Source organism: Bufo bufo, chromosome 6, assembly GCF_905171765.1.
Source record: "Bufo bufo chromosome 6, aBufBuf1.1, whole genome shotgun sequence".
NCBI classification, from domain to species: domain Eukaryota; kingdom Metazoa; phylum Chordata; class Amphibia; order Anura; family Bufonidae; genus Bufo; species Bufo bufo.
Window position 1 is genome coordinate 361,482,958 of NC_053394.1, and position 121,896 is coordinate 361,604,853.

General features: G+C 47.1%; 3 protein-coding genes across 3 annotated transcripts; 2 read left to right on the top strand and 1 right to left on the bottom strand.

The window, feature by feature from the left end:
- Window positions 1-20,083: 20,083 nt before the first annotated feature.
- CANT1 (calcium activated nucleotidase 1) lies at window positions 20,084-35,295 on the bottom strand. The gene is made up of 4 exons (XM_040435732.1): window positions 35,206-35,295; window positions 31,901-32,558; window positions 24,767-24,970; window positions 20,084-20,658 (listed from the first exon to the last, which is right to left on the bottom strand). Exons 2-4 carry the CDS (start codon window positions 32,529-32,531, stop codon window positions 20,288-20,290), a joined length of 1,206 nt encoding a protein of 401 aa, XP_040291666.1. The 5' UTR covers window positions 32,532-32,558; window positions 35,206-35,295; the 3' UTR covers window positions 20,084-20,287.
- A 5,075-nt stretch (window positions 35,296-40,370) lies between these two features.
- LOC121003822 (sperm acrosome membrane-associated protein 6-like) lies at window positions 40,371-52,793 on the top strand. Its single transcript, XM_040435734.1, has 9 exons — window positions 40,371-40,674; window positions 41,298-41,543; window positions 49,987-50,061; window positions 50,149-50,214; window positions 51,608-51,640; window positions 51,751-51,828; window positions 51,918-52,021; window positions 52,126-52,285; window positions 52,491-52,793. Exons 2-9 carry the CDS (start codon window positions 41,333-41,335, stop codon window positions 52,787-52,789), a joined length of 1,026 nt encoding a protein of 341 aa, XP_040291668.1. The 5' UTR covers window positions 40,371-40,674; window positions 41,298-41,332; the 3' UTR covers window positions 52,790-52,793.
- Window positions 52,794-72,746: 19,953 nt separating this feature from the next.
- On the top strand, window positions 72,747-120,507 carry ENGASE (endo-beta-N-acetylglucosaminidase). The gene is given in 18 exon segments (XM_040438502.1): window positions 72,747-72,900; window positions 72,996-73,103; window positions 75,670-75,737; window positions 77,684-77,885; window positions 77,981-78,129; window positions 84,630-84,787; window positions 84,897-85,045; window positions 89,334-89,493; window positions 90,014-90,117; window positions 95,120-95,139; window positions 95,142-95,227; window positions 98,069-98,256; window positions 99,121-99,193; window positions 99,195-99,270; window positions 100,498-100,582; window positions 110,021-110,136; window positions 119,136-119,155; window positions 119,157-120,507. Coding segments are annotated over 16 exon segments (2,010 nt in total). The 5' UTR covers window positions 72,747-72,900; window positions 72,996-73,103; window positions 75,670-75,688; the 3' UTR covers window positions 119,532-120,507.
- Window positions 120,508-121,896: the final 1,389 nt, after the last annotated feature.

Sequence of the window (121,896 nt, forward strand, 5' to 3'; positions counted from 1 at the left end):
CGTGGTCATAGTTTGGTGGTGGGAGGCGAGATATACATATCTCCCCACAGAAACCAAATAACGGTACCATGCTTGGACTCTACTGGTAGCCAGAACCCAGGCGGATCCATTGGTCCCAAAACCACCTCCCTGCAACATTCTGGTCTGGAGCCATGAGCCATAATCGGTTTTGTCGCTCATGTGCTGCCAGCCCAGCAGAGGGGGGGGTGGACCTCTCCCAGAGACCGGGAGGGGAAGGGCCGGTTACAGGTTAAGAGGCTTGTGCCTGCAAGCGGGCGTGTCTTTCTCTGAAGGGAGGTCACATCGTGCCATGTGTTTAGATCGACCTGCAACCAGCTCACATCACTGCTTCCCATGTGACCACAGCTAAGAACTCATCACAACCCAAAGGACTCCTATACCTGGTAAACTCACTTTTGTTCTGCTTAACCCTGTTTGTACCACGCCATCTGTATTTGTAAATTCAGACCACTGTATATATTCTGTGTGTATAGTGTTATTTCTAGTGAGCCCTTAAAGCGATTAAATATATAATTTAATCTTGTGCTGTCTTATATCTCGATCACGAATCCCCACGTCGGCCTAGTAATACGCTACCGCGGGTTGGTTTCTTACCTCATATAATCCCGTTAGCGGGCCGGGCTTCTATCAAACAAGAAACTGCTGGCAGTATACCCGGGCTGAGAACGCGCTGTTTCACTGGGGCAGTGAAAAGGCTCTCTCAGCTTGTCGCCTCTCTATGCCCGTTTGGACAGGAGGAGTCTGTTAACATTGTACCAAGCTGACCTTACCTGCTCCTCAGGGACAGCGTAACGTCACGTCTTGGTAACCTGTGACCATAAAGTATCTCGCTGGCTCTACGTAGTTGACGTCCAACGTCAATCGGGGTACGGTATTCGTGACAACAGGTAATTTTGGTGGGAGTGTAGCTGGCCAGCTAAGACCTGTACTAGGTTGCTAATATAGTTATGTTTATACAGCTAAACCTGCCAATAACCTTAATACAGTTCCTATGTTTGTGTGTTAAAGACAAAAGCAGGGTTATTTACAGTGACTTCATGTTTGGATGTCATATAACTGTTATATAGTGTTCACAGAAGCAGAAAAGATAATATGCCTTTAAGATTCATTATATGGATGTGAGGCAAGCTCAATGGCACAACAGAAAGCATAGAGTTAACTGTTGTTGCTGGGCAGAAGTCTAGACCAATCCTAACTAGTCTCACACAGCCCAGGCGTTTTGACCAATCACATCCAGCCTCACACAGCTTGTGTGTCAAATTCCCCTAGCAGGAGCTGCTGGAATCATTATTCACCAGAGAGAGGAGCTGAACAGACACACACTCCACTAAGAGGTGTGTTTTATGGAAGCAAGAGGCCAAAATAGGTATTTAAAACAGTTATATAATGTTCCTACTGTTAATATAGTGATTTGAACTGAATACTGAACTGGTTATATGTATGTTTACTTACAGATCCACCATACAAACAAACTACTGAGCCATATAATCCAAATTGCATACAAAAGCAAACTGCTCATACCAGATCATAAGCTATTGTATAGAGCAAACTGCAAACCAAGTAGAGCAAGTGAACTATTGGTTAACCTCAGATATACCTCTCAGAGAAATCATAAAGTGCTTAAATAACTTAAACTTAAAGTAAGAGTACAGATACTGAAGAGAGAAATATAAAACTATTTTATGTTGAATGACAAGATTGAACAGTTGAACGACCATCCTTTGATACTTTATTCATCACGTGTTTTGTACATGGACTATCTGCTACGGAGGCGTAATAGACAGTCTGGTTAGAGATATCAAAATTCTTCTAATGCCACAGCTCAAAAGGCACTTCATAGTGCTGCGCCTGCCACAAGAGGGCCCCCTTTCTGAGCGGCGCTGTACTTTTCCCATTTTAAGATGCAGTGCATCTTATAAAGCAAGTACTAGTGAGCGCTCACTAGTCTGCAGGAGGTGCAGGGAGTAAAGTGCTGCGAGCGCTGTACTTACCCCTCCTCCTGCTTGCTCTTCCCAGAGCCTGCACTGTTGTGTCCTGGCTGCCTGCCACATCAGGGTATACAGAGCGCACTATGACCTGATGCTGCAGGCAGTCAGATGACTGTGCAGCGCAGTCCCCGAGAAGAGAGCATGGAGACCGCCAGAACAGGAGAGTGGGGACAGGGCAGGAGAGATAAGTTAATTTATTTATTTTACAGTCTGATCCAGAGGTCTGATATGGGGGATCTGTTGTCTAATGAGGGTCTGGAGGTCTAATGAGGGGTCTGATATGGAGGTCTGGTCTAAGGTCTGACAGGGTTGTGTGGAGGTCTAATGGGGGTTTGAAGGTCTGATAGGGGTCTGGTCTGAGGTCTGATATGGGGAGGTCTGGAGATCTAATCCGAGGTTTGATATTGGGGGGGTCTGACAGAGGTCTAATGGGGGTCTGATCTTAGGTCTGATATTGAGTCTGACAGGTCTAAAGAAGGTCTGGTCTGAGATGAGAGGGGGAATCTCATCTGAGGTTTGATATGGGGGTCTGATCTGAAAGGTAAGGTTTTTTTTTGTTCTGGCGCACAATATAAAAGGTCTGGTCTGAGGTCTGATATGGGGGGTCTGACAGAGGTCTATAGAAGGTCTGGTCGGAGATGGGGTGTATCATCTGAGGTTTGATATGGGAGTCTCATCTGAAAGGTAAGGGGGTATTTTTTTGTACTGGTGCACTATTTGTGTACCAGTATTTTCAGGGGGACTGTTTCTGCAGGATTGCATTGGGGGGCACAGCGAACACAGTATTGAGGGTGGCAGGATGGGGTATTGAGAAAGTGGGGAGGATGATGGAAAATTAAGAAACTAAGATATCTGTTTGTCAAACTCTGCAGAGAGAAGAGATGGCTGAAAGAAATCATCATGGTGGTCTGGTCTGAAAGGAGAAGATGAGGAAAGAGAATATCTACATCAGAGACACCACTGGATGTAAGAGTTATGTGTGCTGTATTACACTGTATGTTCTGTAGCGCTGTATATAATGTGTTCCAAGTATGTCTTTAAAAAGTTTGTCCGCTTTTTTTTTGTAAGAGCGCTGCCTTCTCTGCTCAATTTACCTGCTCACCACTGCAATTGCTGCAGGTAAACAGAGCAGAGAAAGCAGCTCTCATATGAGCGCTGCCTTCTCCTCAAACAGCTGATCGGTGGGGGTGCCGTCGGTCAGACCCCTGCTGATCTGATTTTGATGACCTATCCTGAGGATAGGTCATTAGTAGTAAAAAGGGGACAAGAGAATAACTCCTTTAACTGTAGGACTGTTTACCTCAGGCAGCCCCTGCCCACAAAGCAGTGAGGGGGCCCAAGCTGAACTCTTGCACTAGGGTCCATGATCTTTTAGCTACGCCCCTGGATAAGAACACTCTACCTATCACCTAAAACACTGACATCTGCTAGTTCTGTGCAGCTGCTGGATTTATGGTCAGAATATCTTCATTTTTTTAAGCCCAAAACACCTGAGTCAGATGTTACATTTACACCAACTGTTCTCACTTCTATTATTTAGGGTAAAAGTTCCACATTTCTCATACAGACATAGTGGGTCATTGACCTGGCATGAGCTTGGAAAAGTCGCAGATTGCGGCGCAAATAAACTTTCTAGCCTAAGGGTATTTTCACACTTGCGGCAGGACGGATCCGACAGGCTGTTCACCATGTCGGATCCGTCCTGCGGCTGTTTCGCCGTGCCCCCGGGCCGCCGCTCCGTCCCCATTGACTATAATGGGGATGGGGGCGGAGCTCCGGCGCAGCACGGCGGTGCACGGCTTAAGGCCGCCGGACTAAAATTACTGCATGTCAGGTTTTTTAGTCCGGCGGCTTTCTCCGTGCACCGCCGTGCTGCGCCGGAGCTCCGCCCCCATCCCCATTATAGTCAATGGGGACGGAGCGGGGGCACGGCGAACAGCCACAGGACGGATCCGACATGGTAAACAGCATGTCGGATCCGTCCTGCCGCAAGTGTGAAACTAGCCTAATATAGGCATATTTCTGATCATAAATGACCCATAAAGCATCACATATTATTCTTATTAATCCTCACTATAAAAAGAGACAAAAATAAAATATGTTTAACCGTTTATTGGAAAAATAGAAAATTATTTACAATTCATTATAAATTTCCATAAAAACATCACTTATTATTTCCAGACATAAACAGGAGGATATACAGGACACTATGTAGGAGAACTGTCCATATGCAGTCAGGAGGAGTTCAGTCCATTCTCTCCCTCGGGGTCACTGGTCTGGATCTCCAGGGGGTTTTCTTCTCCATCTCCTGGGCTCTGGGTGATAGGAATAGTCCTTTCTTCAGCAGCTGGTAGCGCCAGTCTGGGAGCCTGAAAGTGGAGCCGGCCATCCTTGGACAGGGAGCACAGTATGTCCTCAGGGTGGACGTCCTGCGGGAGCTCAGCTTCTCGTCTCCACTCTCTGTACTCCTTTTTCTTGTCATGTTTTCCTGAGACAATGAGCCTCCTGCCTTCCGTTTTCACTGTCAGCTCCTCAGGAGAAAAGCCGCTGACGTCGGTGTCTACTTTCCGAAATGGGGTCACATGTGGGGTATTTTAGGGGCCCTAAAGCGTGAGAAGAAGTCTGGAATATAAATGTCTAAAAAAATTTACGCATTTGGATTCCGTGAGGGGTAGGGTGAGTTCATGTGAGATTTTATTTTTTGACACAAGTTAGTGGAATATGAGACTTTGTATGAAAAAATTAAAAAAATAAAAATAAAAATCCGCTAACTTGGGCCAAAAAAATGTCTGAATGGAGCCTTACAGGGGGGTGATCAATGACAGGGGGGTGATCAGGGAGTGTATATGGGGTTATCACCCCCCTGTCATTGATCACCCCCCTGTAAAGCTCCATTCAGACGTCCGTATGTGTTTTGCGGATCTGCGGTGTCCGTGTTTTGCGGATCCACGGATCCGCAAAACACATACGGACGTCTGAATGGAGCCTTACAGGGGGTTGATCAATGACAGGGGGGTGATCACCCCATATAGACTCACTGATCACCCCCCTGTCATTGATCACCCCCCTGTAAGGCTCCATTCCGATGTCCGTATGTGTTTTGCGGATCCGATCCATGTATCCGTGGATCCGTAAAAAACATACGGACGTCTGAATGGAGCCTTACAGGGGGGTGATCAATGACAGGGGAGTGATCAGGGAGTCTAAATGGGGTGATCACCCCCGTCATTGATCACCCCCCTGTAAGGCTCCATTCAGACGTCCGTATGTGTTTTGCGGATCCGATCCATGTATCAGTGGATCCGTAAAAAACATACGGACGTCTGAATGGAGCCTTACAAGGGGGTGATCAATGACAGGGGGGTGATCAATGACAGGGAGGTGATCAGGGAGTCTATATGGGGTGATCAGGGGTTAATAAGGGGTTAATAAGTGACAGGGGGGGGTGTAGTGTAGTGGTGTTTGGTGCTACTTATTACAGAGCTGCCTGTGTCCTCTGGTGGTCGATCCAAGCAAAAGGGACCACCAGAGGACCAGGTAGCAGGTATATTAGACGCTGTTATCAAAACAGCGTCTAATATACAGTACCTGTTAGGGGTTAAAAAAATCGCATCTACAGCCTGCCAGCGAACGATCGCCGCTGGCAGGCTGGAGATCCACTCGCTTACCTTCCGATCCTGTAAACGCGCGCGCCTATGTGCGCGCATTCACAGTAAATCTCGCCTCTCGCAAGAGGACGCATATATGCGTCCACCCAGAATAGCAGAGCCGCCGCCAGGACGCAATCCTTAGTACGGCGGTCCTGAGCAGGTTAAGGTCTTGGTTAATGAGAGAGATTGGGCGGTATGAACCTGGATCCTGCGGGTCTTTGTTGGGCTTTAGTATCAGTTTAATGTAGGCAACATTTACGCGGCGGGGAAGCTACCCGTGTGTAGGAGGTGGTTAAAGTATTCTACTAGCGTGGGGGCAAGATTATCTTGTAGCATTTTATAAAATTCCCCTGAGAACCCATCAGGGCCTGGCGCTTTCCCATTATGTAGGGATCGTATTATATGTAATACTTCCTAAACTGAGATTTCAGCATTTAGAGTCCCCTGCTGTTCCTCCGTTAGGGACGGCAATTTGATGTCCGATAAAAAACGTTCGCCCTTCCCTTGTTCACCTGGAGTGTCTCTGTAGAGTCGCTCATAATACTTTCCTAGCAGGTCATTAATCAACTTAGGATTCGTTTGGACCACTCCATCCTCCCCTTTCAGAGCTGTGATAACCGTAGGAGCTCTCCTACCTTTGGCTAAGTTTGCCAGCATTTTACCCGATTTATTCCCAAATCTAAAAAGATCCGCCTGAAATTCCGATCGGTGTATGGCTTCCCGCCTATCCACCCACAATTCAAAGGTGCTTCTAGCTGCCATCCAAGCCTCCTTGTGCTGAGTGGATGCCACCTGGCGAAACCTAGTGTATGCTTGTTGAAGAGCCGAGCTAGCCTCCTGATATTGTTTTGCGATCACCTTTCGTAGATTGCTGACGTAACTGAGAATTCGGCCCTTCAGGACCGCTTTAGCATTCTCCCAATGGGTCGAAACATCTGATGCACCTCGAGGATTGTCCCCCTGAAATTCCCACCACCAACCTTGAAGTATATCCTTAAAGTTGTCATCTTTGGCCAGGAATGAAGGAAAACGCCACAGAAAATCTGTTCCTCTAGGGTAAGTATCCTGCAGGCAAATGGAAATAGGTGAGTGATCAGATATAAGTAGGTCATGGATTTCAGCAGAAACCACCTTAGAGGACATATGCAAGGGTATAAAGAGGTAATCGATCCGAGACCAAACATTATGTGCATGCGAAAAATGCGTGTACTCCCTATCATCAGGGTGCAGAGAGCGGCAGGTATCATAAAACCCCGTAGAGGCTAAAAGGGGTGGTATAACCTTGTCGGAAAGCCTCTGTGCACCAACCATCCCCTCAACCCTCTTCCGATCTTCCAGAACAGATGCTACTGAGTTAAATTCTATTGTGGGTTCCATCTGCGTGCAGTCTGTTCTCAAGAAGAGCGTAAAAGGGCGCATTCGCGTCATTTGGAGCATAAACATTGTGAATGCTATAAGATGTCCCCTCAATTTCAACCAGTAGCCTATGCCATCTGCCCTCACTGTCATGAGATTCTGATAGTACTTTCCCTTTGAAATTCCTATGGAGCAGTGCGAGTACTCCTGCCTTGCGTTCCCTGGCCGAGGATCCGTACACAGAACCTACCCAAAAAAATTTCCATTGAAAGAAATCCTTGTCCTGCAAATGCGTCTCTTGTAGGAGAGCCACGTCAGGCTGAAGACGTTTCAGGTGGCGCAAAATTTTTGAACGGTTTTGTGGGGAGCGTAAACCCTTGACATCCCAGGAGATGATTCGCATTTCAGCTCTGGTATTAACGGATCCCCGGACAGAGAAAGCTAAGGGGGGGGGGGGGGGGGGGGGGGGGGGAGAGGAAGGGAGGAGGAGAGGGAAAAGAACAAAAAAAAAATGCAAATACCACAAAGAACACTGCCTAAGGATATAGCAGCAGGTAAAACCAGCTAGGCAGAACTAGGCTAGATGGTGTCAGCCGTCTATAAACCTAAGTGTTGACTTCTCTTTTTTCCGCCATGGCAGAACTCCTGCATACCTGGCCTAAGCTACACTGCTCAAAAAAATAAAGGGAACACAAAAATAACACATCCTAGATCTGAGTTAATTAAATATTCTTCTGAAATACTTTGTTCTTTACATAGTTGAATGTGCTGACAACAAAATCACACAAAAATTTAAAAATGGAAATCAAATTTTTCAACCCATGGTGGTCTGGATTTGGAGTCACACTCAAAATTAAAGTGGAAAAACACACTACAGGCTGATCCAACTTTGATGTAATGTCCTTAAAACAAGTCAAAATGAGGCTCAGTAGTGTGTGTGGCCTCCACGTGCCTGTGTGACCTCCCTACAACGCCTGTGCATGCTCCTGATGAGGTGGCGGACGGTCTCCTGAGGGATCTCCTCCCAGACCTGGACTAAAGCATCTGCCAACTCCTGGACAGTCTGTGGTGTTGGTGGATAGAGCGAGACATGATGTCCCAGATGTGCTCAATTAGATTCAGGTCTGGGGAACGGGCGGGCCAGTCCATAGCATCAATGCCTTCGTCTTGCAGGAACTGCTGACACACTCCAGCCACATGAGGTCTAGCATTGTCTTGCATTAGGAGGAACCCAGGGCCAACCGCACCAGCATATGGTCTCACAAGGGGTCTGAGGATCTCATCTCGGTACCTAATGATAGTCAGGCTACCTCTGGCGAGCACATGGAGGGCTGTGTGGCCCTCCAAAGAAATGCAACCCCACACCATTACTGACCCAATGCCAAACTGGTCATGCTGGAGGATGTTGCAGGCAGCAGAATGTTCTCCACGGCGTCTCCAGACTCTGTTACGTCTGTCACATGTGCTCAGTGTGAACCTGCTTTCATCTGTGAAGAGCACAGGGCGCCAGTGGCAAATTTGCCAATCTTGGTGTTCTCTGGCAAATGCCAAACGTCCTGCACGGTGTTCGGCTGTAAGCACAACCCCCACCTGTGGACGTCGGGCCCTCATATCGTCTGTTTCTGACCGTTTGAGCAGACACATGCACATTTGTGGCCTGCTGGAGGTCATTTTGCAGGGCTCTGTTCCTCCTTGCACAAAGGCGGAGGTAGCGGTCCTGCTGCTAGGTTGTTGCCCTCCTACGGCCTCCTCCACGTCTCCTGATGTACTGGCCTGTCTCCTGGTAGCACCTCCATGCTCTGGACACTACGCTGACAGACACAGCAAACCTTCTTGACACAGCTCGCATTGATGTGCCATCCTGGATAAGCTGGACTACCTGAGCCACTTGTGTGGGTTGTAGACTCCGTCTCATGCTACCACTAGAGTGAAAGCACCACCAGCATTCAAAAGTGACCAAAACATCAGCCAGGAAGCATAGGAACTGAGAAGTGCTCTGTGGTCACCACCTGCAGAACCACTCCTTTATTGGGGGTGTCTTGCTAATTGCCTATAATCTCCACCTGTTGTCTATCCCATTTGCACAACAGCATGTGAAATTGATTGTCACTCAGTGTTGCTTCCTAAGTGGACAGTTTGATTTCACAGAAGTGTGATTGACTTGGAGTTAAATTGTGTTGTTTAAGTGTTCCCTTTATTTTTTTGAGCAGTGTATAACAATCAGTAAGGCTGAACAGGCGAAAGCCCAAAAATTGAACATAAAACATTAAATCTCTGGTAAGATAAATCCCTGATCTGGGGCAACCGGATACCTCCCACCTAACTGCCCACCAGGATTGAGCCCCACTAGGGATTAATTAATACCTATCAACGTCCCCTTCTGGAGTGTCTTCCTGAGCCGTTCTGTGAGCGGTCATTCCCTCGGCGAGTCGTTGGTTCCGGTGACCTCCTCGGAGTGAGCCGCTGAGGAGCTAGAGCTACGTGACGTCGCCCTGAGTCCAGAATTCCCTCCAAAGCTTCCTCAGAGGGGGATCTGAAAGTAACAGTCCCTCCATGTGCTCGATGAACCTTCAGAACCGCAGGAAAAAGTAGCTGGAAGCGAATGTCTTTTTGATAGAGTGCGGTGCAAATAGGGCTGAACGCCTCAGGGAGCTAAAAGAGGCCATTATTGTTGTCTCCAGAGTCTTCTGGATATCAGGCATAATGCGTAACGCCACCTCTATGGCCAGCTGTTTATAGTCCAGTGGGACCGAGCTACCCAGGGGGGACCCATCTCCCTGAAGTCTCTGGGAGCCCTCCTCCTGGAATATCAGCGGCTGGCTATCCGCCATCCTAGCCGCATCCTGTGAGGCTGCTTGCTGCGCACCTGTTTTCTGTCAGCTCCGGAGGAGGTATCGTTCCATCTGCACCCCGCTGCAGGTAAGTGGTGCCAGCCGGACTTCCCTCAGGGCTGAAATTCACCTCCCCGCGCTACTAAATGAAAGCGGTGGTCGGCGGTAAGCGGGAGCTCCGTGCGCTGCTTCCTCACATGGCGGCGCCGGAACCCGAAGTCTGTCAAATTCAACATTTTTAAGGCAAATAGCAGTAGATGACAGTAAATGTGGAAAGAATGGACTTTTATATTTGCAAATTTTAGCTATTTTTCTGTACAATAACATAAATTGGGATACACACAACTACAGTCTATTTTTACGTAACCAAAATAAACACACAAATATAATGTCTGATTAAGGCTACTTTCACACTCGCGTTTTGTGCGGATCGGTCATGGACGGTCCGTTCAGATAATACAACCGTCTGCATCCGTTCAGAACGGATCAGTTTGTATTATCTTTAACATTGCCAAAACGGATCCGTCTTGAACACCACTGAAAGTCAATGGAGGACGGATCAGTTTTCGATTGTGCCAGATTGTGTCAGTGAAGACAGTTTGGCTCAGTTTTATCAGACGGACACCAAAACGCTGCAAGCAGCGTTTTGGTGTCAGTCTCCAAAGCGGAATGGAGACGGAACTGATGCAAACTGAGCGGATCCTTTTCCATTCAGAATGCATTAGAATGCAAACTGATCTGTTTTGGACCGCTTGTGAGAGCCCTGAACGGATCTCACAAACAGAAAGCCAAAACGAGAGTGTGAAGGTAGACTAACACCTTTGACCCGGAGAAAGGGGGCTCACCCAAATCCCACCACCTTCCTGTGAGATCGCATGGTGCCAATGATTGTTATGACAGCCGGAGACCTTATTATGTAATACATTATGTATAGTAATGCATTGTACCAGCGATCAAGGCAGAAGAAGATTACATCCCCTTGGGGGACTAAAATAAAAAGTAAAAAAACAAATAAAAAGGTCCATTTACAAATGTGTTTGCGTCAAAAATCTGCCTATAAAGTGGCATAACTTAACTAAGTCTAAGGGTTTATACACTTTTTTTCCACATGCTCAACACGCTGAAGAGTTAGGATACTTTCACACTTGCGTTGTTGGATTCCGGCAGGTAGTTCCGTTGCCTGAACTGACTGCCTGATCAGGCAAACTGTATGCAAACGTATGTCATTTTTTCTGACTGATCAGGCATTTTTCAGATTGATCAGGATCCTGATCAGTCTGAAAAATGCCTGATCAGGCAGAAAAATGCATTGCAATACCGGATCCGTTTTTCCGGTGTCATCAGGCAAAACGGATCAGGTTTTTATTTTTTTCTCATTTTTAGAGGTCTGCGCATGCGCAGACCGGAAGGACGGATCCGGCATTCCGGTATTTTGAATGCCGGATCCGGCACTAATACATTCCTATGGAAAAAAATGCCGGATCCGGCATTCAGGCAAGTCTTCAGTTTTTTTCGCCGGAGATAAAACCGTAGCATGCTACGGTTTTCTCTTTTGCCTGATCAGTCAAAATGACTGAACTGAAGACATCCTGATGCATCCTGAACGGATTGCTCTCCATTCAGAATGCATGGGGATATACCTGATCAGTTCTTTTCCGGTATAGAGCCCCTGTGACGGAAGTCTATGCCGGAAAAGAAAAACGCTAGTGTGAAAGTAGCCTTAGCTGGAAAGGGGCAGGTCTGGATGACCCATTTTGTGCCAAAATTGCACCCATAATTCTGGAATCAAAATATGTCTGAAAGTAAATAATAAATCTGGGCCAGTGTGTTTTAGAAAAAAGAAAAAAGTTTCATTATTTTCTGTCATCAACCCTTTTTCTACTGAAGTAAAAAAGAAAAAGAAAAAAAAAAAAGGTTATTGCCATGTCCATAACGACATGCTATATATCACATGATCTATCCGGTCAGATAAAAGCCATAAAAATAAATAAATACAACAATTTTTTGGCACCTTGCCTCCCAAAAAGCATAATATCGAGCAATGAAAAAGTCATACCCCAAAATGACACTAAGGGTCCATTCACACGTCCGTTTTTTCTGGACCCATTCATTTTCAATGGGTCCTGGAAAAAATCGGACAGCACAATGTGTGCTGTCCGTTTCCGTTGTTCCGTTCCGCATGTCTGAAAAAATATAAAACATGTCCTATTCTTTTCGGCAAAAATCGGATCCTGGACCAATACAAAGTCAATGGATCCACAAAAACCGGAAGACATTCGTATGTCTAATACGTATGTCATCCGTTTTATGCGGATTCCGTTCCTGGAAATTAGGCTTCCTCCCCAGTATTAAATGTGACCAGTGCGGCCCCCCTCCCTCTATATTCATTGGTGGCCAGTGCGGATTCCCAGTAAGTTTTCTACAGATCAGATTTTTTCACTTTGTGAAAAACTCAGATCCGACAGTATATTCTAACACAGAGGCGTTCCCATGGTGATGGGGACGCTTCTAGTTAGAATATACTGAGAACGGTGTACATGACTGCCCCCTGCTGCCTGGCAGCACCCGATCTCTTACAGGGGGCTGTGATCTGCACAATTAACCCCTCAGGTGCTGCGCCTGAGGGGTTAATTGTGCATATCATAGCCCCCTATAAGAGATCAGGGGCTGCCAGGCAGCAGGGGGCAGACCCCCCTCCCTCCCCAGTATTGGTGGCCAGTGCGGATTATACTTACCTGCGACTGCGAGCTGCGATGTGTGTCCGGCCGGGAGCTCCTCCTACTGGTAAGTGACAGGTCTGTGCGGCGCATTGCTTTTAGCACAGACCTTTCACTTACCAGTAGGAGGAGCTCCCGGCCGGACACACATCGCAGCTCGCAGTCGCAGGTAAGTATAATGCTTGTATTTATTGCTAAGTAACCATGGCAGCCAAGACTGCAATAGCGTCTTGGCTGCCATGGTAACCGATCGGAGCCCCAGCGATTTAAACTGGGACTCCGATCGGAACTCTCCGCTGCCACCAATGATGAGGGGGGAGAGGTGAGGCCGCACTGGGCACATTTATTAATACTGGGAATCCGCACTGGGGGGGGGGGGGGGGGGGGGGGGGGGAGAGGTGAGGCCGCACTGGTCACATCCGCACTGGCCACCAATGAATATAGAGGTGGGGGCCGCACTAGTCACATTTAATACAGGGGAGGGAGGGGGTCTGCCCCCTCCTGCCTGGCAGCACCTGATCTCTCACAGGGGGCTATGATTCGCACAATAATTGTGCGGATCACAGCCCCCTGTAAGAGATCGGGTGCTGCCAGGCAGCAGGGGGCAGTCATGTACACAGTTCTCAGTATATTCTAACTAGAAGCGTCCCCATCACCATGGGAACGCCTCTGTGTTAGAATATACTGTCGGATTTGAGTTTTCACATGTTTCCGTTTTTTGCGGATCCGCAAAAAACGGATGACATACGGAAACATTTTCAGGAACAACGGATCCGCAAAAAACGGACCGAAAATCGGGATGTAGAAAAATACGGACGTGTGAATGTAGCCTAATGGAAACAGGCCAACACATGACAGACAATTAAAGAAAAAAAAAATAATAATAAAATAAAAAAATAAAAATAGTAAAACTTAAAAGTTTACATATTGTTACACCATAAACAGCCCTCCACAAACAAAAAAATCATTATATATATTTTTTTTCGCCCCATTAAACGCACTCTCTCCCCTCCCCAAAAGTGGAGGGAAAATGGCAGTGCGTCTTATGGGGCAAATGCTGTCATTTTTACTCTGCTAACACTGATACATCGTGGGCCGCTATGCTGCACAGCGCAGCCTGCGATGTATCAGAGAGGAGGGGCTGGAGGCCGGCAACTGCTGTTGGAATTGCAGCGGGCCTGATGCAGTCACTGTACTCTATTACACCAGGCCCCACACACAGCAGTATTCATATGTAAAGTGTAGGCAATCCATATGTAAAGTATAGCAATCCTCTGCGGTAGCACAATCCACATAGCGAGTACTACGTGGATTGTGCTACCGCAGGGGATTGCTATACTTTACATATGGATTGCCTACACTTTACATATGAATACTGCTGTGTGTGGGGCCTGGTGTAATAGAGTACAGTGACTGCATCGGGCCCCGCCGCGATTTCAACACCAGTTGCCGGCCTCCACTATTTACACAGGGACACTTATGGGGGGGGGGATCTGTGCATGACACATATAGAAACATAGAATGTGTCGGCAGATAAGAACCATTTGGCCCATCTAGTCTGCCCAATATACTGAATACTATGGATAGCCCCTGGCCCTATCTTATATGAAGGATGGCCTTATGCCTATCCCATGCATGCTTAAACTCCTTCACTGTATTTGCAGCTACCACTTCTGCAGGAAGGCTATTCCATGCATCCACTACTCTCTCAGTAAAGTAATACTTCCTGATATTACTTTTACACCTTTTCCCCTCTAATTTAAAACTGTGTCCTCTTGTAGCAGTTTTTCTTCTTTTAAATATTCTCTCCTCTTTTACCTTGTTGATTCCCTTTATGTATTTAAAAGTTTCTATCATATCCCCTCTGTCTCGTCTTTCTTCCAAGCTATATATGTTAAGGTCCTTTAATCTTTCCTGGTAAGTTTTATCCTGCAATCCATGTACCAGTTTAGTAGCTCTTCTCTGAACTCTCTCCAAAGTATCAATATCCTTCTGGAGATATGGTCTCCAGTACTGAGCACAATACTCCAAATGAGGTCTCACTAGTGCTCATAGGTGTGCGCAGCCTATTACATTAGGGTGTGCACCCTAAAGCACAAACACACGGCGCGCGCGTGTGTGTATATATATATATATATATATATATATATATATATATATATATATACACACACACACAAATACACTAAGGGGTATCAGGGTACATTATTATACAGGAGTAATATAACTAAGGAGGGCTATCAGGGACATTATACAGGGGTAATATAACTTATATTATATGTTATATTACCCCTTCATCATGTCCCCTGAGATAGCCCTCCTCAGTTATATTACCCCTGTATAATAATGTACCCTAATACCCCTTAGTTTTACCCCCTGTACAATTTACCCTGATCCTTCAGTTATATTACCCCCTGTAATTTACCCTGATACCCCTCAGTTATACAGTATCATATAACTGAGGGGTATCAGGGTACATTATACAGGGGTGTAATTGAGGAGGGGTAGCAAGCAGCAGGGAACATACAGGGAAGATTCCAGTGGTGTAGCGTGGGTTGTTAGCACCCGGGGCAAGCCAAGTATTTCTCCCCCCAATCTGTGGACACGCCCCTTTTTACAAATAATGCAGATGTCACCTGCAGTCCTATGTAACACCACAGATAACACAGTGATAACTGAGTACAGATAATGTAGCAGATGTCACCTGCAGTCCTATGTAATACCACAGATAACACAGTGGTAACTGAGTACAGATAATGTAGCAGATGTCACCTGCAGTCCTATGTAATACCATAGATAACACAGTGGTAACTCTCTGAGTACAGATAATGTAGTAGATGTCACCTGCAGTCCTATGTAATACCACAGATGACACAGTGGTAACTCTCTGAGTACAGATAATGTAGTAGATGGGTGTGAGGCCCCAGAATTCAGAACACGCACAGTGTGACCTGAAGTCTGGGACTGGACTGTGGCAGTGTGAGCTAAATCCTATAGCCACCCCCCCCCCCCCCAGATATGTGGATGGACATTACATATAATGGTGCACACTATACAGTAGAGTACAGCAGCACATACCTGTTACATCCAGTGACGTCTCCTGTGATGTAGACCTTCCTCAACGTCTTCATTCGGAGATAAGACCGCCATGATACCTTCTTTCAGCCGCGTCTCTGCAGAGTTTCACAGAAAAATGTTTAGATTTCTCACTTTACTCTCATCCTCAGATAACAGACCTCCCCTCCACCCGTAGTGCCCATAAGTATAATGCCCTCCGTATAATTATAATATATACTGGCCCCTCTGTGTTGTTATTATTCTTAATATTATAATGGCCCCCTCTGTATTAGGCTCCATTCACACGTCCGCAAAATGTGTCCGCATCCATTCCGCAATTCTGCGGAACGGGTGCGGACCCATGCATTCTCCATGGGGACGGAATGGATGCGGAAAGCACACAGTGTGCTCTTCGCATCCGCATTTCCGGAGCGGCCTGCTGAACTTCCGGTCCGCGGCTCTGGAAAAAAATAGAACATGTCCTATTCTTGTCCGCAGCTGTGGACAAAAATAGGCTGTTTTATGGGGGTGCCTGGCGGGTGTGTTGCGGATCCGCAAAACACTGCGGACTTGTGAATGAACCCTAATAGTAATAATTATGGCGCTCTTCAGCCCCTCCAGCATACAGTCCCATGTAAAATACATCACTCCTTGCCTTCAGCCCCTCCAACATAGTCCCATGTAAATAATATCACCCTTCCTCTCTTCGCTGCCTGCCTTGAGCCCCTTCAGCATACAGTCCCATGTAAAATACATCACGCCCTGCCTTCAGCCCCTCCAACATACAGTCCCATGTAAAATACAAAACTCCCCCGGCCTTCAGCCCTTCCAGCATACAGTCCCATGTAAAATAATATCATCCCTCCTGCCTTCAGCCCCTCCAGCATACAGTCCCATGTAAAATACATCACTATCTCTGCCTTTAGCCCCTCCAGCATACAGTCCCCAGGTAAAAAAATATCACTTCACCCCCTCTCTTCAGACCCCTCTAACCTTAATCTGCTCCTCTCTGCAACTTGCTCTGTTGAATTTCCTGCATATCTTGAGGCCCCGCCCCCTGTATGACGAGACTCCGCCTCTTTCCCGACATCATACCTCCCTAGAGCAAATCCATTCTAGCGCTCTACTGTCTCATAGGCTTCCGACCTTTAGCCTGAAGCCTATGTGAAGGATCGCATCAGGAGTTGGCAGATGGCAGTGCAGCACGGAGGTGATGATTAGGGTGTGCCCAGGCACACCCGGCACACCCCGTGCGCACGCCTATGCTAGTGCTCTGTAGAGCGGCATGAGCACCTCCCTCTTTCTAATGGTAATGCCTCTCCCTATACACCCAAGCATTCTGCTAGCATTTCCTGCTGCTCTATGACATTGTCTGCCTACCTTTAAGTCTTCTGAAATAATGACCCCTAAATCCCTTTCCTCAGATACTGAGGTTAGGACTGTATCACTGATTTTATATTCTGCTCTTGGGTTTTTACGTCCCAGGTGCATTATCTTGCACTTATCAACATTACATTTTAGTTGCCCGATTTTACACCATTCCTCTAGTTTTCCTAAATCCTTTTCCATTTGGTGTATCCCTCCAGGAACATCAACCCTGTTACAAATCTTTGTGTCATCAGCAAAAAGACACACCTTACCATCGAGGCCTTCTGCAATTTCGCTGATAAAGATAGTAAACAATATGGGTCCCAGAACAGATCCCTGAGGTACCCCACTGGTAACAAGACCATGGTCTGAATATAGTCCATTGACTACAACCCTCTGTTGTCTGTCCCTCAGCCACTGCCTAATCCATTCAACGCACCCAATATGCAAGTGTGTCTGCCTTAAGGAAGTCTACTTTGCCCAAATTAAAAGCACAGTAATCACCCTACATGTTTTGTTTTAAAGGCTACAGATACCTTCAGAAATAAAATGTAATTTTTCATTTTATGTCCTAATTTAAAAAAACATATGAAAGATCTGTGGAATCAAGCCAATCACTATAGCCCGAGGTGAATTCCTTGAAAGGTGTAGTTTCCAAAACGGGTGTCACTTTTTTAGGTTTCCACTGTAGCGGTACCTCAGGGGCTTTGAAAATGTGACGTGGCGGGAGAGAACCATTCCAGCGAAACCTGCACTCCTTCCCTTCTAAGCTCTACTGTGTGCCAATAAAGCAGTTTATGACCGCATCTGGTGCGTTACCATATTCAGGAAAAAATCCATACATTTTGAGGTGCTTTTTCTCCTGTTACCTCTTGTGAAAATGTAAATCTGGGGTTAAAGAAACATTTCATTGGAAATTTTTTTATTTTTGTTTCACAGCCCAAGGTTATAACATTTTATTAAACACTTGTGGGGGAAAACTGCTCCCCTAGATAAATATTTTGAGAAGTGTAGTTTCCAAAATGGGGTCACTTCTTGGAGGTTTCTGCTGTACTAGTACCTCAGGATAAATTCAACATGGTACGCTAAAACCATTCCAGCAAAATACGCCCTCCAAATGAAGTTCCTTCCCTTCTGAGTCCTGCGCGGTGCCCCACTGATCAGATACTGATGACCTATCCAGAGGATAGGTCATCAGTGTAAACATTTCAGAAATCTCTTAACTCCCCGTCCTGAAATATTAGGACCATTTGTTCCGACACCCAATATGCAAGTGTGTGAATCACTGCCCTAAAAAAAAGTATACTTTGCCCAAAGTAAAATCCCAGTAATCACTCTACATGTTTTTGTTTCAAAGGCTACAGACCTTCAGTGAATTTTTTTATGGTTGCATTTTACTCATTTCGAGCTAACAATCATTTATTCAATTGGTCTTTAAAGGGATTCTGTCATCAGAATTTAGGCCTATAACCTAAACATATGGCGAGGTCCCTACTAATACACAGAATCCTAAAGTGACCTTATCAAATGCGCCTGTGGCTCTATAATCATATAAAACAGGTTTATATAACCTGTCACTCACGTCAAAATGTGTCCAAGGGGACGTCTCACGATGCAGGGTGCCCGGCTGCAGCCATCTCCTTTCGGTGCCTAGCGCCGCCTTCTGAATTGAAATCTCCGCCCTCCCTTCCATTAGAGCCGCCTACCTCAGTTCATCGTTCACTCCTGGCAGCGGCCTCGTTATGCGAAGTGCGCATGTGCCGGCCGGCGCACTTCGCTAGAACCTGCCTTGGCCGCCCGATTACAGGCTGTAGGGAGGGCGGCCAAGGCAAGTTCTAGCGAAGTGCGCCGGCCGGCGCATGCGCACTTCGCATAATGAGACCGCTGCCAGGAGTGAACGATGAACCGATGGAGGCGGCTCTAATGGAATCGATTGTCTGAAGCAGAGAAAAGATACCAGGACCACACAGAAGAGAAGCCAGCAGCTTCAGACGGGACCAGAGCCAGGTGAGCCGCGAGTGAAGGGGGGGGCAAATGTAGCTTCGCTTGTGTTGGCAAAAATCCTTGCACCGGCCCTGCCCTAAGGTATTCATCTTCGGGAAATTTAGACATTAAGGATTTTTTTTATTTTTATAAATGAAAATAAATAAATAAATATGCGTGCGTTTGTATATTTTAAGCAGAAAAAAACCCTGCTATACAAAATATAGCTAAAACGAATACCTAGATTTTTTAAATAAAAGTGTGTGTATGTTTGTATATTTTATACAAATAAATTCCACTATACTATTTGCTAAAACTAATATAATATTTTTTTATGAACGAAAAAAGGTCGGGATGTTTGTATGGGTGTGTACATAGTCTACTATACTATTGCTAATACTAGTAACTATTGCCATAACGTTATAATTTCTGTTATTTTCAGTATTTCTCAATTTTTTTTATGAATTATTTATTTAAATAAATAAAAAAAAAGTGAATTAACCCCCTTCCTGCCACAGTCAAGGCAGAAAGAGGTTAATTCCCACCCTGCAGTTCAATTTATACATAACAAAAAGAGCTCCCTAATGGCTTTTAGATTTGACAATGTAATAGACGCTTGAAGCTGGATGCTACAAGCGTCTATCACTGCCTGACCGCTCCAGCTGGCCACGGCAAATCTCTCTGTGACTGCAGCTGTCTAATGACAGCTAGGTGATCAGTGGCAGCACGGGCCACCGGCAGATTGCAATGTAACCAGAAGCTTTTATACATCGGGTTACAGATAAGAGCCTACTGCCGCGACGTATAAAGTTGTGCGGTGGTAGGCAAGTGGTTAACAAAAAAATATATAAATAGCACAAACACTCCGGCGGTCCCCACAGTCTTTGATTACATACAGCCAGCACAGTGGTGTCAGAAATCACGTGTTATACTACTGGCATCAAAGCTATGAGAGCCATGATGCCAGTGGTACAGGACACCAAGGCTATGTTCAGTCTAGGTTTCCGATACGGCATATCTATGGTGGCTCCGTTATGGACTGAAGTCAAGACCCTTGTGTGAAGAGACACAAAACACAAATCATTTATCTTCTAATGCAGAGGCCGGCTAAATACAATGCAAACAACCTGAAGGTTTATTAAAAATATCTTTTAATAAAAAGACCAAGGAGACACCAGCTGGTGTTTCAGACGTACATTCTAGACAAAACCGGTTACCTCCCAAACTTCCACCATCTTCTTTATTAAATATGATCAGTTATAGTAAAAATGGCATTTGGAGCGTTTGTTTTATAAAATTAATTTAATTCCAGATCATCAGATAAATTCAATTCCTTCATACTTTACGTTACCAATCTTCGTCTCGGGTAACAGGACTCGACCATCCAAAATGAAGACTGTGATGTACGTCGCCACTTCCCCGTTGTTCTCTTCCGATTTCAGAGCTATGATCATCTGATCGTCTGTGCTTGGGATGAATTTGAACGAGGAGAATCCATGGGTGGGATTTTGTGTTCCCACGTGAGAAAGCGTTATGTCAGAGAAATCAGCAGACGCTCGTAGGAGGATGTTCGTACCGCGCATTTCGTCCTCTTTCTCGCTGTACCGTTCTTTACTGGCGCGGCGTGGCAGGAAAAACCAGCTATGTAGCGAATCGCTCCAGGCTGCAGACTCATGGATCAAGTAACCTGGATTGTGAAGAAAAAGGTATAAAAGGTGTGACACATGGTGGAAATTATAGCAAAGCAGCAAATAATGACTGGAAAAGAGCTTGCTCCCGATAACTGTTCTTCACAAAGGAACCGCCGATCGCCCCAATCAAAGAGTAAATGCCCGTTCATCAAGTGAAAGCATTGACACAGACAACAAATTCTGGGCAACAGATCATCCTGTGTAAACAGGGATTTGCTGCCCAGTGGCAATGATTCTCTACGGGGATGAATGATCACAGTAGTGATTGATCGCCCCCCTATAGAGGAGATGATCACATCCTCTAACAGGCAGGCAATTATCGAGTTTGTTCCGAATAAACTGTATTGTCCGAAAAAGTGTGCAGCTTAGGAGCAGACTACCCCCTAGGTCCTAAGCTGTGGCCCAAATAAAACCCTCTCCTGTCTGCGTTACACCCATACCCGTGACTCTGTGTTGTGCCATTCAAGCAGATTTGACCTCAGCGTTCACAGGACTATGCCAGTTCCTGGTGCTGCTGGAACTGGAAGCAGCCGGAAACGGGGCAGCACTGTGGGCATGGTGGGACTATGGCAGATCAGCAATTAATATATTTTTTTTTGTGGGACACAAGTTAGGACTACTTGTGTTGCCAACCCCTTTAAAGCTAGGCCCTGACAGAGTAAATTAATATTCTTTTCATGAGACAATCCCCCTTTACGGAATGGCCTATAGGGACTTAAAGGGTTACTACAGTCAGCGGCACGTATTACCCGGCCCCCTAGCCACAAGACCGGTCCAGCCCGTACTCTGCCACTCCATTCAAAGTTTAGCTTATGCAGAGTGCTGAATCTCCTTATAGAGACCAGTCCTGTAGGGACACTTATTGGAAGGGCTCCGTGGTATGGAGACTTTTTGGCAATGCTCCTTGGGAAAGGAATATGCAAAGAGGTATTTTCCAAGGAAGAGAACCATCTCGCCAGCGCCACCTATTGGAAATGGCTCCCTAGGAGCCTAAATCTGACTTTTTAAACAAGCCTTGGGATATATGAGAAAGGAACATAGCCAAGCCAGATATCCATCTGTAGACAGCTGTTTCAGGGGTGCTTGCCCCTCATCAGTATGAAGTAAGACTGGATGGCTCAATACTATGGAGAACTTCCAGCGAGTCTCCATACTGGTCTCTTCAAGTACAGCCAGTACCGTGCCAGAATCCTACTCCTTACTGAGGAGGGGCAAGCACCCCCAAACAGCTGTCTAAGGATGGATATTTGGCATGGCTATATTCCCAGGCTTGTTGAAAAGTCAGATTTTGACTCATAGGGAGCCACTTTACAAGGTGGCGCTAGCGAGATGGTTCTCCTTCCTCGGGAGATAGCTCTTTGCCTATTTGAAGTTTAGAGCACTGATGGAAACTGCCGAGCCCTCTTTCCATCAGTACCACGAGCTTTGAATGGAGCGTCGGCGCACAGGCGGCTTCTTCTCACCAGCCATGAACACAGAAGGTAGACATTCCCAAAATCAATAAACCAGCAGGAGGCGCGATAAGTACTGTATGTAATGGCAATACCTAGACACAGGAGCACTTGTGTCTCTCTAAGTAACTGTAATATCCGGCCGATACACAGGACGCCAGGTCCAGCAAACAGATCGCTGCCCATTATACCTTGTACGTGTTCACACACATCCTGTTCTGCATGAGATCTTTGCATTTTAACCCATTAACTCAGGTCTGAAAAGGCAATAATGACCACATAATGTATTTTTTTCATATATAAAAAAAAGAAAAGAAATGAATCGCACATCCAGCTGCTATGCTTGGATCTCATCCCTGCCATATTTGCAGAAAACAGCGCATGTGTACCGCTTCCAATGCTACATGCTGAATGAGGCATTAGTGTACATTTTGATCAAAAGGCATAAGCCCACTCTCCACGCCAGGGTTGCCTTTATGAGTGGGTCCTACTCCAAAATTGGCGCAGTGCTGCACGGTGACCACCAACGCTGTGGCGCCAATTTGGCTGGCGGCGGGACCCAGCAGTCCAACAGCACCCCTGCTGCTTAACTATGCCATACCTAGCACTGGGCCCCACCAACCCGCCAGAAAAACAGCACAGTGGCCCTCGTGCAGTACCGCACCATGTGAACAGTTATTGGGCAAATACACCACTACTCCAGCCTGTGCCCAAAATATCCAACACCAAAAATAGCAGCCAGCATCTTATAGACATTTAAAAAATAAATCTTTATTATAACACAATGGGTAAAAACACACATAAAACCACTAATAACAGATGGTGGTGGAAAGTGGAAAACCAAGGGCTGAGCGCCCTAGCAGGTGACGTGGGTCACTTATAGGAATGATATTATGCAGCATGCATGTAAAGAGGTCACACACAATAATATACATTCTAGTAAAGTGCTAGTGCAATAAATATTCACAGATAGTATATCGTTCCTACAGCAGCTACATCAACCATAGTAACACATTATATCATATCATACCGACCACGTGTCCTGCTCAACGACGCGCGTTCCGCTCAATGCTTCATCAAGGGGCGAATTGTCAAAGCTCTCAGGAGCTTCAGGTAAGGACAACTGTTCACATGGTGCGGTACTGCACGGGGGCCACTGTGCTGTTTTTCTGGCGGGTTGGTGGGGCTCAGTGCTAGGTATGGCATAGTTGGGCAGCAGGGGTGCTGTTTGACTGCTGGGTCCTGCCGCCTGCCGGATTGGCGCCACAGCGTCGGTGGTCGCCGTGCAGCGCCGTGACAATTTTAGAGTAGGACCCACTCATAGAAGCAACCTTGGCGTGATAAGTGTGCTTATGCCTTTTGATAAAAATGTACACTAATGCCTCATTTAGCATAGGAGGCGGTACACATGCGCTATTTAGTGCTGTTTTCTGCTAAAATGGCAGGGATGAGATCAAATGTGCGGTTCATTTCTTTTCTTATTTATAAATGTACAGTAATTTTTTGTTTTGGCGCATGTGGTGCCGCCGCCAATGCAGTGCAATACAAAACATATTAAACCTCATCAGGACAGTCTATAGACTATACATTTTGGGCAATCCACACTTAAAGGGGATCTCTGGGAATTAAGAAAATACTTAAATATCACTTTATTATAAATATATTCCCGAATACTTTTCATTAGTTAGAATTGCTCGTTTGTCTAGCGAGCAATCAGCAGAGGAAATAAAATAGCCGCCGTCCTATTAGTACACACAGAACCTGTCCTAATCACACAGGAGGACAAGATACTTCACAACACTGAGGTAAAGAGCTGCCTCATCCTCCTCTCTATTCTGCTTGTTAGGGATTATGATCCTAAATACAGCTGATAAATAGGTAGGAATGGAGTTCATGAGGAGACATGAAGTACAGAGAGGACGGACAGGACCGACTGTGGTGGAGACTGCATACTGCTGCTCATTATCCACACCCCTCCCTGCTCTGTACTTCATGTCTCCTCATGATCTGGTTAAGGATTTTTTTCTTGAATTAGTGTAGATATTGTTATGTTTTCACTTTTTTTTTTTTTTTTACTTATAATTGTGTATATTTCTGGTGCATCAGATGTTCCTCAGCGAGTCATTTAGGGCCTATTTAAACTGACTTCATCATAGAGATTCATGGTGTAGTCAGTTCATATCTGATCGTGGATCTACTGTACTCACATAATGGTGTGAGAACTGTACAACAGCCTCAGGATCAGATAGGAACTGACTGCATCATAAATTACTATGGGACAGGAGAGCCACGGTCGGCCCAGGAGATCACGGTCATGTGAATCAGCTTATATTTTGCACTTTTTAAAGTGTAACTGGGGCCCAGATGGGGATCCATCTGGGCCCCATTTACAAGAGAAAACATCCCATGGGTGCTACCTGTAACTGGCAGAGCTCATCTGGGTCTGCTTACACTCCGCAGCTATACTATGCTTGGAGACCACCGGTGATCACCTGATCGCCGGCTCCCATAGAATCCCATAGAATCAGCGGCGTTGTCACTTCCTCTATTCACTGCACAGTAGTCACTGAGCGCCATGTGGTTGTTGTAAACCGCTCTTGCAGTGACACAATAGACAGAGCCTTGAAGAATAACGCAGCCTGTATTCATTTACCTGGGGGCTTTATACCAGCAGCCTCTCGTAAAAAGTTGTAGTTGGGAACCCAATTTTGGTGCTGCACATCACCGCGGGGCCCTACTATCTTTATCCATTCAGGGTTTTCATTCAGCACCTTGCCAGTAGTCGTCGTCCACTCCTTTCCCAGCCCCCCGACATACAAGAGCTCATCTTTTACGGCCAACCATTCAGCTTTAAAACCTATAATAAGAATAGGTAAAAGAACATACAATATTAGTGGTAACAACCATACACAACACCACCCAGCGTGGAGACGGTTATACAATTTGCATGACTGAAGACACTTACAATGCTGCTCTTACACCTCTCCAGAGACAGTTTAATCACAACTGTTAGCTTGACTCATGCAATTTGCAATCAACATTTTAAAGGGGTTGTCTGCTTTTTACTATTTATGACCTCAGGATAGGTCATCAGTATCAGATTGGCGGGGGTCTGACCCCTAGCACACCTGCCGAACAGCTGTTTGAAGAGAAGGCAGCGCTCAGGCAGCCCATTCACTTCTATGGACGGCTCTGTCTGTTCAAGTGCATAGGAAAAAGCCGTCCCATAGAAGTGACTGGTGACGCCATACTTGTAATTACACCTGCTCACCACTGCAATTGCTGTGGAGAGCAGGTAAACAGAGCAAAGAAAGCAGCGCTCATATGAGCGCTGCGTTCTCTTTAAAATGCTTATTGGCGGGGGTGCCAAGGGTCGGAACTGATATTGATGACCTATCCTAAAGATAGGTCAACAGTAAAAAGTGGACAACCCCCTTTACACTGCTGGATATTCAGGCAGATTATCGCTAACGAGCATTCGTACAAATCCTTTCCCAAAGGTGTAATTACAAGTATGGCGTCACCAGTCACTTCTATGGGATGGCTTTTACCTATGCATCTGAACATACAGTTTAAAAGGTGCCACCGATTACCTGATGTAAGAGTGAAAAGCTCGTTCAACGGTTAATAGATAGTTTGTGCGGTCACGTAAATTGTCGTTTGGGGGCCACAGATCATAACATCTAAAATCTAAATACCATCTGCTGCCGGCAAACGAGTCTGTATGGAGATGAGCGATGGCATTAGCGATCTCTCCTCCCAATACTGAGGAGAAGATCGCTGGATGGAAATACAGAGGTCTTCTCCACTGACAAGCAGGTGATTGTCGGGAAGGAACGCTTGCCTTCCTTCCGTCTGCTCCTTCGAGCAGTGTAAATGGGCAATTAACTCTATGAGGTCCTTGACCCGTGTCGATTATGATAAGCACACTACGCTGACTGAAGCGTGAGTGACCAGTATTTAATGCCAGAGATTTCTTGTACAAGTCATTTTAATTCAGAAAGCCAGTAACGTCTTCGAGAGACAACCCAACAAGTTTGGTTGCTCATTACTACTGATAGACTATTCATGCTGTAAATTAACATTCCCAGAAAACTAATTGTTCTACACAAGTAAAAAGTTAGCCATTACATCAAATAGTGACTCCCTATGATAAGTTCTCATGCACATGATATCCAGTGTGCGGAATTCAAACCGCGGATCCGCAAGATACGGATACGGGCTGTGCGCATTTTGCAATTTGCACCCATCAGTAAAAATGCCTATTCTTGTCTGCAAAATGGACAAGAATAGGACATGAGTGCAATCCCAAAAAAAAAAAAAAAAAAAGTGGATCGGACGTGGACCAAAACTATGGTCATATGCCTGACACCAATGACAGGATATTACACATATTCGCTCCAGAAACTGATGCAGGCTTCTTGTATCTATCTTTCCACCAGCAGAGGGTGCAATGTGGGATTACATAGGGGAGAGCGGTGTAAGGGCTCATGCACACGACTGTATGCCCTCCGAGACATACGGTCCGTGAGCGGGCCATATGTCCCGGAGCAGCATACATCGTGCCCACGGGAGTACACAGCATCGTAAGTTACTATGATGCTCTGCGCATCGGGCCGCCCGTGGGACTATTGTCCTGCACTCATATGATATTATGAGTGCGGGACACAGCGATGCTGTGCGCTCCCGTGCGCACGATGTATGCCGCTCCGGGACATAGGGCCTGCTCACGGACTGTATGTCTTGGAGGGCATACGGTCGTGTACATGAGCCCTTACACCACTCTCCAGACTCGCAGTTCCTCCACTGCTGAAGGTCCAGATCCTCCTAGAGATGTGCGGGTCAGGCCCCAGGAGGAGCCTCTGTTAGCTCCTACACCTGGCCATAGGTGCGTCCACATGTCTGTCAATCCGAAGCCAACCCTGGACAGGAAAAGTCAGATGAGCTGCATGCAGTGATCGCACTACGCTTTTTTCGGCCAGAGTAGAAATACTCCTCTTACCGTTTTTGAGGAGTATTTTTAGCCGAGGAGAAGTACAAAGGTGGCAGTAATTCTAATACATAATACGTAGGCCTGCACTTGTTCACATCTGCGTTGGGGGCTCTGTCGTAGATTCTGTCAAATAGACCTCCGTTCCTGTCAGTTAGGCTGGTTCACATCATGTTTTTGTCATTCATTTAAAATGGCCTGAACAGGCGTCTGACGCTTGGACAGGCGTTATTGCGACCTCTGGCTGGATGTGCTACATGTAGTGTGCGCTCCGCTATGGCAACTAGCTGGGAGGAAAAATGCTGCAGTAACTATTTTGTGAGCCTACGTATGCCCACCCTACTATACTATATATACTACAAGAGGAAATACACCAGCTCCCGCTCATCAAGATTAATCACTACATAATGAACTCTGGTAACTTTGCATCAATAGTACAGTGTGTACATGAGGAATAACACTATTTCTGGCCGTCATATCACTTGCATCTGGCATTTTTTTGTAGTTTTGCTGAATCTCTGGTTTGCGGATCTCTCGGACATGGTGGGTATCCACTACGCACACAAAGTAGAGGAAGAAGATCTGTCTCCTATGTAGCTGTGCCTGGCTCCTGTAGTCCAAGTAGGTTAGCTCCCAGAGGACTGCCTGGTCTGGATGGAACGTGTAAAAAGAAATCTTGAAAAGGATGAGAACGTATATACACTGCTCCAAAAAATAAAGGGAACACTTAAACAACACAATGTAACTCCAAGTCAATCACACTTCTGTGAAATCAAACTGTCCACTTAGGAAGCAACACTGAGTGACAATCAATTTCACATGCTGTTGTGCAAATGGGATAGACAACAGGTGGAAATTATAGGCAATTAGCAAGACACCCCCAATAAAGGAGTGGTTCTGCAGGTAGTGACCTGACCACTTCTCAGTTCCTATGCTTCCTGGCTGATGTTTTTGTCACTTTTGAATGCTGCCGGTGCTTTCACTCTAGTGGTAGCATGAGACGGAGTCTACAACCCACACAAGTGGCTCAGGTAGTGCAGCTTATCCAGGATGGCACATCAATGCGAGCTGTGGCAAGAAGGTTTGCTGTGTCTGTCAGCGTAGTGTCCAGAGCATGGAGACGCTACCAGGAGACAGGCCAGTACATCGGGAGACAAGGAGGAGGCCGTAGGAGGGCAACAACCCAGCAGCAGGACCGCTACCTCCGCCTTTGTGCAAGGAGGAACAGGAGGAGCACTGCCAGAGCCCTGCAAAATGACCTCCAGCAGGCCACAAATGTGCATGTGTCTGCTCAAACGGTCAGAAACAGACTCCATGAGGGTGATATGAGGGCCCGACGTCCACAGGTGGGGGTTGTGCTTACAGCCCAACACCGTGCAGGACGTTTGGCATTTGCCAGAAAACACCAAGATTGGCAAATTTGCCACTGGCGCCCTGTGCTATTCACAGATGAAAGCAGGTTCACACTGAGCACATGTGACACACGTGACAGAGTCTGGAGACGCCGTGGAGAACGTTCTGCTGCCTGCAACCTCCTCCAGCATGACCGGTTTGGCATTGAGTCAGTAATGGTGTGGGGTGGCATTTCTTTGGAGGGCCGCACAGCCCTCCATGTGCTCGCCAGAGGTAGCCTGACTGCCATTAGGTACAGAGATGAGATCCTCAGACCCCTTGTGAGACCATATGCTGGTGTGGTTGGCCCTGGGTTCCTCCTAATGCAAGACAATGCTAGACCTCATGTGGCTGGAGTGTGTCAGCAGTTCCTGCAAGATGAAGGCATTGATGCTATGGACTGGCCCGCCCGTTCCCCAGACCTGAATCCAATTGAGCACATCTGGGACATCACGTCTCGCTCTATCTACCAACGTCACGTTGCACCACAGACTGTCCAGGAGTTGGCAGATGCTTTAGTCCAGATCTGGGAGGAGATCCCTACGGAGACCGTCCGCCACCTCATCAGGAGCATGCACAGGCGTTGTAGGGAGGTCACACAGGCACGTGGAGGCCACACACACTACTGAGCTTCATTTTGACTTGTTTTAAGGACATTACATCAAAGTTGGATCAGCCTGTAGTGTGTTTTTCCACTTTAATTTTGAGGGTGACTCCAAATCCAGACCTCCATGGGTTAAAAAATTTGATTTCCATTTTTTTTTTTTGTGTGATTTTGTTGTCAGCACATTCAACTATGTAAAGAACAAAGTATTTCAGAAGAATATTTAATTAATTCAGATCTAGGATGGGTTATTTGTGTGTTCCCTTTATTTTTTTGAGCAGTGTAGATAGAAGGCTACACGCACAAGCAGCGGATCCGCAAAATACGGAGACTGGCCGTGAGCAAAATGTACAAGAATAGGACATGTTGTATAATTTGCAGAATGGCTGCAAGGATGACATCCATGTGCAGTCTACTTTTTTGCGAACCCTTAAGAATGATAGGGGCTTTGCCCCTCATGGTGCCATTAAAACATGGATTTTTGGTTCTGTGGTGTTTTCTTTTTCTCGGGTTTTATTTCTCCTCAGATGTCAAGTGAGCCGGTATTATGCTGGGCAGCTTCAGGATTGGACAATTAGATGGCTGGTCAGCGTTGCCATTGGTTAAATCGGTTGCTGTCCAGTTGCTGGGCCTGTTTCTAATTTTATCTAGTATCCTGATTGGTTTTCAGTGGACTGTGGCGGGAAGGTCACCTATTTATTGAGGCTCCTTACCTGTTGAATTCAGTCGCCGTGTCAAGATCAACAAGAAGCTCGCCCCGCCCTCCCTCCCTGCAGTATTTGTCGCGGTCTTTGTTGATTTTGAGGGGGGTTAGTCGCTCAGAATTCCGGGTGGACATAAATTAATTCAGTAATGGACTTTATTATTTATTCAGAATGGTATTTATAACGGTATTATAAAGTTGGTTGGTTTATGTAACCCCCAAGATTTTAATAAAGACCGCGGCCTTGTCATCCACAAGAGTCTGCATTACTTAACTCAGGGATCCCATGCTGCTCCCCACTTCCTGCTCAGCCAATCACTGAAGGGGAGCACCCGGTCAGTGGGCACCCATACGCACAGAAACGGTTGGATAATGCTCTCTTTTTTCCCCCCATATATATAGTCAGGTCCATAATTATTGGGACATTGACACAATTCTAAAATTTTGGCTCTATACACCACCACAATGGATTTGAAATTAAACAAACAAGATGTGCTTTAACTGCAGACTGTCAGCTTTAATTTGAGGGTATTTACATCCAAATCAGGTGAACGGTGCAGGAATTACAACAGTTTGCATATGTGCTTCCCACTTGTTAAGGGACCAAAAGTAATGGGACAATTGGCTTCTCAGCTGTTCCATGGCCAGGTGTGTGTTATTCCCTCATTATCCTAATTACAATGAGCAGATAAAAGGTCCAGAGTTCATTTCAAGTGTGCTATTTGCATTTGGAATCTGTTGCTGTCAACTCTCAAGATGAGATCCAAAGAGCTGTCACTATCAGTGAAGCAAGCCATCATTAGGCTGAAAAAAACACAACAAACCCATCAGAGAGATAGAAAAAACATTAGGTGTGGCCAAAACAACTGTTTGGAACATTCTTAAAAAGAAGGAACGGACCGGTGAGCTCAGCAACACACAAAAGACCCGGAAGACCACGGAAAACAACTCTGGTGGATGACTGAAGAATTCTTTCCCTGGTGAAGAAAACACCCTTCACAACAGTTGGCCAGATCAAGAACACTCTCCAGGAGGTAGGTGTATGTGTGTCAAAGTCAACAATCAAGAAAAGACTTCACCAGAGTGAATACAGAGGGTTCACCACAAGATGTAAACCATTGGTGAGCCTCAAAAACAGGAAGGCCAGATTAGAGTTTGCCAAACGACATCTAAAAAAGCCTTCACATTTCTGGAACAACATCCTATGGACAGATGAGACCAAGATCAACTTGTACCAGAGTGATGGGAAGAGAAGAGTATAGAGAAGGAAAGGAACTGCTCATGATCCTAAGCATACCACCTCATCAGTGAAGCATGGTGGTGGTAGTGTCATGGCGTGGGCATGTATGGCTGCCAATGGAACTGGTTCTCTTGTATTTATTGATGATGTGTCTGGTGACAAAAGCAACAGGATGAATTCTGAAGTGTTTCGGGCAATATTATCTGCTTATATTCAGCCAAATGCTTCAGAACTCATTGCACGGCGCTTCACAGTGCAGATGGACAATGACCCAAAGCATACTGCAAAAGCAGCCAAAGGGAAAGAAGTGGAATGTTATGCAATGGCCAAGTCAATCACCTGACCTGGATCCGATTGAGCATGCATTTCACTTGCTGAAGACAAAACTGAAGGGAAAATGCCCCAAGAACAAGCAGGAACTGAAGGCAGTTGCAGTAGAGGCCTGGCAGAGCATCACCAGGCATGAAACCCAGCGTCTGGTGATGTCTATGCGTTCCAGACTTCAGGCTGTAATTGACTGCATAGGATTTTCAACTAAGTATTAAAAAGTGAAAGTTTGATTTATGATTATTCTGTCCCATTACTTTTGGTCCCTTAACAAGTGGGAGGCACATATGGAAACTGTTGTGATTCCTACACCGTTCACCTGATTTGGATGTAAATACCCTCAAATTAAAGCTGACAGTCTGCAGGTAAAAGCACATCTTGTTTGTTTCATTTCAAATCCATTGTGGTGGTGTATAGAGCCAAAAATGTTAGAATTGTGTTGATGTCCCAATATTTATATATAAACAAAAAAAAAAAATGTAATCCTGCCAGACAACCCCTTTAACCACTTGTTTTTCTTGATGTTCTCACCTTTATCCACTGTGCCATCTCCGTCCGTTAGTATGACCCACGGTATGGCTTTGCTTCCGTCCAGCCTGTAAATGACCCCTGTACGATCATCCACCGAATACAACTTCCCATTGAACACTATTAGCTCAGACAGTTCCATTCCTCGCCCTTTTTCGGCCAAGTGCGTCTCCAAGACGATGTCCTCTTTCTCCCACTCTACCGTCACTCGGTCGCCACTGTCGAAAAGCGTTAGGTGACCCTTCTTGAGGTAGCTGAACCAAGTGTGGTCTTTGGGGCTGCGGGAGTCCGTGTCCAAATCTGCAATAACTGCAATTTGGTAGCGCAGCCCATCTGGGGTCCTCTGGGGCGGGGTCAGGGGGTAGGTGTCATTATACAGTTCACCCCCTAAGGACTGAACCAGCTTCCAGTTGTGAGCATTAGGCAAGACCGTTCTGGGGCTTGAAGAGCGATGGTAGCCGAGCAGCAACAGCAATAATGCTAAGCCCAATAGGGAAGCTATAATGGCACGCCAGCGTGGCCTGAAACGGGGGTCTGCAGTCTTTGTCATGGAGGCCAAAACAGGGAGACCACCCACACTGATCCGCAGGGGGTTCATAGACTCTTTACATTCCAGTGGTGTGTAGGGATTCATAAGGCATCAGTTTTGCAAGTCAGGACCCTGGTAGAAAATAAGAAGCCGCAATGAATGGAAAAAAAACATCAAGCTGGCGCTAAACACATATTTAAAGGGGTTTTCCGAGATTATTTAACTAATGGCTTATCCTCTGGACAGGTCATCAGTATCTCATCGGTGGGGCCCCGACTCCCGACACCCCCGCCAATCAGGCTACAGGGCTCCTGTGAGCGCCGTGGCCTCCTTACAGCACTGTACATTGTATAGCGGCTGTGCTTGGTACCGCAGCTCAGTCCATTCACTTCTATGGGGCTGAGCTGCGCCATATGAACGATAATGTCACCAATGAATGTGATGTCACTGGCCTAGGGTAAGCTGCGAGAAGGCCGTGGCACTACTGTGAGCGCCAAAGTTAGGTAGAGGCCAGCGCCTCTATATGACTTCAGCGGATCTAACGCCAGCGCAGGGGTTATTAAGACCGACGTCTGAAACACTGTTCTTAATAAATGACCCCCATAGTTTATGACTTTTTAATGCCAATTTTCAGTCGCAAGGGAGAGGCGACTCATGCCATTAACGGGGTTGTCCCATATCGCTAGGATAGGCCACCAATGTCTGATAGGTGCGGGTCCACCATACTTAGAACGGAGCCTACGAAGTGCAGGAGGGCGCACCATGCCTCCATTCATTTCTAAGGGACTACCCAAAACAGCCGAGCGGCTCAAATATTTTCGGAAATGAATGGGAAGAGCACCGCACACGCACGGCCACCGCTCCATTCACTTCTATGGGGCTGACGGAAATAGCCGAGACAGTGCTCGGTTATTTTTGGCAGGCCATAGAAACGAATGGAGGGCGGCAGCGCATGCACGGGAAGCCCCCCCTGCACTTTGCAGGCTCCGTTCTAAGGATAGGTGCAGGTCCCAGAGGTGGGACTCACAGCTATTGGACATTGTCCAAGATGGAAGAACCCCTTTAAGTACTGTCACATAGGCTCAAACAGTCCGCACGTAGGATTACGAGATCTGCAGATAGTTTTACGGGTTGAGATACTGAATCACTCTTTACTATTTAGGTTTAGTTCATGCTTTTTTTTTGGTCATTTTTAGTTACCCAGAGGTGCCTGGTGTGATGAGGTGTAGACTAGGAAAAACTTGTTTCTCAAGCCAACACGGATCTACGCATTTCAGGGTGTGCCGCCCATTAAAGTCATTCTTTCAGCTGCACCTGCTGACGTTTCTCATCTGATAACAGGTGGTTGTGAACTCCCATTTGTCTTCTACATTGGGGCAATGAAAGCAAATGACCCTGGCTTCAGCCGACTCACGGGCCATCACCTGCATGCCTACGCTCCATGCCACGAGGACACGCTCCCTCAACAAGCCCGGGCTCTGTTGACCTCCAGTTGTCGGGCTGAACCTCAGTTGGAATCTGAAGGTCCGGCTGATATTAATCCAAGGCCTCACGCACACAGCCGTATTCTGCACCCGTGTCCAATCCGCATTCTTTACGGACCCATTCATTTTATAGGTCCGCAAAAAAAATGAAAATAAAAAAAAAGAATCATGCGGATGTCAAACTATAGAAGAGGGGTAGCCAACCTCTGGCACTCCAGCTGTTGTGAGACTACAACACCCAGCATGCATACTTACTCTGCTCTTCTCCAAACTCATATAAAAGTGAATGGAGCATGCTCGGAGTTGTAGTTTCAGTACACAGTGTGCTCTCTGCATCCGTATGTCCATTCCGCCGCCCCGTAAAAAAAAAAAAATTGAATATGTCCTATTCTTGCCTGTTTTACGGACAAGGATAGGACCGTTCTATAAGAGGGCAAAATGCAGAACGGCCGGTGTCCGAAATTTGCGGACACCAGAAAGGACCCCGTGCATGAGCAGTCCTGGAAGCACAGGCTGAAGGCGCCTCATCTGGCGCCAACTCACTGCATGATATTAATTTAAGAGGCACTGAGTTCTTAGGACACTGTCAGGTCATGTCAGAGGAGCCGCCAGCAGTTCTGGAGGTGCGGCTGACACACGGGCCGCGTTTCCCTGTCTGCACGCGAACCCTTAGGCCTCATTCACAGGGCAGACTCTGAACGCACCGGAACCGCTCACTGCATAGAACTAAACAACGGAGCGGACACAGAGCTAAGACTATGGCGCGGTCGCATGAAGCACCGCGTAAACCGCGGATGACGTGCTGGGAGATTTTTCCAACACACGCCTTAGGCTTCGTTCACATTGTTGCCATTGATTTCCGTCGTCCTGCTCCATCCCGAACGCTTAAAATAACGGAAGCACGTCTCGCAAATCAATGGCCCACAACGGACCCCAGTGACATCAGAGATAATGGAGCCTCCATCGCTCATCAGACCGGTTGCTATGGGCAACAGCACCACTTGCAGCGGTTCATACATCCTGCCATACAGTTGACGACCAGCGCCGACTTTCCTGTGTCTGACACCCATCAATCAAACATAAATGGGAAGACATGGCACTGGGGGGGGGGGGGTTATAACCCAAATCACATACCTGCCCCTCTATGTACATTGTTGCAACAAGGGATCACAAGCTACAATGTAACATGCAGCCTCCTATGAAGCCCTTACATTGCACAGTGTACAGGAAGCTGCCTCCTGACACCTCTCACCCGGGGGTCAGTGACTGTCTGCGGCTTCTACAATGCCACTCACCGGTGTTCTGGTCCTGGGCTGCCGATGTGCGGAAGATCACTGCTCCATAGTCACAATCCAGCACAGGCACCGCACTTCCGCCTTCCTGCGGCAAACTACAATACCCGGCGTGCCTCGCGAATGGCCTCCCATATTCCCGGCATGCCTCGGGGTGCAGTTGCTAGGCAGCCGCTGCCGCTGATGTGTAACCGACCGTTAAAAGTTGGTACCTGTAAAAAGTTGGTACGCTCGTTAGCGCCTGCGCAGAACTAACTATGGTACCAACATTTCACGGCAAGTGAATGTGAACGCACCATATGGGGGGGGGGTAGGTTAGATTTATGGCCCACGCGCATGCGCCGGGAGCCTTAGCAGAGAGGGTAGGCAAAAATTACGGGCCAGTGCGCACGCGCGGCGGACAGGGAGATCTATCATAACGAAAATGTTCTATTAAATCTCTGTCACTACCGCGGCGCTCAGGTCAGTCTCTCCCTGCTCCCAACACTCAGACATGTTTGCAGTATATGCGGGTGCCTGCGCACATTATATTGGGGGGCTGTCTGCGCATTATATTGGGTGGCTGTCTGCGCAGTATATTGGGGGTGTCTGCGCATTATATTGGGGGTGTCTGCGCAGTATATTGGGGGGGTCTGCGCAGTATATTGGGGGGCTGTCTGCGCAGTATATTGGGGGGGTGTCTGCGCAGTATATTGGGGGTGTCTGCGCATTATATTGGGGGTGTCTGCGCAGTATATTGGGGGGGTCTGCGCAGTATATTGGGGGGCTGTCTGCGCAGTATATTGGGGGGCTGTCTGCGCAGTATATTGGGGGGGTGTCTGCGCAGTATATTGGTGGTGTCTGCGCAGTATATGGGGGGCTGTCTGCGCAGTATATTGGGGGGCTGTCTGCGTAGTATATTGGGGGGCTGTCAGCGCAGTATATTGGTGTCTGCACAGTATATTGGGGGGGTCTGCGCAATATATTGGGGGGGTCTGCGCAGTATATGGGGGCTGTCTGCACAGTATATTGGGGGGCTGTCTGCGCATTATATTGCTGTCTGCGCAGTATATGGGGTGCTGTCTGCGCAGTTTATGGGGTGCTGTATGCGCAGTATATATGGGGTGCTGTATGCGCAGTATTTGGGGTGCTGTCTATGCCGTATATTGGGGGCTGTCTGCGGAGTATATGGGGTGCTGTCTGCACAGTATATGGGGGGCTGTCTGCACATTATATGGGGGGCTGTCTGCACATTATATGGGGGGCTGTCTGCACATTATATTTTGGGTGGGTCTACGCAGTATATGGGGGGCTGTCTGCGCAGTATATGGGGTGCTGTCTGCGCAGTATATATTGGGGGGTGTCTGCGTAGTATATGGGGTTCTGTCTGCGCAGTATATTGAGGGTGTCTCCACAGTATATTTTGGTGGGTCTACGCAGTATATTGGGGGGTGTCTGGGCTATATATTGGGGTGGTCTTTGCATTAGATTGGGGGTGTCTGCGAAGTATATTGTGGTGGCCTGTGCGTTAGATGTTTGGGGGCAGTGTATTACATGGAGGGGCTGTGCGTTACATGGGGGTTAGTGTATTACATGGGGGGCTGTGCGTTACATATGGGGGGCAGTGTATTATATGTGGGGGCTGTGCGTTAGATGAGGGGCTGTGTATTACATGGGGGGCTGTGTATTACATGGGGGGCAGTGTGTTACATGGGGGGGCAGTGTATTATATGTGGGGGCTGTGCGTTAGATGAGGTGCAGTGTATTACATGGGGGGGGCTGTGTGTTACATGTGGGGGGCAGTGTATTATATGTGGGGGCTGTGTGTTACATGAGGGGCAGTGCGTTACATGTGGGGGGGCAGTGTATTATAATTTGGGGGCTGTGCGTTAGATGAGGGGCAGTGTATTACATGGGGGGCTGTGCATTACATGTGGGGGGGGCAGTGTATTATATTTGGGGGAGCTGTGCAGCACGTGTGGCCTGTGTGTTAGATGTTTACAACCCTATTTTCAGCCCAAATTTTTTTCCCCTAGATCTCCTATGCCATGGCATGCTTTTTCCTATGAAACTGCAGCCATCTTGTCACTCGGAGAAGGATGAGAAGCTGCCCCCCAGCCAGAGGGACTGCCCCACATCTGCCACCAAATCCGTCGCTCACTGGATCCAGTAATCTCCGTCTGTGTGTCTCCCACAATCCGTGTGTCTGTCTGCTGTGTATATGTGGACCGTCAGTCTGCATGCACTGCGTCTGTTCTGCCATTTACTCTAACCTGTTTTTTTTTTTTGTTTGTTTTTTGTGTGTCCCAACTCTGACCAGCATGTTCTCCTATGGAACACGAAGTACCTGAAGAGGAATGAAGAAGCCCATGTTTGAGGCCCGCGCCCTCTGACAGGTGACAAGCTGCTCCTGTTTGCACCTCTACTTCAGCATTGTGTACTGTGATCACCGCGAGGTCAGAGGTCGGCAACCATAGGCCGTCCACATGCTGTGAATTACATCTCCCATCATGCTGGCAAAGCATTATGGGAAGTGTAGTCCAAAACATCTGGAATACCAAATCCGTATGAATGAAAAGTATGGTGTGTGACTGGTCAGTAACAAGGGTTGGAGCCTTGACGTGGCGTTACTGCTCACATGTGTATCCATGTGCCAATTCAACCAATGTCAGTGACTGTAATACTGATGAGGTAACTATAAATACTGTGACAATGGAGACGTATCTCCTACACACTGCTTACACCGTGACCGTATCTCTTACACACTGGTTACACTGTGACCGTATCTCCTACACACCGGTTACACCGTGACCGTATCTCCTACACACTGCTTACACTGTGACCGTATCTCCTACACACTGCTTACACTGTGACCGTATCTCCTACACACTGCTTACACTGTGACCGTATCTCCTACACACTGCTTACACTGTGACCGTATCTCCTACACACTGCTTACACCGTGACCGTATCTCTTACACACTGGTTACACTGTGACCGTATCTGCTACACACTGCTTACACTGTGACCGTATCTCCTACACACTGCTTACACTGTGACCGTATCTCCTACACACTGCTTACACTGTGACCGTATCTCCTACACACTGCTTACACTGTGACCGTATCTCCTACACACTGCTTACACTGTGACCGTATCTCCTACACACTGCTTACACCGTGACCGTATCTCTTACACACTGGTTACACTGTGACCGTATCTCCTACACACTGCTTACACTGTGAACGTATCTCCTACACACTGCTTACACCGTGACCGTATCTCCTACACACTGCTTACACCGTGACCGTATCTCTTACACACTGCTTACACTGTGACCGTATCTCCTACACACTGGTTACACCGTGACCGTATCTCTTACACACTGCTTATACTGTGACCGTATCTCCTACACACCGGTTACACCGTGACCGTATCTCCTACACACTGGTTACACTGTGACCGTATCTCCTACACACTGCTTACACTGTGACCGTATCTCCTACACACTGCTTACACTGTGACCGTATCTCCTACACACTGCTGACACCGTGACCGTATCTCCTACACACTGGTTACACCGTGACCGTATCTCCTACACACCGCTTACACTATGCAAGGTTTGGAGTCCAACATTTTTTGAGACCTTTCTCTGATCCACGTCCGCTTGTGGGACCGTGCGGAAAAATCAATGCGGCCTCCCTACCCACCCCCTCAAGGTACCTATCCCCAGGGGTGAGACCCGTGCCCTTACCAGTGGAAACCTGTTGCTGGTTGGGGGGCTGTGACCGTATCTACTACACACTGCTTATACCGCGACCGTATCTCCTACACACTGGTTACACCGTGACCGTATCTCCTACACACCGCTTACACCGTGACCGTATCTCCTACACACCGCTTACACCGTGACCGTATCTCCTACACACCGCTTACACTGTGACCGTATCTCCTACACACTGCTTACACCGTGACCGTATCTCCTACACACTGCTTACACCGTGATCGTATCTCCTACACACTGCTTACACTGTGACCGTATCTCCTACACACTGCTTACACTGTGACCGTATCTCCTACACACTGCTTACACCGTGACCGTATCTCCTACACACCGCTTACACCGTGACCGTATCTCCTACACACTGCTTACACCGTGACCATATCTCCTACACACTGCATATAAAATGACTAAATGGAAACGTACGCCATTCCGAGGATCCGTAATGCGGTTCATTTTGTCCTTTTTTTTTGCCTTCCTCTGGATCAACTTGCAGGATAACCGGCCGAACTGGATGGACAGATGTCTTTTTTCGACCTTATGTACTATGTTACTATTGAAGTCTTTCATGATCTTATCTCCATGACCAAATGAGCCTCTATACCACCATTACTTACATGTTTGTTTGTCTGTAGGGGCATTTTTTACCCTTATATTTATTAAAAGTGAAGTTTTATTTAGTAACTGCCCCCCTCTAGTACACAATTTTCAGCTTTGGAGCAGTATTCAGGAAGAACTTTACCTGTCTATCCTGACCGACCTGCCTTAGTGTGCAGTACAAGGACATCCCTCTTGTCCTTATATCTGACCAGCAACAGGTTTCCACTGGTAAGGGCACGGGTCTCACCCCTGGGGATAGGTACCTGGAGGGGGTGGGTAGGGAGGCCGCATTGATTTTTCCGCACGGTCCCACAAGCGGACGTGGATCAGAGAAAGGTCTCAAAAAATGTTGGACTCCAAACCTTGCATTCACAAGACCCACTCTAATGGAAGAAGCAGTCAATGGGTCCGTGAAAAAACACGGAGGCACACAAGATTGTCATCCGCGTCTGTGTCTGTCCGTGTCCGTTTTTTCCCTATCATTTGCATGACAAACTTGACTTAGATTTTTTTTCACTTTCCTTCATGTCTGGTGATCCTCCAAAAATCAAGGAAGACACACGTAAACAAAAACGGATAACGGAACAACAGAACCCCGTTTTGCGGACCGCAAAAAAATACAGTCGTGTGCATGAGGCCTTAAAGGGAATTTAAAAAACTAAATGTTAGCTTTAAAATGTCCTGTGTAGAGATGCGTGACTCAAAGTTGACACTGAGGAATTCGATCCGAATTACATGAAAAATTCGATTCGCATCAAATCCGAATTTCCTCATGCTTCGCGGTAACGAATCGCATTTTTGTGAATGGGGTTGTTTTGGCTCGAAGCACATGGGATTCTCCAAGCCTCATTCAGATGAATGAACTGATTCTCAGTCGCAGTGAAGGCGCCTCAGGCTTTAAGTTCATTCATGTCACTATTTTGTACGAATCCTAAAACAACTATTATTTGATGGATGGTATTTTTGTAGGGAAAGATGGCCGCTCTGCATGTCACCCAGCACCATGCTTGTGCATTGTGATGTCACCCAGCAGCAATCTCTATTGTGATGTCATCAGGGTATATAAGGAGGCGCTGGGCACAGAGCGGTCACTCGTCAGTTGGATGTGACACGTGAGTACTCCATCATTACCATGTCCGTACCTGTAGCTGAGAAATTAGTGCCCCCTTCCCAAATCCATACCCTCCTTTCTTCAGGCTTTGGAGATTCCGGACCCACTACAGATCTCAAATCTCCATCTCTACAACAAAGCCTCTAGACTTCAGGGCATGCTGTGACGTGTAGTTGTACACCAATAAATAATTCAGCTAGACCCATTGGGGGAGATTTATCAAACTGGTGTAAGGTAGAACTGGCTTAAATGTCCATAGCAACCAATCAGATTCCACCTTTCATTTTTCACAGGTGGAATCTGATTGGTTGCTATGGGTAACTAAGCCATCTCTTCTTTACACCAGTTTGATAAATCTCTCCCATTATATTTATGGTGCAAAACCCATCCCTCATTATCTTTCTAGTACAAACTGTTGTGGGAGCCTTAGGGGGTCATTTGTCAAACTGGTATAAAGTAGAACTGGCTTAGTTACCCATAGCAACCAATCAGATTCCTCCTTCAATTTTCCAAAGAAGCTGAAAGGTGGAATCTGATTGGTTGCTATGGGAAACTAAGCCAGTTCTACTTGACACCAGTTTGATAAATGACCCCACTTATACTCACTTCTCTCCGTTTTCTCAGGTTCGCAGGCTGAAGAGATATAGTGACGATACGTCATGCGATTCTTTATGTCCTATTATCTGCTGCTGCAGATAATAGTATTTCTATGTGGAGCTCAGGTAGCGACATCTTGCCTGAAATGTTTCACCACCCCAGCGGACAGAGCCAGCATTTGTTACCATGCGGTCTCGCTGGACAAAATGGGGGCCGAAGAATGTCTCCAGAGGCTACACTGGGGCTTTGACCCCCTGAATAACATCTCGATAGGTAACGGCTTCATCTTCTATATAGTACATGTGTCCTCTCAGGATTGAGCTATTTCTCTGCCGACTAAAGCTTTACTTGTAGCTCATTAACCACCTCAGCCCCCCTAGCTTAAACACCCTTAACCCCTTCACGCAACATCACGTACATGTACGTGGGGGAATGTGGTGCCTCACCGCATCCCCACGTGCATGTACGTGATCGGCTTTCACTCTCAGCGCAGGGAGCGAAGCGCTGAAGCTTCAGTGAAGCCGGCGTGCTGGGGTTGCTAGGCAACCAGAGAAGCCGGCAGGAGCTGTATCTGAGCTCTGACCCGCCCGCGATCGCTGTGATTGGTCCATTACTGCAGAGGGACCAATCGCAGCGCATCGGGGCAGGTAAGGGGGGGTTAGGGAGGGACTATGTGCTTCTCCTTCTCTGATCGCCCCAATTCCTGTCAGGGAAGCGATCAGAGAAGGAGATAGTGTGAAAATCTTCCCGACCTATGACGAGTATACTCGTCATGGAGCACTGCTACTTAGCGCGCCATGATGAGTATACACGTCATGGCATAAACTGTCACCATGTCTGCAGACATGGTGACAGCGATGAGATCCCGGCTGTCACACACAGCCGGGCACCTTGGGTCAATGCCGAGGGGGGTCCTGTGACCCCCCCCCCCATGTCGGCGATCGCTGCAAACCGCAGGTCAATTCAGACCTGCGGTTTGTAGCGCTTTCTGCAGTTTCTGATCCCCGCGGTCCCTGACCGCGGGGATCAGAAACTTTAGTTTGTCTAAAATAAAGATTTTTCACCCCCCCTGCACCCCTGAATGATGATATGTGGGCGGGTGGTGCAGGGGGGGTGTCGCAGGCGGTGCGGTAAGGTGCGGGAGGCGGGCGGTGCGGCAGGCGGGATCGCGATCCCCCGCCCGCCTCCCCTTCAATGATCGTTGGTGTCTAGTGGGTATACCAGGGTGCCAGCACATTGCTGGCACCCTGGTATAAACGGCTGACATCTGCAATGTCAGCCGTTTAACCCTTTCCATACATCGGTCCGTACGGACCGCTGTATGGAAAAGGTTAACAGCGCAGGGAGCTCCCTCCCTCTCCCATCGGGGGGCTGCTGTGCCTTTGCAGCCCCCCGATGGGAGAGGGAGAGAGCCCCCCTCAGCCCTGTGCTTACCCTTCCCCGTCTGCGCAGTTCTGACCAGTACTGAGCAGACGGGGAAGGTTCCCATGGCAACAGGACGCCGTCACAGGCATCCTGCTGTCCATGGTGCTGAACAGATCTATGCTAAAAGGCATAGATCTGTTCAGACAAGTGTAAAATACAGTACAGAACAATATATATTGTTCTGTACTGTATTATACAGACATCAGACCCACTGGATCTTCAAGAACCAAGTGGGTCTGGGTCCAAAAAAAAGTGAAAAAAGTAAAGTTTCAAAAAAACACATTTATCACTGAATAAAAAAAAAATAAAAAAAATACACTACACATATTAGGTATCGCCGCGTCCATAACGACCTGATCTATAAAACGGTCATGTTACTTTCCCCGCACGGTGAACGCCATAAAAATAAAAAAATAAAAACTATGAGGAAATTGAAATTTTGCCCACTTTACTTCCCAAAAAAGGTAATAAAAGTGATCAAAAAAGTCGCATGTACGCCAAAAAAGTACCAATCAAACCGTCACCTCATCCCGCAAAAAATGAGCCCTTACATGAGACAATGGCCCAAAAAATAAAAAAACTATGGGTCTCAGACTATGGAGATACTAAAACATGATTTTTTTTTGTTTCAAAAATGATATTATTGTGTAAAACCCTGATAAATTATAAAAAGGTAGACATATTAGGTATTGCCATGTCCGTAAGAACCTGATCTATAAAAATACCACATGACCTAACCCCTCAGGTGAACACTGTAAAAAAAATTAAATAAAAACGGTGTCAAAAAAGCTATTTTTTTGTTACCTTACATCACAAAAAGTGTAATAGCAAGCGATCAAAAAGTCATATGCACCCCAAAATAGGACCAATCTAACCGTCCTCTCATCCTGCAAAAATGATACCCAACCTGAGACAATCGCCAAAAAACTGAAAAAACTATGGCTCTCAGACTATGGAGACACTAAAACATGTTTTTTTTTTGTGTCAAAAATGATATTATTGTGTAAAACCTAAATAAATAAAAAAGTATACATATTAGGTATCGTCACGTCCGTAAGAACCTGCTCTATAAAAATAGCACATGATCTAACCTGTCAGATGAACGTTGTAAATAATAAAAAATAAAACAGTGCCAAATTTTCCATTTTAATTCATTTTTCCCCATAACAAAGCAAGGGTTAACAGCCAAACAAAACTCAATATTTATTGCCCTGATTCTTTAGTTTATAGAAATGCCCCATATGTGGTCGTAAACTGCTGTATGGCCACACGGCAGGGCGCAGAAGGAAAGGAGCGCCACATGGTTTTTGGAAGGCAGTTTTTGCTGGACTGGTTTTTTGACACCATGTCCCATTTGAAGCCCCCCTGATGCACCCCTAGAGTATAAACTCCAAAAAATGACCCCATTTTGGAAACTACACCCCTCAAGGTATTCAAAACTGATTTTACAAACTTTGTTAACCCTTTAAGTGTTCCACAAGAGTTAATGGCAAATGGAGAGGAAATTTCTGAATTTCTATTTTTTGTTACTTTGCCTCACAAAAAAGTGTAATATAGAGCAACCAAAAATCATATGTACCCTAAAATAGTACCAGCAAAACTGCCACCTTATCCCGTAGTTTCCAAAATGGGGCCACTTTTTTGGAGTTTCTAACCTAGGGGTGCATCAGGGGGCTTTAAATGGGACATGGTGTCTAAAAACAATCCAGCAAAATCTGCCTTCCAGAAACCATATGGTGTTCCTTTCCTTCTGCGCCCTGCCGTGTGCCCGTACAGCAGTTTGCGACCACATATGGGGTGTTTCTGTAAACTACAGAATCAGGGCCATAAATAAAGAGTTTTGTTTGGCTGTTAACCCTTGCTTTGTTACTGGAAAAAAAATATTAAAATGGAAAATCTGCCGAAAAAGTGAAATTTTGAAATTTAATCTCTATTTTCCATTTATTCTTGTGGAACACCTAAAGGGTTAACAACGTTTGTAAAATCAGTTTTGAATACCTTGAGGGGTGTAGTTTCTTAGATGGCGTCACTTTTATGGAGTTTCTACTCTAGGGGTGCATCAGGGGGGCTTCAAATGGGACATGGTGTCAAAAAAAACAGTCCAGCAAAACCTGCCTTCCAAAAACCGTATGGCATTCCTTTCCTTCTGCGCCCTGCCGTGTGCCCGTACAGCGGTTTACGACCACATATGGGGTGCTTCTGTAAACTACAGAATCAGGGCCATAAATAATGAGTTTTGTTTGGCTGTTAACCCTTGCTTTGTAACTGGAAAAAAAATATTAAAATGGAAAATCTGCCAAAAATTAGAAATTTTGAAATTGTGTCTCTATTTTCCATTAAATCTTGTGCAACACCTAATGGGTTAACAAAGTTTGTAAAAATCAGTTTTGAATACCTTGAGGGGTGTAGTTTCTTAGATGGGGTCACTTTTATGGAGTTTCTACTCCTAGGGGTGCATCAGGGGGGCTTCAAATGGGACATGGTGTAAAAAAAACAGTCCAGCAAAATTAGCCCTCCAGAAACCAAACGGCGCACCTTTCACTCTACGCCCCGCTGTGTGGCCATACAGTAGTTTACGGCCACATATGGGGTGTTTCTGTGAACAGCAGAGTCAGGGCAATAAAGATACAGTCTTGTTTGGCTGTTAACCCTTGCTTTGTTAGTGGAAAAAATGGGTTAAAATTGAAAATTAGGCAAAAAAATGAAATTCTCAAATTTCATCTCCATTTGCCAATAACTCTTGTGCAACACCTAAAGGGTTAATGACGTATGTAAATCAGTTTTGAATACCTTGAGGGGTGTAGTTTCTTAGATGGGGTCACTTTTAGGGAGTTTCTACTCTAGGGGTGCATCAGGGGGCTTCAAATGGGACATGGTGTAAATAAACCAGTCCATAAAAATCAGCCTTCCAAAAACCAAACGGCGCACCTTTCACTCTACGCCCCGCTGTGTGGCCGTACAATAGTTTACGGCCACATATTGGGTGTTTCTGTAAACGGCAGAGTCAGGGCAATAAAGATACAGTCTTGTTTGGCTGTTAACCCTTGCTTTGTTAGTGGAAAAAATGGGTTAAAATGAAAAATTAGACAAAAAAATGAAATTCGCAAATTTCCTCCCCATTTGCAAATAACTCTTGTGCAACACCTAAAGGGTTAACAATGTATGCAAAATCAGTTTTGAATACCTTGAGGGGTGTAGTTTCTTAGATGGGGTCATTTTTGGGTGGTTTCTATTATGTAAGCCTCGCAAAGTGACTTCAGACCTGAACTGGTCCCTAAAAATTGAGTTTTTGTAAATTTCGGAAAAATTTCAAGATTTGCTTCTAAACTTCTAAGCCTTATAACATCCCCAAAAAATAAAATATCATTCCCAAAATAATTCAAGCATGAAGTAGACATATGGGAAATGTAAAGTCATCACAATTTTTTGGGGTATTACTATGTATTACAGAAGTAGAGAAACTGAAACTTTGAAATTTGCAAATTTTTCCAAATTTTTGGTAAATTAGGTATTTTTTTGTGCAACAAAAATAATTTTTTTGACTTCATTTTACCAGTGTCATGAAGTACAATATGTGACGAAAAAACAATCTCAGAATGGCCTGGATAAGTCAAAGCGTTTTAAAGTTATTAGCACTTAAAGTGACACTGGTCAGATTTCCAAAAAATGGCCTGGTCCTTAAGGTGAAAATGAGCCCGGTCCTGAAGGGGTTAATGACCAGACCATTTTTTACACTTCTGACCTACACTACTTTCACCGTTTATTGCTCGGTCATGCAACTTACCACCCAAATGAATTTTACCTCCTTTTCTTCTCACTAATGGAGCTTTCATTTGGTGGTATTTCATTGCTGCTGACATTTTTCCTTTTTTTGTTATTAATCGAAATTTAACGTTTTTTTTTTGCAAAAAAATGACATTTTTCACTTTCAGTTGTAAAATTTTGCAAAAAAAAACGACATCCATATATAAATTTTTCTCTAAATTTATTGTTCTACATGTCTTTGATAAAAAAAAAATGTTTGGGTAAAAAAAAAAATGGTTTGGGTAAAAGTTATAGAGTTTACAAACTATGGTACAAAAATGTGAATTTCCGCTTTTTGAAGCAGCTCTGACTTTCTGAGCACCTGTCATGTTTCCTGAGGTTCTACAATGGCCAGACAGTACAAACACCCCACAAATGACCCCATTTCGGAAAGTAGACACCCTAAGGTATTCGCTGATGGGCATAGTGAGTTCATAGAACTTTTTATTTTTTGTCACAAGTTAGCGGAAAATGATTTTTTTTTTTTTTTTACAAAGTCTCATATTCCACTAACTTGTGACAAAAAATAAAAACTTCTATTAACTCACTATGCCCATCAGCGAATACCTTGGGGTGTCTTCTTTCCAAAATGTGGTCACTTGTGGGGTAGTTATACTGCCCTGGCATTCTAGGGGCCCTAATGTGAGTATCTCCGTACTCAGGAGAAGTTGGGCAATGTGTTTTGGGGTGTCATTTTACATATACCCATGCTGGGTGAGATAAATATCTTGGTCAAATGCCAACTTTGTATAAAAAAATGGGAAAAGTTGTCTTTTGCCAATATATTTCTCTCACCCAGCATGGGTATATGTAAAATGACACCCCAAAACACATTGCCCAACTTCTCCTGAGTACGGAGATACCACATGTGTGCCACTTTTTTGCAGCCTAGGTAGGCAAAGGGGCCCACATTCCAAAGAGCACCTTTCGGATTTCACCGGCCATTTTTTACAGATTTTGATTTCAAACTACTTACCACACATTAGGGCCCCTAGAATGCCAGGGCAGTATAACTACCCCACAAGTGACCCCATTTTGGAAAGAAGACACCCCAAGGTATTCGCTGATGGGCATAGTGAGTTCATGGAAGTTTTTATTTTTTGTCACAAGTTAGTGGAATATGAGACTTTGTAAGAAAAAAGAAAAAAATCATAATTTTCCGCTAACTTGTGACAAAAAAATAAAAAATTCTAGGAACTCGCCATGCCCCTCACGAAATACCTTGGGGTGTCTTCTTTCCAAAATGGGGTCACTTGTGGGGTAGTTATACTGCCCTGGCAATTTAGGGGCCCTAATGCGTGGTAAGTAGTTTGAAATCAAAATGTGAAAAAAAATTGCCAGTGATATCCTAAAGGTGCTCTTTGGAATGTGGGCCCCTTTGCCCACCTAGGCTGCAAAAAAGTGTCACACATCTGGTATTGCCGTACTCAGGAGAAGTTGGGCAATGTGTTTTGGGGTGTCATTTTACATATACCCATGCTGGGTGAGAGAAATATCTCGGCAAAAGACAACTTTTCCCATTTTTTTATACAAATTTGGCATTTGACCAAGATATTTATCTCACCCAGCATGGGCATATGTAAAATAACACCCCAAAACACATTGCCCAACTTCTCCTGAGTACGGAGATACCACATGTGTGACACTTTTTTGCAGCCTAGATGCGCAAAGGGGCCCAAATTTCTTTTAGGATGGCATTTTTAGACATTTGGATCCCAGACTTCTTCTCACGCTTTAGGGCCCCTAAAATGCCAAGGCAGTATAAATACCCCACATGTGACCCCAGTTTGGAAAGAAGACACCCCAAGGTATTCAATGAGGGGCATGGCGAGTTCATCAAAAATTTTTTTTTTGGCCCAAGTTAGCGGAAATTGATTTTTTTTATTTTTTTCTCCCAAATTCTCCCTTTCCGCTAACTTGGGACAAAAATTTCAATCTTTCATGGACTCAATATGCCCCTCACGGAATACCTTGGGGTGTCTTCTTTCCGAAATGGGGTCACATGTGTGGTATTTATACTGCCCTGGCATTTTAGGGGCCCTAAAGCGTAAGAAGAAGTCTGGAATACAAATGTCTAAAAATTTTTACGCATTTGGATTCCGTGAGGGGTATGGTGAGTTCATGTGAGATTTTATTTTTTGACACAAGTTAGTGGAATATGAGACTTTGTAAGAAAAAAAAATAAAAAGAAAAAAAGTTCCGCTAACTTGGACCAAAAAAATGTCTGAATGGAGCCTTACAGGGGGGTGATCAATGACAGGGGGGTGATCAGGGAGTGTACATGGGGTGATCACCCCCCCCCCCCGTCATTGATCACCCCCCTGTCATTGATCACCCCCCTGAAAGGCTCCATTCAGACGTCCATATGTTTTTTACGGATCCACGGATACATGGATCGGATCCGCAAAACACATCCGGACGTCTGAATAGAGCCTTACAGGGGGGTGATCAATGACAGGGGGTGATCACCCCATTTAGACTCCCTGATCATCCCCCTGTCATTGATCACCCCCCTGTAAGGCTCCATTCAGACATCCGTATGTTTTTTACGGATCCACGGATACATGGATCGGATCCGCAAAACACATACGGACGTCTGAATAGTGCCTTACAGGTGGGTGATCAATGACAGGGGGGTGATCACCCCATATAGACTCCCTGATCACCCCCCTGTCATTGATCACCCCCCTGTAAGGCTCCATTCAGACGTCCGTATGTGTTTTGCGGATCCGATCCGTGGATCCGCAAAACACATACGGACCTCTGAATGGAGCCAGCCTTACAAGGGGGTGATCAATGACAGGGGGGTGATCAGGGAGTCTATATGGGGTGATCACCCCCCTGTAAGGCTCCATTCAGACGTCCGTATGTGTTTTGCGGATACGATCCATGTATCCGTGGATCCGTAAAAACATACGAACGTCTGAATGGAGCCTTACATAGGGGTGATCAATGACAGGGGGGTGATCAATGACAGGGGGGTGATCAATGACAGGGGGGTGATCAGGGAGTCTATATAGGGGGATAAGGGGTTAATAAGTGACAGGGGGGGGTGTAGTGTAGTGGTGTTTGGTGCTACTTATTACTGAGCTGCCTGTGTCCTCTGGTGATCGATCCAAGCAAAAGGGACCACCAGAGGACCAGGTAGCAGGTATATTAGACGCTGTTATCAAAACAGCGTCTAATATACCTGTTAGGGGTTAAAAAAAACGCATCTACAGCCTGCCAGCGAACGATCGACGCTGGCAGGCTGTAGATCCACTCGCTCACCTTCCGATTCTGTGAACGCCCGCGCCTGTGTGCGCGCGTTCACAGGAAATCTGCAGCTGCCGCCTCCGGAACGCGATCCTGCGTTAGGCGGTCCGGAGGCGGTTAACAGTTGTCAGAGCAGGAAATCTCTTCTACATTCTATCTATCCAGATAGCCCCATCTCCATCATAGAGCGCTGTAGGCAATGTCCTAAATCTCATGTGTCTTCTCCTTACAGCCTTCAACCAGATACAGAACATCAGAAAGTATCTCAAGACCTTTGAAAAAGAGGTCAAGAAAATTGAAAAACTATGTAAGTTCCTGAAATCTCAAGAATTTCCCCAATTTCTTTTGAGTCATAAATAGTAAATATAAGTTTTCCCAATTTTTTTTCCACCAGCTTGGGTAGAACAGTTTGACAAAAAGATGGCTGAATTTGTCAAAGGCGTGAAAGATCGTGTCGCAAGTAAGTGACTAAAGATCCTCATAAAGAGCCAGGAGACATATTCTATATACCGTATTTTTCGCCCTATAAGACGCACCAGCCGTTAAGACGCACCTAGGTTTTTGGGGAGGAAAATAAGAAAAAAATTTTTTTTAACCAAAAGGTGTGCTTTTGGTGCGTTTGGAACTAATGGTGGTCTGTGGATGCCACTATTACTGGGGATCTGTGAAGGACACTGTTATGGGGGGGATCTGTGGATGACGGACACTGTTATGGGGGGGATCTTTGGATGACGGACACTGTTATGGGGGGATCTGTGGATGACGGACACTGTTATGGGGGGATCTGTGGATGACGGACACTGTTATGGGGGATCTGTGGATGACGGACACTTACAGGGGGGATCTGTGGATGACGGACACTGTTACAGGGGGGATCAGTGGATGACGGACACTGTTACAGGGGGGATCTGTGGATGACGGACACTGTTACAGGGGGGATCTGTGGCTGGCACTGTTACAGGGGGGATCTGTGGCTGGCACTGTTACAGGGGGGATCTGTGGCTGGCACTGTTACAGGGGGGATCTGTGGCTGGCACTGTTACAGGGGGGATCTGTGGCTGGCACTGTTACAGGGGGGATCTGTGGCTGGCACTGTTACAGGGGGGATCTGTGGCTGGCACTGTTATATATGTGCCATCCACAGACCCCCCCACCCCATAACAGTGCCTTCCACAGACCCCCCTCCCACCCCTTAACTGTGCCATCCACGAATCAGCCCCCCGCCGCCGCCCCCCAGTATACAAATATAAAATGTCTTATTCAATTAAAATTTATTACATATGCCCCCTCACTCCTAAATTCCTAATAGTACCTTACATCCTATTCCTAATAGGTTCTGTACAATGCCGGCAGGCAGGCCAGGCGGCCGGCGCGTCACTCACTGACTTCACTTGCCTGCGCCGCCTGCTTCATTCATAAAGTAGGCGGCGCAGGCACGTGACATCAGGAAGTTATGCTGCCGCCCGCTCGCCCGGCCTGCCTGCCGGCATTGTACAGAACCTATTAGGAATAGGATGTAAGGTACTATTAGGCATTTAGGAGTGAGGGGGCATATGTAATAAATTTTAATTGAATAAGACATTTTATGTTACTATACCGGAGGGGCGGGGCTATAGTACACTGACTGCACCGCCCCGCCGCTATTCCCGCCCCCCAGCTCCTCCTCCCAGTCCCTCCCCCGGCCCCCGCTCGTACATCGCATCCAGCGATGTTAAACTGTCAGCATTGGCCCCATAAGACGCAGGGGCATTCCCCCCCCCCCCCCATTTTTGGGGGGGAAAAAGTGCGTCTTATGGGCGAAAAATACGGTATATCATCATCCATCCTTAACCATATTTGATTTCTTCCATTAGGTCATCCACCGTTGGAATGCAGACCTCCATGCGGTGAGTAATGTCATTAGATTAGACAATTTGAGGAGTGGCCTCCATTACATACATGGTGGGGTCATCATTTACCTCAGACATTAGACCCCTCTCTCTATTTCTTTCCCTAGGGCTTCAAAAAGCTGCCCGAACCTTTTCATGCAGCCGATGTGCTGAGGAGGACTGCAAGATCCCGGTGACCTGTCCCCGTAAGATAATTTCTACCATTAGTTTGGGAACCTCTTATGAACCTGTTAGCTCATTGCTGCATGTCATTGACCGTGGTTTCCCATTTCAGTTAAGGACATCAAGGTGGAAGAGCTGGAAGAGACCCGAATCTGGTGCACGGCGTCCTTTATCCTTCCTGATCATCCGAAGGTTGTTTGGAAGTACGCCAAAAACGTAAGTCGCATATACCATTCTATTACAGTGCAAATTTGTACTGCCATTTATACTCCACATAGGACACATGTCTCATACGATGTCATCAATGTTTTCACTTTCAGATCAAAAAAACGGATTTGAGTAACTTTAAAGACTTCTACATTGGGAATGACCTGGATGTACACATCAAGCCAACCAGAGTCAGCCATAAAGGAACTTATGCCTGTGAGATAATTGATGAGGATGATGACATCATACTCCGAAGATTCTTTTATCTCGATGGTAAGACTTAGTTTTCTCTCTCGAATGTTCTCTTTTCTAGACCATTCGGATAAATATATATATATATATACGATAAGAAGCCCCTCCTGCCTCTGCTCTTACAGTAAAGAACTATTTCTGATAACTTCTCAGTCTTTCATTCAGCACTGCAGAAGACAACGTTCTCCTCATCACCTTATTTATTGTATTCTCTTCTGTTTTTCAGTGACGCAGACTAAATCCAAGGCAATGGAGGAAATAGAAGCTGAATTCCATCGAGCTCTGGCACAAAAACTACCTACCCAGGAGGAAGAGGAGGAGAGGATCGAACATGGTCCCTCCACTAAAGACATCATCCTCACCTTCCTCCAGAGCCATGTCAGCTATGCCATCTACGCTGCTGTCTGCTGTCTTATTGTCACCGTATTGGTCGGGTTCCTTTGGCGTCATGCCCTGAGCGTAGACTGGTCGAAAAAAACATCAGGACCAAGAACCAGCTTCCCACCAGAACACTACCTGCCATAGAACAAATCAGCCATCTGGAGTCAACAACAACAGTCTCCCAAGGGGTATTACCAACTACCCCTCATCTGCAGCAAACCATCTCTGCAGAAAAAAATCCTATCCCTTACCCCCCCCCTCCCCCCCCAAAAAAAGAATAAAAAACTATCCCTTACCCAAAACCTATCCCCCCCCCCCCCCCAAAAAAAAAAAAAAAAAAAACTATCCCTTACCCAAAACCTATCCCTTACCCCCCTTCCCCCCAAAAAAAAAAAAAAAAAAGCAATCCTGCAGAGGCACAGAGAGAACCCCTCAACCCTGGATGTGATTTTCATCACTGGTCAATGTGGTGCACCCTGAAAAGACATCAAGACATTCAGGATAAAGAGGATCACCATCAAATCACCTTTAGCTTGTGCTATAAGATCTTGCTGGATTGTTACCAAAAAAAATTATAAAAACTAAAAAAAATATTTTCTTGAGTAACAGTTTTATTATCTAAAAGGTACAAATCTTCTACAGAGTGTGAGAGGGGGGAGGGGGGGGGGGCGTAAGGAGGAAAGAAACAGAAGGTTTGTAAAGGGGGATCAGAGGTGGAAAATGGGTGGATAGAGGAGGACATCAGGGGGGAGCAAAACATTAGGACCACACATTTCATGGCTTTATTTCTGATGTCCTCTCTGTCTCCGTTTCTGGCTGTCCTCTCTCTCTCTCTCTCTCTCTCTCTCTCTCTCTCTCTCTCTCTCTGTCTGTGTTTCTGGCTGTCCTCTCTCTCTCTCTCTCTCACCATTTCTGGCTGTCCTCTCTCTCTCCATTTCTGGCTGTCCTCTCTCTCTCACCATTTCTGGCTGTCCTCTCTCTCTCCATTTCTGGCTGTCCTCTCTCTCTCTCCATTTCTGGCTGTCCTCTCTCTCTCTCTGTTTCTGGCTGTCCTCTCTCTCCGTTTCTGGCTGTCCCCTCTCTCTCTCTCTCTCTCTCTGTTTCTCTCTCTCTCTCTCTCTCTCTCTCTCTCTCCGTTTCTGGCTGTCCTCTCTCTCTCTCTCAGTTTCTGGCTGTCCTCTCTCTCTCTCCGTTTCTGGCTGTTCTCTCTCTCTCTCTCTCTCTCTCTCTCTCTCTCTCTCTCTCTCTCTCTCTCTCCGTTTCTGGCTGTTCTCTCTCTCTCTCTCTCTCTCTCTCTCCGTTTCTGGCTGTTCTCTCTCTCTCTCTCTCTCTCTCTCTCTCTCTCTCCGTTTCTGGCTGTTCTCTCTCTCTCTCTCTCTCTCTCCGTTTCTGGCTGTCCTCTCTCTCTCTCTCTCTGTCTGTGTTTCTGGCTGTCCTCTCTCTCTCTCTCTCACCATTTCTGGCTGTCCTCTCTCTCTCCATTTCTGGCTGTCCTCTCTCTCTCTCTGTTTCTGGCTGTCCTCTCTCTCCGTTTCTGGCTGTCCCCTCTCTCTCTCTCCCTCTCTCTCTGTTTCTCTCTCTCTCTCTCTCTCTCTCTCCGTTTCTGGCTGTCCTCTCTCTCTCTCTCTCAGTTTCTGGCTGTCCTCTCTCTCTCTCCGTTTCTGGCTGTTCTCTCTCTCTCTCTCTCTCTCTCTCCGTTTCTGGCTGTTCTCTCTCTCTCCGTTTCTGGCTGTTCTCTCTCTCTCTCTCTCTCTCTCTCTCTCTCCGTTTCTGGCTGTTCTCTCTCTCTCTCTCTCTCTCCGTTTCTGGCTGTCCTCTCTCTCTCTCTCTCTCTCTCTCTCTCTCTCTGTCTGTGTTTCTGGCTGTCCTCTCTCTCTCTCTCTCACCATTTCTGGCTGTCCTCTCTCTCTCCATTTCTGGCTGTCCTCTCTCTCTCTCCATTTCTGGCTGTCCTCTCTCTCTCTCTGTTTCTGGCTGTCCTCTCTCTCCGTTTCTGGCTGTCCCCTCTCTCTCTCTCTCTGTTTCTCTCTCTCTCTCTCTCTCTCTCTCCGTTTCTGGCTGTCCTCTCTCTCTCTCTCAGTTTCTGGCTGTCCTCTCTCTCTCTCCGTTTCTGGCTGTTCTCTCTCTCTCTCTCTCCGTTTCTGGCTGTTCTCTCTCTCTCTCTCTCTCTCTCCGTTTCTGGCTGTTCTCTCTCTCTCTCTCTCTCTCTCTCTCTCTCTCTCCGTTTCTGGCTGTCCTCTCTCTCTCTCTCCGTCTCTGGCTGTTCTCTCTCTCTCTCTCCGTTTCTGGCTGTTCTCTCTCTCTCTCTCTCTCTCTCTCTCTGGCTGTCCTCTCTCTCTCTCTCTCTGGCTGTCCTCTCTCTCTCTCTCTCTCTCTCTCTCTCTGTCCTCTCTCTCTCTCTCTCTCTCTCTCTCTGGCTGTCCTCTCTCTCTCTCTCAGTTTCTGGCTGTCCTCTCTCTCTCTCCGTTTCTGGCTGTTCTCTCTCTCTCTCTCCGTTTCTGGCTGTTCTCTCTCTCTCTCTCTCTCTCTCTCCGTTTCTGGCTGTTCTCTCTCTCTCTCTCTCTCTCTCTCTCTCTCTCCGTTTCTGGCTGTTCTCTCTCTCTCTCTCTCTCTCCGTTTCTGGCTGTTCTCTCTCTCTCTCTCTCTCTCTCTCTCTCTCTCTCTCTCTCCGTTTCTGGCTGTCCTCTCTCTCTCTCTCCGTCTCTGGCTGTTCTCTCTCTCTCTCTCTCTCTCTCTCCGTTTCTGGCTGTTCTCTCTCTCTCTCTCTCTCTCTCTCTCTCTCTCCGTTTCTGGCTGTTCTCTCTCTCTCTCTCTCTCTCTCTCTGGCTGTCCTCTCTCTCTCTCTCTCTCTCTCTCTCTCTCTCTGGCTGTCCTCTCTCGCTGTCCTCTCTCTCTCTCTCTCTGGCTGTCCTCTCTCTCTCTCTCTCTCTCTCTCTCTCGCTGTCCTCTCTCTCTCTCTCTCTCTCTGGCTGTCCTCTCTCTCTCTCTCTCTCTCTCTCTCTGGCTGTTCTCTCTCTCTCTGGCTGTCCTCTCTCTCTCTCTCTGGCTGTCCTCTCTCTCTCTCTCTGGCTGTCCTCTCTCTCTCTCTCTGGCTGTCCTCTCTCTCTCTCTCTCTGGCTGTCCTCTCTCTCTCTCTCTCTGGCTGTCCTCTCTCTCTCTCTCTGGCTGTCCTCTCTCTCTCTCTCTCTGGCTGTTCTCTCTCTCTCTGGCTGTCCTCTCTCTCTGGCTGTCCTCTCTCTCTCTGGCTGTCCTCTCTCTCTCTCTCTCTCTCTCTCTGGCTGTTCTCTCTCTCTCTCTCTGGCTGTTCTCTCTCTCTCTCTCTGGCTGTTCTCTCTCTCTTTCTCTCTGGCTGTTCTCTCTCTCTCTGGCTGTTCTCTCTCTCTCTCTCTCTGGCTGTCCTCTCTCTCTCTCTCTCTCTGGCTGTTCTCTCTCTCTCTCTGGCTGTTCTCTCTCTCTCTGGCTGTTCTCTCTCTCTGGCTGTCCTCTCTCTCTGGCTGTCCTCTCTCTCTCTGGCTGTCCTCTCTCTCTGGCTGTTTCCTCTCTCTCTGGCTGTTCTCTCTCTCTCTCTCTCTCTCTCTCTCTCTCTCTCTCTGGCTGTTCTCTCTCTCTCTCTCTCTCTGGCTGTTCTCTCTCTCTCTCTCTGGCTGTTCTCTCTCTCTCTCTCTCTGGCTGTTCTCTCTCTCTCTCTCTCTGGCTGTTCTCTCTCTCTCTGGCTGTTCTCTCTCTCTCTCTCTCTGGCTGTTCTCTCTCTCTCTCTCTCTGGCTGTTTTCTCTCTCTCTCTCTCTCTCTGGCTGTTCTCTCTCTCTCTGGCTGTTCTCTCTCTCTCTCTCTGGCTGTTCTCTCTCTCTCTCTCTCTCTGGCTGTTCTCTCTCTCTCTCTCTCTCTCTCTCTCCGTTTCTGGCTGTCCTCTCTCTCTCTCTCTCTCTCTCTCTCTCTCTCTCTCTCTCTCTCTCTGGCTGTTCTCTCTCTCTCTCTCTCTCTGGCTGTTCTCTCTCTCTCTCTCTGGCTGTTCTCTCTCTCTCTCTCTCTGGCTGTTCTCTCTCTCTCTCTCTCGCTGTTCTCTCTCTCTCTGGCTGTTCTCTCTCTCTCTCTCTCTCTGGCTGTTCTCTCTCTCTCTCTCTCTGGCTGTTTTCTCTCTCTCTCTCTCTCTCTGGCTGTTCTCTCTCTCTCTGGCTGTTCTCTCTCTCTCTCTCTGGCTGTTCTCTCTCTCTCTCTCTCTCTGGCTGTTCTCTCTCTCTCTCTCTCTCTCTCTCCGTTTCTGGCTGTCCTCTCTCTCTCTCTCTCTCTCTCCGTTTCTGGCTGTCCTCTCTCTCTCTCTGGCTGTCCTCTCTCTCTCTCTCTCTCTCTCTCCGTTTCTGGCTGTCCTCTCTCTCTCTCTCTCTCTCTCCGTTTCTGGCTGTCCTCTCTCTCTCTCTCTCTCTCTCTCTCTCTCTGGCTGTCCTCTCTCTCTCTCTCTCTCTCTCTCTCTCTCTCTCTCTCTGGATTTTCTCTCTCTCTCTCTCTCTCTCTCTCTCTCTCTGGCTGTTCTCTCTCTCTCTCTCTGGCTGTTCTCTCTCTCTCTCTGGCTGTTCTCTCTCTCTCTCTCTGGCTGTTCTCTCTCTCTCTCTCTCTGGCTGTTCTCTCTCTCGCTGTTCTCTCTCTCTGGCTGTTCTCTCTCTCTCTCTGGCTGTCCTCTCTCTCTCTCTCTCTGGCTGTTCTCTCTCTCTCTCTGGCTGTTCTCTCTCTCTCTCTGGCTGTTCTCTCTCTCTCTCTCTCTCTCTCTCTCTGGCTGTCCTCTCTCTCTCTCTCTGGCTGTCCTCTCTCTCTCTCTCTCTCTCTCTCTCTGGCTGTTCTCTCTCTCTCTCTCTCTCTGGCTGTCCTCTCTCTCTGGCTGTTCTCTCTCTCTCTCTGGCTGTCCTCTCTCTCTGGCTGTTCTCTCTCTCTCTCTGGCTGTCCTCTCTCTCTGGCTGTTCTCTCTCTCTCTCTGGCTGTTCTCTCTCTCTCTGGCTGTCCTCTCTCTCGCTCTCTCTGGCTGTTCTCTCTCTCTCTCTCTGGCTGTCCTCTCTCTCGCTCTCTCTGGCTGTTCTCTCTCTCTCTCTCTGGCTGTCCTCTCTCTCGCTCTCTCTGGCTGTTCTCTCTCTCTCTCTCTGGCTGTCCTCTCTCTCGCTCTCTCTGGCTGTTCTCTCTCTCTCTCTCTGGCTGTCCTCTCTCTCGCTCTCTCTGGCTGTTCTCTCTCTCTCTCTCTGGCTGTTCTCTCTCGCTCTCTCTGGCTGTTCTCTCTCTCTCTCTCTCTCTCGCTGTTCTCTCTCTCTCTCTGGCTGTTCTCTCTCTCTCTCTCTCTCTCTCTCTGTTCTCTCTCTCTCTCTGGCTGTTCTCTCTCTCTCTCTCTGGCTGTTCTCTCTCTCTCTCTCTCTCTCTGGCTGTTCTCTCTCTCTCTCTGGCTGTTCTCTCTCTCTCTCTCTCTCTCTCTCTGGCTGTCCTCTCTCTCTCTCTCTGGCTGTCCTCTCTCTCTCTCTCTCTCTCTCTCTCTCTCTGGCTGTTCTCTCTCTCTCTCTCTCTCTCTGGCTGTCCTCTCTCTCTGGCTGTTCTCTCTCTCTCTGGCTGTCCTCTCTCTCGCTCTCTCTGGCTGTTCTCTCTCGCTCTCTCTGGCTGTTCTCTCTCGCTCTCTCTGGCTGTTCTCTCTCTCTCTCTCTCTCTGGCTGTTCTCTCTCTCTCTCTCTCTCTCGCTGTCCTCTCTCTCTCTCTCTCTCTCTCTCTGGCTGTTCTCTCTCTCTCTCTCTCTGGCTGTTCTCTCTCTCTCTCTCTCTCTCTCTCTCTCTGGCTGTCCTCTCTCTCTCTCTCTGGCTGTCCTCTCTCTCTCTCTCTCTCTCTGGCTGTTCTCTCTCTCTCTCTCTCTCTCTCTGGCTGTCCTCTCTCTCTGGCTGTTCTCTCTCTCTCTGGCTGTCCTCTCTCTCGCTCTCTCTGGCTGTTCTCTCTCTCTCTGGCTGTCCTCTCTCTCGCTCTCTCTGGCTGTTCTCTCTCTCTCTCTCTGGCTGTCCTCTCTCTCGCTCTCTCTGGCTGTTCTCTCTCTCTCTCTCTGGCTGTTCTCTCTCTCTCTCTCTGGCTGTTCTCTCTCTCTCTCTCTGGCTGTTCTCTCTCTCTCTCTCTCTCTCTCTCTCTCTCTCTCTCTCTGGCTGTTCTCTCTCTCTCTGGCTGTTCTCTCTCTCTCTGGCTGTTCTCTCTCTCTGGCTGTTCTCTCTCTCTCTCTCTGGCTGTTCTCTCTCTCTCTCTGGCTGTCCTCTCTCTCTGGCTGTTCTCTCTCTCTCTGGCTGTCCTCTCTCTCGCTCTCTCTGGCTGTTCTCTCTCTCTCTGGCTGTCCTCTCTCTCGCTCTCTCTGGCTGTTCTCTCTCTCTCTCTCTGGCTGTTCTCTCTCTCTCTCTCTGGCTGTTCTCTCTCTCTCTCTCTCTCTGGCTGTTCTCTCTCTCTCTGGCTGTTCTCTCTCTCTCTGGCTGTTCTCTCTCTCTCTGGCTGTTCTCTCTCTCTGGCTGTTCTCTCTCTCTCTCTCTCTGGCTGTTCTCTCTCTCTCTCTCTCTCTCTCTGGCTGTTCTCTCTCTCTCTCTCTCTGGCTGTTCTCTCTCTCTCTGGCTGTTCTCTCTCTCTCTGGCTGTTCTCTCTCTCTCTGGCTGTTCTCTCTCTCTGGCTGTTCTCTCTCTCTCTCTCTGGCTGTTCTCTCTCTCTCTCTCTCTGGCTGTTCTCTCTCTCTCTGGCTGTTCTCTCTCTCTGGCTGTTCTCTCTCTCTCTCTCTCTGGCTGTTCTCTCTCTCTCTCTCTCTCTGGCTGTTCTCTCTCTCTCTGGCTGTTCTCTCTCTCTGGCTGTCCTCTCTCTCGCTCTCTCTGGCTGTTCTCTCTCTCTCTCTCTCTCTGGCTGTTCTCTCTCTCTCTCTCTGGCTGTTCTCTCTCTCTCTCTCTCTCTCTCTGGCTGTTCTCTCTCTCTGGCTGTTCTCTCTCTCTCTCTCTGGCTGTTCTCTCTCTCTCTCTCTCTCTCTCTCTGGCTGTTCTCTCTCTCTCTCTCTGGCTGTTCTCTCTCTCTCTGGCTGTTCTCTCTCTCTCTGGCTGTTCTCTCTCTCTCTGGCTGTTCTCTCTCTCTGGCTGTTCTCTCTCTCTCTCTCTGGCTGTTCTCTCTCTCTCTCTCTCTCTCTGGCTGTTCTCTCTCTCTGGCTGTTCTCTCTCTCTGGCTGTTCTCTCTCTCTCTCTCTCTGGCTGTTCTCTCTCTCTCTCTCTCTCTGGCTGTTCTCTCTCTCTCTGGCTGTTCTCTCTCTCTGGCTGTCCTCTCTCTCGCTCTCTCTGGCTGTTCTCTCTCTCTCTCTCTGGCTGTTCTCTCTCTCTCTCTCTGGCTGTTCTCTCTCTCTCTCTCTCTCTCTCTCTGGCTGTTCTCTCTCTCTCTCTGGCTGTTCTCTCTCTCTGGCTGTTCTCTCTCTCTCTCTCTGGCTGTTCTCTCTCTCTCTGGCTGTTCTCTCTCTCTGGCTGTTCTCTCTCTCTCTCTCTCTGGCTGTTCTCTCTCTCTCTCTCTCTCTGGCTGTTCTCTCTCTCTCTGGCTGTTCTCTCTCTCTGGCTGTTCTCTCTCTCTCTCTCTCTGGCTGTTCTCTCTGGCTGTTCTCTCTCTCTCTGGCTGTTCTCTCTCTCTGGCTGTTCTCTCTCTCTCTCTCTCTGGCTGTTCTCTCTCTCTCTGTTCTCTCTCTCTCTCTCTCTCTGTTCTCTCTCTCTCTGTTCTCTCTCTCTCTCTCTCTCTGTTCTCTCTCTCTCTCTCTCTGGCTGTTCTCTCTCTCTCTGGCTGTTCTCTCTCTCTCTCTCTCTCTCTCTCTGGCTGTTCTCTCTCTCTCTCTCTCTGGCTGTTCTCTCTCTCTCTCTCTCTCTCTCTGGCTGTTCTCTCTCTCTCTCTCTCTCTCTCTCTCTCTGGCTGTCCTCTCTCTCTCTCTGGCTGTTCTCTCTCTCTCTCTTTCTCTCTGGCTGTTCTCTCTCTCTCTGGCTGTCCTCTCTCTCTCTCTCTCTCTCTCTCTGGCTGTTCTCTCTCTCTTTCTCTCTGGCTGTCCTCTCTCTCTCTGGCTGTCCTCTCTCAAATTCAAATAAGCTTTATTGGCAGGACCAATACATGTTAGCATTGCCAAAGCAGTTGAGTTTGCATAGAAAAAGGGGAAGGGGGTAATATAAAGGGGAATGGACATAAGTCTGTGAGAGTCCTCAGTTTCTCATGTCCCTCTCAGTCTGTGACACGCTGACACATATTGGGCAGCTCTCTTCACCATTGGCTCCTCTTCTCCCAGTAGAATTTGGAGTTTCCTCTTCTCTTCTGTAGAATTGAAGTCCGGGATGAGAGCGGAGAGTCTCTGGAAGTGAGTGTCCCTCAGCGCTGAGTACTTGGGGCAATGTAGCAGGAAGTGTTCCTCATCCTCCGGGACCCCCTGGTCACATTGCTGGCACAGTCTCCTCTCCCTGGGCTTGTAGGTTTGTCTGTGCCGCCCTAATTCCATTTCCAGGCTGTGGGCGCTCAGTCTGTACAGGCTCATTGTCTGTCTGTCTTTGGGGTCTTGTAGCACCTCCAGGTACGGGGCCAGTTTGTAGTCTCTCTGCAGTGACTAGTAAATCAATAGTTTTTGGGAGTTTGTTATTTCATATCTCCATTCTCCAACATGTTTTACTTTGGAGTTATAAATTATGATTTTTATTTGAGATTTTGTCTGGCCGCATTGTTGAGAGTTTTGGAGAGACAAGGTGTTGATAAGTTGTTGCAGGCCACACGGCTTGGACTGGTTCTTACTGTCCAGTAAGGCTTTATGGTGGTAGGCGTTGGGACTGCTGTTTTGTAGGTGGTCCCAGTATGATAGCGCCCTCTTCTGTACTGCGAGAAGTAAGGGAAATCTGCCCAACTCGGACCGGCAAGCACTGTTGGAGGTGCTCCGATGGACTTGGAGGAGGTGCTTGCAAAATTCCAGATGGAATGTTTCTGTTGGGCTGGGGTCCCATTTGGATTGGTCTGGGTAGGTGACAGGACCCCAAACTTCACTGCCATAAAGAAGAATTGGGGCGATGACGCTATCAAATATTCTGAGCCAGACTCTCACGGGTGGTTTTAGGTGGTACAGCCGTCTCCTGATGGCATAGTAGGCTCTGCATGCCTTGTCTTTTAGTGCCTCTATGGCTGGCTTGAAGCTTCCTGATTGGGTGATGTCTAGGCCGAGGTATGTGTAGCTGTTAGTTTCATCCACAGTGCAGTTGTTTATTGTGAAGGAAGGGCTCTTTGTTTGTTTTGTATTTTTCTTTTGGAACACCATGGTTTTTGTTTTGCTCGAGTTGATTGGTAGTGCCCATGTGGCGCTGTATTTCTCCAGAACTTCCAGGCTGTCTTGTAGGCCTTTCTCTGTTGGTGACAGAAGTAGGAGGTCATCCGCATACAGCAGGAACTTCACCTGGGTGTCATGTAGAGTCAGTCCTGGTGCTGGGGAGGATTCTAGAGCTGCCGCCAGTCCATTGATGTAGATGTTGAAGAGGGTTGGACTTAGGCTGCAGCCCTGTCTGACTCCTCGGGCCTGCCGGAAGTGTTCAGTTCTTTTCCCATTCACCTTTACGCTGCAGCTGTTCTCAGTGTATGAACTCTTGATGACGTCGTATGTTTTCCCTCCTATTCCGCTCTCCAATAGTTTGAGGAACAGGCCTGGGTGCCACACTGAGTCAAATGCCTTCTTAAAGTCCACAAAGCAGGCGAATATCTCTCTCTCTCTCTCTCTCTCTCTCTGTTGAGGAAGGGTTGAAACGTATGCATATATACCCATGCATGCATGCAAACACGTGCGGCCATGTATGGTATATATGCATACATTGACTACCACATCCTGGGATGATGTGCACAGATGTGCCCAGCATCTGTGCACGTTTGCCCATGGGTGCCCACAGGGACTCATGGTGGCCCCTGTGGCAAATATATGCCCCCTTAGCATATAGACTGTGGCCCTTTGTTCTATATATATATATATATATATATATACAGTACAGACCAAAAGTTTGGACACCTTCTCTTTCAAAGAATTTTCTTTATTTTCATGACTATGAAGGCATCAAAACTATGAATTAACACATGTGGAATTATATACATAACAAACAAGTGTGAAACAACTGAAAATATGTCATATTCTAGGTTCTTCAAAGTAGCCACCTTTTGCTTTGATTACTGCTTTGCACACTCTTGGCATTCTCTTGATGAGCTTCAAGAGGTAGTTCCTTGAAATGGTCTTCCAACAGTCTTGAAGGAGTTCCCAGAGAAGCTTAGCACTTGTTGGCCCTTTTGCCTTCACTCTGCGGTCCAGCTCACCCCAAACCATCTCGATTAGGTTCAGGTCCGGTGACTGTGGAGGCCAGGTCATCTGGCGCAGCACCCCATCACTCTCCTTCATGGTCAAATAGCCCTTACTTTCAAAGTTTTCCCAATTTTTCGGCTGACTGACTGACCTTCATTTCTTAAAGTAATGATGGCCACTCGATTTTCTTTACTTAGCTGCTTTTTTCTTGCCATAATACAAATTCTAACAGTCTATTCAGTAGGACTATCAGCTGTGTATCCACCTGATGACGTCTCCTCAACGCAACTGATGGTCCCAACGCCATTTATAAGGCAAGAAATCCCACTTATTAAACCTGACAGGGCACACCTGTGAAGTGAAAACCATTTCAGGGGACTACCTCTTGAAGCTCATCAAGAGAATGCCAAGAGTGTGCAAAGCAGTAATCAAAACAAAAGGTGGCTACTTTGAAGAACCTAGAATATGACATATTTTCAGTTGTTTCACACTTGTTTGTTATGTATATAATTCCACATGTGTTAATTCATAGTTTTGATGCCTTCAGTGTGAATCTACAATTTTCATAGTCATGAAAATAAAGAAAACTCTTTGAATGAGAAGGTGTGTCCAAACTTTTGGTCTGTACTGTATATATATATATATATATATATAAAATCCCCCTTTTTAATATGTATAGGGCAGTGGCCCCTTGTATACATGTGTATACATGTGTATACATATTAGGATATGTATACATGTATATAACTGGGCCCCTTATGCCCCCTGATGTGTGTGTATATATATTCTTATGTCTATGTCCCCTATGTTGGTGTATACATGTGTATAGATGTGCCCCATGCATCCATACACATATATAGATATATATATATATTATACGCTATTCCCCCCCCCCCCCCCCTCCATACACCTGAAACCAGATGCATCGGTGTGAATGTCCCCCAAGCATTCACATAGATGCAATCTGGTTGATTGTATCAGAATGACCGGACTAAGGTCCGGTCATCCTGATAACTTCAAAGGACTCAGATTCCACAGAATCTGAGCCCTTTGATATAATTGTCGCCAGCGCCGCTGGAGACAATTGTACATGATAGAAGAATGGGAGAAGCCTCCTCTCCTTCTATTATGCGCATTCCGGCAGCGAAATTAACATCTCGCTGGCCGGAATGCTGAATGCCACAGGCGGGAGATCAAAGGCTTCCCCCGCCTGTTGGCATGTAAGCGTGGCCCCGATGCGCTCGTTCAGGAGACGCACGGGCCGGCGCAGTGACATCATCTCACTGCGCCGGCCCACGTGTCTCCAATGGTGGTGCGCGCGCCACCCTGTGGGCGGTGCGGCAGTGCGGGCCGCTGGATATAAATATCTGACGGACCCAGCACTAGGAAGAAGAGCCGTGCCACCCCCCCGCCGCTGAAGGAGACCCCCTTGGACGAACGAGCACCCGTAGACGAACGAGCAACTAAGTATCATATATATATATATATATATATCATCTATACCCCTCCCTATTAACCCTCCTATTACCCCTGGACGATCATATATATATATATATATATATATATATATATATATATATATTAGGGATCGACCGATATAGATTTTTTAGGGCCGATACCGATAATTTGTGAACTTTCAGGCCGATAGCCGATAATTTATACCGATATTCTGGGAATTTTCATTTTTGAGAAAAAAAAAATTCCTACACAAATCTGCTGAAAATTAATATGTTTATTGTTAATGTGTATTTTTTTTTGTTTATTGTTAATGTGTATTTTTTTAAATTTTTTTTTATAAATCTTTTTCATTTATACTTAATATTTTTGTGGTTTTTTTTTACTAACTTTTAGCCCCCTTAGGGACTAGAACCCTTGTCCTATTCCCCCTGATAGATCTCTATCAGGGTGAATAGGAGCTCACACTGTCCCTGCTGCTCTGTGCTTTGTGCACACAGCAGCATGGAGCTTACCATGGCAGCCAGGGCTTCAATAGCGTCCTGGCTGCCATGGTAACCGATCGGAGCCCCAGGATTACACAGCTGGGGATCCGATCGGAGGAGGAGGGGAGAGGGGATCCTGTGGCCACTGCCACCAATGAGTAATACTGGGTGGGGGGGGGGCACACTGCGCCACCAATGTTTTTACTATTGGCCGGGATTGGGGTGGGGGGCGCACTGCGCCACCAATGATTAATACTGGGGGGCTTGGGGGGGGGGGCGCACTGCGCCACCAATGAAGATCAATCATTCATATACAGGAGTCGGGAGCTGGCTGCAGAATCACATTGCCGGCTCCCGACCTCTATGAGCGGTAGCTGCGATCCGCGGCACCTGAGGAGTTAACTACCACGGATCGCAGCTATCGCTCATAGAGGTCGGGAGCCGGCTATGTGATTCTGCAGCCAGCTCCCGCCTCCTGTATATGAATGAATGAAAGGCTTATCTTCATTGGTGGCGCAGCGGCCACAGCCCCTCCCCTTCTCTTGTACTTCTTCCTCTCATTGGCGGCAGCGGCAGCAGCAGCACAGGGGGAGGGAGACACGGCTTCCTTCTCCCCTGTGCTGCGGAGGGAACACAGAGAGCGCTGAGAGCAGCGCGTTCTGTGTTCCCCATACGTTATCGGTATATCGGCAAAATAGATGCCGATACCGATAACGTTCAAAATCCTCAATATCGGCCAAACCGATAATCGGTCGATCCCTAATATATATATATTTATATCCCTACCTATTAACCCTCCTATTACCCCTGGTAACCCTACCCTATACACCCCTTGTTCCCTATTACCCCTCATCTGTATAACCCTGCGCACCCCTGGTAACCCTACCCTATATACCCCTGGTAACCCTATCCCTATTGCCCCCTATCACCCCTGGTATACACCCCTTGTTCCCTATTACCCCTCATCTGTATAACCCTGCGCACCCCTGGTAACCCTACCCTATATACCCCTGGTAACCCTATCCCTATTGCCCCCTATCACCCCTGGTATACACCCCTTGTTCCCTATTACCCCTCATCTGTATAACCCTGCACACCCCTGGTAACCCTACCCTATATACCCCTGGTAACCCTATCCCTATTGCCCCCTATCACCCCTGGTAACCCTATACACCCCTGGTAATCCTACACACCCCTGGCAACCCTACTCTATATACCCCTGGTAACCCTCCATATCCCTACCTATTAGCCTTATTACCCCTGATAATCCTATAACCCTATACCACACCCCTGGTAACCCTTTATACCCCTTGTTGCCCTGATTCCTGATCACCTCCTGCACTATATTTGTGCTTTGTGGCCGGCTTACACCCCTGTAAGACCGCCGTCAACCTTCGTCTACCTCATAGGGATAGTATATAGTGCCAGGTGGGTGGGCTGTTGATATTGAATGTGTGTATTGTATAGATAGTTTGTGGGTGGAATTTAGGAATGTGTAGTATAGTTTAGTGCTGTATATTTAGTGCTGTATTGTTAGTGCATTGCGTACATAGTGTATTGTTTAGTATTAATAAATACTATGTTTGGTTTATAACTATCTGTGTGGTGTGTAGTTATTGGCGATAATTAGTCTAGTAAAGCGCATGCAGCTAGCTTAGTGATTAGTGTAAGGCATAGCGAATATATTATATTTATTATATAAAGGTATAAATAGGCGGAGTCATCAATAGACGGCTCCTCCTATTTATGAATATTAATTACCGATATTTGCATAAATATTGGTGATTAATATTCCCCCTTTACACTCTCTCTCTCTGTGGCTGTCCTCTCTCTATCTATGAACAAAGGATCCCAGCAGTCGTGTCTTGATGCAAATCAGATATCTTTTTATTCCATGAATGAAATTAAGCTTAATAAGCATAAATCGACTATTAGAACCAAAAACTTGCTACTACCCATACCAAGCCACTTTGAAAAGTGTAGACACTATTGCCCAGCTGAAATTTCAGGTTATAGAGCAGGTGATCAGACCACGGAGGGGGGGTGACATCAATAAGATGTTGCTACGGAGGGAAGCCTTTTGGATCCATACATTGGACACATTGCACCCCAGAGGCCTCAATAGGGAATATGAGGTCATGTATCTATAATAGAACAAATTTGTTATGTATTCACAATATATCTGTTGTTTATTTCTCAGATATTGAAAATCTGAACATTATACAAGAGAATTATCTACAAATGTAAGATGAAATATCCATCTAGATGCTTTTTTCCTTTTTGGCTTGTTTATTATTAAGATTTAAGATTGTATTTGGATATACCTGTTGATGAAGGCACATCGCCGAAACGCGTCGGTCCGCGTCGACTATTTTCATTTATGGAATAAAAGATATCTGATTTGCATCAAGACACGACTGCTGGGATCCTTTGTTCATATTGCTGTGGATTGACGTCCTCTCCCGTGCAGCGTGCATCTGAGTGAGTGCTGGTTTCTCCATACCAAAATTTGACTCTCTCTATCTATGGCTGTCCTCTCTTTCTCTCTGGCTTTCATCTCTCTCTTTTTGGCTTTCCTCTCTCTCTCTCTGGCTGTCCCCTCTCTCTCTCTCTGGCTGCTCTCTCTGGCCCCAATATACTGCGCAGACACCACCAATATACTGCGCAGACAGCACCCCATATACTGCGCAGACAGCCACCCATATACTGTGCAGACAGCCCCCCAATATACTGCGCAGACAGCCCCCCAATATACTGCGCAGACAGCCCCCCAATATACTGCGCAGACAGCCCCCCAATATACTGCGCAGACAGCCCCCCAATATACTGCGCAGACAGCCCCCCAATATACTGCGCAGACAGCCCCCCAATATACTGCGCAGACAGCCCCCCAATATACTGCGCAGACACCCCCAATATACTGCGCAGACAGCCCCCCAATATACTGCGCAGACCCCCCCAATATAATGTGCGCAGGCACCCGCATATACTGCAAACATGTCTGAGTGTTGGGAGCAGGGAGAGACTGACCTGAGCGCCGCGGTAGTGAGATTTAATAGAACATTTTCATTATGATAGATCTCCCTGTCCGCCGCGCGTGCGCACTGCCCCATAATTTTTGCCTACCCCAACTCTGCTGAGGCTCCCAGCGCATGCGCGATGGGCCATAAATCTAACCTGCACTGGCCGTGAAATTTTGGTACCCAAATCACGCGTGCGCACTGGCCCATAATTTTTGCCTACCCTCTCTACTAAGGCTCCCGGCGCAATCTAACCTACCACCCCCCCGTCGGCGTGTTCACATTCACTTGCCGTGAAATGTTGGTACCATAGTTAGTTCTGCGCAGGCGCTAACACACCTTCTTTTCAGCCACTGAGGTGGCGAGCTCGGCGACACACCTCCTTCTGAGCCTTCCGATGCCTCTACGTCACTACCGGAAGTGACGAGGGTACCAGCAAGCGCACATCCACCGGCTTAGCAAAGAATCATTGCAGCGCCGCGCGTGCGCACATTAGGGGTATAGAGATTTTGCAGCGCAAAATATTGCATCAGATCTCCCTACCTGTCACGAGGGTGTCAAGACCCACGCCTGACTCCGTTATACCCGGGGTCAGGAAGTCGCAGCGGTTGGCTGCGCGCTCTATGTAAGATAGGGCTGTTTCCTTATGGTAGCTTTCTGGGTTTGCTTTGCAACCCTTTTGGCTCACTCAGGGATCCGTAGCTCCTTCTCCTCAGCTGTTTCTTGTCCAGCAATCCCAACCTCCTTATATTCCCCTCTCACACTTCTCTGGTTGCCAGATATAGAGCTTCCTGCCTGGACATCTATTCTGACCTTCTGGAGCTGTGTAGCTGTGTTCCCTGGTTGTTGTTCCAGAACGTTACCCTCCGGATCCCTGTTGGACCTTGGTGGTCTGCTGTTGTCGCCCACCTGGGTGTATGTGTTTGTCTGTATTGTCTGTCCTCTCCCTGGTGTTTCCCTCTAAGTGTCAGTGGTGCGGACTAGCGATCCCACCGGCCCGTTCACTATCTAGGGCTCATTTTAGGTAAAGCCAGGGTTTAGGCACGTGATCGCCGCACGGGTGAGGAACCCGTCTAGGGATGTCAGGGCAGTCAGGTGCCAGCTGCAAGGTGAGTCAGGGGTCACCACCTTTCCCTCTCCCTTGGGCAGGGCTTTCCCTTTTCCCTCCCTGTGCGTGACGCCGGGCATTACACTACCCCACAAATCATCAGTTGCAGTTCATCCTTACCGCAGAGCTGAGTGCTGGATACCGAGGTCACCAGTCGCCTGTGCACTCAGGGGTAGGGAGATCTGATTCAACATTTTGCGCCGCAAAATCTCTATACCCCGAAGTACGCACGCGCGGTGCACGAAGTACTTCTTTGGTAAGCCGGTGTTCCGGAATTTTCTGCTACCCGGAATATTTTGCTATCCACGTCACTTCCGGTAGTGACGTGGGAGGTGTGTCTCTCACCTCGGCTTCTCATTGGCTCTGCCGGAGTTTGTCGTCGCAGGCGCAGAGGATTCACCCATAGTGTGAACGCGCCGAGGGTAGCAGAAAATTCCGGACCACTGCGCATGCTCGAAAGACACGGCCGAAGGTAGCAGAAAATTCCGGCCCACTGCGCATGCGCGAAGAAGACCGACAGAAGGTAGCAGAAAATTCCGGCTTCGCACCTGCGCAGTAGGCCGGAATTTTCTGCTACCTTCGGCTCCTACTGCGCCTGCGCTGAGCGTCTTGTATAGCGAGCCGAAGGTAGCAGAACATTCCGGACCACTGAGCATGCGCGAAAAAGGACGGTTTGGCGCAGCAGCGCCGAGTCAGTTGACAGTAACTGTCAAGCACCTCTGTGACGTTTACTTGACAGTATTTTTATTAATCGGTCACTCAGACCACATTACGTCTAGCTTGAAGTGCTGACTAATATAACATTTTAAATCTTTATTTCATTTCCTTAAAACTATGTTCCACAATATAGACATAAACTGTTTAAAAGTATGCGCGAAAAAGGGCCGAAGGTAGCAGAAGATTCCGGCCCACTGCGCATGCGTGAAAAAAGACGGCCAGGCGCAGTAGGAAATCATGCCGAGTCCAGTTAACAATAAAGGGCTACGGCGCATGCGCGCCTAGGGTAGCAAATTTTTACAGTGCGCAGTGTTTTCCGTAATTTGTTGCTACCTGTTCCGTTATTTTATGCTAACTGTAAAATTTTGCTATCCTTGTCACTTCCTGTTGTGAGGTAGTGCACGGAAGGGTTTTGAAGGAGTTGTACCCACCGCTCTTACACCTCTATGGAGTCAGGGATGTCACCGCTCTTACACCTCTATGGAGTCAGGGATGTCACCGCTTTGTCACTTCCTGTTGTTACGTAGCCGCACCAGAAGGTTTTGAAGGAGTTGTGTCTCGCTGCTGCACGCTACCGCATACAGGATACATCCCTGACTCCATAGAAAGGTGTAAGAGCGGTGACATCCCTGACTCCATGGAGGTGTAAGAGCGGTGACATCCCTGACTCCATGGAGGTGTAAGAGCGGTGACATCCCTGACTCCATAGAGGTGTAAGAGCGGTGACATCCCTGACTCCATAGAGGTGTAAGAGCAGTGACATCCCTGACTCCATAGAAAGGTGTAAGAGCGGTGACATCCCTGACTCCATGGAGGTGTAAGAGCGGTGACATCCCTGACTCCATGGAAGTGTAAGAGCGGTGACATCCCTGACTCCATGGAAGTGTAAGAGCGGTGACATCCCTGACTCCATGGAGGTGTAAGAGCGGTGACATCCCTGACTCCATGGAAGTGTAAGAGCGGTGACATCCCTGACTCCATAGAGGTGTAAGAGCGGTGACATCCCTGACTCCATGGAGGTGTAAGAGCGGTCACATCCCTGAGTCCGTAGAGGTGTAAGAGCGGTGACATCCCTGACTCTATAGAAAGGTGTAAGAGCGGTGACATCCCTAACTCCATAGAAAGGTGTAAGAGCAGTGACATCCCTGACTCCATAGAGGTGTAAGAGCAGTGACATCCCTGACTCCATAGAAAGGTGTAAGAGCGGTGACATCCCTGACTCCATGGAGGTGTAAGAGCGGTGACATCCCTGACTCCATAGAGGTGTAAGAGCGGTGACATCCCTGACTCCATAGAGGTGTAAGAGCGGTGACATCCCTGACTCCATAGAAAGGTGTAAGAGCGGTGACATCCCTAACTCCATAGAGGTGTAAGAGCGGTGGGTACAACTCCTTCAAAACCCTTCCGTGCGGCTACCTCACAACAGGAAGTGACAAGGATAGCAAAATTTTACAGTTAGCATAAAATAACGGAACAGGTAGCAACAAATTACGGAAAGCACTGCGCACTGACCTGTAAAAATTTGCTACCCTACCCTAGGCGCGCATGCGCCGTAGCCCATTATTGTTAACTGGACTCGGCGTGATTTCCTACTGCGCCTGCGCCTAGGCCGTCTTTTTTCACGCATGCGCAGTGGGACGGAATCTTCTGCTACCTTTGGCCCTTTTTCGCGCATACTTTTAAACAGTTTATGTCTATATTGTGGAAGATAGTTTTAAGGAAATGAAATAAAGATTTAAAATGTTAGACGTAATGTGGTCTGAGTGACCGATTAATAAAAATACTGTCAAGTAAACGTCACAGAGGTGCTGAAGAGGTCTAGATATTTGCATTTTGTTAAACTTTACTGTTAACTGACTCGGCGCTACTGCGCCTGAGCCAAACCGTCTTTTTTCGCGCATGCTCAGTGGTCCGGAATGTTCTGCTACCTTCGGCTCGCTATACAAGACGGCTCGGCACAGGCGCAGTAGGAGCCGAAGGTAGCAGAAAATTCCGGCCTACTGCGCAGGCGCGAAGCCGGAATTTTCTGCTACCTTCTGTCGGTCTTCTTCGCGCATGCGCAGTGGGCCGGAATTTTCTGCTACCTTCGGCCGTGTCTTTCGAGCATGCGCAGTGGTCCGGAATTTTCTGCTACCCTCGGCGCGTTCACGCTATGGGTGAATCCTCCGCGCCTGTGCCGACAAACCCCCGGCAGAGCCAATGAGAAGCCGAGGTGAGAGACACACCTCCCACGTCACTACCGGAAGTGACGTGGGTAGCAAAATATTCCGGGTAGCAGAAAATTCCGGAACACCGGCTGTCTGCAGTTTATGTCCGTTTCCTGGGCTCATATGAGAGGAGATGTATCAAACTGGCTTATTGCCCATATGCAACCAATCAGAGTCCACCTTTCATTTTCCAAAGGAGCTGTGAAAAATGAAAGGAGGGATCTGATTGGTTGCTATGGGCAACTAAGCCAGTTCTACTTTACACCAGTTATGATAAAGCTACCCCATGGACTCCAATGTTCAGGGTCCTTGTGCATCCCCCAAATAGAAATTAAATGGTCCGCTTGCGATTTTGCAGACCCTAAATACAGTAGTGTGAATAGGGTTTTCTATAATATATATATATATATATATATATATATATATATATGTTAATTTTTGCTATTGCAGCTGTATACGGGGTGGTAGAAAGGGGAGGGAGATTGAAAAAGACAGGAAACTCAATAAAAACGCATTAAAGATAAAACGCATAACAAACGGAGCACTGATTTCACTGCGGCGCCTCGCCGAACTAGCGCTCCTATGTCTCCCCCTAGAGACACATTATGAGTACTGCACCCTCTCTGCGGATGGAGCGTTGACATTGAACGACTCTGCAAAAAAAAAAAAAAAAGCTTCTGGTTTGGAAGACGGCCAGAGATCGCTGCTGCGGTGCCGCATCAAGACCCTGGTCAGAGGAAACCCTTCGTGATTCCTCTTTAAAAGGCGGGGACGCGAGCACAGACGCCCCCGCCGGCTCCGTGACGGGAAAATGAGGAGGCGGATGGCGGAAGTGCAAAAGAGAAAAAAAAAACAGAAGCGTGGACGAAAAACCGCATCCCTGCCGGATTAATGAGCCAAAAAAGTGCATGACAGAGCGAGCCCCAAGCTGTGCGCCATCAGCAGGTGTCGCATGGGTAGGCAGTGTGAACGGTGACCTTGTGTGTACACATGTAGTGTGCTGTCATGGCCACGCTCTGCAGCTCTTATATATCCATTTCTGCTCTTCCAGGTTTTCCCTCCTCCTCCTCTTCCTCACTCCCACGCTTCCATTGTGGTCGACGCCTCAGCAGAAGCGACAATCAGAGGGACGTCGCCTCCTCGTACGGACGGGTATTGGATGTGTTGTCACCTGTATTGTATTTTGTGTCACTGAATGCCATTGCGGTGGGTTCGCTCCCCGCTTTGCGTTTGCTGGGTGTATACGTCTAATGTGTCCGTATCTGGCATTTATAATCGGCGCCTACAGGCAGCAGACGCCGCTATACGGTAGCGCGCATTGGAGGGACGCATCTGGAAATTGGGTACGGGGCCGATGCTGGGGCCGAGACGCCCGCCTCCTGACCAAAGATCGCTGCTGTGTGGCCATTGAACCGAATCGGGTCACAGCCCGACTCGCCCCCAGGATCGCCGATAACATCGACACTTTGCACCAGTCGTTTGATTGATCCCCAAGTCATGCAGGTTTTTCGGAGGGTCCATCTTGCCGGCGACTCTGGGTGAGTCACTCTGCGTCCCGATACGGTTGAATGGCCACACAGCAGCGATCTTTGGTCAGGAGGCGAGTGTCGCGGCTCCGAGATCGCCTGTACCCACCGATTTCCCGATGTGTCCTTCCAATGGACGCTACTGTATAGTGGAGTCCGCTGCCCATAGGCTCCTATTATAAATGACAGATACATTAGACATATACCCTGTGATATTTGGGCGTGACAGGGGCACGCCACGTGCCCAAAATTGCCATGTAGCCGTACCCTTCTGCCTGCACTTGTAATATTCATCTAGGTATATACAGATGTGATATATATTCCCTCAAACTACCCCCCTCCCCCCCCCCCACTCCAGTGGAACCCCGATAGTTTTTTTCTGTGCCTGTCCAATACCCCATCTCTACTTTGAAGGGTAGAAAAATCCACTGCACATCCATCAATCATTGGATTTGACCGCAGAAAATCCATTGTGTGACGTGCAGATTTGCAGCGGTTTTCACCTCTCCATCGAAAAGGGGTGAAAATCCGTGACAAAAGGGGCCTCGAAATTCCGCACGGCAGGTCAGAAAATTCTACCGCACGCGGTTGAGATTTCTTCGTGACGTGTCCGTACGGCTTGGGCTGCGATCCACTATGTATTTTCCGCGCACAGACCCCGGCCCGGAAGCCTGCAGCTATTTTGCTACCCTTCACCTATCAACCGTATCGATGTGTTGGAATAAGGCTCCCGAAACTTGTCCTACACTCGCGCCCCTCGTGGTGGTAGGGGAGAGGTTTTTCCCCTAAGGAGTACACCTCTCCGAATACCCCCTAAGGCCAGGTTTACCCAGGGAGTTGCTACGATACCCCCTTCCCAGTGGTAAAGGGATATTTGGATGGACCTCAGATTCAGCACTAACTTACAGGAGAATACAGCACCACATACATGCCTGATGTAGACGTTCTCTTTTCTCATCTTCTCTGTTCAGCCCACCATGACGACTTCTTCCAGCCACATCTTGTCTCAGAGTTATCCTTAACGGACATCTTAGCTTCCACACTTTTCTATTCTCCTCCTCCTGGTGGCTCAGATGTCTTATCCTGCTGCTACTCCCTGCTATCTTCCTCCAAAGTGACGAAAAGCGCCAAAAAAACCTAAATACTCGCCTGACTTCCCACTCCCCGCCGCCGTCTGCAATGCAGGCCATAGAGCTCTTCCGTCAAGCAGCCTGAGATGCCAGCTATCTGCTCAGGCAATGACGATGACGTCATTGCTCCAGCCTAGACCTGGCACAAGGCGGTCGTGATGATGTCACCGCTTTGCGATTGCCTGACCTAACCTCCTGCCTGTAGCCTATGAGGGTGAATAGCGGGACAGAGAGCCATTGACTTCTGTGTCCCGCTGCAGTAAATCGACTGTATGGCCGCCCCTAGGACAGTGATACAATTGCATTGTTGGGGGCCACTACATCGGGGCCCCTGGACAGTACATGGGACCCAAGCCCCAGACATTTTGACCTACAGACACCCCTGGGTTTGCTGATTTCTTAGTTTTGGATCCCTAGGGTTCCATATTACAGACCTGTAGGTGCTCCGCCTGCTGCTGTACGGCGCGTAGCATCGTATTCTTCCCTAGGAATGTCTCTGAAGGGGAACACCCACATAGCAGTGACTAGAGACGAGCGAATTTCAGATTTTGAAATTCATTCACACTTCGTTTGGTGGTAAAAGCAGAATTGCGTTATGGATTCAGTTTACTCCCCTGCATAACAAAAACGGGACGGAATGTCTCTAAAGGCATTCCGTCATAGAATTGCGTTATGGTCCGTGGTAACGGAATCCATAACGCAATTCTGCTTTTACTACCAAACGTAGCGTGAACGAATTTCAAAATATGAAATTCGCTTATCTCTAACAGTGACTCACATGCCACCATTTTTTACTCCGTGTGGCTGTATAAAGTCAGAGGGTGCACTCGCACTGTAGTGTACGGTGCCGATATCCGGAGATTCCTCAGACGTATGCTGTGGTATACGGCACCTATAGGCTCCCATTTATGTATACCGCGTGTCCGAACCTCACTGATCTGATATTGAAGGAGTATCTTGTGCAAAATAAATAAATAAATTGCTAAGGGGTTAATGGCGTGTGAAGGCTATTGTCCGCTCTGTGTTCAGACCACACGTGGGGTCAATGCTTTTTCTTGGTTTCTTTTAGATAAAATCGTATTCCAGACATGAAAGTTTATAAAGAAGTCATCAGATATGAATCTGCTCCGCTGTCAGGTAAGAAGCCGCTTTACTGCGGTGTAACGCATGATACAGGTACATAATGGCATGCGCTGTACCCGCCGACTGTACTCCTAGGCTCTGAGCATTCCCTGCGTATGTATGTGAAATGTATCCTTAGGGCTCCATTCACATGGCTAAGGACCTTCTGATCTCCATGGGCGGGTGTACATTATTATATCTTTATCTACTGCATAGCACGACGCAGCAGGCTGCACTCTCCTGTACGCAGGGTATATAGCACAATGCAGCAGGCTGCACTCTCCTGTACGCAGGGTATATAGCACAATGCAGCAGGCTGCACTCTCCTGTATACACAGGGTATATAGCACAATACAGCAGGCTGCACTCTCCTGTATACACAGGGTATATAGCACAATACAGCAGGCTGCACTCTCCTGTACACAGGGTATATAGCACCACGCAGCAGGCTGCACTCTCCTGTACACAGGGTATATAGCACAATGCAGCAGGCTGCACTCTCCTGTACACAGGGTATATAGCACCACGCAGCAGGCTGCACTCTCCTGTACACAGGGTATATAGCACCACGCAGCAGGCTGCACTCTCCTGTACACAGGGTATATAGCACCACGCAGCAGGCTGCACTTTCCTGTACACAGGGTATATAGTACAATGCAGCAGGCTGCACTCTCCTGTACACAGGGTATATAGCACAACGCAGCAGGCTGCACTCTCCTGTACACAGGGTATATAGCACCACGCAGCAGGCTGCACTCTCCTGTACACAGGGTATATAGTACAATGCAGCAGGCTGCACTCTCCTGTACACAGGGTATATAGCACCACGCAGCAGGCTGCACTCTCCTGTACACAGGGTATATAGCACCACGCAGCAGGCTGCACTCTCCTGTACACAGGGTATATAGCACCACGCAGCAGGCTGCACTCTCCTGTACACAGGGTATATAGCACCACGCAGCAGGCTGCACTTTCCTGTACACAGGGTATATAGTACAATGCAGCAGGCTGCACTCTCCTGTACACAGGGTATATAGCATAACGCAGCAGGCTGCACTCTCCTGTACACAGGGTATATAGTACAATGCAGCAGGCTGCACTCTCCTGTACACAGGGTATATAGCACCACGCAGCAGGCTGCACTCTCCTGTACACAGGGTATATAGCACCACGCAGCAGGCTGCACTCTCCTGTACAGAGGGTATATAGCACCACGCAGCAGGCTGCACTCTCCTGTACACAGGGTATATAGCACCACGCAGCAGGCTGCACTCTCCTATACACAGGGTATATAGCACAATGCAGCAGGCTGCACTCTCCTGTACACAGGGTATATAGCACAATGCAGCAGGCTGCACTCTCCTGTACACAGGGTATATAGCACCACGCAGCAGGCTGCACTCTCCTGTACACAGGGTATATAGCACCACGCAGCAGGCTGCACTCTCCTGTACACAGGGTATATAGCACCACGCAGCAGGCTGCACTTTCCTGTACACAGGGTATATAGTACAATGCAGCAGGCTGCACTCTCCTGTACACAGGGTATATAGCACAACGCAGCAGGCTGCACTCTCCTGTACACAGGGTATATAGTACAATGCAGCAGGCTGCACTCTCCTGTACACAGGGTATATAGCACCACGCAGCAGGCTGCACTCTCCTGTACACAGGGTATATAGCACCACGCAGCAGGCTGCACTCTCCTGTACAGAGGGTATATAGCACCACGCAGCAGGCTGCACTCTCCTATACACAGGGTATATGAAGTTATGTGTGGGTTTCCCTGCGGACACTCTCCACAGCGTCTGGATTACATATTTTTAAATCTCATCCGCTTTGCTGCTTCAGTAAATGCTGTTTTTCACTTTGGAAAAATCCACAGCCTTTACGCTGCATGTGGGCACGGCCGAGTTCACCTACCATCCAACTCCACTCATGAATATTTCTTTCCCATTCAGCTAGACATCATGACCGAGGGACGACCGAGCCGATCAGCTTTTTCTTCTCAAACCTGGAGGAACTGCTTTCATGGAAACCAACCAGCCAAGACATGTTTAATATCGCCGTGACCCCTCTGGCAAAACGGTATCCACCTATTGGTAGCCAGAGGCCGAGGACTCTCGTCTGCCATGACATGATGGGAGGGTATCTGGATGACAGGTAGGACAGATGATCTGAGACCTCGGTGTAACTTTTATATAACCTCAGACATGCGGGAAGTAGATCTGTATAACCAGACGTAATCTCTTCTGCAGGTTTATTCAGGGCACTGACGCTAAGGAGCCGTATGTTTTCTACCATTGGCAGTACATTGATATTTTTGTCTACTTCAGTCATCGGATGTTCACCCTTCCTCCAGTGTGTTGGACAAATGCTGCTCACAAACACGGCGTTTCTGTCTTGGGTAAGACTTGCAAGATGACTGACATTACATTACCTATCCATAAGGGCTGCTTGTACAGAGGAAAACACTTAAAGGGGTTATCCAACCCATATAATGCCCGGGTACCTCATACAGGTTATACTTGCCTCGCTCTCCAGCGCAAATGTCGCTACTGATACCCGCACGGCTGCATCTCCCTGTCGCACATCCAGTGTCGGGGGGAGCAGCCAATAGCAGACCACTACGGGAACGAGCCTCCCTAGCACCGTGGGTGACGTTGGGGATACTCGTCCTTCGTTACGGCCTGCTATTGGCTGCTCCCCCCCGACACCGGATGTTTTGATCTGTGCGACGGGGAGATGCAGCCGTGCGGGTATCAGTAGCGATGTGGCTGGAAGTATAACCTGTAAGAGGCGCCGGGCATTATAGGTGTTGGGAAACCCCTTTTAAAGCAGATTTGTCACTATAACCTACCTCACAATATGGGTAGGTTCACACAGTCAGTTTTCTGCATGCAGTTTTGGAATCCAAAATCAGGAATGGATCATAAAAGGACAGATACAACTTCTCCCCTTTTTTAATTCTCTCCTGGATTTGGCTTCCAAAACTGCATCAGGAAACCTGACCGTGTGACCAAGTCTGATAAGTTACTAAAACCTTTGGTACAAATATGTATAATTTTGTCTGTGTAATAAGCCCAAAGAATACATCAGTCTCCTCGAGCCCAGTGTATTCATGACAAGTGCCACTGCCTCTTCCCACCCTGACTGACGTTAGCAGCTATATGAGGCTCTGTTCACATCTGGTCTTTAAAATGTCAGGGATATTCCCCAGTGTATGTATCTCAGGAAGGAGCCTCTGATATATGGCGCTGTACAGTCATACAAAGCAAAATTTTGGCCATAATAAAAATACGCCTTCCTCTAAAATATATTTCTCGCTCGTATCATTGGGGGACACAGGACCGTGGGTATAGCTGTTTGCTGCCACTAGGAGGTGACACTAGGCTGAAAGCTGTTAGCTCCTCCTCTGCCAGCTATACCCCCTCCAGCCTGGAGCGAGCATATTGGTTTTTAGCTTAGTGTCGTAGGAGGCAGACCTCCCAGGGTGGCTTTCTTTGATTGATTTATTTATTTATTTACTTATTTTTTTTCTCCTGTTTAGTCTAGATGGGGAAGAGTCGCATTGCCTCTGTCTACCCGGCGGGGCTGGCTGGTGTCTGTTGTCCCACCGCTCTGCCTCCCCCAAGAAGAAAAGGTGGACCAGGGCAGCCTAGCTCCCCTGCTTCCCGCCAGCGCAAGGGCCACCTGTTCTCCAAGCCCTTCCCTCACCAGTCCCCTGCCACTTGTGTGCCAGCGACTGTAGAGGTGGTCCTGCTGGTCCATGGTGGAAGGGCGAATAACACAGATGAAGGCAGGTGAGTATATCCCTCCCTGTCTCAGCCCCCTACCTAGCACTTCTCAGGCGCTATTCGCGCCGTCGCCGGCCATGCGGGGGTAATTATTTTGCGGGTCCAACCGTGGGGGCGGCTCTGCTATTGTGGGCACTAGGGGCGTTTTTTTTTTTTTTTTAACCCAGCGCCTCTTTATCTCCCTCACTTCCCCGCCGCTGTGCCCCGCTACACGCACCATCCTGGGGTCCCGACCGTCCTGTCGGGATCCCTATGTGCCGCAGAGTGCGCGCGGAAAATGACACGTGGGCGTGGCTAGTCGGCAGCGCGTGGCGTTTGTCAGCGTCGCACCAGTCAGGCTCCGCAGCGTCCTGAGGGGGCCTGGCTTGCTTTCCCACCGCCCAGGAGTTCTCTCCTCCCTTCTTTCGCGGATCTCTGCAGCTCTGCGTGTGGGAACACAGGACCTGGCTTTGCTGGCCATTTTGGTAGGATATCGCTACCCCCTCCAGCATTGAGCTATCCACAGCATACCATGTCTGACTCAATCAATACTTTCCCCTCAGTCCACCTGCAGGGCTACCTACTATGCATGCACCATTTGCAAAGTAAAATTCCCTCGTGGACAGGTAGACTGCCATGCGCCCAGGTAGGTCCAGTTCGGGCGGTGGCTTTCTTCCAAGCGGTTCAATCCCTCCTCGCACGGGGGGTGATGACTCCGGTTCCTCTGGAGGAACGGTTTATGGGTTTTTATTCAAACCTGTTCGTGGTGCCCAAAAAGGAGGGCGTTGTCCGCCCGGTTCTAGATCTCAAGGTTGTAAACCCGTTTCTCCGTGTTCAACGATTCAGAATGGAGTCCCTGCGCTCTGTGATTGCAGCTGCCCACCAACGTTTTCTCCGTTTCGCTATTCAGTCGTGCCATTACCAGTTTGTCGCCCTGCCCTTTGGCTTGGCGACAGCTCCGTGGGTGTTCACGAAGGTACTTGCTCCCCTCCTTGCCCTTTTGTGATCCAGGGGCATTACTCTGCTCCCCTATCTGGGCGATATCCTGATCAAGGCTCCTACAGTCACTTAGTGCAAAGGAAGTCTGTGGATCACACTGGACACGCTCTCTCGCTTCGGCTGGCTGGTGAACTTGCAGAAGACTGCGGGCCGCCACACAGATCAGGTTCCTCGGCATGATATTGGATTCGGGCTCTGCGTTGGTTCGCCTCCCCCCGGACAAGAGGCTGGATCTTCAGCGGTCGATCCGTCTTCTCCTCCAGCGCTGGAGCACGTCAATCCGCAGTTGTATGCGGATACTGCATGCGACTGTAGTCTCCTTCGAGGCAGTTACTTTCGCAGTTTCACACCCGGTCATTTCAACGTGCCGTGATGTCATTATGGGACAAGTCCCCGAATTCCCTGGACCAGCGTAGTCACCTGTCTCAACAGGTACAGTCGTCACTCAGGTGGTGGATGACACCTTGAAGTGGGGGAGTCCTTTCTCTCAGTAACATGGACGGTCTTCACCACAGACGCCAGCCTTCAAGGTTGGGACGGGGTCTTCGCCACCCGGACAGTCCAGGGCGTTTGGTTTCCATCGGAGTCGAAACTGCCCATCAATATCTTGGAGCTACGAGCCATTTATCTGTCCCTTCAGCATTGGACCCCTCTCCTGGATGGCCGACCATTCAGGGTACAGTCTGACAATGCGACTGCAGTGGCTTATATCAACCACCAAGGGAGGACCCGCAGCCTTGCGGTGATGAAGGAATCAGCAAAGATCCTACAGTGGGCGGAAGCCCACGTTCCGGTGATCTCGGCGGTCTACAGTCCGGGGGTGGAAAATTGGATGGCGGATTTTCTCAGCCGGACGACGGTGAACCCTGGGGAGTGGTCCCTCTATCTGGAGGTGTTCGAGGCGATCTGTCTCCGTTGGGGCCGACCGGATGTGGACTTGATGGCGTCCAGGCTCAATCACAAGCTCCCTTGCTTCTTCTCTCGCACAAGGGACCTCAAGGCATACGACATAGACGCCCTCGTTTAGCCATGGGGCGGCTTTTCTCTCCTGTACGTCTTCCCACCCCTTCCTCTCCTGCCTCGGATTCTAATCGGAATGGAGGGCATCCGGACAATCCTAATCACCCCGGACTGGCCCCGTCGAGCGTGGTATACCGACCTCATTCTTCTTTTAGGGGACGCACCGTGGCCCCTTCCACTCAGGGACGCTACGTTTGACGGCGTGGCTATTGAAACCTTCATTTTGAGGCGGAAGGGTTTCTCTGATAGGGTCATTTGTACGATGATTAAAGCCAGAAAACCCACGTCATCCAAAATCTATTACAGGACCTGGAAGTCCTTCCTGCGTTTCTGTGAGGAACGCGGTCTCCCTCCCAGACGTTTCTCCCTTCCTACTATTCTTGCATTTCTTCAGTCCGGATTGGAACTTGGACTTGCGCTTAGTTCCTTGAAGGGACAGGTCTCAGCCCTGTGCATATTTTTCCAGCGTTCCCTGACTGTTAGGCCCTGTAAAGACATTTCTGCAGGGGGTGGCTCACACAGTGCCTCCTTATTGTCCCCTATTGCATTCTTGGGACTTGAACCTGATCCTGGGCTCTCTCCAGGCTGCTCCTGTCGAGCCTCTGAATGCGGTCTCTCTTCGATTTTGCTCTCCTGGAAAGTGTCCTTTTCAGTGGCCATCACATCTATCAGGAGGGTTTCGGAACTGGCAGTTCTTTCTTGCAAGGAGCCCTTTCTGGTGATTCACCAAGATAAAGTGGTGCTCCGCCCAGTGCCTTCCTTTCAGCCAAAAGTGGTGTCGGCCTTTCATGCCAACAAGGATATTGTTCTGCCCGCAGCCTTCTCATCCGAGAGAGCGTGAGCTCCATTGGCTTAATGTCATGCGGGCTTTGAGGATCTACCTGTCCGGTTCTGGTTCTTTTCGGCGTACGGACTCCGTGTTCGTAATCCCGGAAGGTCCTCGCAAGGGGTTAGCGGCCTCCAAGGTGACGATTGCCAGGTGGATTCGTCAGCTATTGCTGAGGCATACCGCTCCCAGGGCAGGGTTTCTCCCCCTGGGATCATGGCCCACTCTACCAGAGCGGTCGGTGCTTCTTGGGCTCACCTTCACCATGCATCTGCATCTCAATTGTGCAAGGCTGCGACTTGGTCCTCCTTGCACACATTCACCAAATTTTACTGGGTGCACTCTCTGGCCTCGGCGGATGCTGCTCTGGGCCGCAGGGTCTTGCAGGCCGCAGTGTAGTACCTAACTTCTGCGAGGGAGTTGTTTTCCATGGGGTTCTGGTTTTCCCTCCCCGTGGACTGCTTTAGGACGTCCAACGGTCCTGTGTCCCCCCCAATGATACGAGCAAGAAAACAAGATTTTTGTGAACTCGCCTGTAAAATCTTTCTCGCTTAGTTCATTTGGGGATACAGCATCTTCTTCGTGTGGCATGTAGGGGCAGTTGATTGCCGGTTGGGACCTCGGTTGTGGTTTGGTCCTACGGTGGTGTGCGGTTCTAGTTTGTTTTTCAGTTTACTTTCTGATTCTCCTACTACTAGGGCACAAACTGATATGCTCTCTCCAGGCTGGAGGGGGTATAGCTGGCAGAGGAGGAGCTAACAGTTTTCAGCCTAGTGTCCCCTCCTAGTGGCAGCAAACAGCTATACCCACGGTCCTGTGTCCCCCCCCCCCCCCCCAATGAACTAAGCGAGAAAGAGATTTTACAGGTGAGTTCACAAAAATCTCGTTATTGGCACGGTGTACTCCGGCATAGAGTTCCGTCCTAGGGGCTCAATACCGGAAAATAACTGATCAGTTTTATCCCTATGCATTCTGAATGGAGAGCAATCCGTTCAGGATGCATCAGGATGTCTTCAGTTCAGTCTTTTTGACTGATCAGGACAGAGATAATACCGCAGCATGCTACGGTTTTATCTCCAGCCCAAAAAACTGAACACTTGCCTGAATGCCGGATGCATTTTTTTCCATAGGAATGTATTAGTGCTGGATCAGGCATTCAAAATACCGCAATGCCGGACTCATCGACTGAAAAAATTGTAAAAAAAATAATAATAATGCCGGATCCGTTTTCTGGATGACACCGGAAAGACGGATCCGGAATTTCAATGCATTTGTCATACGGATCAGGATCCTGATCCGTCTTACAAATGCCATCAGTTGGCATACGTTTTGACGGATCCGGCAGGCAGTTTCGGCGACAGAACTGCTTGCTGGATCACTCTTCTGCAAGTGTGAAAGTACCCTTAGGCTACTTTTACACTAGCGTTAATATTTTCCAGTATTGAGATACGTTATAGGGTCTCAATACCGGTGTTCTGCCAAATCTCTATACCTTGCGAAAAGTCTATACCGGAAGTGACTCGGCCGCACCGGAATCAGCTGGAGGAGGGTGTGCGCTGAGCAAGCGAACATCCACTAGCTTAGTAAAAAATCATTGCAGCGCCGCGATAGAAGTACTTTGTCTACCGCGTGTGCGCACTTAGGGGTATAGAGATTTTTTTGCTAAGCTAGTGGATCGCCGCGCTGCGCACACCCTCCTCCAGCTGATTCCTGTGCGGCCGCGTCACTTCCGGTATAGACTTTTCGCAAGGTATAGAGATTTGGCAGAACACCGGAAAAAAAAGCTTCAGTTTTGTCCCCATTTATTGTCAATGGGGACAAAACTTAACTGAACGGAATGCTCCAGAACGCATTCCATTCCGTTTGGTTGCGTTCCCATACTGCATTCTGCGTTTTTCTTTCTGTCATGGGATGCGGAGCAAGACGGATCCGGCATGATCCACAATGGGGACAGATCCATTTTCTCTGACACAATCTAACACAATAGAAAATGGATCCGTCCCCCATTGATTTTCAGTGGAGTTGATTAGGGTCTGTTCTTACTATGTTAAAGATAATACAACCGGATCCGTTCATAACGGATGCAGATGGTTGTATTATCAGTAACAGAAGCGTTTTTGCTGAACCCTTCCGGATCCAGTAAAAACGCTAGTGTGAAAGTAGCCTTACTAAATGGACACCTGCTGCATTTGTGCCATTATTTTGCATTAAATACACTATCCTAAGCCTTTCTATAGGACTTTTATAAGTATCATTCATATTTGCTGCCTTTTGACCTTCGCACAGGTACGTTTATCACAGAATGGGAAGATGGCGCTAAAGTTTGTGAATCGTTTCTGGCTGGCGATGAGGCCACATATAAAGCAGTCGCAGATCAGATGGTGTCACTCGCACGTTTCTACAGGTTTGATGGATGGTTGATTAACATTGAGAATGTGCTCAGTGTAAGTAGTCAATATCTCCTTTAACCACAATTATTTCCTGCTATTACAAGAGAAAATATTACCTGACCTGAAGTTTTAGCTAGTTTTTTGTTGTTTTTTTTACGTGTAGCCTGCTGCAGTATCCCAGGTGCCCTTGTTCCTCTCCTATTTAACAGAGAAGCTGCACTCACAAGTTCCAGGCGGCCTGGTCCTCTGGTATGACAGCGTGCTCCACAGCGGGGAGCTGAAGTGGCAGAACGAACTCAATGACGAAAACAGGTAAATCTTCATTGATTATTATTTTTATTTTTTCTGCCAGTTAAAGACAGATAGTAGCACATATCCTTTTTTTCTAATCTGTTTTTATTTTCTGATTGCATTTTTTTTTTTATTCTGTTTCCTGAACATGATTATGTGGACAGCCATCTTGCCTCTGAGCTGTTCTTAAAGGGGTTATCCAATTTCTCAAATAGCCCCCCATGTGCTGGGCCCCTTACAGGTTATATACCTACCCTGCTCCCTGCGCCCCTCCTGGTCCCACGCAACGCCGCTGCTGCTTCTCCCTGTACACGGATGAAAACATCCGGTGTCAAAGGGGAAGCAGCCATTGGCAGGTGGGGACAAGGACGAGCCTCCCTAGCATCTCGGGTGACGCTAGGGAGGCTCGTCCCCGCCTGGCATTGGCTGCTCCCCCCCCCCCCCCTGTGTATAGGGAGAAGCAGCAGCGGGGACCAGGAGCTGGGTAAGTATATTACCTGTGAGGGGCCCGGCACATGGGGGGGCTGTTTGAGAAATTGGATAACCCCTTTTAACGGCATTTAGAAAGCATTGAGGCTAGGTTTACACGACGACATGTGTTGCGCGACAGATAGGGCGCAACTACACTGCAACATTTTGTCGCACCAATTTCGCACAACAGTTTTTATAATGATAGTCTATGGTGTCGCAATGCGACATACTGCGACGCGACAGTCGGCAGAAAATCCATCTCGAATTGATTTTTTGTGACTGTCGCAGTCGCAGCATGTCGCAGTGCAACACCGTAGACTATCATTATAAAAATTGTCGCGCAACAAATGTCGTCGTGTAGACCTAGCCTAAGAAAATTGCTTTACGGTAGCCCCATGGTCCATAGACACAGTGGTCAGGAGGGGACCTCATTGACTTCTATGGGAGAGTTTTCTGGGCATGCTCTGTGACCTGTGCAGAGGTCATTGTACAGGGAAAGAATAGATGAGCTCTGACAATCGCCTATTCTGAATGGAGCGTCCGGTCTTGGTTCCTTATCTTCCATCCTGATAATCTGTAATAGGACCTTTAGCAAATGTGTGGGGTTTTCAGTTCACTTCCTTCATCTCCAGAGGTCCTGTTCTCCTAGTTAGCTGAGTGTCACATGACCTGTAATGTCCGCTTCTTCCCCTGCCCTTATGACGTTCCGTACACAAGCCTGAGGGAGCAGGAGGAGCAGGTCTGCCTCTGTACACAGAATCTCACTGTGGGCTGTGCTGGTTGGAGCAACAAGCCATGTCCCCCTGCACTGCCTGATCTGCTGGTCACACCCCCTGCACTGCTGATCTGCAGGCTGAGCTGTCTGCCCTGTGTCTCCCCTCCCACTGGATTCTTCAGGAAAGTTTAACCCCTTCTACCATCAGCAGCACAGACTCAGGGCTGAAGGCTCTGCCCCAGGTACTGAGCAGCTGCAGGGTTTCCTCCTCAGGCTGTGAAGAAACAAATGCTGTGCACAGGATCTTCCCTCCCTCCTTACCCTGCAAATGCAGAGCTGATGGAGACCGGAGGAGTCCTCTTCTCTGTATTCTTCTGCTGGCTGTGAGAAAGTGTCTGCAGTGCATTGCACAAGAACAGATAGGGGGAAGATATTGTGTGTATCAGCAATGTCATTGTACTGTACAACTGGGACAAGAGTATCCCAGCAGTCAGACTGCAGGACAGCAATTTTATTCACTCCCTTTGCAGAGCAAGGGGAGGGGAAAGGCAGTCTTTGTTGACACCCACAAGTATTCATGAGGAAAACCTCAGAGATTCTTGTTACACACCCTACAGCTCTGCAACAGCATGTCAACAAAGGGGCCAGAACAGAAATAGGGAAATGAATAAATTATATATATATATATATATATATATATATATATATATATATATATATATATATATAATTTTTTTTTTTAACCAAAACTTGCAGATCATCAGATTTACAGTGCTTTATTTTTATTTTTTTACATAATTCGGACAACCCCTTTAATGTCTACATAAAAGATACAATCACATGGCAACCGAGCACAGATTCAGCGCTGCATACCCTCCTAATTTTTACCTACATGGCAGATTCACTTGAATGTGATAAGCCACAGCTCCCTTCACTTGGTTGGTCGAAGAGCTGCAGGGCAAGACAAAGCAGTGATGTGGCCCCTTCAGTCTCAGAAAAAGTAGGTGGCCCCAAACCCTGATGATTATAAAGTGGTTCCAATCTTTACAAGATGGGAATACCCTTTTAAGAATTGTTAGATTACTATAACATTACATAATCCTGAATGTATTATGTACTTAACCCTTACGTTACCAGCGTCGTACATGTATGGCGCGGGAGCGATGTGCGAACATGGCACCTGCTTGCACATGCAGTGGGCGTCATGGCCGGGAAGTCTCTCCTGTTTCAAACAGCAGAGACCTGCGGCTATTTGCCGTGACCGGCAATAATGCCGATCGCGGTAATTAAAGGCTTTAGATGCCGTGATCAAGTGAGATCACGACATCTAAATGCGCAGAAAACCAGAAGCTCGTGCTTCCTACCGACACCCCCTGCGGCCAGTGGGGCTGTCGGTAGTTGTTCTGAATGCTATCAGCCTCGCTGACAAGGCTGATAGTATTCATGCTGCAATTCATATTTTAGCCACCAAATGGCAGGCCAGCATAAGAAATGAGCAATTCACAGTAATAGTCATTTTAAAAATCCCTGATTGTACAAAATGAAAAAATAAAAAAACAGAATTTATAGGCTCATATATATGAGCTTCAAAATCATTACAAAAAATAAAAGTTTAAATTACCCTCTTTCCGTATAATATAAATGCCTAAATAACAATAAATATAAACATCATGGGTATCCCCGTGACTGAAAACGCCCATACTATTAAAATAAAATAAAAATATTCAAATACGGCGAGTGGTGTAACGGAAAAAAGGGTAAAAATGGCCGATTTGCCTTTTTTTTTTTTTTTTTTTCATTGCTTCTCTTACCCAAATAAAATGTAATCAAAAAGTCACACACACTCCAAAATGGTATCAATAAAAACTACAGATTCTCCCTCAAAGCCCCTATACAGCTCAGTAGACACAAGTATAAAAAAGTTATGGGGTTCAGAAGATGGTGATGTAAAAAAAACTTTTTTTTTTTTTTTACAAAGTTTAAATTTATTTTAACACAATTTAGACATCCAAAACCTATACATATGGGGTATCGTACTGACCCAGAGAATGAAGGGCATGGGTCAGTTTTGCTGCAAACGAAACGCTGTGGGAACAAAACCCATAAAATGATGGAGGAATTGCGTTTTTTTTCCAATTCCACCCCATTTGGAATTTTTTCACCGCTTTCCACTAAATTGTATTACATAATTATTAGTAGCATTAGAAAGTACAACTTGTCTCGCAAAAAAATAATAAGCCCTCATACAGCTATGTGAACGGAAATATAAAAAACGTTATGGCTCAAGGAAGAAAAATGAAAACGCAAAAACGAAAAAAAAAAAAAAAGAGCCAGTAGTGAAAGGGTTAACCTAACATTAGGGGCTCTGTAAACAATAACTCTAGTATGAACATTACCAGCTAGGACCTGGAGCTGCCCAGTTATGGAGGATCTGCCAGCGATTAGGTCGCATGTGTTCCTGAATCTGCCGGTTTACAGCATATACTGTAAATGCAGCTGAACAGGAAGACATCCATTTGGGACCTGAGCAGAAGAGCTCCCATCCTGTCTCGGTGGTCACATGAGCGCAGAGGAGACAGCGGCATCAGCATTGCAATGGAGGGATAGGTACCGATTGGACTATCTCCCCCTCCATAGGTCGGCACACAGCAAAATTTTCAAGAAAGCCCAGAAAATCTCTTTTTAGCAGGTGCTTGATCTAATGGCATGGCTGCATCATCTATGATTTCTGCATGTGCATCAGAGCATCTCTCCGGATCTCTAGGAGAGGCTTTCGCAGACATACAGGCCCCAAGGCCATGGGTAGTGAAACCAAGAAACCTCTTCCAAGCTGCCAGGAGCAGGGGGAAGCCGACTGTGGGAGGAAAGCTCTGATTAGTTAGTGAACATGAATGTCACATTGCTTAGTTCAGGGATGCTCAACCTGCGGCCCTCCAGCTGTTGTAAAACTACAACTCCCATCATGCCCGGCTGATAGCTGTAGGCTGTCTGGGCATGCTGGGAGTTGTAGTTTTGCAACAGCTGGAGGGCCGCAGGTTGGGCATCCCTGGGCCTTAGTTTAAATATTTGTAGCTTATTTTAATCTACATCTCTACGTTTGTCACGTTTTTCCTGTGTCCATAGACAGTTTTTCGCTGCATGTGATGGAATTTTCACAAACTACAACTGGAAGGAAGAACACCTGCAGCGCATGACCGCAGAGCCGCGCAGGACAGATATTTATGTTGGCGTGGATATCTTCGCCCGGGGAGACGTTGTAGGAGGAAAGTTTGAAACCTTCAAGGTAACTCAGTATGTTGTCGTGTAGCTGCTTCTACTATGAAAGCATTTCTTATACTTCTTGCAGGAAGACACAGTATGAACAGGTACCTTGCAGAAGATTTATATCTTGATTTTTTGTTTTGTGATCTGTTTTTCTCTTTGTGAGAAGAGCTTAAAGGGGTTGTCTCAACTCCAACATAGCTGGCATGCCACTACTACTACTAGCTGCAGAAGTGAACAGGAGCGCACTGCGCATGCGCGACCACCCTCCATTTATTTCTATTAGAGAGCCAAAAATCAGCTATTGCCTGCAGTCCCATACAAGTGAATGGAGCTGTGGCTAACGTTTGCTGTACTTGGCCACAGATCACTGATAACGACTTTTTGTAAAGTCTACAACTCCCATATTATCATATCACTTCTGTCCATGTCAATATCTCTTGAATCGACTTTTTTTTTTTCATATACTAAATTGCATTAAAAAAAAATTTTTACATATACTAAATTGCATGTTTTTTATATTTTTTATTTTATTTTTTTAGTCATTGGAGATGATCCGGCAGTATGGCTTCTCCGCGGCGTTGTTTGCTCCAGGATGGGTGTACGAATGCTTCAATAGGGAACAATTCCTTGAGAACCAACACAGGTAAGAGTATAGGACACCTACGTGTCAAAATGGTTGAAAGGGTTTTCCAGGATTTTTGTATATCCTCGAGACCCCCGCCGATCAGCTGTTTGAGAAGGCACTGGCACTCCTGTGAGCTCTGCGGCCTTCTCTGAGCTTACCAAGCACAGCGCCGTACATTGTATAGTGGCTATGATTGGTATCGCAGCTCAGCACCATTCACTTGAATGGGGCTGAGCTGCTCCTAGGCTACGTGACACATGACTGTGGCGCCAATGGCCCAGCAAATGCAGAGAGAAGGCTGTGGCGCTCACATGAACGCCAGTGCCTTCTCAAATAGCTGATCGGCGGGAGTCCCAGGTGTCCGACCCCCACTGATCAGATACTGATGACCTATACCCCTTTAACAAGTCTATAGCTGTCCATACATTTCAGGCATTCTTCAGTTTAAAATGATATGTGACCGGTACTACTGCCTGCTGGGAAAGCGATCTGTGATGCTTGATTTTATTCGGCTGTCGTCGGCTAAAATTAGGCCTCAACATTGTAAAGATGCTAGTGCCCCCACCTGCTAATAGTGCCCCCACCTGCTAATAGTGCCCCAACACAGTAATAGCCCCTGAAATTTTTTTTATTAAAAGTTACTTTCATTGTGGGAATGGTTTTAAGTATCGGCCTTGCTGTCAATGGCAGGCTGCTGGCGTATGTTATAATGTCACTGCATCATGCTGACCCGCCAGGTCCTAGCACCTAGTAAGTCGTAGGCATGAAGTGACCTATGAGAGTGAATGGCATCTGCCATATGTGTCCTGAGGTGGCAGATACCTTTGAAATGTATTGCCCAATGAAGAGTAATCCATCTTTCTAATATATGTCAGGCACAGTAATAATACTGCTCCACAGTCAGACTGCACGCCAGTGTGTAATTACAGCATGGTGCTCGTCTATTACGCAAAAGTCTATAGTGGGAAAAGCGTTTTAGGGTCCATTCTCACGTCCGTAGTGCATTGCAGATCTGCAATGCACCTGCCCGGCACCCCCATAAAAATGCCTATTCTTGTCCGCAATTGCAGACAAGAATAGGACATGCTCTCTTTTCTTCCGGAAGATCGGTGGCGCGCTCCGGAAATGCGGATGCAGACAGCACATTGTGTGCTGTCTGCATCCATTCCGTCCCCATAGAGAATGAATGGGTCCGCACCCGTTCCACACAATTGCGGAACGGTTGCGGACCATAATTGCAGACGTGTGAATGGAGGCGTGAATCAGATGTGTTCACATGCTGTAGCTGAATTGAGTGTTGTCAGCAACAGGGAACAATCCAATGTGTGAATACGCACCAATAATTGATGGAACTAAAGAAGCAATGAACAAAGCTTTATAGGGTTCTGCCACACCTCATGGCGGTGCTGTGTCTTGCAAGTGGGAAATCACCGAAGCGATTGCCAAGAGACAACAGTATGCGTGCACTCATCCAACGGCGCAGAAGCTGAATGTGCTCCTGTCCAAGTTGCTAGTGCTGCAGTCCCTCCTTTCCCAAGTGGTGGACTCTGCACCTTTCAGAGAACTGATTGCTTGTGCCGAGCCGAGGTGGAGAGTCCCAAGCTGTCATTTCTTTGCCAAAAAGGCAGTACCAGCCCTGCACTCACATGTACAACAGAAGGTGGGCCAGTCCTTGAGCCTGTCGGTGTCTGCCAAAGTGCACGGCAGCGCCGACGTGTGGAGCTGTAACTATGGTCAGGGACAATACATGTCCTTTTTACGGCCCACTGGGCAAATGTGGTTCCTGCATAGCCGCACCAGCAACTTGGCCAGGTGACACCGCCTCCACGTTCTCACGCTGTTGGTCCTGCGACAGTGTCCGCCTCTGCCTCCTCATCCTCCATCGTGTCCTCAGCCTCCACTGCAGGGACAATTCAGTGTTCCTCCAGCATACCACATGTGTAGGGCATGGCGGTGTCACGCTGTTCTGCACCTCGTTTGCCTGGGCGAACAAAGTCACATTGGAGGAACTGCTCCGTGTCAGCAAGAAATCGAATCCTGGCTTTCTCTGCGACAACTTAAAATTGTAACCCTGGTAAACGACAACGGGAAGAACATTGTGTCGGCGCTGCGTCAAGGAGGGCTGAGCCATGCGCCCTGCATGGCACATGTGTTCAATCTGGTTGTTAAGTGGTTCCTAAAATCTTCCACCCTTCTGCAAGACATCCTAAAAATGGCCAGGAAACTTTGCATGCACTTCAGCCACCGCAAAGCACACCCTCCTTGAGCTGCAGCGGCAGAATGGCATCCCCCAACATGAGCTGATATGCAACGTTTCCACTCGTTGGAATTCCACCCTCCATATGTTAGACCGACTCTACGAACAGAGAAAGGCCATAAACTATTTCCTGATGATCCAAACGGACAGGAGTACTCCCCTGTGTAACTTTGATGTCAGCCAGTGGCAGCTCCTGCATGACACCTGCCATTTGCTCAGCCCTTTTGAGGAGGCCACATTATTTGTCAGTCGCCAGGAATACGGGATGAACAACGTCATTCCACTGCTTCTTGTCCTAGAACAGATGCTGGTAAATCTGGCTGGTCAGGGAACTGGAGACGTGGTGCCTAGATCTCACGGCCACATGAGCCCTGTGGGGGCTGAACTGGAGGAGGAGGAGGACTTGGAGAACAAGCAATGTGTAGTGAAGTGGGTGGTTTTGCTAGACAGGTGACAGAAGAGGAGGAGCAGGAGCAGCCAGAGGAGCTACAGGGTGATGAGGAAGACGAGGCACAGGACCCAGACACACCGTGGCAGTATGCAGTGGAGATGGAGGCAGGGAGTCCCTCTGAATCACTTGCGCAAATGTCCCGATGCATGCTAACTTGCTTGGGTAGTGATAGCTGAATTGTCACCATTAGGCAGAGGGATGGCTTCTGGCTCTCAACCTTTTTGGACCCTTCCTACCGGTCCAAAATGGGGGGCCTTTTTTACACCCGCTGAGAGGGAGGACAAACTGAACTACTATAGAGACATCCTATGTAGTCAGTTGGCCGCTGCCTATATGCGCCATCGTCCATCCTCTCGCAGGTCTGACCGGCGGGCCCCTCTGCGCTCACGTTCCACTGCCATGGCTGCTGGGGAGGGGTGGCAGGTACCAGCTCCATCAGCAACAGCCTGAGTCTAGAGTTGCTGATGAGTAGCTTTCTTCACCCGCATAATGAAGAAACTACTCCGCACCTGGAGCAGGATCTGAAGCAGCAGGTGGTGGCATACTTGGTCAGCACCCTGCCAACCCCACATTGAAGACCCACTGGACTACTGGGCAGCCAAACTGGATTTGTGGCCGAGTTTGCCCTGGAAAAGCTGTCCTGCCCGGCCATTAGTGTGTCATCAGAGGGGGTGTTGAGTGCGGCGGGGACCATAGTTACCCCAAGAAGAACTCTCCTGTCCACCCAAAATGTGGAGAGACTGACCTTTTGTCAAGATGAATCAGGCGGGGATCAGCCATGATTTCCAAGACTAGATCATCCATGGTGCCACACCAACATTTTGACAAGAGACCGGGTTCTTCTGGCTACCTGCCTCAGCTACTATTCTGATGCTGCCACCCGCCTGATGCCACACATCTGATGCCAAGTGCTCCTTCTTTCACCCACCATCTTCAGCAGGTACTGGTATTGCCACCCACCTCCACACTATGTCACCTTGCCACTCTGTGGCCTCCTGAAAGCTGCTCCCACCTACAGACTCTGTCATTGAGCCACTCTGTGGTCTCCTCATGCTGCTTCCACCTCACCACTATGTCATAGGGCCACTCTGTGAACTTCTCATGCTGTTCCCACCCTCCCCACTTCATGACTGGGCCACTATTTTGCCTTTTTGGCTTGGCTGACATCATCACTTATTTGACCCTTTCTCTGATCTGTCAGAAGGAAGAAAAAATGAGACGCACAATGGATCCTGTCTATGTAGCAGCTGTAAGGCCTGTATGGTCCCATCAGATTTGGCTTATGATTTGGTAGCCAAAAGCAGGAGTGGGTAGAAAACACAGAAGACATGCAAATATTCTGTTCACGTGTCATCTCTGTTTTGGATCCACTTGTTTTTTTTTTGTTTTTTTAGCAATACTGATCGATTGCTGACCGAGTAAAGGCGGATGCTCCACAGACAGGATCAGTTTTTTGGGTGTTATTGTTCTGAAGGATCAGAGGAAGGGCAAAATACTCAGTGATGTCCACACAAACTTACGGCTGACACCCTCTCCATTCTGTCGGGGGGGCTCTACTTTTATAAGCATTTAATAGAACAGGTTCTGTAGACATCTATGTGGAATCAGCTGACGAGGGTGTAAAAGGAGTGCTCTTCTTCTTGACGCTAACATCGACTGTAAGGCTGAGTTCATACTTGAGTTATTTGGTCAGTTTTGGTCCCGTGACTGCCCACAATAAGTGAAGTGTGCAGTGATTCTGAGAGCGACGCCTGTCATCTGCATGTCATACTGACTCACAGTATTGTTTCACTACCACAGCAGACTCCCTATGCGTGTTAATGCAAGGCACAGTGTTCTACACCACTATACAGGCTCTTTGCAGCCAGGAAATAGCCATTTTTTTAAGTAATTCGCTACAAATTTATTCGGATCGGACCGGTGAATCTAATTTTTGAAAAATTCGCTCATCTCTAGTCCTTTTATTTTTTTAGGATGTTAGAAGGCTTTGAATTTTGACATTTTCAAGAAAACTTTCAAAACTGTGGGGCACATTTATTAAGACCAGCGATTATAACCCGTATATCTGGCGGTGGATCCGCCGCAGTTATGTAGAGGCACCAGCCTCAGTGTAAGACCGTTTCCGAGCTGTCTGACATTTAGACCATTTTCTATGCCTAAACCAGGATCACAGGTTTAAACTAGATGGATGTTTTCTCTCATCCTTCCTAAGTTAATACCATATGTAGCAAAAAAAATCCTACTCCATGTTGTGTGTCTGATGGTATCTTCTTTGAATATTCTTCTGAATTTCTGTGTGCTCTTTGATGCAGGTTCTGGTCTCTCTTGGAGAATCGCTCTACAATCACAGCCTCAGGACACTCCCTATCTGCTCCTCTTTCTGTCTTGGCCGTGGGGAAAAGCGATTTTCGTATGGACAGGTTGCAACGCATGTTCTGTCATTGAACTCCCCGATACGTGTGCAACAAGGACCTTTTTTTTATTTTTATTGTAAAAGTACTACAACTTACAATTTTCCAAATATGTGCTGTCATTGAATGTGAACACTATTGTTTACATTCACAGACAGCAAACCAGTACATGGCTAGCCCAGCTGTCGGCTAAGAAGCGCTCTGTAAGCGAAGGCGAGGTTCACAGCTACTGCATGCAAAAGCCTTATGTCTGAATCAGGCCTTGGTCAAGGCGCATGTGTGACCAGCAGTTCATTCAAATACCTACTCATTGCATTTGAATGGAGGACTTGAGACCCCTGTTTTATTGATGACTCGGGGTCCTGGCAATCAGACATTTAAAACCTATCCTATGGATGGGTGATGATTGTGCTTTGTGGGGCATCCTGTTTAAAATATACAGTCATGGCCAAAAGTTTTGAGAATGACACAAATATTAGTTTTCACAAAGTTTGCTGCTAACTGCTTTTAGATCTTTTGTTTCAGTTGTTTCTGTGATGTAGTGAAATAATATTACAAGCACTTCATACGTTTCAAAGGCTTTTATCGACAATTACATGACATTGATGCAAAGAGTCAGTATTTGCAGGGTTGGCCCTTCTTTTTCAGGACCTCTGCAATTCGACTGGGCATGCTCTCAATCAACTTCCTGCCCAATTCCTGACTGATAGCAACCCATTCTTTCATAATCACTTCTTGGAGTTTGTCAGAATTAGTGGGTTTTTGTTTGTCCACCCGCCTCTGAGGATTGACCACAAGTTCTCAATGGGATTAAGATCTGGGGAGTTTCCAGGCCATGGACCCAAAATGTCAACGGTTTGTTCCCCGAGCCACTTAGTTATCACTTTTGCCTTATGGCACGGTGCTCCATCGTGCTGGAAAATGCATTGTTCTTCACCAAACTGTTGTTGGATTGTTGGAAGAAGTTGCTGTTGGAGGGTTGTTTTGGTACCATTCTTTATTCATGGCTGTGTTTTTGGGCAAAATTGTGAGTGAGCCCACTCCCTTGGATGAGAAGCAACCCCACACATGAATGGTCTCAGGATGCTTTACTGTTGGCATGACACAGGACTGATGGTAGCGCTCACCTTTTCTTCTCTGGACAAGCCTTTTTCAGATGCCCCCAAACAATCGGAAAGAGGCTTTATCGGAGAATATGACTTTGCCCCAGTCCTCAGCTGTCCATTCACCATACTTTCTGCAGAAGATCAATCTGTCCCTGATGTTTTTGTTGGAGAGAAGTGGCTTCTTTGCTGCCCTTCTTGACACCAGGCCATCTTCCAAAAGTCTTCGCCTCTCTGTGCGTGCAGATGCGCTCACACCTGCCTGCTGCCATTCCTGAGCAAGCTCTGCACTGGTGGCACTCCGATCCCACAGCTGAATCCTCTTTAGGAGACGATCCTGGCGCTTGCTGGACTTTCTTGGACGCCCTGAAGCCTTCTTAACAAGAATTGAACCTCTTTCCTTGAAGTTCTTGATGAGCCTATAAATTGTTGATTGAGGTGCAATCTTAGTAGCCACAATATCCTTGCCTGTGAAGCCATTTTTATGCAACGCAATGATGGCTGCACGCGTTTCTTTGTAGGTAACCATGGTTAACAATGGAAGAACAATGATTTTCAAGCATCACCCTCCTTTTAACATGTCAAGTCTGCCATTTTAACCTAATCAGCCTGACATAATGACCTCCAGCCTTGTGCTCGTCAACATTCTCACCTGAGTTAACAAGACGATTACTGAAATGATCTCAGCAGGTCCTTTAATGACAGCAATGAAATGCAGTGGAAAGGTTTATTTGGGATTAAGTTAATTTTCATGGCAAAGAAGGACTATGCAATTCTTCTGATCACTCTTCATAACATTCTGGAGTATATGCAAATTGCTATTATAAAAACTTAAGCAGCAACTTTTTCAATTTCCAATATTTATGTAATTCTCAAAACTTTTGGCCCACGACTGTAGATCATCAGGGTACATTGGCCTCTTCCTCACCTTCCGGTAATCTGTAAGCCCTCTGTAAATCTACAGAAATGATCTGTCCGCCCACAGTAGGTGGAGGGAGTGAAGGGTTGCAACCGCAGCTTCGTTCTCTGTGTTCCTTTGAAACTGCATGCTATCACTGCTGAGTAGTAGCAAAAAGGAGAGGATATCTGAATGGAGGCAGCATAAAAGAACACCAAAGGGTGAGGGCGTATATTACACCAAGAAGCGTCTGGCCACTCGGCAATCATGCAAAAGATAAAGGGGGTCATTTATTAAGACTGACGTTTTGGAAGCCGGTCTTAAAAAGCCCCTTTAGCTGGCGGTGGACCCTCCGAAGTTATGTAGCGGCGCTAGCCTCTACAAACCTTCGACGTGTCCACCGCCAGTCTAAATGTAGGCCAACTTCCTTGCTGCCTTAAATTTAGACCATTTTCTACTCCTAAAACGGGCGTAGAAAATGATGAATGAGACATGCCTGCCAGCCCCTTCCCTGCCATGCTACGCCCAAAATTTTAGACCTGGCGTGACTGGGGAAAAGTCGCAGACTGCAGCCGCAAATAACCTCTGCGCCACAACCTGCGCCAGTAATACACCTAATGTAGGCATATTTCTGATAGTAAGTGACCTCCAAAGTTTTTAAGAATGGATAGAGGGATCGAAAAGGCAAGCAATGTTTGGTTCTATTCTGGCTCATGGGGGAGGGGTGTGATGTCCATATGTCCTAGTAGGGTGTATGGTCTGAGGTCGATTTTAACACAAGTTGCTCACCTTGATTGTTTTATTCTAAGATTCTTCTCCTATTTAGTAATACTGTCTTCAACATATTAGGCAGAAGAAATCGGTCCTTGGTTTAACCTGAGCGCTCAGGAATTACAGCCAATCTTTTCGGATGTAGCTGTTGATGAAGGTGCCAGTTATGTCAGGTCTCGGATCTGCCCACAAGATGCCTGGCATGGAGGAAACTCCCTCCTCATTGAAGGAACACTGTCAGGAGAAACCAATGCAGTGTCTTTCAGGTAAGTGTTGTTGGGTAGATTTCCTGTGATGTTGCGGTATGTAATAATTACAAGGTGGAAGGTTTTAGATTTGAGGACGAGTAGTCAAGCCTCATGCTCGTCTGTATGATTGTATCATTTTTGACTAATGAGATTTTAATAATTTAATTTTTAATGAATTCATTTTATTAAAAAAATTTAGCATGAATAAAGAAATATTGACTTTTCGTGATGGGTGCATGTGCAGCATTGCCTTCACAAATCATTTCTATGCTCAGAACTTTCTATACATTTAAAAGGGACTTTTAAAAAAATTAATATTCATTGTAGTTTGTTTCACTTATGTAAATTGCTGTTAAAGGGGTATTACCATCTCAGACAATGGGGCCATATTGCTAGGATAGGCCCCCCAAAACAGAGTTTTGAAAGTCACGGAGGGCGCACTTGCACATGCACAGCGGTCCTCCATTCATTTCTATGGGGTTGCCAAAAATACGTTAGCTCCATAGAAATTAATGGGAGTGTTGGCCATGCAAGCACTGTGCACTTCTATTCATTTCTATGGGGCCAACAAAAATAGCCGAGCGGTTGTCCCCACAGAAATGAATGGAGGGCGGACTCGTATGCACCCTCTGTGACTTTCAAGGTTCCGTTTACGAGATAGGTGCGGGTCCCACCTCTGAGACCCAAACCTATCAGACAGTGAGGCATATCCTAGCGATATGCCCCCATTGTCTGAGATGGGAAATACCCCTTTAAAGGTGCATTAGATTATCTAGCTTTCAGTGAGTATGTGAAGGTTTCCTTTCCCTATCTGTCTCTGTCACTCGTGTACTGTCCTGATCTGCAACATTTTCTTAATTCTTGAATGCTTGGGTTGTCTAGGTTGTTCTCTCTACATGTTCCCACTCCGGATAAACTCATGCTGTCCATGGTGTACAAGTTGGAGGGGTGATCCCAATGTTTCGGTGTCACTGGAGCTCTCCACACAAGATGCTCCTCTTTGCAGTGTGGAAAGTGTCACTGAAATAACTGGTAAGACTATTGCTTATATGCCGACTGAATCCACGTTGGTGTGTGCTGTACCATGTCCAGGGGAATGCTCCATGCTCGGAGTAATGGTGTGTATCTGCAAGCTCCACTAATGCGCAGTGATATGCGACTTACCGGGGATATAGAAGAAAACTGTAGGATGCCCGATTAATCCACACGAGTTCCATAGTTTGGTTAAGAAACCTACTTTATAACACAAGTTTGGAGTCTTACTAACCCTTCCTCAGGTCTTAGCATGGTGAACGGCACCCGTGTGGGAGAGTAACTATAAAGAGTGTCTCTTGCTCTGGAGACCTTGCCCATTGATGCACTAAACAGACGGCCTATAGCAGTGTCGGCGAACCTATGGCACGGGTGCCAGAGGCGGCACTCGGAGCCCTCAATGTGGGCACCCACACCCTGGAAAAAGTCTATGGCACACTAATATGACTTAGATTTTTCCTGCCCTTCATCAGCGCAGGGCTCGCTATGAACAGCACAGGCAGCGCACTGAGTGTAGCAGGCTATTATAGCTAAATGATAGAGTACATGGAAGATAGACCTATGTTTGACTGTAGAATTCAGGTTAAATTACCGTGTTGGCACTTTGTGATAAATAAGTGGGCTTTGGGTTGAAGTTTGGGCACTCAGTCTCTAAAAGGTTCACCATCACTGGCCTATAGATAGGGCACTGCACAGCATTCATTCCTATGGGACTTCCCTTTAGGGGAATTGAACACTGCATGCTACTTGGCGTATTTTTGACAACCATTTTAGGAAAGGTGATTTTATCTAAAGCAGGGTAACCCCTTTAACTCCTTCTGACATTTGATGTAGCTGTTTACCATAATGGTGTGATGGGGTTTCTGGAGCAGACTCAAAAGTTGAGCCTGCTCCATACGTGTCAAGTATGGCCACATGGCACCATCGCGCTACCAAACCAGTTTAATCGTCATGCAAACTATGACCATGCCAGTGACGAGGACAAAGGGCTATGTGACCTTACAGAAAAGACTTCACCACAAAATGTGTGGTCACCGTTCATGTTGGGGAACGTGAACTACAGAATCTGCTTCTGTCTCTACCTAAAAATATAATGGCGAATTGAAGCTGGGGGGAGGGGGGGGGGGAATTTCGCTACAAATCAAGGCAACAATTTTTACTTGTTGTTTCTGTTACATGATATCATAATTGTTGCTGTTACCATTTTTCTCCAGCAGGGGCACTGAGTGAGACACATACTCTGGAAGCTATCGGAACCTCCTGCGCTTCTTACGACTCCTGAACAGGACAAATCACCTGAATGGTTAAAACGGTAAGTTAAATGTGGGTGTGAGGAAAAAACCATGACATTCCTGTAATCCCATGATCTTACCCACAACCTTGGGGTACATTCACATGACCGTGCCTTGTTTTGTGGTCTGCATATTGCAGATCCGCAAAACACAGATACCGGCTGTGGGCGTTCCACATTTTGCGGAACGCACAGGGCCTGCGCTATATAGAAAATGCCTTTTCTTGTCCGCGGATAAGAATAGACATGCTCTACATTTTATGCAGGGCTGCGGGAACAGAGCTACGGATGCGACAGCACATGGTGTGCTGGCCGCCTCTTTTGTGGACCCATTGAAATGAATGGGTCTGCACCGTTCCGCAAAATTCCAGAATGAATGCGGAACCGTTCATACAGTCATGTGAATGTACCCTTAAATTTACTAATGTGTCTGTATCTTGAAAAGGGGTGAAGCTTTGCGGGAAATGGGGCGGGGCATAAGATGCCTTTTGTGCCACAATTCTGGCGTAAAATTCTGTTTCAAACTAAGCCAGCCAATAGTTGGTAGAGTTAGAAGTTTAGTTAAACAAAACTGTATAACCATGTACCAGATTTACAAACCCAATTCCACAATAAGTTGGGGTGCTGTGTAAATGTAAGTGAATGCAAATAAAAACAAAAGCAATGATGTGCAAATCAAATGTGTTCTATTAGATCATACACATCAGGTGTCCAAGTGAGACATTTTACCTTTCCATGGAAAAGATTAACTCCTTTGGAACAAGGCAGCAACGCGCCTGAAAAAAGTTGGGACAGGGGCAACAAAAGGCTGGAAATGTAAGTGGCAGGGACGTAACTACCATAGCGCAGACCAGGCGACGGCTATGGGGCCCAGGACAAGAGGGGGTTAGTTGGGATTATCTCCTCTTTTACTGGAGGTAAAAACTTGGTCGGGACTCTACCCTCTAAAACAGAGATGCTCAACCTGTGGCCCTCAAGCTGTTGCAAAAGTACAACTCCAGAATGCCCTAATAGCTGTAGGCTGTCCAGGCATGCTGGGAGTAGTAGTTTTAGTAGTTTTGCAACAGCTGGAGGACGCAGGTTGGGCATCTCTGCTCTAAAGGAACAACTTTTAGCAAATGAGGCAGTGGAAAAATGGCCGAAGGGGCATTGAAAAGGGTTTAGGCAGAAACTGGTTTTATCCTTGCTATGGGGCCCTTACTTCTCTACGCCACTGGTAAGTGGTACTAATAAAAAAAAAATCTTCAGAAGGAGCAATTTGTTACTAAGTCATATGACTGGGTATGAAAAGAGCGTGTTAGAGAGACCGCGTCTGTCAGAAGCAAAAGATGGGCAGAGGTTCACCAATCTGCTAAGAACTGTCTAAAAATTGTGGGAAACATTTCCAAAAAATGTTCCTCAATGTAAAATTGTGAAGACTTTGAATATCTGAGCATCTACAGTACATAATATCAAAAGATTCACAGAATCTGGGGAAATCATGTGCTCAAGGGATGAGGCCGACTGTCAATATTAGGTGCCTGTAAACCTACAGGCCCTCATTAAAAACTGGTATTATTCTGTCCTGGAAATCACTGCAGGGGCTCAGGGCACCTCTAGAATTCACAGTTCACTCTGAAATCGCAAAAGCTGCCAAAGAACCTATATAGCAACACGATCCAGAAATGCTGCCATCTTCTTTGGGCCAAAGTCATTAAAAATGGACTGAGGCAAAATGGAAAAACTGTTCTGTGGTCAGAGGAGTCAAAATTCTTTTGGAAACCACGGATACCACCTGGAAAGGCTCTATCAATGCTGAACAGTATACAGAGGTTTCTGCCCCCATATTCATTGGGGGACACAGGAACTGTGGATATATGTCCTCTAGGAGGCGCTGACACTAGTAAAAGCTGTTAGATCCTCCCCTGGCAGCTATACCCCCTCCAGCCTTGAGAGAGAGCTTCAGTTTTTTCTAGTGTCAATAGGAGGCAAGACCTCCCTGCTCTGCAGGGTAGCTCTGAAGATTTTTTTATTTTAGTTTCTTATTTTCCTTCTTTTTCAGATGGGAAACAGTGGACGCCTTGCCTCCCTGTTCTCCCGGGGGAGCACGCCAGCGTTGGTCCGCCACGCTGCCTCCTCCCCCTACAAGAAGACAAGGTGGACCAGGGCAGCCTCAATCCCCTGCATCCCGCCAGCTAAGGGTCACCCATCCAAGCCCCTATTCCAGCGTCCTGCCACTACGGTGCCAGTAGCTGAAGGGGTGACCCTGCTGGAACAGAGGAAGGGTGAAGATGGCGGCAGGGAGGAGAAAAGAGGTGAGTACAGTCGTGGCCAAAAGTTTTGAGAATGACACAGATAATAGTTTTCACAAAGTTTGCTGCTAAACTGCTTTTAGATCTTTGTTTCAGTTGTTTCTGTGATGTAGTGAAATATAATTACACGCACTTCATACGTTTCAAAGGCTTTTATCGACAATTACATGACATTTATGCTAAGAGTCAGTATTTGCAGTGTTGGCCCTTTTTCAGGACCCTCTGCATTCGAATGGGCATGCTCTCAATCAACTTCTGGGCCAATTCCTGACTGATAGCAACCATTTTTCATAATCCACTTCTTGGAGTTTGTCAGAATTAGTGGGTTTTCGTTTGTCCACCCGCCTCTTCAGGATTGACCACAAGTTCTCAATGGGATAAAGATCTGGGCAGTTTCCAGGCAATGGACCCAAAATGTCAACGTTTTGGTCCCCGAGCCACTTAGTTATCACTTTTGCCTTATGGCACGGTGCTCCATCGTGCTGGAAAATGCATTGTTCTTCACCAAACTGTTGTTGGATTGTTGGGAAGAAGTTGCCTGTTGGAGGGTGTTTTGGTACCATTCTTTATTCATGGCTGTGTTTTGGGCAAAATTGTGAGTGAGCCCACTCCCTTGGATGAGAAGACAACCCCACACATGAATGGTTTCAGGATGCTTTACTGTTGGCATGACACAGGACTGATGGTTAGCGCTCACCTTTTCTTCTTCCGGACAAGCCTTTTTTAGATGTCCCCAAACAATCGGAAAGAGGCTTTATCGGAGAATATGACTTTGCCCCAGTCCTCAGCAGTCCATTCACCATACTTTCTGCAGAAGATCAATCTGTCCCTGATGTTTTTTTTGGAGAGAAGTGGCTTCTTTGCTGCCCTTCTTGACACCAGCCATCTTCCAAAAGTCTTCGCCTCACTGTGCGTGCAGATGCGCCTCACACCTGCCTGCTGCCATTCTGAGCAAGCTCTGCACTGGTGGCACTCCGATCCCGCAGCTGAATCCTCTTTAGGAGACGATCCTGGCGCTTGCTGGACTTTCTTGGACGCCCTGAACCTTCTTACAAGAATTGAACCTCTTTCTTGAAGTTCTTCATAATCCTATAAATTGTTGATTGGGTGCAATCTTAGTAGCCACAATATCCTTGCCTGTGAAGCATTTTTATGCTACGCAATGATGGCTGCACGCCTTTCTTTGCAGGTCACCATGGTTAACAATGGAAGAACAATGATTTCAAGCATCACCCTCCTTTTAACATGTCAAGTCTGCCATTTTTAACCCAATCAGCCTGACATAATGATCTCAGCCTTGTGCTCGTCACATTCTCACCTGAGTTAACAAGACGATTACTGAAATGATTTCAGCAGGTCCTTTAATGACAGCAATGAAATGCAGTGGAAAGGTTTTTTTTGGGATTAAGTTAATTTTCATGGCAAAGAAGGACTATGCAATTCATCTGACACTCTTCATAACATTCTGGAGTATATGCAAATTGCTATTATAAAAACTTAAGCAGCAACCTTTTCCAATTTTCAATATTTATGTAATTCTCAACTTTTGGCCACGACTGTACACGGGACTAGGTGAGTATGTTAACCCTCCTGGCCCTCCCTCCTCTTGGTGGCAGTAGTCTTTAGCAGCAAGGGCTTCAGCGTAGCCAGCACCCCCTGAGGCCATTCCAGCTCTGGAGTCATTCCAAGCACCCCTAAAGCCATCAGCACCCCTCTTGTCAGTCTCTTCACTCCCCTCCAAGAAGGACATTGGCAATGGTTGTAATACTGCCTTCGGGGGAGAATCGGAGCGCACATGCTGGGGCAGTACAGAGAGGGGAGCGCAGGAGGTCGCTCCCCGACAGTAATTCCCCACATACGGAAGGGGGGCGGCGCCGTTCACTTGCGGCACCTACCTCATTGCCACCCCCTTTCGGAGCAGACGCGGGCGCCCCGCTCCGGAGGGGGTTAACTGCATACGTTCGGGCGGCACCGCACTGGCCGTCCGTCCGGCCCCCGATATTCTTGTCCCGCCCGCACCTGGCAATTTTGCAGCCGCAAACTTCGTCCCCTGGAAGAGGGGGGAGGGGCTCTCTGGCGCGAATTATTCCCGCCCTACTTCTCCCTCCCAGAAACATTCTGAGCTCTGCCCCCGGTCCTCACCTGCCCTTAACCCTTTCTGCCCAGCCACCTCTTAGGCCAGTGCATCTTGGGATCTACTCTAGTGCAGGTTTTGTAATTGGAAAAACTTAACCCCTTCCTGCCTCTTAGTTTAAAAAAAAAATTAAAAAAATGTGCGCCATACGGGTCCCCCTCCCTCTGCCCTCACTACCGCAGGACCACCCTGTCTGGTAGTATCATGCTGGGCCCGTGTCATATCGTACAACGGAGGACCTCTCATAGTTCCCAATCCGCCCCTCCGGGGCCGTTTGGTTGATAATTCTCCACCTTCGCAGATCCCGTGAAGGGACAGTTGAAGTATTCCCAATCCACCTCTGGGTCGTTTGGTTGATAATTTCCACCTGCACAATTCAGTGAAGGACCTCTGAAGATTCCCAATCCACCCCCCTGGGTCGTTTTGGGTTGATAATTCCCCACCTGCGCAATCAAGTGGGGGCACGCTGGAACTTCCCAGTCCACCCTCTGGGGGTCGTTTTGGTTGATAACTCTCCTCCGGTGCCGTTCAATTAAGGACCTCTGTCCCTCCAATCCACCCTCCCGGGTCGTTTGGTTGATAATTCTCCACCTGTGCGATCCACCCTCCGGAGTAATTAGATTGATAATGCACCGCCTGCGCGATCCGGTGGACAGACCTCTAGAATTCCCATTCCACCCCTTTGGGGTTGTTTGGTTGATAATTCCCACCTGCATAGTCCGCAACTGCCAGGGGAGAGATTCTGAGGGGTAGACCTACGCGTGTGCGAACCACGGCACATCTTTCTCCTCGCAACCCCACCCTTCCTCCTGGGTCACGCTCAGACAGCCCTCCCTGACAGGAGAGGGTCCATCCGGCGGGGGAGAATCACTGATTCAGACCCCTGACATGAATCTGAAGCAATCTCCCAAGATTGCGTCTACGGTGGCCAGCGGTACTTGTCGCCTCTTACATAGGCGGAGTACTTTCACTACTTCGGGATGCAGTACTTGTCTTATACATTGTTCCCTGCCACAGGTGGACTAAGTATAGTAACACTGGTTTCAGTGCCAGACGTATGATTTCCCCCTTCTGTAGGTGGCGGAAATTTCATCTTCACTGGGTTCAGTACTTGCCGTATGAATTAGCCCCTTCCTTAGGTGGCGCAATGACATTATCACTGGCTACAATGTGTGCTGTATACATTATCCCCTTACTTAGGTGCAATAATTGCACTCCCACGGGGTACAGGACTCGCCACATTGCACTAGTTCTCGCCGTGGGCATTAACCCACTTTCATAGGTGTAATATTTTCCCTACCCAACTGGCTTAGGTACTTGCCGTTATGCATTCCACCTTCCGTAGGTAGGGTAATTGCACCACCATTGGATCGGTCCGACTGTTGCGCTACCCTTCCATAGGCGGAGTGTTGCACATCACTGTGCTTCCTGTTGCATTCCCTTCCAAAGTGATCACTAGCAGGGGACTAATACTAAGCGTCTTCGGATGCTGCAATTCACCTGCGCCACAGCTCTAGGTGCCTTCGCTTAGTTCACAAGGGGGCCGTGGCAATGGTCATTACCCGCGGGTGCCACTACTCTCTCTAGTGGTATATGGGTGCCGCCAGTGGATACGGTGGCTATTCCTCATTGTATCCTTTTTCCTTTGGTGCTAGTTTTGGGCAGGGGGTTACCTGCATCACTTTTGTGTCCTAGAGACCCCCATCTCATGGGCATCCGTTGTTCCAGTCGGTCATCATATTGTCCGCATCAATACGTAGTGCGTACACCATTGCACATATATGGTGAGTACGTTCCAGCAAGTAGATTGTGTTCACGGACTCTGTGTTCTCTATCCACCACTCCTTCTTGGGAAGTGGTTATGCTGGCACTCTGGTTTAGGCTGCTACAGCTTGTTCTCCTCCACAGGTGCAGCTTTTCGCTAATGCTCAAGTTCGTGGTAGCTGCAGTGGGACATTCCCCTCAGGTAGGGGTCCTACCCTGGCGCTAGCTTGGCGGTTGCGCCTGTTCAGCGCCCTTCCAGGTAGAGTTTTTAAGGTTAGCTCTACTTAACTGGGGCAGTATGGTACGTGGCTTCTACAAATGGTATTAGGCCTCCCCCCTCAGTTTTGCGCTGGCTACTACTGTAGGAGCGGTATTGCGTTACCACTACATACTTGGGTTCTTACTGCACAGCTCTTTCGTCAGGTGGTGGACTCTTTTTAGCACTGAATTTGGTGGCCTCTGCGGGTGGCCCCCTCCTCTGCTGGGGTATGGGGCTAGCAATACAGTGTGACTCCCCTTGCCTAGCTTCCTCCTCAGGTGGAGTTTTTTTGCACAGCCACTTAATCCTTGGCTACTTCTGTATAACGCCGGTCTCAGACGGGGAATGGGCTTAGACCTAGCCTATTCTTCTCCTGTCTTTTCCTCTATGGTTCATAGCCACCCCACATGCCTTGGTAGTTCCTACGTTACTACTGTCCCTCATCTGCATTGCATGGGGTATTCGTTTGGTTGCCTTCCATTCCAGGCACGCTCCGGTCCAGACTGGTGGGCTGTGGCGCCCTCCACATCCCTCCTCCTACAGGGACTCTACATTGGTCCGGATGTGCTAACGGTTATCTACACAAAGCTTCCCGCCTTTCTCTCCAGAACCAGTGTTCCGGAAGCGTGCGACGAGGGCGCTTTGATTTCTCCGTGGCGGGAGTTCTCCCTCCCTACGTGTTTTTTTTTTTTTTTTCCCCTCCTTCCAGGGTTCTACGGAGGATCAGGATAGAGGACATTTCCGCAAATCCTAGTCGCTACGGATTGAACCCCGTCGTGCGTGGTACGCCGACCTCGTTCTTCTAGGAGACGCACGTTGGTCACTGCCACTCAGTCTACCTTCTTCACAGGGTTCGGTCTTACATCAGCATTTAGATGACGACGTGGCTATTGACTCCGCCATTCTGACGTGGAGAGGGGTTTCGGCGGATGTCATCCGCACTATGATTCAAGCCAGGAAGCCTGCATTGCCCAGGATCTATTATGGGACCTGGAGGTCCTTTCTGGGCTTCTGTGAAAGCCAGGACATCCCCTCACTCCGTTATTTTCTCTCCCCACCGTCCTATCCTTTTACAATCAGGGTTGGACCTTGGTTTAGCCCTTAGTTCCTTGCTGGGTCAGGTGTTGGCGCTTCTGTCCTGGGGCAGCTTCCAGCGTCCTCTGGTATCCCTGGTGCCCATGGAAACCTTCCTTCTGAGAGTGGCACATACGGTTCCTCCGTACCGCCCTTACCGCCTTGGGATCGGCATATGGTTCTCTCAGCGTTCCAGTCTTCTCCCCTTGAGCCCTTGCGGGAGATCTCACTCCGGCTCCTGTCCTAGTAGGTAGTTTTCTCTTGTGGCTATCGCATCCATTAGACGGGTGTCTAGGTTGGGGGTGCTCTCTTGCAAAATCCTACCTGGTTCTTCACAAGGCTAAGGCGGTCCTCCGGCCCATTCCTTCTCCCGAAAGTCGTCTCTGACTTCCATATTAATGAAGACATTTGTCCTTCCTTCACTGTCCCTCTCCTTCACACCCTACGGAAGGGAGTTGCATTTTGGACGTTGCCAGAGCTCTAATCGTTATTTGTAGCCTCCAGTCCTTCCGGTGTACGGATCCCGTTTTGTCTTCGGAGGGTCCTCGCTAGGGATTGGCGGCCTCCAAGGTGGCCTTTGTACATTGGATTCGGTCTGCAAGTGCTGAAGCATACCTTGCCGGAGCAGGGTTTTGCCCTTAGGTTGTGACGGCTCACTCCACCACAGCGGTGGGCGTTTTCTTGGGCTCCAGAGGAATCTCGCTTCGGCTCCCGGTCCTCCATACATATGTTCACAAGAAATTACCAGGTGCATACTTGTGCATCGACGGTCGCTGCGTGGGCCGCATAGTCTTGCAGGCGACAGTTCTTAGATGGCCTGCCGGGGCGCTTGCTTCCATGGGTCTGTGTTTTTTTCCTCCCTTGGACTACTTTTGGACGTCCCACGGTTCTTGTGTCCCCCAATGAATATGGGCGAGAAAAGGAGATTTTTGTATAACTTACCAGTAAAATCTCTTTCTCGCTCTTCATTGGGGGACACAGCACCCACCAGTATTGTTGTCCGGCCACAGTGGTGGCTGTTGTTGGTTTTAAACCGTTGGGCTCCTTTGACATGGTTGATTTGCCATGTGTTTTTTCTTGGTTGGCTTGCTTCTCCTACTGCCTGTACACAAACTGAAGCTCTCTCTCCAGGCTGGAGGGGGTATAGCTGCCAGAGGAGGAGCTAACAGCTTTTGCTAGTGTCAACGCCTCCTAGAGGACATGCTAGTACCCACGGCTTCTGTGTCCCCCAATGAAGAGCGAGAAAGAGATTTTACTGGCAAGTTATACAAAAATCTCCTTTTTCGGATGACACATGCTCTATCCAGAGAACGTCTCTTTCAGGGAAGGCCTTGCATATTTCAGCAGGAAAATGCTAAACCACTACTGCATCCCCACAACAGCATGGCTTCACATAAGAGTCTGGGTGGTGAACTGGCGCCCCGACACTGTTTGTAATTTACACAATAATGGGGCAGATTTATTATCAAATTGTTTCTTTACCCCTCCACTATCGGTTTCTGTAGTCTGTCCTCTTCCTTGGTTTAGAGTCCTCATGCACATAGATATAGTACGCACGTGGTCTTCCTGCTGGTACATGCCTTGTACAAAAGTTGCCCTTCACAGGAGGCTGTAGTCAAAGCCCTGACTACAGAGCAGGTCTTGCAGGAAGCTGGCAAATGTCTTGAAAAAGAAAAAAAAAAATTAAAAAGTGTCTAAGTTAAAAATTCAAGGGGTTTTCCAAATTTTTTATTTTTTTTATTTTTTTATAACTGATAACCTATCTCTCAGTATCTGATCAGTGGGGGGTCCAACACCTGGGACCCCTCCGATCAGCTGTTTGAGAAGGCATTGGAGCTCACAGAAGCACTGACTTCTCCCTGCTCACGAAGCACGGTGCCATACATTGTACTTGCTTTGTATTGGGGCTGCTCACTGATGTCTCTATTTTATTTTAGGTTTTATGAGGTGCAGCTTAGTGGATGCCTGATGACCAGTTTATCTGTACATTTTGCAAAAACCAAGCACGACGGAGAAGACGAGAACTTTGTGTGCCGCATTGGAGAGAATCAGGGTATATTCTCAAGGAACTATTTTTTATTTTTTTTTATATTTATTTTTATTTATGAGCTCTTCGAATATGGGGGGTCATTTATTAAGACCGTTGTGTTTAGATTGCGGCGGCAGCCTATACGTAACTTCGGCTCATCCAGCGCCAGCCTAAATGTCAGCCAGCTTCCTTGCTGTCTTACATTTAGACCATTTTCTACGCCTAGAAGGTGTAGAAAATAATGAATGACTGGCCTGCCCCCCTTCCCACCACGCCACACCACTTTTTTTTTACACCTGCCGTAAATGGGGAATAGTTGCAGATTGCGGTGCAATCTGCGCCAGAAATATGCAAAATATAGGCATATTTCCATAGTGTTTATGGAGATCCTTCTGATGTAGGGAGTTTAAAGGGCCCTTTACACGGGCCGAGAATCCGCCAGATAATCGCTCATAGGCATGCCTCTATAGTGATTATCTGCCGGCTGATTTACACATTGAATGCGCGACAAGCTCGTTCATCGGGTAATTGGATTGCTTGTGTAGGCACATAAATCGCAGCAGGCAGATCGTTCCATCTAAAACAGCCTCTGCTGCTGCCAAACAATGAGTCTGTATGGGGTAGGGATCGACCGATATTGATTTTTTAGGGCCGATACCGATAATTTGTGAACTTTCAGGCCGATAGCCGATAATTTATACGATATCTGGGTATTTTTATTTTTGAGAAAAAAATTTGCTGAAAATTAATGTTTATTGCTAACGTGTATTTTTTTTATTTTTTTTGTAAATCATTTATACTTAATATTTTTTGTTTTTTTTTTTAACTAACTTTTAGCCCCCTTAGGGACTAGAACCTTGTCCTATTGAACATGGCAGCAGGGCTTCAGTAGCGTCCTGGCTGCCATGGTAACGATCGGAGCCCCAGGATTACACAGCTGGGGCTCCGATCGGGAGGAGCAGGGAAGAGGGGATCTGTGGCCTCTGCCACCAATGATTAATACTGGGGGGGGGGGGGGGGGGCGCACTGCGCCACCAATGTTTTTACTATTGGGATGGGGGTGGGGGGCACACTGCGCCACCAATGAATAATACTAGGGGGGGGGGGGGCGCACTGCGCCACCAATGAAGATAAGTCTCTCAATCATTCATAATATACAGGAGGCGGGAGCTGGCTGCAGAATCACATAGCCGGCTCCCGACCTCTATGAGTGGTAGCCTGCGATCCGCGGCACCTAAGGGGTTAACCCTACCGCGGACCGCAGCTACAGTTCATAGAGGTTGGGAGCCGGCTATGGGATTCCTGCAGCCAGCTCCCGCCTCCTGTATATGAATGATTGAGAGACTTATCTTCATTGGTGGAGCGCTGGCCACAGCCCCGCCCCTCCTCTTCTCTTCTCTCCTCTCATTGGCGGCAGCAGCAGCACAGGGGGAGGGAGACACTGCTTCCTTCTCCCCTGTGCTGCGGAGGGAACACAGAGAGCGCTGAGAGCAGCGCGTTCTGTGTTCCCCATACGTTATCGGAATATCGGCAAAATAGATACCGATAACGGTCAAAATCCTCAATATCGGCCGATAATATCGGTAAAACCGATAATCTGTCGATCCCTAGTATGGGGATGAGCGATGGCATTAGCGATCTCTCCTCCTCATACTGTGGAGGAGATCACTGCATGTAAATACAGCACTCTCCTTCACCGACGAGCAGGGGATTGCAGGGAAGGAAACGCTCCTTCCCGACCACTGCCTGTAAAGGGGCGTTACAGGTAATGCACCCTGGGAAAAAGTATGGAAGTTAGCTTTCCTCCACCTGCTATAGGTAGCAACCCTGTAAGTCCAAAAAGAACCAGTATTCCTTTAGAGCTGCCTCAAAGGCGCCTCGTCCAGCCAACCAGAAGCCTACTCTGTTTTGATGAGTATTAAAAACTGTAGTCATGTTTCAAGACCCTTTAACCCTTTCCTGACCAAGCAGTTTTCTGTTTCTTCATTTTCATTTTTCACTCCCTGCCTTCCCAGAGCCATAACTTAAAAAAAAAAAAAAAAAATTCTGTTCACCTAGCCGTATGAATGCTTGTTTTTTTGCAGGACAAATTGTGCTATCTAATAACACCATTTAATATTGCATAAAGTGTAGCAGAAAGCAGGAAAAAAATCCAAATGGGGTGGAATTAGGGGGGAAATAACACAATTCCCCTTATAGTTTTTTATTTATTTTTTATTTTTACAACATTCCCTATGCCGTAAAACTGACCTGTTTCCTTTCATTCTCCGAGTCAGCATAATTATGACGATACTACACTTATATACTTGTGTTTTTTGTTTTTGTTTTTTATATAAATTCTTTATTTAGGTTTTCCATTATGTTATACAGCAACCAAAAATATCATGTATGGGACGCAGCCCAACAATACTACCAGGTATATTGCACTTATGTGCAACTGTCCTTCAAGATTAAAAGGCTCTCACAGACAAAAAAAATACCTGCTGCTCTCACATCCTCAAAATGTAGGATGAAGTTATTAATCAAACACATGAAATACTGGTTGGGGAATTGTCACGGATGATGTTGCAGATAGCTGGAACTAATGAATAAACGTCCGACTGGCTTGATCCCAAACTAAGGAGCATATAGGTGAGCCCTATAAAACCCTAACAGCCGGTTCAGACCTGAGCGTTTTACAGCGCGTTCCTACGTGCTGTAAAACGATCAACAAGGAGAAACCAATGCTTCCCTATCGGCATGGTTCTCACCTGGGCGTTTTACAGCGCGTATGATCGCGCTGTAAAACGCCCGACGCCCCAAGAAGTTCAGGAGCTTCTTTGGGGTGTAGTGTCGCGCGTTCCCGTACATAGACTTCCGGGAACGCGCTACAATGGGCGTTTGCTTGTCTCCGCGGTGCGATTGTAAACGCCCGTACAATCGCGCATACAGAGCGTACGTTCAGTACGCTCTGGTGTGAACCCAGCGTCAGAGGTCTCCCTGACTGCTATGCCCATGCAAGTTTCTCAATAGTAGACTATTGCATGCCCACGTACCTAGACTGTGTGACACCTGAAAACCCTATAATAGTGAGGGGACACGACCACCGGCTCCCTGCACTTAATATGGAAGGAGTCAGGGTCACCTAGAATCAAGCCAGCAAGGAAACACAATACATGAAAACACTTATCTGAGTAAACAGCAGCAGCAGCCTCCAGCAGTGAACACTTCATCCAGGAAGTAGTATAAACCGCAAAGTGAGGCAGTATGGGAGGGAATATAAAGGGAGACGATTAGTCTAAATAGGTGACACCTGGGAGAAGGAAAGGAGATGACAAAGTGAAACCAAAACAAAGAACATTATGCAAGAGGTAGAGAAGGACGTCTGCCAGACCTTCTCACAGAACTGGCGGTGACAGGAATATGGAGTCTAAGAAGAGGTGGGAAGGGTAGGAAAGAGAGAAGAAAAAAAACAAAACCCCTAATTATGTGGTCTACAACAGTTTTTAAATTCCTGTGAGCTTTGAAATATGACCCAGTGTCTCCATGTTTTATAGAATTTAGTATCTGTACCTCTCAAAGATGCTGTCAGGTCCTCCATTCTCATGACCTCTTGTATTTTGTTAATCTACATGGTTATCGTGGGAGCCGATGTTTGCTTCCTCTTGTGGCATTAACCATATGTCGTATCCCCGACCTCCTGTATGTAGATACGGGGATCTCGCTATGATGGAGCAGGAAGAATGCAGGTGTCTTAGGAAGAGCATAGGAGGTAAATGTAGAAATAATGCGCCATACCTCACTCCAAAAGCCAGAGAAAAGGTAAGACCCAGGTCTCTTTCCCAATTGAGTATGTAGGTAGGAGAAGGTTGGTTAGATGGTGAGATGAGTAGGCCATATAGTTGAGACAGCGCATGTCTAATTATCCCCCTCGCCTCACAGATTTGTTCAAAATCAGTTCTGTCTCTTTTGTACGTAGCGGCTGGAGGTAGCAATGCGAAAGTGTTGTAGTTGTTGGGCTTGCCAACTCGAGAGACCTAATGGGTCTGAGGTGTCAGTTGAGTGACTGAGAAGAGGGCCAGGAGTTGGACGTAATAAAGTGATGTGCTCTAAACCTATCATCAGCCTCCGGGACGAACCTTGCTCTAACCCAAGAGGGAAGATGGGGTTACCCAAATTTGGGAACATCGGTGAGGGAGACGGAGAATTGTCCGGTAGTTCAAGGATAAATGAAACTGACCGAAATGTCGTCCTATGGTGGGGTGAGTGCGTGCCGCCAATGGTATTTGGGATCCCAACCAGGGTGTTGTGGCCAGCGGAGTAGGTAAAAAGGATTGCTCTACTGCTATCCATTGTTTATTCGACTGATGACAACACGAGTCTACCACTCTAAGTAGGTGTGTGGCTCGGTGATAGGAAATGAAATCCGGCAAACCTAGACCTCCACGAAGTTTGGGTCAGAATAGAATTGGGGTTTTCCCTGCCCATATAAAATGTGTAAGGATGGATAATAAAGTATGAAAAAATAATCTGGGAATATGTATGGGCATAGCTTATAAGAAATATAATATTCTGGGGAGGATATTCATTTTAAAAATGGAGATCCGTCCGAACCAGTTGAAGATACCTTTGTTCCAGCGGTCGAAGTCTGTTTTTATTACCTGTATAAGGGGGGAGTAGTTCGCTGAGTATAGGTCGGATAGGTTTGGGGTAATTGTACACCTAAGTATTTAAGTGAGGATCTGGTCCATTTAAATGGGAAGTTATCCGCCATCTCCGTGGCTAGTCTCTGTGGGAGTGTAATGTTTAGTGCTTCCGATTTTTGGAAGTTTATCTTAAAATTTGATAAATTCGAATAGTGTTTAAGTTCTTTCAAACGATTTGGTAGTGATATGTGGGGACTAGTTAGAAAGAAAAGGAGGTCATCCGCGTATGCGGCTACTTTTTACTAGATTCCCTAAATATGTATCCCAGTTATGTCGTGATTAGCTCTTATGTGATCTAGTAGTGGTTCTAGACAAAGAATAAATATCAAGGGGGATAGGGGGCACCCTTGTCTCGTACCGTTACTTATTGAGAAAGGCGCTGAAAACTGGCCATTCACCTTGACTGATGCTGTGGGGTTCGAGTATAAGTTGTGAATGCGGGCCATCATTGCCTCCCCCAACCCTATATGCCCCAGTGTTTCAAACATGAAGGCCCAGTCAACCCTGTCAAATGCTTTGTTGGCATCAGTAGAAAGAAGAAACATGGGAATTTTAGATGTAATCGCTTGGTATATCATATTTATAGCCCTAGTAGTGTTGTCTCGGGCTTCCCTCAAGGGCATGAAGCCAGTCTGATCTAAGGCCTCTTTCACACGGGCGTCGCGTGGGAGGGCTGGACAAGATGCGGGTGCGTTACGGGGAAATGCGCTATTTTTCTGCGCAAGTGCAAAAGCGTTTTAATAAGTTTTTCACGCGCGGGAGAAAAATCGGCATGTTTGGTACCAGGACCCGAACCCGGACTTCTTCACAGAGGTTCGGGTTTGGGTTAGGTGTTCTGTAGATTTTATTATTTTCCCTTATAACATGGTTATAAGGGAAAATAATAGCATTCTTAATACAGAATGCATAGTAAAATGTCCATTTAGGAGTTAAAAATAATAAACAAATGTAACTCACCACATCCACTTGGTCTCCTCTTTCTTCAGGACCTGGCTAAAGGACCTTTGATGACGTCACTGCGCTCATTACATTGTCCATCACCATCGTGTGAGAGTCATGCATCTATGCGTCATCTCGCGAGACGCGAGATTTCCTGTGAACGCGCGCACACAGGTGCGCGCTTTCACAGGATCGGAAGGTGAGCGAGTGGATCTACAGCCTGCCAGCGGCGATCGTTCACTGGCAGGCTGTAGATGCAATTTGTTTTTTTAACCCCCAACAGGTATATTAGACGCTGTTTTGATAACAGCGTCTAATATACCTGCTACCTGGTCCTCTGGTGGTCCCTTTTGCTTGGATCGACCACCAGAGGACACAGGCAGCTCAGTAATAAGTAGCACCAAACACCACTACACTACACCCCCCCCTGTCACTTATTAACCCCTGATCACCCCATATAGACTCCCTGATCACCCCCCTGTCATTGATCACGCCCCTGTAAGGCTCCATTCAGATGTCCGTATGTGTTTTACGGATCCATGGATCGGATCCGCAAAACACATACGGACGTCTGAATGGAGCCTGACAGGGGGGTGATCAATGACAGGGTGGTGATCACCCCATATAGACTCCCTGATCACCTCCCTGTCATTGATCACCCCCCTGTAAGGCTCCATTCAGACATTTTTTTTTGGCACAAGTTAGCGGAAATTTATTTAATAATTTTTTTGTTTTTTCTTACAAAGTCTCATATTCCACTAACTTGTGTCAAAAAATAAAATCTCACATGAACTCACCATACCCCTCATGGAATCCAAATGCGTAAATTTTTTTAGACATTTATATTCCAGACTTCTTCTCGCGCTTTAGGGCCCCTAAAATGCCAGGGCAGTATAAATACCCCACATGTGACCCCATTTCAGAAAGAAGACACCCCAAGGTATTCCGTGAAAGGCATATTGAGTCCATGAAAGATTGAAGTTTTTGTCCCAAGTTAGCGGAAAGGGAGACTTTGTGAGAAAAAACAAAAATAAAATCAATTTCCGCTAACTTGTGCCCAAAAATTTTTTTTCTATGAACTCACCATGCCCCTCATTGAATACCTTGGGGTGTCTTCTTTCCAAAATGGGGTCACATGTGGGGGTATTTATACTGCCCTGGCATTTTAGGGGCCCTAAAGCGTGAGAAGAAGTCTGGGATCCAAATGTCAAAAAATGCCCTCCTAAAAGGAATTTGGGCCCCTTTGCGCATCTAGGCTGCAAAAAAGTGTCACACATGTGGTATCGCCGTACTCAGGAGAAGTTGGGCAATGTGTTTTTGGGGTGTCATTTTACATATACCCATGCTGGGTGAGATAAATATCTTGGTCAAATGCCAACTTTGTATAAAAAAATGGGAAAAGTTGTCTTTTGCCGAGATATTTCTCTCACCCAGCATGGGTATATGTAAAAAGACACCCCAAAACACATTGCCCAACTTCTCCTGAGTACGGCGATACCAGATGTGTGACACTTTTTTGCAGCCTAGGTGGGCAAATGGGCCCACATTCCAAAGAGCACCTTTCGGATTTCACAGGGCATTTTTTACACATTTTGATTTCAAACTACTTCTCACACATTAGGGCCCCTAAAATGCCAGGGCAGTATAACTACCCCACAAATAACCCCATTTTGGAAAGTAGACACCCTAAGGTATTCCGTGAGGGGCATGGCGAGTTCCTAGAATTTTTTATTTTTTGTCACAAGTTAGCGGAAAATGATGTTTGTTTTTTTTTCTTACAAAGTCTCATATTCCACTAACTTGTGACAAAAAATAAAAACTTCCATGAACTCACTATGCCCATCATGAAATACCTTGGGGTGTCTTCTTTCCAAAATGGGGTCACTTGTGGGGTAGTTATACTGCCCTGGCATTTTAGGGGCCCTAATGTGTGAGAAGTAGTTTGAAATCAAAATGTGTAAAAAATGCCCTGTGAAATCCAAAAGGTGCTCTGTGGAATGTGGGCCTATTTGCCCACCTAGGCTGCAAAAAAGTGTCACACATCTGGTATCGCCGTAGGGCAATGTGTTTTGGGGTGTCTTTTTACATATACCCATGCTGGGTGAGAGAAATATCTCTGCAAAAGACAACTTTTCCCATTTTTTTTTTTTATACAAAGTTGGCATTTGACCGAGATATTTATCTCCCCCAGCATGGGTATATGTAAAATGACTCCCCAAAACACATTGCCCAACTTCTCCTGAGTACGGTCGATAATGTGTGACACTTTTTTGCAGCCTAGGTGGGCAAAGGGACCCACATTCCAAAGAGCACCTTTAGGATTTCACCAGCCATTTTTTACACATTTTGATTTCAAACTCCTTACCACACATTAGGGCCCCTAAAATGCCAGGGCAGTATAACTACCCCACAAGTGACCCCATTTTGGAAAGAAGACACCCCAAGGTATTTCGTGATTGGCATAGTGAGTTCATGGAAGTTTTTATTTTTTGTCACAAGTTAGTGGAATATGAGACTTTGTAAGGAAAAAAATAATAAAATCATAATTTTCCGCTAACTTGTGACAAAAAATAAAAAGTTCTATGAACTCACTATGCCCATCAGCGAATACCTTAGGGTGTGTACTTTCAGAAATGGAGTCATTTGTGGGGTGTTTGTACTATCTGGCCATTGTAGAACCTCAGGAAACATGACAGGTGCTCAGAAAGTCAGAGCTGCTTCAAAAAGCGGAAATTCACATTTTTGTACCATAGTTTGTAAACGCTATACGTTTTTACCCAAACCATTTTTTTTTTTTTTACCCAAACATTTTTTTTTATCAAAGACATGTAGAACAATAAATTTAGAGAAAAATTTATATATGGATGTCGTTTTTTTAAAAAAAATTTTACAACTGAAAGTGAAAAATGTCCTTTTTTTGCAGAAATTTCGTTACATTTCGATTAATAACAAAAAAAGTAAAAATGTCAGCAGCAATGAAATACCACCAAATGAAAGCTCTATTAGTGAGAAGAAAAGGAGGTAAAATTCATTTGGGTGGTAAGTTGCATGACCGAGCAATAAACGGTGAAAGTAGTGTAGGTCAGAAGTGTAAAAAGTGGTCTGGTCTTTAAGGGTGTTTAAGCTATAGGGGCTGAGGTGGTTAAAGACTTTTGCCATACATGTACCGCAGAAGTCTGAAAGGGGTTAAGTGAATTCAGAGATCCAATTAGATTGACTGGATGTTGAGAAATAAAATAAAAAAAATCTTTAAAATGTACTTACAATCCTGAGAAATACTGCTTCCCTCGCTGTGGGTCATTCAGGTCGTGAGGTCATGTGACACGACCATGTTGTATAGTCCCGTAGTGACATAATGTATTACCAGACAGTAACTGTGATCCCCGCTTTGTGTCGTAGATTCTGGACGCTTCTCTACCTCGACAACCTCCTGCCCAGCCTTCTGACCTCACCTTGTCTCATATACATTGGCGAAGAGACCAGCAAAGCAATCAGTTGTTTGTCAGCTTAACCCTTCACTGGAGCCACCCCATGGACAACATTCGGCACTTTCGCATATACTGCCGTGGCGTTACCTGTCATCGTGCCCCAGAGTCTCAGCCTCATCTCCTTGGGTTGGCCCATGCTTGCATTTACCGTGTGGTTGATGTAGCCATACCAGATCCATGTCCCCCAGCTCCTGGCAGGCTGGAGTTTACAGTTCAGCCAGTTCATAAGGATACTGTCGAAATCTTGCCTCCTGTATGGGGGCATCTGGCCTTGGAGTTTGTGGAGCAGACACACACTGAAGTGTGACAAGTAACCTGGGATTTATTACTTTTTTTTTTATAATTTGTACCAGTGCATTTAGCCTTCCAAAACTATGAACAGGAAATTTCAGTCCTGCGCTATTTACTACAAATACTGTATACATCATTGTATGTCACTTATTAAGAAAAGGGCTCTTGTCGGCCATGTTTAACCTTATTTTTCAGATCATTTCTATAGCATTTACTGCTAGATTATAACCATTAATGCATCGGACCCTTTTATAAATGCTGACATACTATGTGCTGTTACTACCTCTTGGGGTAGGACATTCCATAGTTTGACAGCTGTAACTGTAAAGAATCCTTTCCTGTAGTGATGTCTATATGGGCTTTCCTCAAGACATTTTTTTTTTTTTTTATTTATATATTTTTTCCAATCCCTCATTATGGGAGAAGTCTCCCATCCCGTTTATTACCGTAGTCACCCACCTTTGAACTCGCTCTGGGTACCTTAAATTTGTTTTACCATGTACAGCCCCAAATATTTTTGGTCACATGGCCTATGTGCAACTCGGTCCCATTCAAGTAAAATGGGCCTGGGCTGCAATACCAAGCACAGCCACTATACAATGTACGGCACTGTGAGGAGGCCGTAGCACTTGGCTGCTTCGAACAGCTGATCGCTGGTCGTGCCGAATCTGCACTGATCTGAAATTTTTGATCAATCCTAAGAATTGATCATTAATATTTTACTGTTGGTTCAAAATTGTTTGCCGTATTTTTGCCCATGTGTTTTCTCATTTTAAACCACACATGATCATAAATTACAGTTGGACTCTGTCTCCACCACTCTTTCTTACTTGGTAGGTAAAAAGCTCCAGAGCAGAGTATTTCTTGTGTATAAAGCAGCGCGGAGGAAGATGTGGTCAGTTCTGCCATGGAGGGTCAGGATCGATGCAAAGACCGGACTAACCTTGTAAATCTGGGAACATGGTATCTGAACCGGGGACTGGGTGGTGGAATTGTCCATTCTCCAACCAGAACCTGTTTTTTTTTTTTTTTTTTTTTTTTTAGGATGCTGTACGAACGTGATTTTTTTTATATATTTTTTTTCAAACCGCAAAACACAAACTTTTATTTATTTTTTTTAAAAAAATTTTTATTTTTTACAAATCATGAACATTATACACTTTCCTATGAGATGATTTCCGTTATAGGGAGAAACAATATTTGGTCACAATAATTTCACGTGGATGAAAATCATTTCTAACGCAGGTTCACCTTTTGGCGTAAATCCATTTTACAGCACCTCTTATGTATATCTGTAACTTTGTAATTACTCGCTGTTACTTTTTACTGGTTCTAGTTCAAAGCATGTATTATAGTCCAGAGCTGTAATCATAGTTTTGGTCGTGGTGGAACCAAAAATCATGGGCCATGTATATCAAGTCGTTTACACGAGTTGCCGGATAGCGAGCGGCACGGCTGAAATGAAAGAGATGATGATGTGCAATGTTTTAGCGGTAAAATGGCCACTTTTTGCATCACCAAGTGACGAGAAAAGTGAACGTGGTTGGAATTATTAACTAGAATAAGTGGAAATAACGCAAAATGATAGGTTTAATTTCCTATATCTACATTTATACAAAAAAACATAAAATCCTGCAGTTTTCGCACTGGCCACGAAGGCCCGCTTTACCTCTGCATTGTGAACTCCAGCTCTGTAATCGAGACACTATCCGGCGTAAATGGCTGCTTTCAGCGTGACAAAAAAATGCTACATGCAACATTCTTGTCCGACCGAAAGTCAGCATATATGCCGGAAAGCAGCCGGATTACCACCAGATCCCATAACAGTGAATGGTGGTATCCCGCTGTGCCGGACACTGAACTCCGGCAGTCTGTTCCTCTGTCGGAAAAGACTGCCAGAGTTCACAGCGCAGATGTGAACCTAGCCTTAGGCCCAGTTTGCATGTCAGTTATTTCCATCAGCTTTTGTGAGCCAAAACCAGGAGTGGAGGTTACACAGAGATAAGGGAAAGATCGGCACCTGTTGTGTGTTTTTTGACCCGCAACTAATTTTGGCTCACAATCCCTGATGGAAATAACTGACGTTTGAACAAGGCCTTGGCCTAATAATAGGAGCTACTTCTTGCTCTGTACAGAGCACTTTACTGCAGTTATCTGCTTATGTCACTCTAATCCTGCCTGTAATGATACCACCTCTGTGTAGAGATGAGACATGATCCACCATTCACAATAGGTGATATCACAGCTTGTCTTCTCCCTCCTCACCTCTGTACAGGTCACAGAGAATGCCTAGAAAACTCTCCCATAAAAGTCAATGAGGCCCCCTCCTGACCATTGTGTCTGTGGACCATGGGGCTGCCGTAAAGCATTTCTAAATGCTG

Coding starts and splice junctions, on each gene's coding strand:
- CANT1 (XM_040435732.1), bottom strand. CDS start 32,531: ATGAATCCCTACACACCACTGGAATGTAAAGAGTCTATGAACCCCCTG. Junction 24,971..31,900: donor AGATGGCACAGTGGATAAAG/GTGAGAACATCA, acceptor TTCTTATTATAG/GTTTTAAAGCTGAATGGTTG. Junction 20,659..24,766: donor TGCTGGTATAAAGCCCCCAG/GTAAATGAATAC, acceptor TTCACAATCCAG/GTTACTTGATCCATGAGTCT.
- LOC121003822 (XM_040435734.1), top strand. CDS start 41,333: ATGCGATTCTTTATGTCCTATTATCTGCTGCTGCAGATAATAGTATTT. Junction 51,641..51,750: donor GGAATGCAGACCTCCATGCG/GTGAGTAATGTC, acceptor TTCTTTCCCTAG/GGCTTCAAAAAGCTGCCCGA. Junction 52,286..52,490: donor AAGATTCTTTTATCTCGATG/GTAAGACTTAGT, acceptor TCTGTTTTTCAG/TGACGCAGACTAAATCCAAG.